General features: G+C 50.1%; 1 protein-coding gene across 4 annotated transcripts; it reads right to left on the bottom strand.

The window, feature by feature from the left end:
- Window positions 1-46,928: 46,928 nt before the first annotated feature.
- Window positions 46,929-124,951, bottom strand: lrrc8db (leucine rich repeat containing 8 VRAC subunit Db). 4 transcript variants are annotated; one of them, XM_028962721.1, is made up of 3 exons: window positions 124,740-124,951; window positions 114,002-116,547; window positions 46,929-48,226 (listed from the first exon to the last, which is right to left on the bottom strand). In XM_028962721.1, exon 2 carries the CDS (start codon window positions 116,543-116,545, stop codon window positions 114,029-114,031), a length of 2,517 nt encoding a protein of 838 aa, XP_028818554.1. In that variant the 5' UTR covers window positions 116,546-116,547; window positions 124,740-124,951; the 3' UTR covers window positions 46,929-48,226; window positions 114,002-114,028. The 4 variants fall into 4 exon arrangements, with proteins under 4 accessions (XP_028818554.1, XP_028818552.1, XP_028818553.1 ...); XM_028962719.1 differs by lacking the exon at window positions 46,929-48,226 and adding an exon at window positions 113,000-113,904; XM_028962720.1 differs by lacking the exon at window positions 46,929-48,226 and adding an exon at window positions 113,000-113,309.
- Window positions 124,952-128,060: the final 3,109 nt, after the last annotated feature.

Genomic DNA, 128,060 nt, shown 5'->3' with positions numbered 1-128,060 from the left:
TAGGAAACACATCACAGCGTAAACCTGCCGTCTTTTCCCCCGACTATTCATTTGCATATTGAACTTTTTATATTATGCAGTCGGCACGTTGACTAACTAAAATCCACTTTCTGCCAATAATAATTACTCCAATAATAAAGGACTCATAAAGGACTAATAAAGCACGATATTATATTATCTTTTTGTATTACACTCACGCTGCAAAGAAAAAAAAAACAGGTTTCCGGTGTATATTGTAATATTTGGATTTATAGGAATTCTGTAACGATTATTTTCTGCGTTTTTTGGATTTGTCGGGCTGTGAAGGTGTCTGTCCCCTCAGTGCGGGATCGACCTGTATAGATGACATTCCGCCGGGCGCTTTTCCACCCCGCCGAGTGTGTGTGTGTGTGTGTGTGTGTGTGTGTGTGTGTGCGTTTAAACGTGGGCACGCGGGGGACGGGGCGCCGGGGCTGATGGGTGCTCCTGAAGATTACAGCAAGGGAAGGAAGGAGAGGGAAGAAGAAGCCAGAGTGGCTTCCTTTCTGCAGGGCCCGGGGCCCGCTGGTGCTGAGTAAGGCCGCACGGCCCGGCGCTAATACCGCCTGACAGTAAATGTCATCAGAATTTAAATTACGCCGGAGGAGCTCGCGTGGACGAGAGGGAGGCGGACACTCTCTGGGTTCTGAAAGATGGAGGATCCAAAGAAGAAGAAGAAGTAAAAAAAAACCCACGACACCAGCGGGTCCACCAGACGCCGGCAGGTGCTGGTGCAGCGGCTAATTTGCCGCGTTTCGATCGCGGCGACCATTAGCGTTGTGGACTGATCGCGTCTCCAACAAACACCAACCCCCCCCCCCCCCCCACCCGTGGCGAGTCGAAGGAGAACACTTGTCAGGAAGAGTCTCGGTCGAGGCACACACACACACACCGAAATATGCTGCAGTTTATCAGCTTCAGCCGTCACCGTACCGTCAGCAGTGGGGGGGGGCGGGATGGTCGGAACGCGGCTTGTTGGGCGGGAAATAACGAGGGACGGATCGCTGTCGTCCCGCGGTAGCGTCAGCGGCCTGCGAGCGGTGTGGTCAACCAGGGCAAGACACCCTAACGACATCTGAGCGGACAGAAGGCGCTCGGCGAGGAGACGACTCGGGGCCACGGCGGCGGGAGCCCCTTCGCCGCAATAAACACTTCCGAGGCCTCCGCGTTGTCATTATTTATGAGTCTCAAGCAGCGCGGCGTTTTTTTTTTTTCTTTCTTCCTCCTTCTTCAAGGCGCCAATGAGTCGACTTCGCTCACTTTCTCCCCCCACCCCTCGCTCGTGTCCCGGGGTGCTTCCCCCCCCCCCGTCCTTCCCCTCCACGCCGTCTCAGGCTGCGGCCCGGCCCACGTACAGGAGGTGTCATGGCGTCGCGTGCGTGTATCATTCCGTCAGGAGGAGCTTTCGTCTGCAAACTTGCTCATTTTTTACTACGTTGGTCTTTTTACTGTCGTATACAGATTATTACGCATTATTACGCATTATTACACAGAGCTTAACACAAAATGAGCAATTAAGTATATAGGAAAATAAAAGATGAAAGTAAAAATCTTTCATCGTGTAATATATGCTTCACAGAAAATGGAAAAAGGCCGAATCTTCTGAGAAATAAAGGCACCTGTGCACCGCTGTGCTGCCATCACCGCGTCCCTGGTCCGCCCGCCGAACCCGGGGCTGCTGCGGAGGATGAGGAGGACCTGGTGAGCAGCGGCGGTGACGTCGTTCTTCCAGATCGTCGAGGATCAAACCAAAGCTGCGGTTTCCCAGGAGCACTGAAAATCTTGATGAGTGGAAGGAAACTCGTGTCATTAAACCGCGGCAAAGAGGCCGTCACACCTGACCACGTCTTCCAGGAACGCCGAGGTCTCAGAAAGAGGAGACGAGAAGCCGGTGACTCGGGGATCGCGTCCAAACCGGGGGTGCCGGCGTCAAAACGATGTCATTTGACATTTAAAATGGATCCACGCAAAAAAATCTGCTATTGCTGCGTGTGGCTTTCAGCAGTGCTGATAATGCAGCAATAATAGAAATGGATTAAACAAAAGTAAGAAAATGCACAATTATTTAAAATTCAAAAGAAATTAGCAAAATAAAAAAAAAAACAATAATAACAGAACAGAACAACATACCTTATATTGCCACTAACAGGTACCTTGAAATTTGGCGCAATCCTTGGAGCATCAAAAAGAACGAATGAGGTCAAACTGTCATTCAGCATAAAACCTTATTGCACATAAAAGATAAATTGCTCAAGACTTTATCTATATTTATCTTTATTTTTTTATGAATCTGCATGTTCTACTCCATATATCTCCATATTCTGGAATGTTGTTTTGTCTGGAATGCTGCCTCTCCAGTGGAACTGTGGTGTACTTGAATTCTGATGTTGGGTTGTAGTAGCCTAGTGGGGTAACACACTCGCCTATGAACCAGAAGACCCAGGTTCAAACCCCACTTACTACCATCGTGTCCCTGAGCAGGACACTTAACCCTGAGTGTCTCCAGGGGGGGACTGTCCCTGTAACTACTGACTGTAAGGCGCTCTGGATAAGGGCGTCTGGTAAATGCGGTAAATGTAGGTTGCTTGATGATCTAAGACCACGCCCAGGGGTATAGTCTGATGTACGTCCTGTAAGGTATTCGAAATCTAAAAGCCACCGGTTGCCAGTGTCACTTTGTTGTGTCTCTGTATCCTTTTCCCGTCACCGAAACGCGGATCCCCACGAGTTGGTCGGTTACGTGAACGCCGCCCCGATCCGCAACACTCGGCGGGAAAGTGGGAGACGGCGCGGTGTTGAAAAGCGGCGGCGGAGCGTGGGCCTGAGCCGAGGCTGCGAGGTGATTAACTTTGAAAAAGTCACCGGGCTTATTAACAGCGCATTGGTCACTAATAATTACGGTCACTCTCGGCGGGTGACGAATGTGAAGTTTTAGGATAATGAGGAGGAACTTCTCGCGTGGGGACATTATCGCACGGCGGACAGGGAGGCGCGGCAGTGCCGGCTATAAATGTTGAGCGCTTTAAATCACCTTGAGCCGAATGCACGCTAATAAGCTAAATGACCTTTACTTCTGGCGCTGTGCTGACCACTGGGCCGCCGCGGTGAAGGATTGGCTCGGTTCGGCAGAACGGGGACGGCTCCCCATTGGCCGGCGCCGTTCCAGGGCCGTAAACAACAGTTTCATTAGCGCTTCTGGCTTTGCAGCCTTTGCATTTTTCTGCACTTGGGGCAACAGCAGAGGAGACCGCTTCAGCCTCGGCGTGTGGTGTTGAAGTTCAGAAGAAGGATGAGGTGGAAGAACATAAGGTCAATTTATTTCCAGTAGACACCGGACGATCCAGAGACAAATCCAACGTTAATGATTTCTGAGCCCTCAGGAGAGAATTGGGAATGTTGGGATGTTTCATTTACAAATTCAGAGATAATTTTTGGATAATTATGCATATTTACACACACACACACACACGCATATACAGTACAGGCCAAAAGTTTGGACACCTTCTCATTCAACGTGTTTTCTTTATCTTCATGACCATTAACGTTTGTAGACTCTCACTGAAGGCATCAAAACTATGAATGAACACATGTGGAGTTCTGGGCTATACAAAAATGTACTGATTTTGATGTCTTGAGGGTCCGTTATTTTTATTATAACCTCATTATGATATAAATGCAAATTTTGGGTTAGTGGCTAACCCCCACCAAAAAAGCCACAACTCCCTGCCTAGCGGTTAAGGAAGTGGCCCCGTAATCAGAAGGTTGCCGGTTCGATTCCGCCAAGGTGCCACTGAGCAAAGCACCGTCCCCACACACTGCTCCCCCCGGGCGCTTGTCATGGCTGCCCACTCAGGGTGATGGGTTAAATGCAGAGGACACATTTCACTGTGTGCACCGTGCGCTGTGCTGCTGTGTATCACATGTGACAATCCCCTCACTTTCACTGTAGTCTATCGCCACACAAGTAAGTGTTTGTGAGTGAAATGCATCATTTTTCCCGCATTGTGTCGCCCTCTCTTGGAAACTCGTGCTTTCTGCTCTACGAAAGACGCGCTGTAAACGGCGTAGCCGGATGAGGCCGCCTAAATCAGCCTTGCAGTTCAGATTGGGTTCATGAATGTGAAGCACGCCGCGCTGCCCTCGTCAGTTCGCATGCCCCTCCCGGCGCGTCTATAACGGACGCCGCTCTACAAAGCGAAGCGTATGCGTCCGCCGAGGCCCAACCGAAGGCCGGCGTCCGCCGCCGCCGCCGCGTTCCTCGGGAGTAACCGCGCGTGGCAGACGAAAAGCGCGGAGCGTTTATTAACTTATTTATAGATGGAGATGGCAAAATACACGTGTCAGAGGCAATTCGCCTCCCGGAGCGCCGGCATTACAGCCGATAAGCTTCAAAAAGTGGAAAGCAGCCGCTTCCCCGGCAATTCCAGCGGACGCCACCTCCGTGACCCCCCCCGGGACATGTCCCGTGATGCATTCCGTTAACGCTCTTTAACGCTCGCCTCCGAAGGTGCGGGCGCGCTTCTGCCAGTCGGCCGATCTCGCCAAGTCGCCGCGCCGCGAGATGTCAGGTCAGATCTGGGCCTGCGCCTCGGCCCGCCGCTCCCCGGGCCAGAAGCGCTTAGCCACGCCGCGCCGAGCTGCGGCGCGTCCGCTACGCCACGTAAAGGCGCGCCGAGGGGCCGTGACGTTTGGAGCGCTCCGCGCGAAGCTCACTTCCATTTGGATTTGTAATTTTCCACGCAAGATGTGTTTTGCTTACGGTCTGCGTGTGTGTGTGTGTGTGTGTGTGTGTGTGTGTGTGCGTGTGTGTGTGCGTGTTCAGAATGGATGAGGCACTTCATGGGGAATCCGAGCATGAAGTGGAAGAAATATGATTCTGATGAAGCGCGAGTGGTCAGTTAAAGACGTGCGTTTTCTCGCCCCTCCCCCGTTTAGACTGCGGCCTTCGCTCTCCGTGCCGCTGCCCTCCGCCCGCGCCATTGCCGCTCGTCACGGCGTGGCCCCGCCCACTCCCGACACACGCCAGGACGCGGCGGCAATGCATGGCCAGACTCGCAGGGATGCCTGGCCGGTTAGGGTGAGAGGACGGGTCCTGCACACGTGGTTTTTACCGGCATTAAAAAAAAGTATCCGGAGATTCCAAGCGATGCTTTAAGAACATTTATATCTTATTTCGCCCAAAATCACATACAGTACGTCTCAGTGGGCTTTGACAGGTCCTACAGTTGACACCCCAACACACATGACTCTTCTGCACACAAGGAAAAAGAAGTCCAAAAAAAGTCCAAGAAGTCCAGAGTGTAGTCCAGTGTCATGGTCTACATTGCATGTCCATTATGGTGTTACTGGTCCATTTGAAGGTCCCTGAAGCTGTAGTTGTTATGGTGGTGGTGGCTGTGGTGACCCTCTGGTTCGTTTCATGCTAATACATGCGGTTATTGTTCTTTTGCAGTGAATTACAAGAGCTTGTTCGTACGGGCCGACTCTGCATAGGGGACGCAATTCCATTGTGCTGCCACCATGCCTTCTATCTGTGGCCTGAATGTCCCCTCTCTCCCAGAGACGAGAGGACGGGGGGAGGTAAAGGAGGGGAAGGGGAGAGCAAAACCCGGTGTGACAACGGTGACTTTTCCCCCTCCTTCATCTCGGCGTCAGGCCTCGTCGCGCTCGCCCGGCAGGTTAATGACTCCGTACAGGCCGTCAGGGCCGCCCGGCGCTCACCTGGACGTGTGCTCCGGCGCGACCGCCGCGGCTCGGCTGTTTGGGCAGAAAAACAACATTTCCGGCGATCCTTGCCGGGAGAGCAGGAGGGCGATGCCCTTGCCGTCGGCGCGTCACAGCTTTTATCCGTCAGAATGTGCACGGAGAACTCGATGGCCGGAATTTTGGCGCCGGTGCTTTGTGCTTGTTTGATAAAATGTGAAAAACAGACAAAAGAAGACGATCACAATCTTTTAATGATGTTTTAATGATGTCAAGCTTACAATTAGTTTTAAAAATCAGCGTTGTTGTTTGATCTTTTTCCATATACATTTTACATTTACAGCATTTATCAGACGCCCTTATCCAGAGCGACTTACAATCAGTAGTTACAGGGACAGTCCCCCCCTGGAGCAATTTAGGGTTAAGTGTCTTGCTCAGGGACACAATGGTAGTAAGTGGGATTCGAACCCGGGTCTTCTGGTTCATAGGCGAGTGTGTTACCCACTAGGCTACTACCACCCTATATAAAATCGCAATGAATCCCGAACAAGCACCACAGTGCTTGTGCCTAATTATATATGCAAATGAATCATTATATTGTGGAGCTAATGGTTTTGCTCCAATAAAAAAAAAAAATCACAGGTGATCAAATTCTTTATTAATGAACCAAGAGGTTAGATATGCTGTAGGCGACCGAAACCCACATATTGTTAATACTTGTGGAAACGATTCATTAGACGTGTATTTGCCCGCGTCTTTGACAATGATTTCTTTCTGAATGAATGAAATATCATTTTTGTGATTTTGATGACGTAGCGTGTGGGGATCCACACGCCGACCTAGCCAAGCTGTTGCTATTAGCATGAGCAGCTAATAACAGACAATTACCAAAGATGCCATCTGCAGATCAAACACACAGACATTTACATTTATGGCATTTTTCAGGCTCCTTACAATGAGTAGCTACAGGGACAGTCCCCCTGGAGACACTCAGGGTTAAGTGTCCTGCTCAGGGACACGATGGTAGTAAGTGGGGTTTGAACCTGGGCCTTCTGGTCCATAGACGAGTGTGCTATGCTACACACACACGTACTGAGCGCGTTCGTCTGCATTTGACGGGCTGCGGCGTGCTCTCGACTCCAGCGGCTGACAACCTGACATCAGTCAATCAAGGTCCCCGCGGTCCCGCCGGGAGCGTTTCAACGCGGCGGGCCGAGGGAAGACGTGTGTGTGAGCGAGTGTGCAGTATGTCAATGCTCCATCAAACGGCGCGAGGGAGACCTCCGGCGCGGCCGCCGCGTAATTCCGGCGCGGCCCGAGACTGCGTGGCCGCTCCCGACCTCCGGCGCGTTCTCCGATGTGGATTTCACGCGGCCAGGAAGCCCCGGTTCACCGCCATTTGACCGTGCGCGCCCAACGACGCGCTCACTTAGCCCACATATGTAACCGGGGCGCGGCGCGGGGCAGCAGAGTTTATGTGCTTTGCTGCGTGTGAAATCGCATTTTTATAATCAGTGCTGCGAACCCAACAGGCAGAAAACGCGGCGGCGACTTCGCGGCACTCCGTGAACGCCAGACTGTGGCAACCGCCGGCGTTCATTCGAAGTGACATTCTCTTAATGTTCAATCAGCAAGTCGCAGTGGCAGTGGTGGCCTAGCGGTCAAGGAAGTGGCCCCGTAATCAGAAGGTTGCCGGTTCGAATCCCGATCCGCCAAGGTGCCACCGAGGTGTCACTGAGCAAAGCACCGTCCCCACACACTGCTCCCCGGGCGCCTGTCATGGCCGCCCACTGCTCACTCAGGGTGATGGGTTAAATACAGAGGACAAATTTCACTGTGTGCACCATGTGCTGTGCTGCTGTGTATCACGTGTGACAAAAAAAAAAAAAAATAAAAAATTAGTGAAAAAGAAGACAAGTCCTTCGGTCAGCAGCTCGGATTGAAAACGGCGCGTTTTACCGCAATCAAAGCGTCGCCGTTTTAACCCCTCGAGCGGCAGCCGCTCCTCGCACAACAGCCGACGCCGTTTGGACGCGCCGAGCGCCGCTTCCACATTCCGCCTCAGATTGTCATGAACTCGTCAACAGGCGACGGTCTCGAGCGCGCCGTTTCTGGGGAGTCCGCCGGACCGCTGACTAACTTGCCGATGCTGGTGCACAGGCCCCGGAGCCATTTAGGTTCCGCTCTCTCCGGCGCGTTGTCGCTCCGTTTTCCCCCCTAATCTGAATCTAAGTTGCCGGTGTTGACACCTCGGAGCTTTTCTGTCCCTTTTTTCCCTCCGTTCTGATCCCTCTGCCTCCGGGGACCCCGGCCGGTCCCCCCTTTCGCCCGACGTAATGTGTCAACGCGCTCTCTCGGGCCCCGATAATTGAGTTTAGGTGAAGTTTAAACAGCTTAAAGGGCTGCGAATGCAGATGGGGACTCCGTGATTAACGCGGACTCCGGCTCCCTGCCCTCGGTGTCAGAGCCCGGATTAGGACATTACCGGGGACGGCGAGAGAATGACGCCCCTCAATAACATTCTTTCACATATTAGGTTAATACAGCCCCTAGGTGGCTACTTTATCATGCAGAAGCCCCTAATCCACTGCCGTTGAGTCCATCTCGTCCGGGCTTTGATGCCGCCCACCCCCGTCCCCGGCTCTGCGGTGGCGGCCGCGCTGGGATCTGTGTAAGACAAAGCACCCGTGACAGGGACAATCAGATGCGGCTCAGGCCGAAAGGAGGCGGAATGAAAGGGAGGAGAGGAGGAGGCTTCATCCCGCTGGAGTGGGGAGGAGAGGCGTCGACGAAGGCCGTTAACGGCACATCAAAGGCAGGGGGGCGGGCGGCCGATGCGGCGCAGGAGATTACGCCGCCGCTGAGAACTGTATCGGTTTCATCCCCATTCTCCCGGTTCTGATTCCGGCCAGAAGGCCCGGGCCGACTGATCCCCTTGTTCGCCACTTTATCTGGGGAGCACCTCTGACCCCGAGCTGAATGGCGGGCGCTGATACGATGGGCGTAAGCCGCGAGTGGCCCGGCGTCGCCCTCCCTGGGAAAAGGAGATCGGGGGGGTCGTGCCGTGTGGCTCCCGACCGCAAAACTAAAGGTTCTGAGAACATCAACCAACGGCGTGAATGGAGCGTCAGGTGATGCGTCGGATGCGTGAAATGAGCGGCCGTTCGGTCGGCGGGGCCGCGGAGAGCCCCGGAACGCTCGTCTGATCCTCGTCGCACTAACAGATGGCGGGCGAGGGCCCGGCCCCGGAAATTCCCCCGTCGCAGGCCCTAAGAAGGCCATAAGCTGGAGCGGAGAGGGACAGAAAGGGCCCGATACCGGCGCTAATAACCCAGAAACCACACAGAAAGCGCGGTGGAGAGGCTCGCCGTCCCTTCCTCCGCAGATAAAAGGCGCGGTACGAAAACATCTTTCGGGGGGGGGGCGGACAAAGGCGGCGAAGATTAGCATAATCCCCCCCCCCCCCCCGAAAAAGTAAGCTGTCCAACGCTTGAGCCCCTTCTGACTTTCCGTCTCCTCCGGCCCGTCCCCCTGTCCCCCCCACTCTTTGTCTATTGCTGCTCTCCCCTCCGCCGAGCTTGCCGAGGCGCGCCGGGAACAGGCTTTGCTGGCCGGGCCCCGGCAGTCGCGTTCGTCCCTGTCGTCCTCTGATCACCGCGCCGAGCCGCTGGGCTAATCAGAGAGCGGGCGAGGCGCAGCGTCGGCGTCCCGGTTTTCCGCGTTGTGCCGCTCCGTTCCCAACTTTTATCCCGGCCTTTGTCGGGAAGAAGGGATGGTGACGGCGGCGGCTGGGCGTAAACACGCCGGCTCGGTGTTCCTACGTATCAAAGTCGATCCGAGCGGCAGTTTTCTCCTTAAGTGGTGAAGGACTGTGTGGCGCACACACACACACACACACACACACACACACACATACAGTCTTCAAATGAGGACATCACAAGATGGCAGCCCCTGGCGCGCCTCCGCCGCGTCGCTCTTCCTCCTCGCGAGCTGCAGGAAACCCGGACCAAAGGAGGCGACGCGGGCAGGAAAACGGGCGTAAACGTCGCCTCTCCGCTCGCACCCCCCACCCCCCCCCACCATCCTGCCTCTGAGCGCCGATCTGGGAGCGTGTTGGCGGTGGAAAATGGTCTCGATTAATGGGAGCGGGACTGACGGCTGACTTGCGGGGGAACGGTGGCGGCGTGTTCATTATCATCCATCCTTCCGTCTCCTTTCTGGGAGGGGAGCCGTAAACGCTTTCGTGTTCCTGCCGCCTGTTTTCCCGTAGAAGCTGATGCCGGAGACGCGCTCTCTCGCTCCGGATTCCTTTTCTTCCGACAGATTTACATATTTCTCTGGGTTCCTATTGGTTTGTTCTGTTTGAAGGTCTAATATGTTCCATTCAACACATGGTTCATTGTGATGCCAGAATAAGGTTAAAAAAGAAACATTTATCTATCTATACTTTACGGAAAAAAATATTCTGGAAAAAAAAAAAGGCGGAAATGAGGCATATGCGATGTCAAATATGTGACCTCTGACCTAAGTTCGATGATGGGTCCTTCACCCACACCCTTTAGAATCCATTCCTCCTGAAGATGCTCCGTGGCTGAAGATCATCTGATGTAGAGCATGTTCACGCTGTTCAATTTTGTGGGCGTGGCCATAAAACTTCACTCGTAAGTGTAGAGATCTTTTGTTTTAAGGGGAATTCCTTGTTGTTAGATAAACGGTGCGCCCAACCGTGCAGGGAAATGATTTCGTCCCATCGTCAGGGACGTTCTCGCGTGCTGATGGACCAGGGCATCCGTAAGTGAGAAATCGGGGCTAACTGCGGCTCGCCCGTGGCGGCTCGTGAAAAATCGCTCTGGGTTCAAGGTCTGCCACATGCTGGACTTGGCCTTTACACTGGCATGCCAGGGCCGGGACTCGGCAGGCTCGGCCCGGGTCCGGGGCGCTGGCAAAGGCCAGCAGAAATTAATCAGAGCGTGGTGGGCACCCCACGAGGGACAATAAAGGATAACCGAACCGAAGGGGGGCGCCGACCCCCCGAATCTACAGCTTCGTGCACTTAAAGGAGGAAGTGGGTCGTGCTGAATATCTGCCGTGCTGCGTTGCAGCAGAGTTACCGCGTTACTTACTTTCGCGCCGCTGCCAACATGCTGCCCCGATGGCCCAGTTCACTGCGATTAAAGGACCATACGCGTATCTCTACGTGTTCATCGGTCAAAAGGAACATTCCAATCACGAACATTTACACCTGAACGTGTTAACATTAGCAGCCCTGATGTATGTAAAGACTGTCGACGTTAGCACGCTAATAGTGTTAATGCAGTTGTCACGTTAATGATGCATTAGTGCATTTTAGCAGCACCGTTTCTCTCGGTGCGATTAACACACTTCCTACTTCGACCCTTCGCACCATCTCCAGAGGTCCTGCACGCGTACCCAGGAGGTGTCCTCTACGTGTGCGGGTGTTCGTCAGGGCTGGACGGGTTAACGCCTTTATGAGCCGGAATTGGCGAGCGCGGTGGATTCTTAATGGTGGTAGTAGTCTTGCGGGTAAGACACTCGCCTGTGAACCAGAAGACCCGGGTTCAAATCCCCCTTACTGTGTCCCTGAGCAAGACACTTAACCTTAAGTTGCTCCAGGGGGGGACTGTCCCTGTAAATTCTGATTGTAAGTCGCTCTGGATAAGGGCGTCTGGTAAATGCTGTAAATGTTAACGGCGCGTTATTCGGGGAGAAATGGCAGCGAGGCGCACGGAACCGCCGTTTTCATACTTATGGAGGCTCCGCCTCCAGTTCGGACGGGTTCATTTCCAGTCCCATCTCAGGGGCTTTCTGGTACCACCGGAATAAGCCGGATACGAGAGGGAACGGCGTCGTCCTTCAGATCAGGTTTTCGTGGCGTTTGCCCGCGCTGCCGCTGGAGCAGATGTTCGGGAGCTCTGACGTTCTCCAGATGCCTTCTGGGAAGGGAGGGTGGCCGGGACAAGCCAAGCTTGATTCAAACGTTCACACTGTTGCTGGGGTAACAAAGATGTCCTCCCCAGAGCTAGGCCGTCCGGCCGAGCAGCAGGCGCCGGAGAGTTAATTAGCTCCGTCGCGGCGTAATTGGGCCGGGGAAGAGATGGGAACGGTGGCGTTCCGGTGAGAGGGAAGGAAAGTGTGGCGCGCTGGCGCATTCTCCTGCCGTTGTGCCGCGCCTCTGCGCGCTCCCGCTTTATGTATTTTTCATCCGCTTCCCAAACACTCATGGAAGCCGGCAGAAGTTCGGCGCTCGGAAGCCATCGGAATTAATTATGCTCACCATCCATAATGGAGAGGCAAACGAATGGAAAATCTCAGCGCATCACTTTTCATTTATCGTGACAAAGCTGTTTTGCAGCGGAGGGTGACATCTCATATGCCGCCGCCGCTGAACAGGTTTGAGTTTGCCGGCGTGCCACGCTACATTTTGGAGTGACATGCGGCAAAAGAAAAAAAAACTTTTAATAAAGGCACACGAGCGGCTGTGCTAAATGCTCTGTTAGCAACAGGCCAATCTGGCAGAGTTCCGGAATTTAATCATCAAGTCGGCATCGCTGCTGGGGTCTTATCTGTAATATACAGTGCATACCATGAACCTCAACCCACGTTTGTCAAGATACTCTGTTAACAGTAGATTCACAGAGTAGATCTTTGGGGGTCCAGCACCTTCTAAATAAAAAAAAAATATATATATATATATATATATGTATGTGTGTGTGTGTGTGTGTGTGATGTATGTATGTATATGTATTATTATAATATATAAAACTATATACACACATATAATATATAATATAGAATTCTTAAATGTATTTTAAAGACTTCCGCTTACTGGCTGAGGCACAATTTATTAAATTGATTTATTCATTTATTTTATTATGGTGAGATCTAAACATGGTGACATGCACAAGGCATCATTGTATGAATAGAAATAATACAAAAAAATGAATTTAACTGCAACTGATCTGTAGTGGCCGAATGCAATTTTTCTTCTTTAGCTTGTTTCAAGTCATGACTCTTTGTTCTCTGGGTTCCTCCCTTGAAATTTGGAGGAAAGCGTTTGTTATTCTTCCAATTTTTTGTTGTGTGTATAAGATTATCTTTATCTTTTTTAGTCTCAACAGTGTGAGGTGACCGCGTGCAGGGTAACGTATGTGTTCTACAAGCAGGCTTGTAAAAAAAAAAAAATGAAACGTGAATGAGTTGCTTAGGAGGCCCGGACGCTTCAAGTGATGAGGAGTGAAGATCACACAGCCCCAAACTGTGCCGCTAAACGCTAAATCTCGCTGCTTTGTTGGTTTACTGTAAATCCCAGAATGGGGCTGAATGTAACGCGTCACTCCAAAGCTGCGCCTCCAAATCCCCCCGGTGGGGCGGTGATCCCCTAGTAAGCGGGCGCAGGTATTGATTTGCATCGTGAAAAGGGAAGAGGGCCACTCCTCTCGGGTGGGGGGGGGACGCCGCTATCGCCTGGACGATAAGTCCCACTGCACCCAGATGGGCTGTTTGTAGGATGGAGCTCTGTCGCTTTGTCACGCACAGTGACGAGTTTGCACACCTCACACACACACACACACACACACACACACACACACCAGGCATCAACCCATCATCCTTTCTAACCCAACCCCACCCCACCCCCTGTGCCTTTTCACATTGTCAGCCGGTTAAGGAGATTGGCTTGGCATTTATTGCATCTGTAAGTCTGTCATCTCTGGGTATGAGTGTGTTTGTGTCACACACACACACACACACACACACACACACAGAAAGCATCCATATGGGCGCTCTGATCAAAGGGAAGTGTACAGACGGGCTGCTGGTGGTGTGGGCTGGTGCTGACAGTGGAGAAGAAGCCGCCTCTGCATAATTGACGCGGCTCCTCAAAGGAACGTCTCGGGGCCCGGCACCACACACCGGCGTGTGGAGGAAAACATCGGCGCCCCCCCCCCCTTCCTTTCCCCTCACCTGAGACCGGCCCCGAGTGTGCACAGCCTTCACACCCTAATCCCAGTGTAGCTACACCCCCAGCACAAAAGGCCGATTGTGATGCGGAATTAAAGCGCGTCTTTACTACTGTAACTACAGGCACGGCGTTAAAACGGCGCCGGCATTCCCAAAGATGCTGATTTATTCACCGCACCATCACTATAAGCAAGGCCCAGAGTGCTGACTCTCATTCATATGTGAAACGGAGATTAGCAGTACAAATACGAGCACGATCAGCGCTGCTCCTCCGCCGCTTTAAAGGCGCGATGGCGCGCCGACGTTCAATACACCAGTGAGCGCCTTCAAATGACCAGAAAAACGTCATTTTAAAGGCGCCACGCTCGCATCAACAACCACATGTGATGTCATCAGACGACAACTTGCGTTTTGACCCACCCGTGACCCTTTCCATTTTGCATTGTTCTGCAAACTGCACTCTGCGCAGGATTATAGGGTCCAGCAGTGGTCCTCTTTCACCTCCACCTTACATCCTCACAGCTGGTGGAGTCCGGAGCCACTGGACCCGCTTTCACTTTTCGAGTAAAGTCAGGCTGATCTGGGATCAGACGGAGTCTGCTTGCCCCAGGGAACTAACAAACGAACTAAATACAGTTCTTTTTTACATTTACGGCATTTGGCGGACGCCCGTATCCAGAGCGACTTACAACGTGCTTTCAAGTTACCATCGATGAAGAGATCAATTCCGGTTCACTAGGACCCCAACTATGAATACATCTATTTTAAGTTCGACAATAAGAAGGTTACAAGTTAATCTAAGGAAGGAAGGTCTTGAGCTGTCGTTTGAAAGTACTCAGTACTTTTTCTACCTGTCCGACATTATTCCAATTTTGAGATAAATAAACGGCTGCTTTACATATTTTTTCAACGTGACATTTGCACTAGTGTAGTGATCTGCTAATTTCAAGGCAGATCAAACCGTGGTAGAATTCAATTCAAGCATGTACCTTCATGCAATAACTTACACAATGCAATATAGTATAATAAAGAAGTGGAAACTGTACATGCAGGAAGTATTCTCGATTCTACAGCGGGATTTACCCGTTATTAGTAGTTGGGTTGGGGTGAGAGCACGCCACATGCGCCATTTTCCCAAAGCTGTGCAAACCACCGTGCGCTTTTCGCAGGTCCTGTTAGTGGTGCGAATGCGACCCGAAAAACGACCCTGGGGTAAATTAGTTCTCCGGGGAGCTACTTGGTCTGAAAGCAGCTAATAAGGTCTGTGTTGTCTTGAATGTGCAGAATTTTTTATATATATATTTTTTTTATTTTATTTATTTTTTTTTTAACGAAAGACCCTCCAAGAACAGCGAGCTTGAAGACGTCGACTCGCAGCTGCCCACTTCCAGCTTGTTCGTGGCGATGCGAAGCTTAATGCGATGCGGCAGGGAGGCTCCAGCGAGCCCGGCCCTCGCGCTCTCCTCGTTGGCCTTACTAAACAACACCTACTTCCAGTTCACGACCCGGCGAGGCAGCGGCGCGAGAACAAGTGTCAAAATTCGCCGGAAAACGCCTCCATGAGCGGGCGGCGTCGAGAACGAGCGATCCTGCCAAGTAGTGCGAAATCCATCAGAGTCCTTCTGCTCCGTTTGCCTGGGAATCACTTTGCTGGGCCGAGGCCAAGCGTCCGAGCCCACATTCATCACTTATGCCGCCATCTCCTCTAACGGTCAGCGAGGGCATCGTGAGCGAATCGGGGATTTTTCCGAGTCGCTTCATGGACAACGCGCGTGGAAAAGTGCAGATTCACAAGTATTCACCCGGCGTGAACCATGCGAAGGCCGAAAAAGGTTCTGTTGACGCATCCCAATAAAACTGCAAGGAAGAATCCGGGGCAGAAGTCACCCCGACCACCAGGGGGATTCGGGGTTGAAATTCCTAAATGAGCAATCTGGGAATGATGGATTGCGATCCCGCGCCGCACAACTTTAAGCACGAGCGCAGGGCCCTCGAGCGGGGCCCTTATAACCCCCCGAACGCTCAGGGGACTTCGCCTCAGCTCTTTCAGGCCCTCGGGGCGCAGCTTGCCACAGCTCCACACAAATTCAGAGCCGAAGAAACGCAGCAGGAAGGTCAAATCTAAACTTTATCCTTTTAACAATCCAATATGCAAATTAACACCTGAAAATCACTACGTGCTCTTCAAAAAGCTTTGATCTGATTGGACGTGAGCAATCAGGCTGATCTGGGAATACAACACGACTCCTAGGAAACTCTGTTCTGACAGGAGGTAGTGCAGGAGACAGTAGCATTCTAGAACTGCCATCTGACTCTTATATCTTTTTTATATTCCCCGGATTGCACCCTGCTAGTCAGTTACCCGATTAGCAATTAAATGCTTTAACGGATTGGTGGTGTTGCATGGTGGGAGGAGATTTTGCTTGCTCGTGCATGGTTCTCTGGTGCTGATGCATGATGGGAGACGGTGGTCGAATAAGGGCTAGGCCGCTAAATCAAAAACCTGCACGTCAACGGAGAGCCCAGAGATTCCTGCTCTAATGTTTCCTGTCAGTTTGCTTATGTTCTCCTGCTTGTAAATGCTGGCGAACTCAAAGGCGCCAGCAGGGCCGTGGGTGAAGAGAGGGAGGCGTGGCCCTGCCACGAGAAAGGTGTGTGAACGCTGAGCGTGGCGCGACCTCTCGGGCTTTCTACCTTTCTTCCCCAAATCAAGAAGCGCTCACCTCCCCTCTACCCAGCCGCCCCCCTGGATCATTTGTCTGAGGGTCGGTAGGGGGCCGAGGGGAGGGAGGCATGGCGGGGATCACCGACTTACACTACAAAGCCCCCCGAGTCCCCAGTTAAAAAAGGCGGCTTAGGACCCCTTCATCATTAGCCGAGAGCTGCGGAGATTAGAAACGGGACAATGAGATTACAAAGAACAAGGACCATTGTCTGCTAATTACGCGCTAATGTGCCTGTGTTCGGCCCGCCTGTTTTATGCAGATTAATTAAAACGACAACCAGCCGCAATACTTTCCCCAATTCGGGGCGGATTTTCTGTACTTTCTCCAGCGTACGGACCTCCATCTGACAAGCAGTGTCCCCCACACTGAAAAAGCAAAATGAGTCAATTAACAATGATTTGGGAATATTTTTTACAATAAATGCACGTTGAGATAAATAAGACGTGTAAAAAATATTAGCTAATGGATGCTGCTCGCTGTTGATTGGCCCCTTGCAGATGATCCGCAAACTACAAACAGAAAACCCTAATCCTAATCCTGTTGAAATAAAGTCCTATAGTAATCTTATGAATTCACTTGTCATTCATTTCATTTGAAGTGTCCTAATTCAAAGTTTATTAATCAGTAATCTTTTAGGGATGGATGATATATTCAGTTTCATTCATTTAAGCATGCTCGCCACTAATCTTTTAACCAAATTCCACAAAAGTTTATTAACCAATTAAAATTAAATGGCACAGCAATATGCATCAATAAAGCGTTTGGCAGAGACCCTTATCCAGAGCGACTTTTAAGGTGTCTATCACTGAAATCCCTCATTTGGTTCACTTAAACACAATCTGCAAATTCCATTATCTCAATAACTCAGAAATAAATAAAAAAATTCAATTAAACATACGTAAAAGCCATATTTAATCTAATTACTTCTTAAAAAAGGAAAGTTTTTAGCTTGTGAAAATTCTCCTTAATAATGCTCATGAAGCATAAACACTCTGTATTCAACACAGGACAGATCGGACGTACGGTGAAAATATTTGACGTGCTTTTAATAACATTAACCCGGAATACTGATGATAATACCTGTAATACCACAACGCCCTGAGCCGTTGCATGATGGGCGTGTCCTCCTGGCCTGCCGGTGGAGTGGTGTTCCTTCCTCTCCCGGCTTCTCGTGCCAGATTTACTGCCGTTTACCGGGGTCTTTACCTTAACAAGCGGCATTTGTATTTACCACCAGACCTGGGTGGCCAGCAGCAAACCGGCAATCAAAAGCAAACAGGGGAGGGAGGGAGCGGCAGCGAGATCCGTCAGAAAAAGGAGAGGTGAAGTGCTGACACGCCAACGTCTAAGCAGATAACGCTTAAACTCCGCACGGGAAAAAAAAAAAAAGAATACAAATAAATAAATAAAAAGTTCGGTCACGAGGGTTCAAAGAGATATAGCCATAATACAAATTTCTGGAGTAAGTAGTGGTGTTTGAAGTTATTTTATGGGATTTCGCTGTAAGGCCCAGAATTGATTTGCAGGAGGGATAAAAGGAAGATACTTTATCTTTGGAGCTTTGTCGGAAAAAGCTTAGCATCCATTGGTAGTTCCGCCAATATGCCTGCAGGGCACAGTCGGAAAAAGGAAGGTGCTCTGTGTGTGTGTTGAAGGGAGTGAAGGGGAAGGTTGCTGGCATTGACATTATATACCAGAATGAATTGTGCTGAGTTTACACCACCCGCTGCTTACACTCTCCTCTTTCATAATGTTTCATGAACCATACAATGTTTTATTTAATGTCCCGGGTCAGAGAGAAGCTTGAGAAAAAAAACAGATTAATAATGGAAGACAGAAAGCCGAGGAGGGGATGGAGGGATGCAGGGAGGGAGAAGCTTGGTTTGAGGCTCCTCGGCTCATAGGTCAGGAGGGCCGTTTGAAGTGTGCAGATTCGGTGCAGTCAATAGTTTAAAAACTCGAGTTACGTCTGAATGTGAAGCTCGCTGGAATTTCTCTATTTCTTTCTTCCTTCATTCTTCTCTGTCCTCTCTCCTCCCCCAAACCTGACAAATGCCAAACATCTTAAACTTTCCACTGTCCAGCGAAACGGCTACGCGGGGAGACTCGGACCGTGGTCCGACCTTGTTGGTGTGTGTGTGTGTGTGTGTGTGTCTGTTTGTTTAACCAGAGGCTGCTGGATTCCCCCGTGGCCTTTCATTTGGGGCCTGGGTAAGTAGGGCAGAGGGAGCTGTGGGGCTCTTAATTGCTTAATTGCACTCGTTATGCCGGGTCGCCTGACCTGCCGGGTGGTTGGTTGCTAATTGAAAGCTTGAGGTTTTTTTCTTTTTCTTTCTTTTTCTGCAGGACGAAGAAGAAGAAGAAGAAGAAGAAGAAGGAAAAAGGAAGAACTTGAATGGAGACTTCCCTTGGGGATGGATGTTGCCTGTGTCTCTCTGATGTAGGTGTGTGTGTGTGTGTGTTATATGTAATGCTCTCTCATATATACAGACACACACACACGCTGGACAGCTATCTGGATTCACTCCAGGACCAAGCGGGACCGTCAGATGAAAGCACCAGACTTTCTGAGCCTCGGACACCTTTGGAAGGAGGTCCAGGGCCCCTTATGACTTATTAAAGGCCCCTGCGATGCCCCCCACGCCCCCGCTGGCCGTACACACACTTCACACCGCGTGCAGAGGGTGGGAGGGGCCGCTCTGGTGGCCTGGTCCTGTTTAAAAAGTAAAACAGCGCCCCTCCTGTAGCAGCAGTAACACTGCAACGTGCTGTAGTGCTGAGGCCAGGACATACATGAAACATTTTTTACTTATGATTTAATCATTTTGTGTCATTTTGTGTTTGTTTTCTGTTTTTTTCCCATTCAAAATAAGATTTGCATTTCAATTGTACGCACAAGAAACGCGTCATTTTACCCGTCGTACATCAATTCTTAATGTTTCACTTAATGCGTTCCCCGTCGGGGTGACCTGTGAACATCTCTGGACTTGATTTGATGTAGAATTTTCTTCACCAAACAACCAGCAGCTCGGTTACCGTCGCTGGCGAAGCAGGCCATATTTTCACGGCGCCGTATAAGATGTAGCGCATGGGGCGTGTCCGCTGCTGTCACGTTCAGTGGGCACGTCCCTTTCGTTAGGCAGTTAGCAGGCTAGTTAGTTCCTCCTCAGCAAACCACGGGTAACTAGCAAGCAGCCATGGTCTTGTTTCCTCTATCTATTTGTTTCTGTGAATATAAAAGAGGAAAACAATGGCCATTTTGACCCATGTGGAAAAATGTCACACAGTTTTCCCAGTTTGTAGGCTAGTGAAGGGAGCGTGACGAGACTAACACCTACTCCACTCCGCTTCTTATCCGAGATGATTGGAGCTCTGACTCCGGCTATTACGAGGGTCCTTGTTTAAAGGCGCAAAGAGCAGAATTATCAAGCGAAGCGCTTGACGCCGACCGCGATGAAAGCGTTTCTTAATAAAAGTGGCGGGGAGATAAACGGCCCGTTTAAAAAGCGGCGGTGCGACGAGGTCTTTATTTTCCTGCACGACAGAGGTCTAATGTTGCATGAAAACGAGCTACAAAACGTATTCCTGCTCCTTCGGCCTCTTCTTCTTGGAGACCCTCTTTTAATTGAGCATGCTGAAACGAAGGCTAATTAATTAGCACGATTTTTACACAAAGCAACTCTGGAAGGCTTCGTGACATTTAGAAAAAAAAAAAAATGTGAAGTGATTGTCACATGTGAAACACAGCAGAACAGCACACGGTGCACACAGTGAAATTTGTCCTCTGTATTTAACCCATCACCCTTGGTGAGCAGTGGGCAGCCAGGCGCCCGGGGAGCAGCGTGTGGGGACGGTGCTTTGCTCAGTGGCACCTTGGCGGATCGGGATTCGTACCGGCGACCTTCTGATTACGCTAGGCCACCGCTGCCCCATTTTATTCAGATTCCCGTTTTTTTCTGGCCGAGTGCGTTCCCATTCGGCAAGGTGGCGGTGGAGTGGGGGGAGCGAGTAAGAGGAGGAGGAGGGCGGGAAATAATGCGTCCCTTTCCGTCGGCGCCCCCTCCAGGGCCGGAGAACGCAGCCCTCTGAAGGGCGGGCGCTCGGTGTAATTTACTTAAGCGACTCCGGCGCCATTAATTTTCTATTATTGTGTGGAGATGATTCGTATTTGGGGAGCGGCGCGGATGACTTATTTAGACCCTCGGAGGGGGAGACACGCCGGCGTGTGGTTAATGGGATCTAACCACACGCCGAGGAGATGCGCACGTGTTAATGTGTCCTCCCTGAGCACCTCAGTTCCACGTCCAGTTCCTCGTGGAGCACATGAGGAGGGTTGGACAGGCCTGAGAACATGAGAGAGACTGACAGTGAGGGCGGGGCTTCACCAGTCCCTCGTGTTATGTCATCTGACGGCGGCATACTTAGCACATTAGAACAAATGTTTTCATTAATGTTCATTTAATGTCTTCGTGTATTTTGTTTAATCCATTTTGTAATAGCCATGTATTCGGAATACTTTTAGAATCTGTTTTATGTCTAGTTAAATCGATAGCTGAATTGCAATAAAAAAGGGACAGGATGGCAAATGGCATTTCAGCCCCAACATCAATAAATTATCAACATGAATATTCATTTTTATTTTCCGTCATCCTGCGTTTGGTTGTGTGCAAAGCAGGTTCAAGCAGCAGCATTCATAGCAGCAGACGTATAACTGTATTGTAAACCTTGTCTTGTGAAATGTACCATGAACAGATTTCTGAATATGTGTCACCATCGCACATACGATTCAGTGAGTTAATTCTACTGCTTGCTAATGGTAAGGAAATCCCAAATCTGCAAGAGCATGCATATGAGCTGGTTTTAAAACCGGCCTTGAGCGAACAGGCCCACAAACGTAAACTAGTGAGTTCTGCCGTTGTGAAGATCTGGGTATTAGCAGGCCAATAAGGTTATAAAAGGGGCGGTTGCAGCCTAATTAGTTAGACGCTCTGGATAAGGCAGCATGATAAATGCCATTAATGTAAATGTATTATGTTAAAATATAATGAGTGAGCATTGTTTTCTTCATGTAAAGAAATGCATAGAGAATCGCTTGTCAATCAAAATTATAATATCCAGAAAAGAATTATAATATCCAGAAAAGAAAAATGCCCGTTGTGATGACCAGATGATCCTTAATTTTGCTGAATATCACACCGTGGGTAAAGCTTGAGTATGCTTTATGCATATTTTAACTCCACTAATACAAATCATGTATCATTGGCCAAATCTACTTAGAATTTTCTATAGCTTTGGACAATTCTACTTATCTTTAATATATATCTGGTAAAAAGCTTGAATAAGCATCAGTTTTGAAAGGTGAACACTACCAGTTGGTGTTTGTGTAAAGGCCTCTGTGTAGATCTTCGGTGCTCAGTGATATTGACAAGATGATCAATTGAAAACACCTTTCTCCTTTTCCACTCGATACGGTGCGTCGATGCCAGATTCAAGGCCCCTCGAGGTCGAAGGTCAAGGTGCATGAAGAGAGGCGGCCCAGATGACCACTCAGCCACCCGACAGACAGCAGCGATTGATTCTTGAACAGCTTCACTTGCCTCAAGGAAACTTACACCGTAATGGAGTCGATATGACTTTATTAGTGACAGGGGCCCCACCGGACCCGCACCCCGCTCCGACTGTCTGACTTCCTGACCTCAGATCAGCCAGAGATCCACCAGTCGGGCCCTCTCCCCACTTACTCCCCGCTTCCTCTTCCTGACACCTCTCGGCTCGTTGCTTGTGATTATGTCACGTTGGAAGCTCAATCCCGGAAAAGATTCTGCACCCTCTGGGTGGGGGGGACTCGCCATTGTTGCCGCTCTCTTCCTCCTTTTTTTCCCCGCCGGGGTCTTGTCCTCAAATCTTGCTAATCCATGAATCCAACCTTGGATTTGAACCGGCGAGTCGGAGAGGAAAATAATTGGGTTGTTGGCTAATAATTGGATTTTCTGCTGCCTGGTCGGAGGAGGGCAATGGCCAATGTCCTCCCAGGAAGAAGCGGGTCCCGCTAAGCCCCCCTGATTGCACACAGCCTTCTTTCCACATCTAAAATGATTAACATTTTTTTTTTCCCCAAACAATACGATTATGTGCCCTTGTGATTAAAAAGAAGAATAATAATCTTCACGTTTAAAGCTCTGTAATGTTCTTTAAGTGCATCCTAATTCCCCATTATAAAGGCCTGCGAGGTCCCCCAGCCAGGAGTACAAAAAATAATTAGCTTCCCGGGCCAACATCCGTCGGCGTGCAGGTTTACGGAAGGCGGTGGGGAGGGAGGATGGCCCCGGGTCTGACGGGATTTACTCCAAGCAGAAAGTAAGTGTGCAACACCGGACAAAGGTTAAAGCGGCTTGGCTGTGAAGGTCGACCATTCAACCTCCGGACAGCGACATTTTAACCAACAAATTACGTTTGTTAGCTGTTAGCTGTTCTGATCACGTTTAGTGATCAGAAGCAAAGAGGAATACGGAACACTCCGTCACAGATTATCGTGGTTGTAGTTATTATCAGAATATAATGATAACATAAGAACAATGATTATGCAAAAATATCACGTTCTCTTCCATGAATGGGTTGATATAACAGCATCTCTTGTAGAGATCGAATGTGTCCATGAAACTAACAACTTTTAACTTTTTTATTATTTCATGTAGCCAAATTCCTTGTGGAAGTTCAGGACTTTACAACAGAGTAGAATTTCTACGTGCAAAATGTTGTAACTCAACGCCGGGCAAAATTCTAATTTCCAGGTTCCCCATTGTTGGTTCTAAAAGGAACGTTCTTTCGGGCCCCTCTCCCCCGCCATCGTTTGGGCCGCATGTCTCTGCAGCGCGGGTGGGCAGTACAGGGCCGCGGCAGTCTAGCCGCGCGGTGGCTTTGAAAGGCGCTCCGGGCCCGGGAAAAAGAGGAGGCGCGCGCGGCAGGCCCCGTTCCCGGGCCAAGATGGGTCCCACCCCCCCGGCGCAACAAAGTCGGCCGTCATGCTGGGTCCAGGATGAGGGGCACCAAAGTCGTACAAATGGCCTGGGAGACCAAAGCCGACCCACGGGGACCAGCCAATACCCGGGCGTCCTTGCGTCCTCCCGCAGACGGCGAATTTGCACACTCCAATCCCAAACTCCATATGGGAGCGCGTCAGGAAGTAAACCACGGGTAGAGGACACGCAGTGGACAGCTTCCCACCTTGACTTTGCCCGTCTTTCTCGACGCGCCTTTTGTCTCTGACTTCGTAAGAGTCGGCCAGGCGGCAGGGGGCTCTTTGGGGTCTCCAGAACTCGCGGCTCTTCGGCGAAGCTATTCCAGGTCTTGATCATAGATCAAAGGCAGCAATTTTTTTTCTTTTTGTGCAAAATGTCATAAACGAAGTGGCCATTTTGAAGATTGCTGTCAGGGCCCCGCGTTGTAAAGAATAAGAATTCGTCCCCCTGATGACCGGGACGTAATTGCCTCTGAAAGGGACGTAAACCGCGGCTGTATCAGGGAAAAAATGCCGCTCGGCACGAGGCGAGAGACAGCGACCCCAGAGGATGATTTGGATTGGCAATGTGCGCCCCGTCAATTTATAAATTACAGTGCGCTGAAAGTCAAAGCTAAAAGGTCCTGGCGGAGGGGCTACAATTATGTATGATTTCCGCGCCGGCACGGCGAGAGGGGAAAAGCCTTTCTCCGCCGTTATTTTGCACAGGGCTCTAATCTTGTTGTGTGGAATAAGGGTGTGTTAGGGACACTTGATGGACACTCGTCTAATAAAGGACACCCCGCGGATTGTGGAGGGCTGAAATAATATTCAGAGGCAGCAGCGGGGCTCGGAAGAGCGGGCGGATACACACAACAAGCGCTGCCGCTAATGCCGCCTGTAATGCGGGCCGCATTATTAGCGGCGAGAAATGATGTGCAGCCACGTTTTCTTGGAAATGTCCTACTGAGGGGTCGTCTAGGCCTGTAAATAAGCAGTAAAGTCAAGAAGAACATTTTAAACGCTGATGAAAGTATAAAATGTAGTGACGCTGACCACATTAACCCCCATAAAACCTTGTGTGTTGTTCAGGTCTGTGGGACCCTACAGAAAAATAATGCAAATTATCATAATTTCTTTATGTGAAGAACATATTTTCGAAAGCATCACATCAGGACTCTTTGGAATGTTCGCAAATTATGCAGCTTCTGCCTCTCAGTTGTAAGTCAAGGGCAAAAAAAGAGCCAAAACAAAGACAATGTAGTGAAAGTGAAGCTTGTCATTGTGATACACTGCAGCACAGCACACGGTGCACACGGTGAAACGTGTCCTCTGTATTTATCCATCCCCCTTGGTGAGCAGTGGGCACCATGGGCGCCCGGGTAGCAGTGTGTGGGGATGGGACATTCATCAAGGGGACCTCAGTGGCACCTTGGTGGCTCAGGATTCGAACCGGGAACCTTCTGATTAAGGGTCTGTTTCCTTAACCGCCAGGCCGCCGCCGGCCCGTTATACTGTAATTTACTATGAAAAAGGAGTGTTTTAAAATAATCATATTTTTGGGTTTTTTTGTTGATTACTTGGGTAAATTCACAGAATTGGAGGTCTGCTAGATGACAGCAGGGAAGTGATTCATTAGAAGATAATTCCTGGAGATGCTGACCTAGTAGAACTGTGGGATTATGGGGTGGCCCACTGGTTTGAGGACATGAAGGTTGCGTTACCCTCTGTACTCTCCAAACAGCTCTTCTCTTGTCTCTAATTTTAAAAATTTTTCTTTTTTATTTTAGTCCCTAGTTAATATAAAATAATTTTTTAAATATTGTACCTGACTGTTAGAGGCTCTGAGGTCGAGCGCGGCGGAAAACTCAGCCCGGCCGCCTCTCCTTCTCCATGTTTGGCCACTGCTGCCTCCCTCAGGTCTGCGAGGCATAAAACCCTCCTCTCCACGAGAAACAAATCCGGCCCGGCGATAATGAACGCCGGGTCCGAGGGGCGCGCCGCTAATCTGCTTTTAATTTGCTTCCTTCCACTCCCCTCGTGCAGAGAAAGACGCGGGCTAGTTACAAACTCAACCCTCTCACCACATGCCCGGCATTGCCACAGAAAACTGGCACCGTCTCCTCCTCCCAACACTTTACTTTACTTTGCAGACGCTTTTATCCAAAGCGACTTACAGCAGGAAGACGCCGGCAATTCTCGTTCGGTTTCTATAGATTTTGAGTTACAAAACTAAGTTCCCCGATAAGGCCCAACTTGTCAGGAATAGAACGTGCCGGGGAATTGTTACGTGCTAGAATTATTATTTTTTTTGTGTGTGTGTGTGTGTGTGTGTGTGTGTCTGAAATACTTTTTGAACAAGTGGGCTTTCAACAGCTTCTTGAAGGTGGTGGTCGTCTCATTAGCCAGTCAGCTCCGCTGGAAAAGTGACCACATGCGATTAAGCCCCTATTAACATACATTTTATTAATTGCCCTATCAGCGTGGGAACCACGAAGGCATTCGAATGCCCTGGAAGGGGCGGGCGGGCGGGCGGCTGAAGGATGGCGGCGTTCTCACAGATTGTGACAGCTGAAAGAATCAGGTCAGGCGGTACGAGCGCGGACGGACAGCTCCGCACACTCGCTCGCTATCGATAGCAGCAATCAATTACGCCGGCCACGTCTGGAATGGCTGTCCTTCCCTCGTCTTTGTTAATTCATTAATTTACTGGAGGTGTGGGTTACGGGGACCCCCCCCCGCGCCCCTTTGCTCGTATCCTCTGGAGTAATTGGGTCGCCCCGGTAGATTATCTGCTCTAAATTGCAATAGTAATTATGAGGCCCAACAGTTGCGCGGCATCGATAGTCTATTAGGATTAATTAAGATAGGAAGTGACAGCTGACGATTATGCACGTCGTTAGTAGTTCAACAATGTAGAGGTCAAACGGCCACGCCCCCGCCCCTGTGATTAGATTAAACGTCTGTATCATATCTCATAACGGGTGTACACACACACACACACACACACACACACACATGCGCACAGATTATCGGAAAAAAGTCGCAATTTGCTTCCCGTGTTAATTGATTACGCTGAGAATTAATTAATGGAGGAATTGACGAGCGGGGCCGGCTGGCCCTGTCACGCCCAGAGGAGACGAGCGTCCTTCTGCTTTTTAAATAATTAGTGGGCCACGCGACCTGCACATAACGAGGTCCCCGGCGCGATGAGCCTAATTAAACGACCCCGGACGACCCCGGACGACCCCTCCCGGCCCGATAACGTGTTGCGTTTGTTCGACGCGGTTCCGTGTATCTCGCTCGGTTCTGAGAAGGACCGAAGCGGGGACGTTTAATGGATTTCCCGCGCAGGAGCCATTTTTTTTGGTCTGATTTCCTTCTCCGCCGAGCCACCCCAGCGAATCGGGAGTCGTCGACCGTTTCCGGTGGAGCGTTAGAGCGCCATTACTCTGACGGACATAAACAGGCCATTAAAGTGGCGTAGGTGCCGCGCAAAGCGGCGCTCGGGTAAAAAAAAAACATGAAGTTTCGGAGACAAAAAGGTCAATCATGCTAAACAGGGCGCGCTGGGCCGAGCCGGAATGACGGGAGCGCCGTCACTCCCGGAAAAACACACGGGATGCCATCCGCTGGCAGGAAACGTCCTTCTGAAGGAGAAGAGAAGGAGAAGAATACATGCGCCGTCCACTGCGACACCGAGATGACAAAGTGGTCCCTTTTTTTTCCTTCTGTCTTTTAAATGTCACAAAAGACAGTCTGCTTTTTTTTTTTTTTTTTATAATTGCAATCATTTCCCATCCCAAGATTGGGATGCATCAGGACCGGCAAAAAGCCCCCGCGAGGCCGCAGGTAAAGGTTTCGGAAGGGATGTCAGTCATTTTCGCGGCTACTTTGGCGGCGGAAGCAAATTGTGTGCCGATGGACGGGGGGACTGACAGGAAGACTGCCAGTCAAACTGGCTCGAATTCGCCCACGTTTCGTCCAGTCCCTACGTCAAATTTAAAAAAGCGCTTTGTACTGCAGCAAATAACCAATTCAAAATTGTATTAACGTGTTTAATACGGTTATTAGGGCTGTCGGCCATTGTGTATGAATGACCGACACATTTGCACACCTTCACCCTACCAGTTACACATATTTTATGTTAAAGACGTAAAAGTGTAATATTTGGTTATGTTTGCAATATTTGCATATTGGTTCATTGTATACTTGCAATATTTGCAATACTGTGGTCTGTACAGTCGCAAAAAGTACATGTAAATAAAATGGAAATCAGTCGATTTTTCACAATAATTCAGTACGGCTGGTTCAGGAGGGATGTGGGGATCGTTTTTGCATTTTGAAAAGACGGCAATTACATATTCAGAAAAGCTATTGGGATTGAACCGAACTTTATTGTTTTGCTGCTGTTCATCTAATCAGAAGTGCACCAAATGGAACCCGTGGAACCCGCATTTTCGTTTAAGCATGTAGCACGCGCAGGTAATCATCAGAAGTGGAATATCACAATCTCTGGTGTTTTTTTTTTGATTAATCAGAATTTTTTTATTTTTAATTTTATTCTCTTAACCATGTGAACAGAGAAACGGCATCGATTGTTTTTCCAAAGTTACGGTTTGGCCCTTTTTCGGCGTCTCCTCTTCAATTACGAGCGAGAGAAGGTGGGGGGGGGGGGCGGTGGCAGACCGGTTTACCCAGCAGGCCGAGCGAATATAACGATTTTTTATTTATCATCTGTAAGAGATAGGGAGCCGGGCTCAGGGAGGCACATGCTTTGGTAAATGGGCCGGCGAGAGGGGTGCTATTGTGTTGGCTTCCCTCGGAAAAAGGGGTGCAGAAATGCTGGGGGGCATGCTTACCCCCCCAGCTCCCGCGGGAGCCCTGTTATTATTGGTTATAAACAGCGATAAACACGGCGCCGCCGTGGAGAGGGGAGGCCGGGCCCTCTGAGGTTTGGACGGATGGAAGCCTCTGTCCCACATAAGCGCCGAGTTCGGCGCTAAACGCTCTTCCGCGACACAAAAGGGGCCGGGAGTCTCCGGCTCGCGACAATCGGCCGGGTTTAACGTTTAAACTACTGTCAAAATGGATCTTTCCGGCAGACCCGACCGGCAGAATGGGACGGCGAGGGGAGAGCTCGGCCGCTTTGTTCGCGGAGGCCATTACCGAGCGGCCGTCGCCCAGGGGGGAGGACGGGAAGAATGGACGTGCCGCGCCTGGAACGGCCAGATTTTCCGAATGCTTTGGAAACGCGTCGCCGGCGGAGGAGGAGAGATGGACTTGGCCTACAAAACGTTAAGTGGTGTGATGCCCATTTCGCCGGGAGGACGACATTACGGCCGCGCAGAAAGGGCGGATGAAAGGAGAGTGGGCGCGCTATTAGGAATCAATCGAAGGAAAAGGAGGTGGACTGTCTGTGTGCGCTGGACGGGGACGCTCCACGTTAGCCCCTATAGCTCCGAGGCTTTTCATTTTAGGGACACGAGGGACGCGGCGAACACCGTGTTCCTGCTAAACCCCCCCCCCTCGTTCCTTCATTCCCCCCCTCTGCTCCCTTTCTTTCCCTCTTTTTGTATTTGTGTGTGCAAATGGTCACCCCCCCCCCCCTCACTCGCGGCAGATGTATTACTTATGACATCCCAGTTTTCAACCGTTCACAATTTCTACATTAGAGTTAAATCCGTGCAGCTGGAGTCTCGCGGATGAGTTAGCCGGAGCCCCATGAAATATTGAAGCGTTCGGAGGCTCCGGCAGGCGGGTTGAGGGGAGTTCATGCCCAGAGCCGGGCTTCAAGATTCGCCGACATCCCAACAGGAGTGTAGTACAGAAAAAAAAAAAAAAAAAAAAAAAAAAAAGGAGAGAGGGAGAGAGAAAAGGAGGAGGAGGAGGAGGGGGGGGGGTGATAAAAATTTCATTAAAATGAGACGGGATATTGCTAGCATTCTCCCCAGCATCAGTATGAAAACTTAATCTGAGTTAATGGCAGAGATATGAAAGCCTTTCTCAATTCAAAACGCGCGCCGTGCATAATTTATACATTATTGTCAGAAAAGTGATTCCACTCTGAGGTTTACTTCCCTCCAGATGGAGGCGCGGCCCATCGAGACAACACACACACACACACACACACACACACACACACACACACGGAGGAAGAAGAAGGTAGAAGGGATTGAGAGAGAAGGCTCGCTTTGACCTTTGACGGTGGAAGATTTTACAGTAGAGCTGTCGATATAATCAAGTAAGCGCCCGTTTCTCGGGGAAAAAAACCCGCCAAAAGCACTCAGCGCCGGTAAACACCGACAGCGGCCCCCTTTTAAGGTCGGCTGCATGGAGGAGACGTGGCCGAGAACGAACAGCCGCTGAAAGCTTGATTATGTCGCCGAACAACGGCCGTGTTCGTCCCTCTGCCAATCACGGGACGGGTCCCTGCGGCTAATTCGTCCTGACAGGCTCCCCTTTCACCGGCGCGCTGAGACACCGTCCTGCCCCCGAAAAACACCGCCCGCCAGTGCGGGCGGCCCGTGTCCGGCGTGCCGGCTACGGTTGTCGGTGTTCCGTTATATGGCAGTTAGCATGGCCTAGCACGTGTACCCTTCTTGTCCCCGATGGCAAGCGGGTCCAATCAGGACACCAAATCCCCCGGCCTACCGGGAATTCGCAGGTGTGCGCGGGCCTGAAAGTGGACGTGTGTGTAAAAATGCACGAAGACGTTAAAAGAGGGAAAAAAAACATGCGGTTGTGGGTAATATTTATTTGGAGAATGTGGGGCTCGTTCACTAGTGCATCCGTCAGAATGGGCGCGGTCGCGTATCGACAGGAGGGGGTTAAATTGGCCGGGATGAGGAAGTGGGCGGTGTTAGAGCTGTCACTCATACCTGTAGGCTCCTCCCCTTTTTAAAAATTGTTCATAAAAACATGAGCGTCAGGAATAATTACACGCCAAAAAGGGTCTGGTTGGGAAATTAGTTCACCTTTAATTGATTAAGGAGGGCGGGGTTGTTGTTTGGGGGTAGGGCGGTCCTTTTTTATTCACCCCCACGTCTCCGGGGGGGGGGTAGACGTGCCCTAGCCTGGCAGCGGGTGCCGGGGGCTGCACGCTCGGGTGGGCCTGCACTTATTCAAGGTGATAAAAGCATAAAAAGGAGTATGAATGTTAGATGGGGCGCTGAAGTGTACACCACAAACTTATTTAGAACAGTGCCATTAAACTCTTAGCCCCTCCGAGGACGCGGAAACTCCCCCCCGGCCGGCTGCCACGGCGCTCGGTTCATGCGGATAAATGGATGTTGGCTTCCTTTTTTTGGCTTTTTGCGCATGCCTCCGCCGTAATAACAAATTGATGAGGTGCTTGAAAGGCGGTAATGGGAGACGGGGCGTAAGAGCCGACGTGGGCACCGATCGGTTTATATGTGTACCCAGCGTGGCATGAGAGATGGGTTTTCGTGGAAACAGGCGGTCGCGGTTACACCAGGCCCGCCACTGACGCTGGTGGTTTTTTTTAGGGGAACGTGCCGCGTATTCGGGGTCGGAGTGCATGGAGCATGCGTATCCTGTCTTGTCTTGCGGCTCCGGCCCACGAGAGGAGGATGTCGGGGTGGCTGTGTTGCTAGGGACATCCCGGCTGACCGTGGCGCAAAAAAAGAACTCCGGTTCGTGCCAAAATGGGTCCCGGCGTGCAGGAAAGTTGAGGCGAGCTAAAAGCTACCTTTACATGGGCCTGGGGAGGCGTGGCACGCCGCGTGCGTGTAAAGTGTGTGTGTTGTGGCGCGCGTGTGCAATGGGAGCAATTTCCTGACCTTCGTGACGGTGCAGGAGGCGATGCCGTTCATCTTGGTGTGTCAGGAGGAGAGAGGGAGTCGTCCACCAGGGACCTGACATGATGGCCTGAGTGTGTAAGTGTGTGTGTGTGTTCTTTCTCGCTCGGTGCTTTAACAGGACCTGTTTCCGTCTTTGTTCCCCGTCCTCTCCGCCCGCCCGCCGGTTGTGTGGCGTTCGTCAGGGCCGCTGTGGACGGGGACGCGAGCCTCTAATGGCTTAATTACCGCAGGAAGTCTGCTCTCCGCCCCCCTCAGGCCCAATTCTGGTTTAGAGCAGCGCTCCTCCTCTGCGGGGTAATTAAATCACTCTAATACGACACGCATTGTCTTCCAACCCCATTCTTCATTCGTCCGGCCCCTGGAGTTCCGGCTGGGTGAGAACGGGCGTGTCGCGCTACTGTCCTCACAAGCCTGTTTGCACACTCGAGCTCCACCCGGGCCCGTGTGGCCGTCCGGCATGCATGTTTAATTACGACACGGTGTCGGAGAAGTCCTTTCCGAGGGCATAAAAAATGGAAACGTATTTATAATTTAGAGGACACGCCCCTCTCCCCGGCCGGGATTTAATATTCAGGATACCGGGAGGTTGTAATTTGTGGGGTTTTTTTTGCCGTGGACGGATTTTCCTGGCCAGTGTAAACGTTTGGCAATCGCGGAAAATTCCGCACCGCACGTCCCAATATTGGAACAGCGATCGCGGCCTGGCTCGCCGCCGGGGAAATTACACGCAATTAAAGTCGACCGGGTCATTCCGGCCTCCGGCTCTCGAGAGAGGATCAAGACGAAGGCGCGCCGGGGCGCTTGGTTGTGTCACCATGAGGGAATATGTGTTTTTTTTCACCGTCAGGCGATGCAGATTCGCTCCGGTAATTTTCCGAGGGCCGCCGACGGCGAGCGACTCGCCGGCGCAGGGGCCGCGGCAAACAATGGAGTCATTAGAGGCGACGGGGGCAAGGAGTCGGCGTTCCCTCACGGATCCGACCTCTTTTCCTGACGTGTCATGCCGCGGTTGTGCGGAACGCGTTCGCTTTGCATACGAAAGGTCGGGGAGATAAATCACGCGGCGCAGGCGTGACTCGGCCGATTCATCAGCGCAACGCGCCGGAGCCATTAGGCCTCATCAGGCTCCTCTCTTTGCACAAGACAAATTAATTGTGGCCGGGAGACGTACGAGTGTCCGGAGAGCCGGCGAATAAACACGCGGCGCTCGTTAAAAAAAGCGGCTCGGCTACGGAGTTCGCGGCGTGGGCCTTGTTTATTTTTTTCCGTACGGTGCGAAGCGAGGGACTAATTCACCCCCCCCCCCCAGGTCCCAGATATGTTTGTCGGCACAGTGACATTTGTGCTCGTTAGATAATGCGCGATGATGCAACACGGTGAAACGTGGCACTTTCGGTAGCTGCAGGAGGGCCGCGCCGCTTCGCGGCTTTTCCGGGGTTCGTTGTTTTTTTTTTGTTTTTTTTGCCGCATTGTTTTCCCGTTTCTGGGAGCTGGGTGTCGGTGTGCAAGGCTGGTAATCACAACCACCCCCTTCTTCGGCATGTTGATTACGGCACAACTCCTGCCCGGCGCACCCCGCACCGGTTTAACGAAGGGGGCCGACGGGTGACACGCGGTTCCACTTCCTGTCTCGGTAGTCTGCCGTCTCTCTCTCTCTCTCAGCGGCTGGCCTGAACGGCAGGCCGACTTCCGGGAAGACGAGAGTTCGCGCCTCTCCCGCACGGCGCTAATTAGAGTTCATTATTTATGCGCTTTGATTCGACCCCTCCCCCCCCCCCCCGCCGCCGCATCGAGTGCCAGATTATTCGCCGCTTGTTCTACAAATGAAAGGAGGGGGTGGGGGGGCGCATTGATTGATACCGGCGGCCCCCCCACGTCCCGTCTCTTGACGGCAAAATCAAAGCCGAGGCCTCGATACGGTGATTTTTCTTTCCGACGTCGCGTGGAGCCGTTAACGTGATTAAAGACGAGGAAACTTCTCCTGTTTGGTTTCTGACGCGCGTCTCGGAACGCGGGCCGGACAGGCGGTGGCCTTTCACGCCTCGGCAGACGGAAGGAGGGGGTGCCGAACCTGAACCGGCGCGGAACGGTGGGGTCCGGAGGGGCGGAGCGAGCGCAAGGCTAAACCGCAGTCGCATTGGATGAGGATCAGGGGGCCGCGGGTGGCCATTCGTCACCGCTGACCCACATTGCCAATTAACGCTCGCCGCGACTCGCCGTCCCGGCCCGCCGCGATGATGCACTTTTCATATTTTCGGCACATCCGTCGCCCGGCAGACGAACAAGTCGACCAGCGGGACGAGATAATGCGAACATATGCTGCCACAAGCTGTCACTTATCGCAATTAAACAGTAATGACAAACAAACCTGCTCGTCCTCGACAATTTCAGGTCATTTCCCGGTTCGGGATTGATGGAGCCGGAGTTGTAGCCTCATTACGAATCCCGGAGTTTTCATTTTTTTTGTAAAGTTAAACCTTCACAATCCTGTCACAGCTGATCTGGGGGACATGGGCACGCAGCACGTTCAGATAATTACCGTTTTTGTCCCCACGAAAAGGAAAATAGGTGCGCGGAAAACTGAACGTTCGCGTTCGTCGACGTTGCGGTTCTAACGTTGGGAGCTGTTACTATGAATATTCGTAATTTCCCTTAATTATCCGCCCCTCTTCGTTATTCAGCCAGTATTATTTTATTAATGCGACAACATGGAACAAAGACATGACCTGACGGTTGAAGAACAAGACGTGTCCGTTTTAATTGGCAGTGACTGTTCCGGAATTTCCGCCTGAACTCGGCCGGTGTTTTTGGCGCAGGCGGACAGGTGCAGGGAGAGAAAAACTCTCGGCGGCGGCTTTGAGGCCTGCACCTTAACATGATCAGTCTCCAGCCGAGGCCGGCCGGTAATAAAGGGCCTAAATATACCTCGCCCATTAAATTGCTCCCGACCGCAGCCCCCTATTCCCGGTCCGGGGGGGCGGGGGGGGGGCGATTCTGATCGGGCTACTTAGTCCATCAGCGAATCCCGGGATAAGCCCCGGAAACCCGCCGCCGTCCACAGGCCCGGCTCGCAGCGCTCCATCAAATGGAATCATCGGCCTTCCCGCCCGCCCGCCCTCCCTCCCCGCCTGCGCCAAAGCGGCGAGATCCTTCCTGGAAGTCTGTTTTGATACAGGTTACCTCGGTAATGAGTGTGTGTTGCACTCTTCTGAGGGCTTGTTATGTGCAGCATCAGCACCCTCCCTCCGCGGCCCCGGTTCATCTGTCAAGGCGGCTTTTTCTCCCTCAAAATAATGATGTGCCGCGGCACACGGGGCCCCGGCTAAAGCAGCGGCTTATTTGAGGCAGGCAGGCTGGCGGCGCGGCTGCAGCTGTTTCCGTGCAGGTAGCACTCCTGCGGAGTCCCGGGCGGCGGGTTACACGCCCGCACAAACAAGCGCACGCCACGAGCGCCGGCGAGGGCCACATTCCGCCTAATCAATATTTGTCAACGGACCCTTTGTATTGTAAGGCACAAATATGAATCAGTGATACTGCAATAAACTAATATAGAAATATTATATATATATAGTCAGGCAGGAAAATAAATCTATCCACCTATCTATAATTAAAAGCATTTGTTTTCAGTGATGCAGATAAGATATATAAGACATATTATAGGATATCAGGCTAAAGTATATTGTATATGGATAATAGGTTAAAAGACAATGAACATTTGTTTCGAGTAAAATAGTAAAAAAATAAGATTATAATAATTCGACAGACTATAGAGGTGGTATAATATAAGATATATAAGACATATTATAGAATATCAGGCTAAAGGATGTATGTATAATAGGTTAAAAGACAATGAGCTTTTGTTTGGAGCTAGATAGTAAAAAAATAAGATTATAATAATTTCCTAGACTATAGAGGTGGTATAATATAAGATATATAAGACATATTATAGAATATCAGGCTAAAGTATGTACGTATAATAGGTTAAAAGACAATGAGCTAGATAGTAAAGACAATGAGATAGATAGTAAAAAAATAAGATTATAATAATTTCCCAGACTATAGAGCAAAATTTATTTAAAAACATACATGATCAGCTGCTTTTGAAATACAAAACATGTATAAACAAATAAAGTGCTGGTTATTCACAATGCAAGATTATAGTGTTTAGTTATGCGTAGATGTCAAATTGTTGTTTAACTGCAAGAGAACGTTCCGGACATTTTATATCCGAGCCACCTGCAGGACAAACAGTGGAATTGCAAGCGCAGGGACGTTCACTGGATTCATCCAGGCGTCGGTTTCCTGGCCCGATCGTTTCTTTAGATTCCCCCTCTGTTTCTAGGTGATCCGGAGGAGGCAGAAGCCCTGGGGCAGGCGAGAGTGCTCCATGCTGAAGAGCACAGGTACCGTGTCTCCGGTCCCTCTCCCCGGCGTCCTTACCCGCCAAGGAAACGGTCCCCTGTTGCTCCTCCCCACCTTCGGCAGGGCTGGGGGCCTGAAAGTGCAACTTTAAGCAGCTCGGACCCTCTTTTTAAACTCTACGTAAATGTCATAACACGTTTATAACATGTTTGTAACCAAAACCGAGGGCGGCGCATACCCCCTCCTGCTCGGTGAAAGTCCAGCGCTGGCCCTTGGCTGCCGCATTAACGGGCTTGAGGCGGCTAACTGGCTCATCGGCACAAGACGTGGTGGAAGTCAGGGGCAGGGCAGTCACGTGATCCGATTCTCGGCACACGATTCTCCCTGTGTGCCGCGGCTCGGCCCTTTTGGTGGATTTTTGCTAAGTCAAGGTCTTCCCACACGCCCTCTAACGCCTGCACTTGCGTGTACGGCCAGAAATTAATTAATATCCCCGCGAGGGAACGCCGGCGGGCCCATTAATCAATACGCGTCGCGGCGAAAGTGTTCTTTGTGGCGCAATTAATTAATTCCCTAATTTGCCGTGGCCACCGCAGGAGCCGCAGCGCTTAAAATACTTGACGCTTCACCCGGCGCTTTCAGTTCCGTCTCTCTCCGCAAAAAGGCCCGGAAAGAAGGAAATTATCCACCAAACGCGACAGAGACGTGGCGGCGTTCTGCACCGGGACTCCTGTCAGCCCGCCGGAGAACTTTCCAGAAAAACAGAGAGAGAGAGAGAGAGAGAGAGAGAGAGGGTGTTTTTTGTTTTTTTTTCCCCTTTATCCTCATCGCTCCAACACATTCGATCAGGCGCGGCGAACAAAATTCCTGCAGCTACGAACGTGTTCTGAAAAGCCGAACTGAGGCGAATGATTACCCTTGAAATGTCTGTCAACACGGCTCGTATGTCGGGCGTGTGCGCGGCGCGGAAGGGAAACGGTTGGTTTTTTTTTTGGTTTTTTTTACGGCGTCCCCGCCTCCGCCTCTCCGTCGCTGCCGCTTTAAATGGCTTTTAAACATCGGAAACGTTCCCCTAAATCACGGGCGCCGCCACTGACGCCCACTGTGGGTCTTTGCGCAGCTGCGGCCTAAACTTGTCCGCGTGCTGGTTCAGCTGAAGCGCCGGCTGTTGCCGGGATAATTATGAATCTCGCCGAGCAGCCGAAACCCGAAAACCACGGAGTCAGGTGTGAACCGCACTCTGAAGGTGCGTTTCCGCGGCAAACCCACAGGGGGATCGGAAGTGACCCCGACTACGGGAGGAAGCAGGAGAAGTTCTCCTCGACGTTCCCTGCGAAGTATGAAAGGCGCGGTGCATAATAAACGCAGAATGTTCCCTTCCCACGTTCTAGTCCTTCAGGAGACATAAACAGGGACAAACAAGAAGTTTCTGTTTTGTTGCTGTGCAATTATTTCTGACGTATAAAAAGAACTTTAATGATATGGTGCTAGTAGCCTAGCAGGTAACACACTCAACTATGAACCAGAAGACCCAGGTTCAAACCCCACTTACTACCATCGTGTCCCTGAGCAGGACACTTAACCCTGAGTGTCTCCAGGGGGGACTGTCCCTGTAACTACTGATTGTAAGTCGCTCTGGATAAGGACGTGTGGTAAATGCCGTAATTGTAATTGTAAAATGTTAATGATGTTTCTATAAACAAACCTTAAAAGGGGGTGGGGCCTGTCTGCATGACTGACAGCTCTCACCCCCCCCCCCCCCACTTCCTCATTCTGGATGATTTAAAACCCCCTCCTGTCAATACGTGACACTCCCAGGTGTAGCACAGCGTCCGTCTCCTCCTCTTCTCCACCGTTTTCTTCCGTTCTTCCTCTACACTCCTAATACACAAAGTGACCACGCCCACTACCAACACTGGACAGCAAAATACCTGCTGTTAACTACGTACGTACGTACAGTTGGATGCAATGCGACATCTGCACTCGACAGATGAAGAGTTTAAGATACAGGTATTCATTCGTTTATTTGGTTTGTGGCCACGACACTGACTCCTGGTGGTGAGGAGGATAAACTACATTTACATTTACAGCATTTACCAGACGCCCTTATATAGAGCGACTTACAATCAGAAGTTACAGGGACAGTCCCCCCCTGGACACACTCAGGGTTAAGTGTCCTGCTCACAAGTTTAACATGAAAGTGCCGCACAGCACACGGTGACACGGTGAAATGTGTCCTCTGTATTTAACCGCCACCCTTGGTGAGAAGTGGGCAGCCATGACAGGCGCTCGGGGAGCAGCGCGTGGGGACGGCACCTTGCCGGCTGGGGATTCGAACCGTCAAGCTTCTGATTATGGGGCCACTTCCCGCTAGGCCGCCACTGCACCCAAGTTTATCAGCACAAACGCAACGCCGTACGGATACACATACGTGGCTCACCGCAAATGTATTTCTTGCACGAGAAGCTCTTTGAATTGAAATGTTTAGTTGAGAGAAGTAGTGAAACTTCGTAAATAGCACAGGGGGGGGCTGTTCGTTTCATAAACTGAGTTTAGATCGAAGCGAGCGATGGAGATCTGAAGAAGACTGCACCATGTGACCTGCTCAACACACGGTGCCGTTCTGCACCCGCCGTTCCGCCATCAGACAGGAGATATTGGAATATTTGATTTCTCATTTAGGCGACTGAGCATAAGTAATTCCCTGAGAAGTCTTCAATAACCCCCCCTCTCTTTCTCTCTTTCTCTCTCTCCACACCTCTCTCCCTCCTCCTCCCTCCCGCTCACTCGCCCTCCGTGTCACTAAAGACATGGCGGTGGACTGATTGCCAGTAACAGCGCCCGCGGTGAGCAGATTTCTGCACGGACAGCCTTCCCGGCGTTTTGGCTAAGCGCTGTTTGGGCAAATGTCAGGAGGGATCACTTCACCGTAAAGTTCAGCCTCCATCCCACAGCTTCGCTGCGACGGCGGCGCCCGGGGCTCGGCCGGGGCGCCCAGACGCCTGCCGCTCGCCTCTCGGTAATGGGCCCGAACGTCACGCTGGCCACCGCCTTTCGCTCTTAACCTCGGCGATGGGTTCGTTAGGGAGACGCCCCAAGGCCTGTGTACAGGAAAACAGCCCCGGTCAAGGTAACCCTCCGCATGGAGCCGACAGCGGCCGTCTCCTGCCAGGTAAACAGGGCGGTGAAGGCCGCGAGGACCACGTGGTGCACATGGTGTCAGCGGTGCCGGCCTTGTTGTTTCTGTGCCTATAGTTGTTTTTAAAGTGAAAGTGAAGTGATTGTCATATGTGATACACAGCAGCACAGCACACGGTGCACACAGTGAAATGTGTCCTCTGCATTTAACCATCACCCTGAGTGAGCAGTGGCACCATGACAGGCGCCCGGGGAGCAGTGTGTGGGGACGGTGCTTTGCTCAGTGGCACCTTGGCGGATCGGGATTCGAACTGGCAACCTTCTGATTACGGGGCCGCTTCCTTAACCGCTAGGCCACCACTGCCCCTGCAGCCGGTCTTCATGTCCAGACTGATTTTAGTTTAATTATCCATGAATAATTTAGTCTAGTTTTAGTCAATAAAAATCTTCTTTTGAATCTCGGCGAGCAGCCGAAACCCGAGTAGAACGGACAAAAACAAACCTATTTAAAATTTAAACAAGATTATCTTATTATTATGTTATTATTACCTTATAGACTAAGAAAATATTAAATAGAATAAAGAATACTCGACATCCATTCCAGGCATAGAAGACGCTCTGGTTTGTTCCGTTTTCTTCTCCACTTCATTGCTCACCCATCAGAATTATCCTGAAATCTAATCGTTGCAACTGAATGGGAGATGCAGGAAACAGAAAAAATTGCATCGTGTTTCGTTAGAGAAAATCAGAGTATAGTTGATAGATTTCATTATAGCAATCACCACATGACCAGCATTTATGTCTTTGACGAAGGCATTACTATCTGTGCCATACTCATTATGGCTTTTCCATTTTCCATGCATATGACATATTAAGTACCTTTCATATCAATGGATTCGAACTGGCAACCTTCTGATTACGGGGCCACTTCCTCACTTGCTAGGCAATAAACCCTCGTGGACCTCGAGCTGATGTCAGTACTACATATCGAATTTGTGAGAACAAATGTGAATAACATTTTGCCAACTTTGAAGGCAAGCAAAACCCCCAAAAACTAATATTTTTGTCAAATCTCACATGGATGAGAGGACACATGGTTAACAATATGTTGAAATATTTTTAAACTTCAAAAATAGTCACAAGCCCTTTTTGGTGCCAATTGCTTCTGTGTGTTCAGTCTACAGCCAACTAGGTTTTTGTCTAATAACCGTTTAGGACTTATTTGTGTCCTTTTGCCAGTCAAGGGCTATCAGTGGTGGCCTAGGGGGGCAGTGGTGGCCTAGCGGTTAAAGAAGCGGCCCCGTAATCAGAAGGTTGCCAGTTCGAATCCCGATCCGCCAAGGTGCCACTGAGGTGCCACTGAGCAAAGCACCGTCCCCACACACTGCTCCCCGGGCGCCTGTCATGGCCGCCCACTGTTCACTCAGGGTGATGGGTTAAATGCAGAGGACAAATTTCACTGTGTGCACTGTGTACCACATATGTCAATCACTTCACTTTAAAATGTCACTTACACCCATACAGTTGTCACCCCTCAATGTGTAAGGCAGGATTGTGTCCGTTTTAAGCAATTTGTTTCTTATAAAATGTATTTATGCAGAGTTGCTATGTAACAGGCTTATATTGTTTCGCACGGCCTTATGTAGATCTTCATAATATGCTTTTAAAGCATTTTAGTCCATGAAGATGCTCGTTTCCTGTTAAAACTTTCATAAGCTCACGATAAACGGAAACCCTGTTTAATAAGCATCAGTTTAGGCTCCCTGGTCCAGCACCCGCGCCGCAGTGCCTTCGCAAACAAGAAACGAATGTCATTTGCAACATGAAATATTTAAATTGTGTCTGTAAAATAAGTAAATGCAAAGGCCAGTATACAAATTTACAAAACACAGACATGCTGGGCTATTTGAAAATAAATGAGGGCACGTCTGACAAACTTGTACAATGAAGGGGGGGGGGGACTGCTTTGGGATATTTTTGATCAAATTATTAATGAGCGTTCATCCATTATTTATCAAGTCAGGCGTTAACTATTTATCCGGAATGAATGCACACAGCCGCCGTTTTCATAGCTCAGCACTCACACCCCCTGACCCCCCCCCCCCCCTTTTTTTTTTTTTTTTTTTAATAACCAGCCATCAGCTTTTATATGAGCGCCGGAGTGCTGCTGCTCATAGCCGTGTAAATGTCAATACCTCAAAAGGTGGTTTTTACGGTTCATTCAAGCACTGATAAGAAATCGTTAGACTTTTTTGGGGGTATCGACAGCCCCCGTCAGGCGCTTAATGCATAAAGAGCTGTTTTTTTGCAGCCCGTTAGCTTGTGCATCCTAAATTGATTAGTCAAGACACTTTTGCACAAGTCAGCAAGCGCATCACAGCGAGAATTTTTAATGGTCACGTCCCTGCGCTTCTTCTTCTTCTTTTTTTTTTTTTATTTCGTTAAATCCAAACACTCGGAGAAGAGCAGGAAGTTTTTCAGTTGAATCTTAATTAGCTGGGGGGGGCAATTCTCGGACCTCTGAGTCTACCTACTGCGTACCATTAAACATGGCCACGGGGCCACAAAGCAGCACAGGTAAATAAAAGAAAGGAAATAGTCCTGCCACATTAGCAGCAGAACGTAGCCTAGCACCAACCGCGGGTTTCTGATGCAGGTTGCCCCCCCCCCCTGCAAGTTAAAAACTGTTGCATTAAAAGCATTTAACCCATTTTGCTTCAACATATTGCACACATCAAAAGGGCCGCCCCCCCTCCTGCTAAAAAGATCTCTGCGTTATAACTGCAGGGTACGCTTTGTACCGTTTTCTCGCCGACGCCCCCCTCCCCTCGCGCTTTCAGAAGAGCGCGAGGTGTTAACACTACAGAGGCGAGAGGAGTCAGGAAAATAAAATCCTGCAGGTGCCCTCTGGGTATCTTTTAAATTAATCGTCTGGCTGGTGTGTCTTATGTGCGGTTCTGAAACATTAACAAGGCCTCGGAGAGCGGGAGGGTAGCGTGGGGGAGAAGGCCAGGCAGGACGCGGCCATGACAGAGCTTTCATCTTTTATTGAGCGGAGACAAAATTATTTTGGCCCTGACCACGCTTTGCCAGGAAGTCAATGAGATGAGGCCGAGTGCAGAGATGCTGTGGGCATGTGGCTGGACCAGGACGGGGGGGGCGATGATGATGATGAGCGTGATGATGAGCAAAGTCCGAGAAAGAAAGTCATCTGGTTCGGTCGAGGGCCACGCAGGCCCGCTCTCTTTTACCCCCAGACTTAAAAGAATATGAAGGGCCCGGTCAGAGATAAAACAGAATAAAAGCGTGGCGCTTTAGGAGCTTTTCTTGGCATATTAAAACAAGTCCGATGGCATCAACTGGCGGCGAGGCGTGCGCGTAATCCTGATCGGCCTGTTTATCGCCTAAAACACAGCTCCATTTCAGGAGGTATGGATTTTGTTCAGGAATTAAATGCGCCGAGCTACATGCACACTGCTAAACTGCAACACTGTGGAGATGTATGGTGGGAGTGTATTGGATATCGCTTCGCTTTGAACCGTCAAATCTGCTCACTCCACAGACCCGCCAACTCCATATCTTAACCTAACAGCATGGAGGCTAAGGCCTGTTTAGCGGCCCTTTTTTGGCTCTTTCTTCATTAAACTGAGGCGGGTCCGAGCGGTTCGATACGGCGCTGCCCTGAACTGACCCAGCGGATGGGCAGCGAGAGGTGTGGTGTGGAGGTGGCGGTTCAATAGCTGCCTAGAGCAAGGCCTTCTGGGCATTACATGCATGCGAGCACCACCGATTAATCCACCACACAAACAAGCCAAATGATCCATATTCACAGATTCCCAAAACTTCAATTTCATCCGCTGAAGGGAAAACACACCGTACAACAGAGGCTGAATGTGCAGTAAATGGGCCATTTTAACGCGTTAGCATGTTAGCATGTTCATTTTACATTTACAGCATTTACCAGACGCCCTTATCCAGAGCGACTTACAATCAGTAGTTACAGGGACAGTCCCCCCCTGGAGACACTCAGGGTTAAGTGTCCTGCTCAGGGACACGATGGTAGTAAGTGGGATTTGAACCTAGGTCTTCTGGTTCATAGGCGAGTGGTGCACTTAGCAACCAGTAGTAAGTAATCACATTCACTTCGAGCTCAAAGCACCATTCTGCTTTGCTGCATGTGTGCTGAGGTGAAGCCCAAACCACATGATAGGACATCTCTTTCCTTGGAAACCAACAGAACCCAGTAAAAACATTTTAGAGCCTGCTGCATTGGCCATGTTTCCCCGACGCTAAGGAAGCCTTTAGGAAGCCTGTGAAAGAAGATTAAAAAACAGTTTCTCCATCATACTGTGTTAGAATTACTGAACCCTGCCAAACCTGGATTGCCATAGCAACAACAACAACAACAACATTTATTTCTTATTTAGCCCAAAATCACATACAGTATGTCTCAATGGGCTTTGACAGTTGACCCCCCCCCTACACTTGACCCTTACAATACAATAATTGACTTTAAGTTTCATTGAAACTTGACTTTTGACTTAATATTTTTTCATTGAAATTTTTGACATGTAATATTTACTTTTTATTTATACAAACCATAATTATTACCCGATTTTTTGCAGAATTTTGATGGTGACCGCCTTTTTTCCCCTCCAATAAATGACCACTGTATGTGGGAAACATTTGGTTTTTTATTTCACTGGACGCCTTGCAGCACGTTTCCTCAGCAGATTCCCACGTTCCCGCGCTGCTAATCACCTCAGCAGTTTAGCGCGTCGGACCACCAGAGATCCCGCTCCGATTGGCCACGTTAAATATGTTCTTTGAACATAAATAAGTGCACTTTAAGCTCTCCGCGGTAACATTAACCCTGATAAGCACTTTTCTAAAAGTTTGCCGCTGATGACGGATGAATAATTCGTGCGTCTAATTCCGCGCTCTTCGCCATAATGGAGACGTTCCTCTCGATCCGAGCAGGGCCCTCTGCCCCTCGGAGAACTCCTAATGGGACCTTTTCTTAACCCCTGACAGCCGCACCGGTTAATGAAGCGCGCCGGCTGACAGGACACGTGTCTCCCGGCTAACGCGCCGCCCTGAGAGTATCGCTAGCAGCTACGCTCGATTAGCGGTGCGCTAAATCAATTACCTCAACCGGCGGTGGCAGGTTACTTAGCCCCGCGCCGTACCTGCGCCTTAAGACGTCCACGCACTCGCTCCGCACCGCACAAACAAACATTCCGGCGACAACCCCGCCTGGTTGACGTGCCTGGCGCGTCCCCGAGTCCCCCGAGGACCCGGGCTCGCCGCTAAACGAATTAATGGGAGTGTAAGTTCACGTCGTGGCACAAATTAATGGCGCGCGGTGACAGTTCCGCCGCGGTAGAACAGGCCTCGCGCGTTCCTTCCGTCCCGCTTCTGATAAATATTCATGCGACGTGGAACCCCGCCGCTAATTACAGCTACGTCCCCTTCTCGTAGCCCGTGAGCACGTCGGCGGGTTTTTTAGGCGTTTCGCGACACTCCCGCTCGTTTTCCAGCAAAAGAACAGCGTTCCGGTGATGATGATGATGATGATGAATGCATTAATGAGCACCGGCGATACGATGCGCCACTGCCGCTTCAACGGGCCCGAATTGCTGAACGGAGCTCCCGCCATTAAATTTTTTAGCAAAGCAGCAGCATGGGTAGTAGGGTGGTAGTAGCCTAGTGGGTAACACACTCGCCTATGAACCAGAAGACCCAGGTTCAAATCCCACTTACTACCATTGTGTCCCTGAGCAAGACACTTAACCCTAAGTTGCTCCAGGGAGACTGTCCCTGTTAAATACTGATTGTAAGTCGCTCTGGATAAGGGCGTCTGATAAATGCTGTAAATGTAAATGTAAATGTTCATTTGGCTTTTAGTTAAAGGGGTGAGAGACGATGCTATTAGACTTTAGAAGTTTTATTTTGCTTGTGACCACGTTGCTTGAACCCCACGTTCAGACATTGTGGACGTCCGCTCGACCGGTCCTCATTAACGCCAGCCACGGCGAGTAAAACGACAACAACAGCAGCATTTATTTCTTATTTAGCCCAAAATCACATACAATATGTCTCAATGGACTTTGACTGGCCCTACAGTTGACACCCCAACTCACTTGACCCTTCTGCACACAAAAAAAACCTCTAGGAGCGAGAAAAAAAGGTGGGAAGGAACGTTGGGAAGGAGTGATAGAGAGGGTGTCAGTTCAGGGCTGGTGATGGTTTGTCCTACAGTTGGGGATGAAAACGTCCTACATTTGTAGGGTTGGAGAAGTCCAGAGTGTAGTCCAGTGTCATGGTGTACATTATGTGTCCATTATGATGCTACTGGTCCATTTGAAGGTCCCTGAAGCTGTAATTGTTACGGTGGTGGTGGCTGTGGTGACCCTCTGGTTCGTTTCATGCTGACCGAAACAAGCTGCAGCCGGAATACACCGATGCTAAAACCCAGACCGCTCCGTACAGCCACGATCCAAAAACGTACCCTCTTATTTAGTAAAGTAAAAAGAGATAAAAAGAGCGGGTACGGCAACCGGTCCACGCAGGAGCTTCACCTTCATAATTAACAGGGAAAAATAAAAAAAAAAAACGTCTCCATGAAAGGTTCTCCTGCGCCGGAATTAGACGAGATGTGGGGGGGGGGGAGATGAATAAAATATTTCTGCGCTTCTGAAGTTCCCCTGCGCTGCTTTACCGCGCTAACGAAGGCGGAGGGAAGGAGAGCCAAGTCGGCGCTATACGGTGAGAAATCAGGGATCCCCCCCCCCCCCCCCCTTCCTTTTTTTTTTTGTTTATAGTGCAAATGTCTCCCTCTCTCTCGGACACCTGACGCTGACATCTGACACTCGCGTGCGCCGAGATGAAAGGCGCGTCGGCACAAAGACGAGGCGGCCCGCGCCCCGCAAGCCGGCGAGGAGGGCGCCATTTGTAAGAGGAGCAGCCCCTAAATAAGTTGAGGGGTGCGGGCGAGTTCTTGTCATCAGCAGATGTATGTGGGGGAAAGACGAGGAGACATATGGCAAGACAGAGGGGGAAAGTGGTCCCATTTGTCAGATGAAAGCCTCTACCTTTTTTTTTATCACTCATACCATGTTGAAGATGCTGTAGAGTTTTCAGATAAGTATGGTAAGTGTGTGTGTGTGTGTGTGTGTGTGTGTGCACCTTCCCAGGTTGGAATAAGTTCACTGTGCTGGATCTGGATCTACACAGCAGAGGCGCAGGGCAGGGACACGCCAGCAATACTGGCTGGTTTGGCCAGTAAGTAGGGGCTACCGGACCCTCGTCTTCAGTGACCCCTGACACCCGATCACTAAATTAGCCAAATTCATCCGAGGCTGCAGCCATGTCACCCCTAGTGACCCCTGACCGCCGCAAATTTACACTTTACCAGAGGCGGAGATCACAGAGAAGCCCAGAACACTGTAAAATATTGACAGGTTGTTAACAGTGATATCATCTGTGGTGCTCAAAGACTCGACACTCCGACTCACCTTGACCCAGCTCAGCGTCAGAAAGACCTAAAGATCTACAGACGTGGACAAAATTCACAAATACTGTTTTTTTATCTTTTTATCAGCTGTTTCTGTGGTGTAATGTAGTATAATTACAACTATTTCAAAGCATTTTATAAGATTCAAAGGCTTTTATTGACAATTACATCCAATTCCTGGACTTTGCCGAATATCAGTCCGTCCGTGATGTTTTTCTTGGAGAGAAGCAGCTTCTTTGCGGCCATCCTGCAGAAGTCTTCACCTCACTGTGCATGTAGATGCCCTCACACCTGCCTGCTGCTGTTCCTGACCAAGCTCTGCACTGGCGGCGCCCCGATCCGGCAGCTGAATCATCTTTAGGAGACGGTCTGGGTGCTTGCTGGACTTTCTTGGTCTCCCTGAATCCTTCTTCACAACACTTGAACTTCTTTCCTTGAAGTTTTTGATGATTCAGGTTGATCTTAGGAGCAGCGATATCCTCGCCTTTGAAGAACTTTTTATGCAACACAATGAAGACAATGCAGGTAACCGTGGTTAACAGAGGAAGAAGAACGATTTCAGCATCACCCTCCTTTTAAGGCCTCCAGTCTGCTCTTCTAACTCAGTCAGCAGGACAGAATCTTCTCCAGCATTGTGCTCCTCAACACTCTTTAATGAGAGGATCACGGAAATGTTCTCAGCAGGTCCTACTGTGGCAGGGCTGAAATCGGTGGAAATCGTTTTTTTTTGTTTGTTGGGGGGTTAAGTTATTTTTCATGGCAAAGAGGTGACTTTGCACTTCGTCTGATCGTGCCGTAAAAACATTGTGGAGTAAATACGCAAATTGCCATAAAAATGGAAGCATTTATGGCAATAAAATGCCATAAAATGCCATATTTGTGTCGTTCTCAAAACTTTTGTCCACGACTGTACTTCACCCCCTTTTCTGACTCTGACTTCGTGCCACGCCAGTGCACCATGCTTTGGCGCAAACGTAAAACACCGGCTCGTGCGTTCACAGGTTAAAACGTGAAACTCTCTCTCTTGCATATCCCTGCAACTGGGGGTACACACCTCGATCCACAACCTTGTTACGGCCTTGACACACGGTTCTCCACGATGCGATCATGATGTGTGGAACTGAAAACAAAAGTTCTACATTTTGGACAAGTTCGAAACACAGTTCGAGTGTTTAATCTAGTACATCGATACCGGTCACAAATTCCTCCAAAACATGGTTGAAAGTAGCTGAAACGATGACGTGTTGGTCAGACACCTCGCTGGTCGGCAAGCGTTCCGGTGTCAAGCCCTCACCGTGAAGCGGCTCGGAAGGAAGTCGTTTCGATTGAAGCCAGATTTGGTAGCTCGCGGCGTGAGCTTCCTGATGCCGACTTCTGCGAAAGTGCAGGCCTTTGTGTAGAAAGGAGGTCACCGGTGTGGCCGGCACACACACAATCAGTTACGGGTCAAATCAGATGTAGGTCGGGGTCTAAAGGTCCCGTTGAGATGATTTGTGTCCGCGAGGCGGTTCCTGGCACGGGCCGTGGAAATTCAGCTCTGCTGGCGCTAGTTAAATTAGTTCCACATACTAGTTTAACTGGATTGCGTTGCCAGTACTGGACGTGAGAGCACTCGCTTTCGTGCAAAAGTGATGTGTGCGCTCCGAACGTTCTTATTCCGATTCTCTGAAGTCAAAACACTATTTTTTTTTCTGGTATCTGGGTCATTTGCAGGCTCTTCAGATTAAAATAAAAAATTCGAGCAGGCAGGCCCTCGTTTTATCTTCATTTATATCAGCAGTTGGGTTGAATTACAGCAGCCTGCGAGTTCTGACCAAGTTGGCGCCACTAGAAGCCACTTTACATTTGGGAATCGGCCCACTTTCAGGTCATTTGCTTCACTTGCGTCTTCTGTCTCCTGCTGCGACGTGATAAACAGGCTGCATCTGTCTTCTTTAGTCATCAATTGTCTGTTAATATTTCCCTTAAGACAAAACCAAAAAAAAAAGAGTCAATTTATGTTTTATTTGCTTTACTTGTTTTTCAATTCCACAGGGCAATTTATTACATTACAGCACAATATGTCTTTAGTTATTGCTAATTGAAATAGTACTGGTTCAAGTTTTTTAATAATGTGAAAGGGGTATTTTTATTTTGTAATTTACTCCAAAATTGTAAACTTTCATATGTGCTATATTAATGTATTGTTGCATAAATCCTAAATTATATGGTCAATATTGAATGAGGCTGAAGGTTATCCTCATTTTCATGTGCAAGTATGCAAACTGTCTGTAATTTCCTGCAAATTTCTGGATTGTCCCTTGATTTTTTTGTTTTAATCATAGCATCAGTTCAATGTCTGACGTATGGCAGTAGTGTGTTTTAATTTTTATTTCATAAAAAAAAAAAAAAAATCCATTTTCTAAAATTAAAATTTGCAATGTGTCAGATTTGCAGTTCCCACTTTGTTAAATGTACATTCTTAAATGCATGATAGTGTGTGGTCAGACGAAGGCGGATATTGAGCAGGACCGATTTGGTAGGTGGAGGTTAGTTGTGAATTGACTGCTGAACAGGGATTATGAAGGCAGTCGTGTGTGTGTGTGTGTGTGTGTGTGTGTGAGGAGGGGTCTTCGTGGCCCGGCAGCCTTGCGTTTTGTATACTTGACTTTATCGATTTCTCCTTATGCCGGCAAAAAGAGCAGTAATTATGAGCCTAGACCAGCTCATTGATTTGACTCGCCATTGGAGACTTCACACTGACAAATCATTACTTCTGCTCCCCGGGGCTCCGCCAGTTAACCAGAGTTTGTGTTGTAACTTGCTTAACCGAGCGCCGATCTATATTTAATTCACTCAGCAGAAAAACAACTTTCCATGGCCGACAAGGACTCCTATTGAATGCATTCAGAGAGGCAAGTGCATTGAAGGCCTTAGTCTTTGTGGTGATGACTGTGAATCAAGTGAAATGCAAGGATGCATTACAGCGGGACAGAGATGGTGAGAGGGGGGGGGGAGAAATTAGTGACAGGAAATTCAAAGGCGGAACGCGGAGCGGCGTGACAAAGAGGAGGGGGAGAAAAGTTGGCGGCGTTTCGATAGAAACAAGCGCCGCTTTGGGCTTCTTGGTAAACAGAGCGCAGCTGCTATTTCGAGTGATGGGAGCTCCACCTTGTCGCAACAATTCCTTAAAAGAGGAGCAGTTTAATGTCAACAGTGTTTTCTCCAGCTGCCGATACACGAGGGGGAGACCCTCCCACTGCTGAGACGTCTACGGAGGAGCAAAGAAAGGAGCTTCACCCGATCCACCGGGTTGGCTTTGTGCGGCGATATTTGCCTGGTGCCACAGTGATGCTCTGCCTGGTAACCCAGGGATCACGGTGCAGCAGAGCGGGGCTTTGTGAGTTTTATCTCTCCTGCCGTGTTTCCAGTAATATCGTAATATCAATAAGTAAACACTCAATCTGCACACACAGTGAGGCGAAGACCACTTCTCTCCTAGCAAAACATCAAGGAGAGACTGCTGAGGACTGGGGTAAAGTCATTTTCTCTGATGAAGCCCCTTTCCGATTGTTTGGGGCCTCTGGAAGAGAAGCACTGATGGTACGGAAAAGAATTCCAGGCTTGGGACAACAGAAAAAAAGGCCAGCACTGCAAATATTGACTCTTTGCATAAACTCAACGATCAACAATTGTCAATAAAAGCCTGTAAAACCTATAAAGCGCTTGTAATTATACCTCAGTACACCACAGTAACAACTGACAAAAAGATCTAAAACCCCTGAAGCAGCAAACTGTGAAAACCAGTATTTGTGTCATTTTCAAAACCTTTGGCCATGACTGTACACACATGCCAAATATGGTAATTACACAGTAATAAATACTTATTACAGTTTTGAAACCCTTCAAATTGTAGCGTGATGCATTACTCCTGGTTCTCTAGTACTGATTTCCTGTGTTTTTATGTCTCGCACTGTGATTTATATTGCCTTGAGAATCTCATTACCCTTTACATACTGTCAAGTGTCCCTCTTGTCTCATCGTAATGTTTGCTTCATTGAATTATGTTGCTAAGAAAAAAAAAAAAAAAAATGTCAATTAAAAATGTGAAACTTGACCCCCATCCTTCAACACACGGACCCCTGGAATTAGTCTACAGATGGTGTGGTGTGTAGCGGGGACGCACCTCTTTCTTATAAGGCTGAGCGTGTTCAGAATTGACCATGTCACCGTGACAGGCCGAACGCCGCGACTCAAATCTAATTAGCCCTGGAGAAATCGTGGATTAGCACTCGGGGGGGGGGGGTTTTTGAAAGCCTCCTTCCCTCGGCAACAAGACACTTGACAGGTTAACGCCGACAGAAAATCCAAATTGGTTTGGCACGAACACAGTGTCAGACATTAATTGGGTGACATTACAGATTTAATTTTGACCAATTAGTGCGTACTCGGCCCGCACCTTCTTTTATTTTTTTTAATTTAATCTACTGATCGAGCCTAATGGAGATGCCTGGTGTAGCTCGTGTTCGGATCTTTATTCTGGTTACAGAATCAAGTGCCGGAGCCTGAAGGACGGATTATAAATAAGCAGGCAAGACCCTCCGCCGACTCGAACACCCGAGAATCGGGGCTCGATCATCGCGAAGCTGCCCCGACAGCGACGACCTCCCACCGGCTCGGCTAATGGTCGCGGGCGCTGGGCGTAACCAGGACCCCGACACTGACGCCTGGTATTAATGCAGGCAGGCCGGGGCTATTGTGCACGCTTAGCGCTGGATTTCGTCACCCCTTTTTTTTGGGGAGGGAGGGGAGGGTTCCTGTCCAAATCGCCCCGTGCAGGCACGTACACCGAGCGGGGATATTAGGTTAAGTGTCTCGGTTTCTTTTCCCGCCAGCGGTCTATAATTAGACACCTCTTACACCCGCTCTTACAGCGAAATCAGGCGCTTCTTCCCCCTCGCCGCGGTGAATGATGGGTCCTTTAAAGCGCCTTGGCACCTCCGAGTCACCTCGGATAAACAATCACGGTAATTAATTACTCTTCCTGGGCCCACGCCGCTGCCGGGACGGAGAGGCCTTCTTTACGGGGACGAGTCCCAGCCATTTAATTGGGGTTTGTGTGCGTCTTTGTAAGCGCCCCTGTATCTACCAGCAAAATGACTGGTGGAATTAGAGCGGAAGGCTTTGATCTGCGGTAAGATTTTCTGGATAGCGGGGAACTTAAATATTTAAAACTCCTCCGCAGTGGCATTCTTTGATCTGGCGGGCTGATTAACGGGGGCCGCGATTGAAAGCCGGCTAAAACGAACGCGGGAGAGACGGCCCACCGTAATTGCGAGTTGTCGGCGCGAACGACGGGTAAATTACACATTATAAAGTAAGAGGGTAAACAATTCATTTAAATCGTCTTCGCTCCCCACCCTCCTTCCGCGAAATCGAGGGAGACAAAGACTTCAAACGGCAAATCCCATGCACTCCATTACCGGCAGAATGACACCTTGCATGAGAAATTACTATTATTTTTTGGTGAAAGTAGCTTTCATGGTGAAATGAATGCCGCCTCCTGTTTAATGTTCATCTCTTATTTATTTATTTATTTATTTATTTGCTTTGAGGGAACGTAGTCACTTCAGCGGCACTTCAAACACCGCGACAGTCCAGACTTGCCTTGTGGACGCTGGACGTGGCGCCGAAAGGATCTGACAAATGTTAAAACCTCTTAACATGCCCACCTTACCGCCATTCCGTGTCTCTACTCCACACAGGGACTGCATTAATAGAAAGTAGGTGGTGAATAATAAAGAGGAGCTGTCGGTGGTGCGGGTAGCTGGGCTGTTCGGTGGGTGCAGACGTCACTGCCGCTGGCCAAAACTACCGGATACTCAGAAACGTCTGAGTAAAAGTGAATCGGGAGAGTTCGGACAGTTCGCTTATTGGTGATAGTAATTTTTATCCGAAAAAAAAAAAAAAGTGATCGTCATTGTGATACACAGCAGCTCAGCACACGGTGCACACAGTGAAACGTGTCCGCTGTATTTAACCATCACCCTTGGTGAGCAGTGGGCGACCATGACAGGCGCCCGGGGAGCAGTGTGTGGGGATGGTGCTTTGCTCGGTGGGATTCGAACCGTCATCTCCGGGTGCTGAAAGACCGCAAGCGCTGCTGTTAATGATGAAGTTCAACTCGGAACAACACTTCGGCGGTCTGACGCAGCGGTTCAGGCCATCCAGGCCCCACGGATCGGCTGGGAACTACAGAAAACTACGCAGCCCCGAGTCTGGTGTCGTGCTGCGGCGGCATTTTAAACCCGGCTGGTAATGGAGGTGTCAAGACCAAGAAGCATCTCGCACGTTTATAATAAAAACCTCCGCAGCAAGGCCGCCTTATTAAGATTATTAAGGCCGAGACGCGTGGCTCCTCTGTTCTGCGAGGTGATCTCCCGTCCCCGCCGTGTTCGGGACGTTTCCGGGCGAGTTGACACGCCCCTTTTCCTGCCGTTAGAGCACGTTTAGCTGCGCGAAGCTTCATCTCACTTTACGCTAACAGCGGACAATATGCTGGCGAGCATTGTTGGCCTTTTTCGCCACGCACTTCTACTTCAATAATTGCGCGCGGTGTGATGTTTGCTGTAAATGAATGTTTAAATTCATAAGCGCGCTCGCAGGAATAAAGTAAACGTGTCGGGTCGATCGGCGCACTGCCTCGTGTAGCCGGCCTGTAAATGGCTGATTAAATTAGGCCGAGCGCGGCCCGCGTACAATACCGCGCTTTCATCAGCTTATAAATATTCAGCGCGTAGATTGCGCCGCAGAAACAAACGCCAGACACGGCGGTGCGGTTGTTTTTTTTTCGTGTGACATGAATGTTTCATCACATGCTAAATGCGGTAGGAGCCGCCCCTCGCCGCCGGCGCGGCCCGAATCGGAGCTGACTGCTCACTATTCGGCAGGAAAAAGGCTTCATTAGCCCGAATCGAACCCGGAACGCCCCGCGCTGGCGGTGGCTGGGTCGGGCTGCTCTCCATGGTAACGGGCAGGTCTTCTCAACCTGACGGGCGATGCGCCGGGCCACAAAACGCCTGTCTTAACGGCGGGTCGGCGTTTAAAACTGCCGTGGCAACGGAGAGAGAGAGAGAGAGAGAGAGAGAGAGAGAGAGAGAGAAAAGAAGCGAGCGAGAAGAAGCACCTGCTCGCGAGGGGCCGGGATCAATGAAGAGGTTCCTTCAACCTGAAGGCCACGCGAGGCTCTTATTGACCCCTGGATCGATGGCGGCCGAGCGCGAGTCCGACTGACTGGGCAAAGCCCTCGACGGCGGCCCCCGGGCTGCGGGGGCAAAACTCATTGATCGCAGGAACGACAAATATCGGTGGGGGGTGTCAATCTGTGTTTATTTATGCCCCCGCGAGTGGAGGAGGGGGCGCAGTGAGTGGCAGGCGGGCGCGAATTTTCGGCACCGTGTCACCGTGTCGGTGGGACCCTGGCTTCAGACGGAAAGCCGCCGCCACCAGCTGCCGGACCCGTGTCGTGCGCGGCCGGTATTATTCACCCAAAACTGTCCTGTAAGGCAGGGATCAGAAATAGAATGTGAAATATCAATGATGAGATTTTACCTTTTTTTTCCTGATTGTGTTTAAATTATCGCCCCTGATTTTTGACCTCCATTTTCCTGCTCTGTTATTTGCCCCCTTGTTTTGTCCGAGTTTGTGATGTCATGCAGTCATTTTGGTACTTTTTACTTCTTTTAAAGAGTATTAATGTTGCTTTGCTTGTCACCTCCTATCGAAATAATTTTTTTAAAATGATAACTCGTTTCTCCTTTTAAGTGGTGCATTGTTTCTGTTTTTCTGGGACAAATTTTTACCACAAATGACGACTTTGACAAAAATAATGAATGCACTCACAGCATTTGGCCGACGCCGTTATGCATTACTCCCAGTGACAGTCCCCGTGTCACCAGCTTTGGGAGTGAGTGACTTGCCTCGGTGGCTCCGAGTTGGTGTGAGAAGCCGCATTCCGGCGATGCAGAATTACTTTAATGCTTTTCGCTATATTATATGCGGCAATGCTGGCATCGCGCCGCCGTGACCCCGGGAAAGCGTGCTGTCACCGCGATGTTGTTGTTTTTTTTGTCACCGACCGCTGACCCATGGCCACAGAGGACGAATAAAAAAAAAAAAATCAAAGTTACACGTGCAACAGCACGGAGGCCGGCTGCTGAGCGAGGCCCATGAGCATTGCAGGCCAGGTGTAAATGTGTTCTTCTTGTCAGGGAGTCGAACCCCGGCCCCCCCACCCTCTCTCCGCACCCCCCCCACCGTGCCTGTCTCGTCAATACTCCTCCCGGAGACGGCAGGCCTGGCTGACAGGTCCCATCAAGTCATCGTGGCCCCTTAAAGAATCTCTGCTCGGCGCTAATCAAAAAAAACCCGTCTCTCTGCTAAATAAACCGCGAAAAAAAAAAAAAAAAAAACTCTCCACCCGCCGCCGGACGCGGCCATGCCGGCTGATTAATCGGCAGGTTTGCTTGTATCGATTTGCATATTTAAATAGGTTTATTTTGGTCGCAGCGGGGAAGGACGAGGGATAAAGGAGGACAGCGGGGATGAGTAACAGTGTGCTTTAATGACGAGAGCCGCAGTAAGGCACGGTGGCGGGCGGGGTACGGATGGGACGAGGCCTGCCAGAAGGTATCAGTGCCACGTTCCCGGGCCTGTTATGTCAGCCACCGTGGCGCGATGCTAAGTGGCTAGCCGAGATGGCACCGCGGTGGGGAAAAAGCGCCGTCTTTAACGCGGGGTGGCAGCTGGCTCTTTAAAAAAAAACCCTCTCCATCCTACACACACACACACACACACACACACAGCCGTCACCCACCGCGCACCACTCAGTAATGCAGCGTACCGTTAAATCACCCAGAAACCTCTCTGAGAGATCGGAGCCGACGGCGGCCGATCGCCTGACGGGCGGGGCGCGGCCGGCTGTGATTAGTGGCGGGAACGCCGCCGTCGGTGATTATAGGCCGGTGACGGATCGCGGATGAGATGGAGGGGAGCTGGAGAGAGAGAGGAGAAAGTGCCGCTTTTTTTGGGGGGGCTTTTTTTTTTTTTTTTTTTTTTTGATACGCCACCTTTTGTCACAAAGCAGCTTTACTTTGGAGAAGCCGAGCCTGAACACCCAGGAGCGAGCCTCGGGTGACAGTGGCAAGGGAAATCTCGCCGGCTAAAAGTGAGAAACCTTGAGCAAATCCCAGTTTAAAGGGAGAAGCCCATCTGCCTGTGGCTGGAACCAGCCGATGGTTCTGGTGTGTAGAGACCGAGAATCTGTCAAGATATTTCACCGCGGCGGTACAATAATGAGCGGATCCAAGCGAATGGGCCCGGGCAGACTCTGCATTCGTATTCTGAGCCTCATTCAATCAAACCGCACTCACATTTTTTATCAATAAGCGTTCCTATTGTTATGGTCGCTATTCTGTGATTAATAACGTCACGTTGGTCCTATAAAACAGACGCATGCTTGGCCATATCTATTTGTTTAAACCTATTAGCATGAAGCCTTCACGTGTTAATTACCGATTACACAGCCACTTATAGGTGATAAATTACCTGTGAAGAACACTGAAGAAACACACTAAGAGAGCTTTGTGCTCTAAGAAATGTGGACTAATTCATAAATATATGCTAGGTGTCCGTCTTGAGGCTCTTGTGGACAGAAGATGCCTGTTGGCATCTTCATTTATCATATAATATCCACACATTTTAAAATAATGTTGGTGCCTTATGTCCGGTGTGGCGGAGAATATAGATATCATTTGAATCATGTATTTCGATGACTTGACTTTGGACGTGTGGGTGAGGTATATATATATTTTTTTTTACGATTTTTTGCTCAACACCTCACACGCTCTGATGCAAGATGAGCAACATTCCACCAAGTTCGAGCAAAAGATGCACACACTATGCAACAAAAAAGAGAAGCTTTTCTTTCTTTTAGAAATGTGTTCTTGAGTGAGAACCCTCGGGCTCGGGTCAAGCAAATATAAATCTCATCGTCATCGGTTTAAGAAAGATGGAAGTTAATGTTTTTTAATAGGAATTTTTGTGGATGTCCAAGCCACCACCTGGGAGACAAGTTCATCAGTTCTCCTGAGCAAGAGGCCGGAGGACGGCAGACGTCACATATTTCACCTTTCCCGGGCCCCAAAGTGGGAAGTGTTCGCGGTAAGGACGGGGTGGGCGGGGGGAGTGGAGCGGAGGAGGTGGAAGTGACAAAGATGAAGGTGACAATATTTCACACCTGGGGAGAAATGGTTTTGATAGCCTTCCCGCTTGTTTCTCAGCTGTGACGAGAGACGCGGAGCGGACCTGCTGCACCCGCAAGAGGCAACAACGGACCCCCCGCCCCCTCCCCAAAACGGCAGCACCGAACCGCACTCCGGGGGCCAATGTCTCAGCCTGCAGTGGACCCTCGCGCGGAGCAAATGTCTGCCATTTGGACACGTCAAAGACACAATTAGGAGACCCTGGGGCCAGGCTTGTCTCTGCTTGCACCGGTCTCCGAAGGTTTGGAAATAATGGCCATGGCAGCAATATCTCAGCCTCTCTCCTCTCCCCGCTCACAGACAGGCGTATGTAACACGTCCACGCGCTCGTCCCCCCCGCCTCCGTTCCTCTAAGATGGCCGTCTGACGGCTGCACGGCCCGTGACTTCCTCAGATACGCGGCATGATTAAAAATATAAAACTTCCCTCTGCTGCCGCATCTCACCTCGGCAAATGGGGCAGCGGTGGCCTAGCGGTTAAGGAAGTGGCCTCGTAATCAGAAGGATGCCGGTTCGAATCCCGATCCACCAAGGTGCCACTGAGCAAAGCACCGTCCCCACACACTGCTCCCCGGGCGCCTGTCATGGTGCCCACTGCTCACTCAGGGTGATGGGTTAAATGCAGAGGACAAATTTCACTGTGTGCACCGTGTGCTGTGCTGCTGCTGTGTATCACAAGTGACAAATCACTTCACGTTCACGTTCTTTCAAAGCGACTCTTTGCTGCACGTGTCACAACACACCACACGTGTCAACACTCGTGGCTAATGTACGCCGCGTGACCGGAGAGACGGTGTTTCCATGTTCGCCGCATTTCGGATGCGGAATGAGTGGAGATGCGCGTTCTCGCTCGTTTTCACGGCGCTCTGCAGCCTGTTGGAGATGCACCCGGCCCGCCGCCGGCGCTGCTCCGGCATTTTCTCTCGTGTGCCAGCGGAATCAATAAAAACCTCGCGCGTAATAAGGCGAAGAGAATTAAAAACCGGCCTCTCCCACCGTCCTCCCGAGGCAAAATGTGAAGGTCCCCCCCCCCGTTCTGACAGGTATGCAGAAGACCCGCCATCGCCGTGGCCAGGGGGCGTCCCCCCTGCCGGCTGGCTGGCAGAGATCTGGGACCGGCACGCAACCGGATGGGATTAGGCAGCGCCGGATCCCGGTCTTTGTTTCTCAAGGCCTCAGAAGCCCCGTTGGCTAATTAAAACAGTAGCTGTCGAGTCGGAGGCCCGGTTTAATTCAGCCGACCTCGTGCCGCGCCCCGGCTCCGCGCCGGGATCGAGCGGAGGTCGCCGCATCAGGACCGCGTCGGGGGAGAGCGCCTGGCCGCCGCGTCGGGAGGGTAGAGGCCCGTGTTCGGCGGGGGTCCCGGCGGACCGGGCATTAGGATGAAGGGGCCTGATGCTGTTGACCTAGCCCCGGGGTGCATGTGTCACCGCCACGGCCATCAACGCCACCCCCACCCCGCCAGAGCATTTGCACTTCAAACGCCGGCGCCGGGCGGCCTCTGAGGTGCCTGTGATGGTGGATTCAGGCCGAGCCGCAGGAGGCCCTGCTGAATAAAACAGGACAGATGACAGAGGCGGCGATCGACTGTCTTCATCTCCACCGCCGATTCGTAATCCACCGCCGCCGAGGTGCGTGTCACACTCGATCAGGGTTTTAATTCGATAATAGTGACGGCGGCCGAAATCTGAAAACGGTGGACCATGCTGACGATGCAAAATATGCAATGGTCATTAAATAAGACTATTCTCCACGGGTTGATATGGTCGCCTATTAACTACCATAATCAAAAATAAAGAAATGGATGGCAAAATGTCATATTAAGCAGACCAAACTCTAACGGCACATACATAATAAATGAAATAGGTATTTAAAGAGTGGCCCACGTGACGTCAATCGGCATCCATCAACCTCTTTCTGCTGACCGGAGTCCGTCAGGCCGCGGTTCAGATCGCATTGCATCGGCACCCGCGAAACATCCACGCCATGTCAGCAAATTCGAGATCTATTTTTTAAAAGCAAAGCATGTCGTTATGCGTTTAAATAAAAGATCGGGGGATTTAGGCGAGTCTCAGATTTTGTCTATGAAATAAATATAAATGCATTAGGGGGAGTGTGGGGCAAATGCGACCCTATAAATAGGCGCTTGAGTAGTCGGAATGCATTTATGTTGTTTAATATCCACATTTGTCACATTTTCTGCCCTAAAGTAAAGGGCCGTTTCAATTTTTAATGGTAGGTTTTTGCAAGATCAAAGCATTCTATCATGGAATTCATTTTTAAATGCGGTCTACAAGCTGCAAAAGACTGACATTAGTGGGCATAAATGGAACAGTGGGGGATTTGGACCTGCGGAACGGGCCGGTAAGTTTCGTATCTGAAACTAACCAATCCTGGCGACCGACTGACCGCCTCCTTCGCCACAATGGCGGCAGGGCACCGCTGCCCGCACGCCGGAGCACCGCGGTTCTGGGGGTGACCCCAGCTTGGGGTCACCGTGCGAGCCTCCGTGCACTTTGGTGAAATGTCCTCGATCAATTATTTAGCCGTGCTATTGTTTTCCCTGGCAAACATGTCCTCTACCTGCAAGTGAAGTATCAGCGGGCGGAGCCACCAGGGAGCGAGGCCTGTCTGGCTGTCAGCTCGCGGCTCCGAGCTGCGCTAAGTGTTAGATGCGCTCTTCTCCTCCCCCCTCCTCCTCTTTCATACCACTGCTGTTTATTCCATCATTTATTTATCCGGTTATTCTGTTATTTATGCGATGAAGTGTGGCAGTCGATGGGATGCTCTGTAGGTGCCGGACGTATCTGCTTTCCAAATCACGGCCCTTTAATTCCCGAAAATCCGCCACTGTTCGGCTGATGGGTTCCATCATGTCGCTTATTTTATGGCCTTTGGTGCAGACAGTACCAGAAACACAACCGCGAAGACCATTAGAATTCCGTATCTACGTCAAACAGCAGCTCGCGTGGACGTCCACTGTAAATAACGCAGGCTCGCCAAGAAAAACCGCCGAGCGAGCGAGGCTGGACCAATCGGCTTCGCGCGTTCGCATCCGGCACGCCAGTCACTTCCGGCGACTCTCCGCTCAGAACCGACGGGCAAGTAAAGGTGTCCGAAATGAGGGGAGCTCCGCCGGACTGAGAGGAGATGCTCGGCGAGGTGCGAGGCGGGAAGACGAGGCCGAACGCGCCGCATGGCTGCAGGCTGACGCTGGTGGGGGGAAGAAACACGCCGAATGTTTTCATCAGATAACCGGAAGTTGCTTTGTTGGTTTTGTGGCACAATAAACCGTTTTACGAAACATACCTTTACTTAACTTTACTTTACTTTACTTTACTTTACTTTACTTTACTGTACTTTACTTTACTTTACATGGCAGACACTTTTATCCAAAGTGACTTACAAGAGGACGACACCAGCAATTCTCATTTGGTTTCTATAGATTTTGAGTTACAAAACTAAGAGGCCTGATAAGGCCCAACTTGTCAGGAATAGAACATGCTGGGAATTGTTACGTGCTACACAAATTTTTAATTATTTTTTAGTTTATTTTTTTTGTGAGTGTGTGTGCATGTGTGTGTGTGTTGGACTCATCTGAAATACTTTTTGAACAAGTGGGTTTTCAGCTGCTTCTTAAAGGCGGTGGTAGTCTTGGCTAGTCGAATGGAGCAGGACAAGTTGTCCCACCAGCCAGGGACAACGAAGGAGAACAGAGTCGATTGGGACCGGAGACCCCGTGAAGAGGGAATTTTCAGTCTCGTTTGGTGTGCGGATCTGAGAGGGCGTGCAGGAGTGTATCTGGCTAGTAGTGTGTTGGTGTAAGAGGGAGAACTTCCATTTACAGCCCTGTAGGCAGCATCAAGGATTTAAACTGGATGCGAGCAGCTACCGGGAGCCGGTGGAGAGAGGCGAGGAGAGGCGGGACGTAACCTGCATGCATATTAGTCATTTCTTTCTTTAATTGCACGCTCATGCCCACCGGCACATCGCAATCGCTTACAAATGTCATGCTGTCGAAGAAAGAGGAAACCAGGCATTTAATGGCGGCGGCTTCGGATCGCCGTCGCATCATATCACGCGTTATTACCGCGCCTAGTTTATTTTTTTTTTGCTTTTCGCTCCAAAAACCAGAGCACACGAACAGCCACCAGCAAGTCAGCGCTCATGTCAGTCAGTCGCCAATCACTGACCGGCGCAGCTCCCGACGCGGAGCGCGGCGCGCCAGCCAACGGCCACGGGGCCCGGCCGCGCCAGCGTGCGCTCACGTGATGGCGCCCGCCAGGCTAATGCAGGCGCTGGGCCTGGACGGTGTGGAGGAGGCGGAGGGCGTGGGGGGCAGGGTAGGGAGAAGCCTGCCTGGCTTCTCCATCATTTCTTGTAAAAGGTCAGTCCGGAGTCGGGGCGAACTGCAGATGCGCCGAACAGCAGGGTATTTTCCGCTGCCATGGCCAGCTAAGGAGGCTCCCCTTAAAACGCATCTGCTAGTAAACATTTCGGCCCGACGCCGGGTCGCCTCTCCCGTCTGGGCGCGACGCGGCCGAGCGTGAACGATCTACCTGCACAGGGCCCGCGGACCGCTGCCTCGTTCACTCACTCGCCACGCTTGGCCTCTTCCCGGCGCTGACGTGCCGGATTCCACTCCTCTCCAGCGTGCTCCGCCTGGAACGTCACGTCATGGCAGTAGCCCTTACTACGTGCCATATTTCATCATACAGTTTTGCACACTTCGAAGCCCGTGCAACAGTGAATGTAAATCCTGTGAACTTAAAATGGGCTTTTTTTATTAATACGATACCGTTTGAACGTTTTTATGTAGATGAGGCAAATGGCCTGCAACAGATAATTAAAACAAAGCCGCAACGGAAACAGGGCACGAGCAATAATTCATCCAGACGCTGGATGAGCGCCAAGATGAACTTTGCAAAATCAGATCCATGCGCACAATTCTCAGAGGTGCACTTGGGAAAAGAGAGGAAAATGGAGGGCAATGAGGAAAAAAAAAAGCGCTCGGTTCCATCCCAAACAGCGGCTAAGTGCCTCTTTACATCGCCATTCGCTTGAGAGAAGGCAAAAATGGCCTTTCGGCATTATGTGTGTTTTTTTTTTTTTTTTTTTGGCGGGGGGGGGGTTAGTTTGAGCGCACACTCCTACCTTTTAAACATTCCCTCAGAGTACAACTAGTGACACAGAGATCAGGGTCGTTCCTAAAAGCCGGTTCTGCACGTGGCATCCAGCAGAAAGCAGCAGCTGTGAGAGAATCACGTCAGAAACACTTCATTAGTAACTCTGAGAACATCAAATCTTTGTAATGTTACAAAGAAGATAATAGCCAAAAATACAACAAAATGGCATTTGTACTGTAAGAGTTAAGTAATATGAACATGCTGGGTGCAATGGTCGCTTCAAATTGCTTGCTTATTTGTGCATGTATACGCACAGTACAGGCCAAAAGTCTGGACGCCTTCACATTCATTGTGTTTTCTTTATCTCCATGACCATTTAGGTTGGTAGATGCTCACTGAAGGCATCAAAACTATGAATGAACACATGTGGAGTTCTGTACTTAACAAAAAAAGGTGAAATAAGTGAAAACATATTTTATATTCTAGTTTCTTTGCTCTGGTTACTGCTTTGCACACTCTTGGCATTCTCTCGATGAGCTTGAAGAGGTCGTCACCTGAAATGCTTCTCCAACAGTCTTGAAGGAGTTCCCAGAGGTGTTTAGCACTTGTTGGTCCAGCTCACCCCAAACCATCTGGACTGGGTTCAGGTCCGGTGACTGTGGAGGTCAGGTCTCCACTTTTTGTTAAATACAGAACTCCACATGTGTTCATTCATAGTTCTGATGCCTTCAGTGAGAATCTACCAACGTAAATGGTCATGAAGATAAAGAAAACATGTTGAAGGAGAAGGTGTGTCCAGATTTTTGGCCTGTACTGTATAGAAAAACACAGTATCACAGATCGGCTCTCCACTAGTATATTTAAAAATATGCAGTTTTTTACAATATAGTGTAACTGTTTTCAAAATCTGCTTCAGTGAGAATAAATCCTGTTTGCTGGATGCTGAAGCGTAAAATTATTCTGCAGGCAAAATACTCAAATCTCAGATTTTGACATGAGGCTCGAACAGCCCTTTAAGTGTAGTAGTGCTTTACGAGGTCAAACCGCATCAGCTGAACCAGACAGGACTGTGTGTGTCTCGGCGTCATGCATTAAACATGGCGCATCCCTAAAGCCACAAAATTCTTAAATGCACCGGGGGGCCTGGGGCAGACGAGGCCAGAGCGGCTGGTTGGTGCAAGAAGCGGTGGGAAGGATTCGCCTAAAGTCTTTTACTGTCGCGCCACACCTCAACATTGTTTAGAGCTCAATGAATCCAGACCAGCGCCTCAAGGGAAACGCTCAGGGCCTTCTCATAATGAGCTTTTTCAAAATGTCACAGATCCATATTTCATAAAGTGCCCATTTTAGAGGAATAAAAACATAAATACGCTCATCTCTGGGGATTGCACTAAGATGCTTTGTACTTTTTAAAAAGGGGTTTAAATGCTTTACTAGTGCTTTCCTAATGCTGCATCCTCCTGCATCCTGGAAAATTTGTTCTCAGGACTCAGTGGGGCATTTGCCACCTTAATGAATACAGAGGAGTCAACATCCCCCCGGGACCTTTTCATTATCTGTCATTAAGTGTTTTAAAGTTTGCATAATTGATCCACGCCCATAAGTCTGCATTGATTTATGGGTGTCCTCGCCGAGGAAGGCCCACTTTAAAAATTCATAACACCGGAATGTGTCTCCAAAATCCATTAGCCACACCCACCACAGCCACAGTTCTTTCCCATTGATTGACCTTGCACGGAGATTCTCATAGACAGCGCGCTTTCTCCTCACCTCACCCCCACGCGTTCCTTCAATACCGCGGAAAGAGTTATGTTTCAGCATTTTCCCTTGATAGCCTGACTTTGATTTCTCTTTTCACCCCTTTTCTCTCTCCCTCTCTGTCTCTGTTTCTTTCTCACTTACCCCGTCTCATTCTCTTAAGTCCCCCCCCCAACCCTCCCCATTTAAATTGCATCCCGTCTTTCTCTGAGACGATGAATAAATAAAGCATGTTCCATAAACAGCATTCCACTATTATTTAAGCTTCCAGGAGCCTTGCACTCTGACAGCCCCTCTCTCTCTCCCTCTCTCTCTCCTGCCATCAAATTCAAGTGTGTAAATTTTCTAAAAGGCTCTGAATGTTTTATGATGATTTCAGGGAATGATGGAGTAATAGCTGAATAGTGAAGCTATTAGTTTTAATATTTATATTGAGTGCTTTGAATCATTAATGTGACAGGATGTAGAATCAGAGCTGCGGGACACATGTGCATCACCAGCCAAAGCCCGCCACTTGCTTTCAAATATATATATTTATATATGTATAAATATGAAGGCTCTTCAAGGCTCTTATATATATTTTTTATCCTGAGCATGGCAACAATAAAACAGGCAGTTAAACAGGTTGCGTTTTGTGAGAGACAGAGACAGGGTGATGCAAGAGAATGCACATTATCCGTCGAAGATCCATTTCACACGAAACCCAAAAAAAAAATACAATGTGCTGTGCTGAACATCGGCCGAGCCTATTCGCCGTCTCTGCTGCCCTTTATCAATACATTTCAGGCAAACCCCGGCATAAATAATGGAAGGAAATAAATACCAAACGTCACACCATGTACTTCACAAAACCCCAAATTAAACCGCATGTCCTGCAATGTATTCAATGTTACATAATGTTATGAATGAGTGAAAGTTTAAATCACTGTACAACAGTAGACAGAGAACTTAAAACCCCACCCCCCCACAACAATCTTCACTCAATGCATTTTATATAATTAAAAAAGCATAAAAAAAGCCAATGAAACGAGCCCAAAAATCATCCATCTACATGTTCAGCATGCTGAGCGCAAACGCTTGAATCCACTGGGAATGAGTACGTTTTCGAGTAGGTGACCGTGGTGAGGTGACCGATATTAGGATTTTAAATGGTATAACGGCGCGTAATAATGGATGAAATGCAGTTTTTGACAGTTTTTTCTTTTACAAGCACAGAGCCGCCCACAGGCAAACGAGTATATTTACACCAAAGTGCAGAGAATCGCTTTAAACATTCAAGAGCACGATGGGAAGAGCAAGCGGATCTAAATGCCGCGGCGTGTCCGTTTCCTGCTCTTCCCCCTCGCTCAGGCACTCGGAAACGCACACAGCGCCGTTGGCATGTTAGAAAGAGGAAAGAAAAAAAACCCCGGGAAAATAAAAAAATAAAACTGGCACAAAGTGCTTTAAGGGCCGCCTTTCTTCTGCTGCGCTGAGCTGTGGCGGTAAAGGCCAGTTGATTCTTGTGGGTATCAGACGACGACGTCCTGGGGGGCCGCGCTCTATCATGCACATTTAGTGCACTTGACTCAGCCCGGCGACGCTCACAGATGGAAAAGCCATGTTTAGAGGACGGCCAAGCAGGCATTAAAGCGCCATCGCCCTGCCACCGTTGTCTTTGTTTTTCACTTCCCTTCGTTCCCTTTAGTTTTTTTTGTTTTTTTTTTTTTGTGGAGAGGTCACGTGTCTTCGCTGAGTGCATCGTCTGAAGTCTGGATACGTGTCAGGCTTTGGGACCCATGGGAACGGCTCCAGTGCCTCAGACCGTATAATTCGCACGCAAACTAGCCGGGCGCGCGCGCTGTGCAGTACCCTCCTCCCGGAGGAAGAGGGCACCAGAGGGGCCCGTAGCCGGTCTAATAGGCGAGGTGTTTCCAACCTCTGGCGCAGGAAAATGGGCCTAATTCCGGACCGAAGTGCCATGACTGGAACAGATGTTTCCCTGTGTGCATGTGACAGGGAACACTAGCCATCTCGCCCCTGCATGCACGAGTGCATGTTAACCGGCGCCCGAGTGGCGCATTAACAAGGCGCATTAAGACGACTCGCGGGGCAGCTCGGTGTAGAACACGCCCCGGAGTGGGTCTGAGACACATTAGCGAAGGGAGCGGCGGAACTGCGAAAGGGCGATTGAAGAGCATTAAGCCGGCCCCTCTCCTCCACCCGCTCTGCCTCTATCTGCCACATTTCCAGCTTAATTGCTATGAAGGCTTGTGCAGCCGACGTCGGCTCTCATCCTCATTCGGCCTTGCAGAATGAATCTCATCACCGCGCAACCCCCCCTTCCCTCCAACCCTGCATGGCGTTGAATTTAAAGAGATGCATTACAATTCTAACACCCCTGGCCAGCCGCAAAGGTAGCTTCGTGCGCGCATGAAGTCTAATTACCGATTCCGCGGGGGGCCCGCCGGGCTGCCGGACACGATTGTGACACGATCGGAGGAGCTTATCTCCTTTGACTTCTTTAAGTGTAAAAAATAAAGCAGCCCGGCGAGCAAGAAGCGCGTTGTGCGGCATGAAGGGTTTATTATATTCTGATGGGGGTTTAATGGCGCCTGTTTTCAATCTCGTGTGGAGAGAAAGCGAGGAGACCGCCAGTGAACTCTTGAAGCGAGCAGCCATGTTAATTCATCTTTCCATTGACGTGAACACGTGGTTGTGTTCGTCTTAAGTTCCTTATGCATCAGTGACGGGGTTGGTTTATATATGGGGGAATGTGCTGATAACGATTTCACCGGCATTACGTACTGGGTTGGGTAGGAATCAAACCGGCAATTTAGCACATGACGGTCGAATAGATTTTATTAATTTAGCATGATATTAAAGCCTTTATCTAAGTATGCACAGGAGTGTTTGTGATATATTCTACCCGCTCATGCAGGCCATGTGAATAAAATAAAATAATTTGCAGTAGTGTATGATCAAATTAAGAATATATACAGTGAAAGATGCTACACACACACACACACACACACACACTAAAACTAAACAAAAAAATCTCCCAAGAAAAAAGGGCACTAATGATACAGGCTGAAAAAAATATATATTAATCCATAAAACAGTTCACCTCTGTAATATAGACCAACGATAATTACCGAGAGAACAAAAAGAACCTACATGCAGGCAAAATAAAACTCTGTCGGGTGCGAGGCGTTAAGCGGTACTGGGAGAGGACGTGTTAATGCAGGCGCCGAATCCATAATCAGCATTAGAGGCTTAAAATCAGCGCTCTTCCTCTCAGAACGCCCCCCGTCCCGAGGTCTCCTCTCAACAAGAGGACTGGTTTAAAAAAGACGTCTAACCAGCCATCCATCTAGCAATAAGCACGAAAGGGTTAATGAGGAAATAAGGAATGAACGAGAACGAGTAATCTCAACCGAGGAGGTGGGAAAGAGAAAAAAAGGATCTAAAATTGGTGCTCAGGAACAGGAGGGATCTCAACGTGCTCGCGCTCCAGCTGTTGTGAAGATGCACTAATAAGATGGGTGTGTGCGCGGGTGTAAAGGCAACGCAACATGGGCCTACTTCACTAGTCCTCAACAGATAATTAGCAGTAAGAGTAACTAATAAACATACCTTTTTTTTTATTTTTTATGAATGCCTTAATTTATATCTTGAGTGAAAATGCTGCTTTTGATTTTTGTTCCTGATCTTTTTCATTCTTTTAAGCCCTTCGTAATACTTCTTTTTAAAGCAAATATATTTCTGAGGTACACGTAATTACAAATGCATTATAACAAAATTATACATTTTAATACATTATAATAAAATAGACAGTTTAATAAAAATGTAAATAAATAAACATAATTAGTGAATTTATTTAATAAAATAAACTATTCAAAATCACATCTTTTGTAAAGCATCTGTGTAATATGGCGTCAACTAATGACATCTTTTAAATAACATTAAGCACTAAAAATGAAGAAATATTTAAGATAAAGCCCACGTTTTGTCCCGATTAGGCTCTTCATAGTCTTCCCAATCACCAGGAGAAGGTGCATGAAGCTGGAGGAGAATGAAAAAGGTGTGGATTTGACGTGTTGAGGTGTCCCCATACCTGTGGCAGACGTGGTCCCCAAAACGCTAACACACCTGATACCCGCAAGAAGCCTCCTGTCCCTGAGGCACACTCAGTGTGCTAGAGCCTGTGTGTGTGTGTGTGTGTGTGTGTGTGTGTGTGTGTGTGTGTGTGTGTGTGTGTGTGTGTGTGTGTGTGTGCGCGTTTCAATAAACACATCTCAGCAGAGAAGAAGCAAAGACACGGATGTCAACAATGAGAAGACACCCCCTCCTTTCCTCCCGACATCTCCTCTCCACCTATTAGCAAGCCTCGAGCGCCGCACAGGAACCGCGCGCCGCAGCACTGCTAATACACTAAATGATCCTACAAAACAGTAATTACACGTTTTTCATCATGCTAACGTGACAGGCCTAATTAGCTCCGCCTGTCTGAGCGCGCAGAAGCGGCGGACTCCGTACGGAGGCTGCCTAAGTGGGTGCTCTGCGTACGTGGGTGCTCGGTACTGTACGGAACGTGGAAGCCGGCTCACATCTCACAGTTCAGGGCCTTTGAGACTGTTGCATGTTGAGGCACGACATTCATATTATTATATTATGCTAATTAATGGTGTTAAACGGAAAGTGCTGTGTGAAGCCAGCGAAGCTCTGTTTGCTAATGCAGAAAATGCATTAAATCGTTTTTAGCCTCAAGCTATCGGCTTCAAGGTACAATACAGGCCCACCGAATATGGAACATCTCTTGCGAGCTCCCTCAATGGAAATCCATCGGAGAAGAATTCTATTCACGACAGGGGTGGAACACGCCCACGACCGGCACCGACTAGCAGATTATCGCCACTTTAATTCAAGCTCTCCAACTTGTGAATTGTACTCGGTGTAAAATTAGCCCCCCAGGCCACGTACGACGGCAGGAAAAAACGTATCCGGTCCGACCCAGCACCTTCTACGCTCCCATCAAGTCACCGCACCGCTCCTAGAGTAGAGGAACGTAGTATGGGGACAATTTTTACTCTGTCACCTGCCCGTAAAATAGAAAGACCCCCAACAGTCTCCGAGTTCACACCGAGACACGTACGCCCCGTGGTAAATAGTCAAGGTGCTCGCAGCTTTGAAACTGCCGCCTGCGCCGATATTACGTTTGCTCGTTAAAAAAGCAGTTGCCATCTTTGCCAGCCTACTTGTTATAATAACCGGGGTAGCCAAGGGACGGCAGCACCGAATTATGGGTACGGTGTAGAGGGATGGACGAACTCCACACCGCGCTGCCATCTTCCTGTGATTGACACCCTCCAGTCGTCTCCTCTGAAGAGGGGGAGAGACCCCTGGCCCCCCACTTTCAATAAAACATTAGAGGGGTAGCCCAGGGAGCACCAGCCGAGGAGGGAGGCTGTAGGGTGGCGGGGGGTGATTACGTCTCGCCGCACAGCACCGCGGCGGCTCATTCGGAGATGCCCCCTACTCCATTTCCCCCCGCTGGGGCTCCGAAGAACATCGCGGGGGTCCTGGGGAGCCTCATTAAAACCAAGGCGATCAGACGTAACGACCAGCAGGAGGAGAGGCCAGTGCCCAAAGCACCCCCCCCCCCACCGCCACAAGCTCCACACCTCGGATGCGAAGCGAAGTCGCGTCGTGGCGAGTGCCGGCGGTGAGGCTCATTAACATCGAGCACTCGATCTCCTGCCCGTATTACACCCGACACCCTTGTAAACAGGGCCGGCAAGTGTATCGAGGTGCAGGGCGAAAGGGGTCGCGTTGGCCGGTGTTTTTTTTTACCGCGTATTACGTCATGTCCGATAATTGCTTTCAGGGCCAGTCCAGGGTACGCAAATGATTTTTTCCCTTTTATCCCTCCGCATCAGCATTCCGAGGAAGGAAAAACGAGCGGGAAAAGCTGCATAGGCGAAAAAAAAAAAAAAACAACCTCTGGGACGCGCTGCTTAAGATGCATAATTGGGCCTTGGCAGGCCGTTTATTTATTGAAGCATTTATTCTTTTATAATATTTCAATAATTTACGCGATTGATTGTTGGCCGAGTAATGGCGGGGAATGGAGCCGCTAGGCCCGTTTTCTGAGCCACCGCATTTGCTCAGCTGTCTGCCGTCTCGCGGCATGCGTCTCATCTCCTCCCCTCGCGTTATTTACTCGGGGCTTTGGCTGCCTTCCTAGTCATGTATTACAGCTCGGCAGCTTTGCCGAGACGGTGGCTTTGTCAGGGTGTGGGTGTCACCGTGCCACATCGATGCCTTCCACCCCAGGAAGCACAGGGGACTGTGACAACGGCGCCCCGGTGGAGCCACACATGCCCGCCACCCGGAAACAAAGGGATCGCAGGGACAGCGCCGGACGAGAGACGTCCGGAACACCGGTCAAAATCCGGCGCGTGACGTCCGACGCCTCGGCCGCCCACGTGGCAGTGGCATGTGCCTGACTCCCTGACTCCCGCTGGCCTCATTAGCAGGCGCACACTCGTGGCGAGTTGTCAGGCACTACCTCTGATGACCAGCACTCGCCGCAGCCCGAGGAAGTGTCACGGAGTCGGGAAATGAGGTGGCACCGCGCCGCATCCGGGGGGATGTCACCCGGCGGCGGCGGCGGCCACGCTAACAGATCCCTCCGACTGGGCCCTTCCACACCGCGGCCCAAACAAACACGGCGCCACCGCTAACGAGCCGCTAGCATGCGGGGGGACGAGGTGATTTGTTTACCAGCCCGGCGCCGCGAAGGGTCTGTGGCATTCCGGGTCCAGATCCCGGCGTAATTACAGGGCCCACCACCTGGCGGCTGCGGCGTGCATATTAGATGTGACACGCGGGCGCCGCTCTGCCAGGTTCATCCAGCCGCTCGGTGGGGTGCGTGCAGGGGAACAAACAGGCATGACAGGGGGGCACTGCCCGCCCCGGCGCCTGGCAGAGTAGGGGTGGCACGTGCCCCGGGTCGAAGGCGCTGCCAGGCAGGCGAGCAAAGAGCTAATGAGACAGGGGCGCACGCTCGGGGGGGGGGGCACTCACACCTCCTGCCGTCTCCTTCCTTCCCTTCTCCTCTTCCTGTCATCGCTCAGCCCGCTTCCCTGGCCCTAACAAGAGCGGGAGGGGCGGGGAGATGCCACGCGGTCCCCCGGATGGGAACCCACGTCTCTGGAAAAGGAGCACATGTAACTGCGGGCGGCTTGGTTTTTTTCCCGTGAGGGACTACGTGTCTTATTTTCATTCCCGCGTCTCCGTCCAGTCGGCTTGTGCGCCCTGCTGGTCCGCCCACGGTCCTGTCCAGGGACGGCCTCCGGCGTGGGCAGCCCGGGGCAAATTAGTGAGTTGGGCAGGTGAAGCGCCCTGGCACGTCCACATCCCGCCATTGGACAGGGAAGCCGTGATGTTGGAACCACACCCAGCTGAAGTGGCTCCATGTCCATTGTTTGCCGAGTTTCACGGTATGACCAGCTCGACCAAATTCCACCGATCAAGGAAATGAGATCCACTTATTTCCTCCTGTTTCGACCCTTCCTATGTTAAAGCAGTCTTATAATGTTTTATTAGCGGATATGCATTTGTTGTTTATCGTCATTGTAAAATAAGTTTTGACCAATTTCAGACGATAATTCCGCTGGAATTCAGATGATCGGCATTTTATAGGATCATTTAAAGAAAAGAGTCCTATTGTACAGAGACACAGGCCCATCAACTTATTTTTGTGGTCTCTGTATATAATATAATGTGATGTCTGCTAAACACAGTGCTGCAAATTACAAGGATTTTGATAATCTGTAGATAATTAAGTTAAATAAATATTTGAAAATTACAAATTAAATATATCAGTGTTCACTTTTAACCAATTAAGCAGGTTCTATAAAATATTGTATAAATGCTTTCTCATTTGCTGTATAGGCCCCAACATTTTTCCAATCTATATCTTAAATTACAAATAATGAGTGTGAGCTACAGCATGCATACTGACATGGACCAACTAATCAATTAGGACATTTAATTTGATTATCATAAAGTAAAATGAACCCATTAAAATGAAATCAAACCACTGGATGAACCATGCAATGGATGTTATTTATCTCCATATGCAGTAAACAGGGCCGCATCAGCACATGCTCGAGCATACATTAACAGATGGCAGATCAACTTCAGCACAATATTAACATGTTTCCATAATCATCTTCTTAATCTCCGAATGCTAAATGTGGATAATTACCTGCTAATAAGCCATTTTGGATATTCCCCATTTTGTGCTCGACTCTGGATGGAAAGCCGCGCTGGATTGTGGCGGCGTTGGGCCATATGTGCAATGCCAGACAGTGATTACCACACAGATGCTTTTCACATAGCAGCATTGTGGCTGCTTTAAAAAAAAAAAAAAAAAAAACCTGTTAGCATCCTGCATTTCACGTCAGCGCTGAGAAAATGTTGTTGCCGAAGGCCTTTTGCTACACGAAGGTGCGCGTTGCGTTTCTGAAGATCAGAACACTGCTAGTTCAGGTGTATGAATATCTAATGCAGGTATGCAAAAAAAAACAAACATGCATTATATGCAGGAGACCTATAAGGCTAATTTGCCGGTCAAAATTTCAAAACCGAACCCGTCCATATGGCAACTCCTTTTTTTCTAAATGGCGACGCATGAATAAATAACGTCGTATCTGCTGCCTGCTCGGAGAAACCCGGTGCGGCGCGGTATCGATAAGGAACGCGCCACAACAACGGGGCGTTTTTTGGCAGACCTGCAGATTATCATGTATTATACATAGACAGTCGTTCAGCTATTCACAAAAGCCAGATGTTCTTTTTATCAGTCAGTCTCTCCACTGTAAACACGCCGGAACGAGACGCGAGGGGAAAAAACGAAAAAAAAAAACGTAAAAAAGTGTTATCAACACAAGCTGTTTTGGAACCAACAACAAAAGGCCTTTTTGAGTCTTTGAACGGCTTCATCCGCACTTTTCTCCGTACGGAGGAGATGGCGCGCATGGACCTCTCCCGCCCTTCTCCTCGGTGCTGCCGCTGGTGCGGGTCGGCAGGGGGGGTGGTGTCGAGTGGGCCACAGCAGCAGGTTTTTCACCGAAGCCTCTTCCAATATTTCCTTGGCGAGACGGCGACGCGCCCTCCAAGGAGCGAGCCAACAGCTGTGGACATATGGGGAGGAGGCACTGCAGCGTCCCTCAGCCCCAGAACGCCGGTGGAAGGGGCCGAACGTAGGGAACGCCCATCGTGTGCCCACTGCCACCGCGTTGAAGGTAAGGATCTAGAAACTAACCACGCCTTGTGCTGGAGAAGCAGCACGAGCCTACAGAACCAGGCCCATGGAGGTTTATCTTCTACATTTTTCAGGCTTCAAACATAACATGGACTACCAGGCCTTCAAGGTCCTCTGTTATTAAGACGGATAGAGAACAAAAAAGAAAGAGAGAGACAGGAGCCGTGGTGCCACCAGGAGAAGTGCTTCTAAAGAGCAGGCTGTGCATCATGGATGACTGGAGCTCTGGCCTTCTCCCCACGCCGGGACTAATGCCGGACCATCGTCTGTGAAACCGCAGAGGGGAACTGGCGTTAGGTGGGGGGCCTTCGTGAAGTTTCACCCCCTGGGCATCCATCACACAGAAGAGAGATGGGGGGGTGCGGCAAGAGGCCTGATAAATAAATCAACTTAAAGATCTGCTGTGGGCTCCGCGAACTTCAGTTCTGGGACGAGCAAAGAGAGCAGAAGAAGGAGAAGAAGAAGGAGAAGGGGATCGCCTCAGTCCCAGCAGGCTTCAAGGACCAAAGACATGGAGTCTGTGATTCTTTCAAAAAATTAAATATATTCACTTATCTGAAAAGGGTCCTGGCCTAAGATCCGCCTCATTTTTGCGGGCGTCTCAGATGAAAGCCCGAGGCTCTCGCTTTGGCTTTCAGTCGGCCACTCTTTGAAAAAGTCACCCTTAATGATCTGAAGGCCTCTTCAGAACGGGACAACAAAACTCCAGACGAGTGGGAAAATGACCATCCTGAATCCCACAGAGCGCGGTAACTAACGGCAATCCGCTTATTTATCATGGTACCTCTCTACCAAGTTGTCTTTCTATGTCTGTCGCCAATCCAATTCTGTACATCTGCCTGAAGTTGTCTTCATTCTGGACGCGTGTGAGCTTATACATGAGGAGAGGTGACAACATTTCTTCTGTGTTCATTTACATTTACATTTACAGCATTTATCAGACGCCCTTATCCAGAGCGACTTACAATCAGTAGTTACAGGGACAGTCCCCCCTGGAGACACTCAGGGTAAAGTGTCTTGCTCAGTGACACAATGGTAGTAAGTGGGATTTGAACCTGGGTCTTCTGGTTCATAGGCGAGTGTGTTATCCACATGTTCATCTTGCGATGTGATTATACTCCATTCTACAAAAAGATAAAATATGTATAATCATAACTGTATCATGTGCAGATCACATTTTCATTGACTTATTAATGTCGTTTTTGGCTGATGACTCCTTGTTCTGTGATTGGCTGTAGTTTGTCATTATATTTGTCTCGTAGATTTCAAATGTCATAGCCTAGTGGGTTAGACCCTCGCCTATAAACCAGAAGACCACAAAAGCACAGGCTCAAACCCCACTTACTAACGTCGTGTCCCCGAGCAAGACACTGAACCCTGAGTGTCTCCAGGAAGACTGTCCCTGTCACTACTGACTTTAAGACGCTCTGAATAAGGGCGTCTGGTAAATGACGTAAATGTACACTGTGCAACATGGATGTGACATCATTGTGACACGTGATTCGCGTGTATATGACGTGAAGCTCACCAGCATTTTTACTACCACCCGTCTTCTGTTTTTTTTTTTTTTTTTTTTTTTTTTACCACCCATTTAAACCGAAGGTGGGTAGAAGGCTCCCTCAGACACCTTCAGCAGCTAATCACTGTGTTTACCGTCCCATCCAGGCTGCTCAGCCTCATAAACCTGACTTCTGCCAAGGCAGCCGCCCCCTCGTTGTCGTTTTTTATTCATTCCGTTTGTTCTCAGCTGCTGCAGATGTTGGGGGTTTTTTTGACGCACTTTTCTCTGCACGTGAGGCGTGTCTTCCAGCACGTTCCCGTCTTTGACGGCGCCCGGAATGCTGAGGTGACAGCCGCCACGCAAAACCAATTCCCTCCTTTGTGGTTCTGGTAGGGGACGTGTGCGTGCAAAGTCTTAGTGATTAAAAAAAACAAACAAAAAAAAACGGGCCTGGTCCTGATATCTCTATCAGGGAAGAGGAGAAGCTGCCAAAGGCTTTAAAATATTGACACTGTTATTTTGTTGAACGGAGACGATTCGCCTTCCAGGACGTAGTGGATAATAGTGGAGTTTTTTGGCCTGAGATTGTGACAGAAATATCGAAGGCGTCTGTACGTTCGTCCGTCCGCCCACCGCGTAGCGTGCTCTAATTGAGCTTTTCCTCTGTGAAAGATAATCCCCGGCTCCGGCGAGAGACGAGCGAGGGCCTCTTCTCCCCTCGCAGCCATTTTCATATTTTCACTTACGTCTGCCACAAAAGCAATTTACATTTCCTTGGACAAGAGCCTCACACACACACAAACACACACTTGCACAAAAACACACAGGCACACTCACACAAAAGCTTATTTAACCCCAGGTTAGGTTTCACCATCGGCCCCGACTCCCTGGCCCTCTTCCAGGGCCCCATTATCACAGGGGCCGGCACCTAATCCGCAGGAGCAGCTCTTCATCAATGTATTATTAACGAGTGCCGCACAATGTAATGCAGGCGAGCGGGCCACCTCTGGGGACAAGCCTAATGGGGGAGCAGGAGCGCGAGAACGAGAGGAAATGAACAAAGGGAAGTCGGGGTCACGCTGCAGACCGGCTGCGGAGGAGGGGAGGCCGCGGCCCGCCCCGGCGGAGGAACGTAGAGGCTAATCATTTCTTATTATCACATGATGGATGGATGGGAGTAACGTTCAGCGGAGTTGTCCGCTATGCAATTCGTGGAATGCAGATTTTAATTCCAATCACAGTTGTCTTTGTGGTTGAATGTGAGCTTTTTCTACTCGTATTCTATCGTGATACGATGGCGGGAGTAGCAATAGGCGATCAGTGGAGTTGTCCGCTATGCAATCTGTGGAATTCTATGCATTGACTGATGATGCTAACGCTAACATGACATTACGAATGCAGAACAATAACAAGAAAAAAAAATGCAGATTTTAATTCCGATCACAGTTGAGCTTCTCCTACTCGTATTCTATCGTGATACGATGGCGGGAGTAGCAATAGGCAATCAGTGGAGTTGTCCGCTATGCAATCTGTGGAATTCTATGCGTTGAATGATGATGCTAATGCTAACGTGACATTACAAATGCAGATTTTCATTCCAATCACAGTTGTCTTTGTGGTCGAACGTGAGCTTTTTCTACTCAAATTCTATTGCGATATGATGGATGGCGGTAACGTTCTTCAGCGATCAGCGGAGTTGTCCGCTATGTGATTCATTCAGTTGCATTCAGTGAATGATGATGCTAACGCTAATGTGACATTACGAATGCAGGACAATAACGACAACAAAAAAATGCAATTATTTAAATTGCAGTAAACTGAGTTTCCATTGTGTTTGAATGCGATTTTTTGTGATATGATGGCAGGTGTAGCAATTAGCACAATAGCAGGCTACGCGATTTGTGTATTTGAGTCAAGCGATGATGATAATGCTAACGTGACATTAGTAATTCGTAGCAATGCTACAAAAGAACAGACAGGTTTGTGTCTGTTGCCGTAAACAGGCGCTTTCTATTCTGCAGCAGGAGAGATCTCCTGTCTCGTTGTTTAGATTGGCACAACTGACCCTCATTTTATTCTGACCCCTCTCTCCCTCCCCAAATACACTCGCTCGCACGTTTCCTCCTCTCCCCCGGCTTCCTTTTCTCCCGTCCCCTCACACGTCTAATTGACTTCATGCCTGATCATGTAAAGGATGCTGTTCTCCACCTGCTCCCCCCACACCTACGCCCTCCTTCACACGCTAACACCGAATTCTCCCGTGCTCTCGCTCTATTAACGAAACACACAGCCAAAGTTCTGCTCCCTGCTACCCAAGCGGGGACTGCTAAAATCTAATTTTCAACTCAATTTAACCTGCGGCGCCTCCAGGGTGGTGTGATTATTCCTGCTCCTTCCTTGCCGTGTGGAAAATTAAATACAAATATACATATTTTCCCTTTGCCAAAAGCATTCCCAAATACTCAGACTAGGCTTCCTCGGCCCGTCACTAGATTCTACTCTCATGCATTCTTTCGGTCATTAATTGCAATGAGGCTGAAGACTGATAATCATGCAGTGTCCTAAATTTCCCTGTGGTTGTCTAAAGGTATCTAAAAAAAAACAAGCGATCTGTTGGTGCTGATATATTATAATCTGACATGGGATATCAGAATTAGATTAAATTAGACCTTGTATCAGATAAAAATTAATTATGTTGTTCTAGACATACAAAATGACAACCTTAAAGATCACAGAAGTTGATCAAATGACCTTAAAGGTCACCAGAGGAAATGCATTTCATGGTTTTACATAGTAAAATGTAGAGTATATTCAATTAAACAACCTTTTTATTAATTCCTCAATAAGTGTGTATCTCATTGGTCGCTGCACTATTACTAATGCGCACAAATATGCTGAGATGTCTGTAACATTTGCTGGGTTTCTCAGGACCTCATCTTCTCACCCTACACATCTCTTTCATGTTCCACCCACAGTCAATCCTCCAAAGGTGTGTATGTGTGTTGAGGATCTTGATTTTTTCACTCATTAACAAGGGCTCTTTCCCCCCAGTCTTTGATTCGGGCCTTTCAAGTAGGTACTCCAATTATGTTTAATAATTCAGTAACCTTTATGCAATTAGTTCAAGTGACCTAGATAACTGCAGACGGAATTCACGTCTCACAATAAAGTATTTTCCATTTTCCTCCATGCCGTGTCCCACACTGGGATATGGAAAGATCAACACTTCAGGAAAACGGCGCAAGTTCAGTATTAAATTCATGCAATCTACATGCAATATTCCCATTTCAAACCCAAAAGCATGTGGTGAAGAGGGAAGATTTGGCACATGATGGGTGCTTAGCTCCAGATATTCCTGAAGAATCTCCAAGGAGACGTTACAGACGCTGAGATTTTCCAGCCGAGCTTAGCGCACCATAAAAATGTCTTCCTGGCACATGTCTCCTCTGGAGCAATTCATGTGCGAAATATACAACAATCAATTTTTCATCACCAACCCGCACCGTACATGGCCTGGCGAGGCCCGGACCACGGCGCATCCCGCCGCTGCCGTGTTGTACACGACCACTCCGGCTGCTAATGTGTGCCGGTGTCATGTCAGGAGTCAGACCTCGAGTGGATAAACCCACACCAGCCAGCGTTCCAGATTCCAAAACAACCCGACCCGACAAGGGACCCGGAGGAGCCCCCCCACCCCCCACCTACCTGATTAAAACGGATCTCCTCGTGGACCCTTTGATGTGGATTTCCCTTTCATCTCCGTGGTCACATGAAACGGATCTTTTAGTAGCATTCAAAACACGGAGATGAACAAACTCACAGGATGACACCCCCACCACAAACACACGCTTTTTCACATAGCATCAGAGCGACCCCCCCCCCCAATCCCTATATAAATGCAATGTTATCAAATAATTCAATCATTTAAAAAAACTCATTCTAGTAATAGTGTAATTCTAACTGATATGTACGGTACACAGGAACTTAAATGACGCTTGTTTGGAGCCTTTTACCTTTACAGTACAACTATTTAAGTGGAATTCCTTGTTACTTAGACAGAGAACACGGAGGAATTTCACGTACGCGTCTGACGCAAACGCCATCTGTGGCTTAAGTGCCATCAAGAATCCTGGCAGCGATGAGCGATCACAACATGCTTCTTATAGGGAATGAATAATTCACTGGCGGAGGATGTAGATTTGGAAGCAGAACTCATTATGGTTGGTTATGCACGGCAATGACAATAGTGCAACCGATGAGAAACGTCACATTTGGTGTCAGAATTGGTACAAAGTAATGCAGCGTGTCCGGTGTTGTTAGGTATATGTACAGCGCACAGCTGTGACTGTTGATTCAGTGCAATGTGACACATTTATTGTGCTTTATTAACCAGTAGAAGGACTGGCGCTGGAATTAGAGGATGAAGAAGCCCTGGAGAAGAGCAGGTTGCTAACATGTTCATCTGTTATGCACTGTGTTGCCCATAACCTCGTTCTACAAACATGAATATAACATTACAAACATCGTAGAAACATCACAGATGGAGCCAAAGTGGAGCATATTAAATCTGCGCGCACACACACACACCGAGGCTGTGTGGGAGGTGTCTGGGGCTGGAGGGTCTCAGCAGTTCTCTGGGCTTCCTCATTCTCGGCTCATTCACACCTACTGATGCAGCTGGAGCCCATTAACGCCGTGGTCCACACACACACACGCACACACACACACAAAAAGTATAGCACAAAATACACACACATAACCTTCCAACACACAAACTACAACCCTAAACACATACACTGAACACAGATACCTACACACTCACACACACAGCAGGATTTATTCAACTCTGGCTACAATTCCAATTTGAGGCCTTTATGCAATTGCAATATTTCAACAATAATTGTATAAATTAAATAATAAATAAAAAAAATGTAACTGTCAGGGACGCGTGGCGGAAGTAATGGACTCAAACGCACAACTATCAATAATTAAAAATAATAATAATAATTAATCCGGGCTTGGGGACCCTCACACAGACGAAGGAACAAGGTACAAATGATAACATAAAAACAAATGTTACTGATTGTGACAGTAACCTATTAAAAAAAAATTAGATAACTGAAGAAAGCAATCAAGGACCCATCCGCAATAGTAATAATAATTAAAAGTAATTTGCAATCATTCATGTCACAATAACTTCACAGCCGATCCGCTTATGCAAGAAGATGATTTGTTTGACTGCATGGGGCATGAATCTAACAGACTGTGTGTGGAATGTTGCAACAGCGTGTAGAATTTTCATTAACAAACTTTTTTTGTTACGAAATATCTTCGTCAACGAACCCTTATGATGAGACGAAAATGAGATGAAACGTCATTTCCTCTCGTTTCATTGCGATCAGGGAAGCGCTTTCGCTCCCTGAAGTCCAACACAGAGAGAATGAGGAGGGGCTTCTTCCCGCAGGCTGTCCGAGCTCTCAACAACTCCAGCACTTTCACTTTCACCTCCAATCACTCTGGACTCTTTGCACAAATCACTTTGCACAAAATCTTTGCGCTTTTTACTTTACTGCTCTTTTTTTTTTATGGCTTTTTTCTTTAAACATTGTCTTTCGCTCATTTGCGCACCTTCACCCTACCAGTTCCACATATTTTATGTAGACGTAAAAGTGTAATATTTGGTTATGTTTGCAATATTTGCATATTGGTTCATTGTACACTTGCATCATTTGCAATACTGTGGTCTGTAGCAGTCGCAAAAAGCATTTCACTGCATATCATACCGTGTATGTATGTGACAAATAAAATTTGAATTTGAATTGAATTGTGTTGTTTTTTTGCAGTATTTTGCACATTATTATATTTCAGAATGCTTGTGGTGGGTTATAGATATATGGTGCTGGGAGAAAGTGGAAAAGAAAACAGAATGTGAATCCTTTAAAAAAACACGGTGAGAAATGCGGATGTTGAATGGATGTTGAGTCTGTAAGGTAACAATAACTTGGTTATAACTGTGAAATGAGTTTGACTAAAAGAAAATGTAGTTTTTGTCAATTCTACTAGGTACTTGGGTTAAAATGAATTAAATTGCACTATTTAAAAAAGAGACTAAAACTAAATTTTAATCGACTAAAACAGTCATGGATGGTTTTGACTAAAATTAGACAAAAATGCTCAGACTTTTAGCAAATTGAATCTTGACATGACTAATAAAAACTAAAATGACGGCTTGACACAAAGACTAGACTACAACTAAAATGAAGACAGGCCGCTTATGAGGGTCGAGTGCGCGAGTGCAACTTTCCTCCGTCGCCTCCCCGCCGCGACTCCCACTGGAAGCGGCGCTTCCCAGGGTTCCGTTTGGGCCCTCAATCCCTCGCCTTCTGACACAAGCCATAGAGCCACCGCCGTCCTCTATGGCATCAGCACAGTCGCTGTCGATATGTAAATGCGGCGCGTTCATCCATTATAGATGAGCGCCGGGCCCGGCTGGAAATGGCCCCACTTCATCTACTTACTGCCACTTTTCAGGCCTTTGGTTAGCGATTGCGGGGCGAGCTGCAACCCACCCGAGTCAGAAGCAATCCAGCCAGACGCCTGGTGATTTCCATTAGTCAGGCTGACCCAGAAGTGGCCTGCGCTAGCACTTCATTCCCGTGCAAGCAACACGTAAACACGCCGATCTGAACCCACGCGCTGAAATAGAGTTCTCTTCCAGAATCATTCCAGAACGCTGGCCCACCCACACGAGCAGAGTCAGTCCTCAGAATACCAACGTTACATCAGCAAACCCAGAACATACTACGCAATACTCACAAAGACCACATTTAGCATTTACAGCTTTTACCAGACGCCCTTATCCAGAGCAACTTACAATCAGTAGTTACAGGGACAGTCCCCCCCTGGAGACACTCAGGGTTAAGTGTCCTGCTCAGGGACACAACGGTAGTAAGTGGGATTTGAACCTGGGACTTCTGGTTCACAGGCGAGTGTGTTACCCGCTAGGCTACTACCACATTTAGCATTTACTTTCTTTGTGCCGTAATGCGTAGTACATGATCACTTTTCAATCAAAGTAGACTAAAATGTGCAATAAAAAAACTTTTCCTCATTATATTAAGACACTGAGTCCACCCCTTTCATGGCAGAACATTTCTTACTCAATCTTGAAAACTGTTCTCATTTGATTTCATCCTTCTACTCCCTTCTTCATTCTGTTAATTCTAACAGCATGTCCAGGGTTAAATGTATGTGGGAGAGGGACATGGGTAACCAGGTTATTGAGGAGGACTGGCGAGAGACCTTTGGGACACTCTGATCAGTTTTTTCATGCAATCGATTAAGAGAAACCCAGTGCAAAATACTACACAGGCTGCACGTAACTCCAGAATAAGATGGATCGTTCTATGTCTCCCTTATGTCCTAAATGCAAGGAAGAACGAGGGAATTATCTCCACCTCCTGTTCTGGGAATGCAGATACATCTCACACTACTGGTGTGTGCATAGGCATGGAGATTAGCAGGGTTCTCAAAGGTCAAAGTTAAAAAAAGATCCAGGGCTCTTCTTGCTGGGCCTCCCATCTAAGACCGTGTAATGGAGTGCTGAATGAATGGATCAGGGAGACTCCTCCTACCGTAACCCGGTGGTACAGGGTGACTTTTAATGTCTTTCCTCATGGAAGAACATGCTCAGTCAACAGGGGAGATGAGCGGCCTTTCCTCATGCTGTGGGGCTCGCTATCGGATCATCTTCCAGGTCAACTCTGCAGAGTGCTTGTAAAAGGACATCTTTCGTTTGAACGGACACCTTTCCGAACCAACCCGAAACGGACACCAGCTGATTGCTGCTGATGGATTTATGGCCGGAACGTACTGGTGGGGTAGCGTGGGGGTCAGGAAATGGGGGCGATTCTTTTTTTTCTCCTGTTTCTGTATCGTCTTGTTTTGTGATTGTTGTTTGTTATAGTAAAAAAAAACTTTTTTCACCTGTATGCTGTTCCTACTTTCTTCTTTATCCTGAACAATGAGCGTAAAACCTCCTGATTTGCACGTGCGCAGACTGACATGTAATTCTCTGGCAAATCAAAGTTTTCGACATGCATGATTTATTCATTATTAATAACAATTAATTAAAATGACTAGCTAACACACAGACTCTTCTGCTGCAATTTGGTTATTTCAACATCTGTAACTGCAGAAATCACAAAGGCTCAGATCACGCAAAGACAGCGCCGGAGCACCGAGCTTCAAACGTGTGTTTGCATGTGCACATTTGTGATCTATTTTTAATGCCTTTCCATTCTAAAGACAGTCCGCATTCACGCGCGACTGGTTTAAAAAGACTTGTCATTGGGGAGTGACTGTGGGAAAAAAAATAAAAATAAAACGTCCCCGGTGGGCCCCGAGTTCACTGATCAACAATACATCGCCGGATCAAAGCCAACACGGGCAACCGTTTCATTACATCCCGCCTCAAATAGATTATATTGAAATATTGCTGTTGCGCTGAATCTAATTGAGTCTTAAGTGTTTGATGTTTCCAACAATATGGGACAGGATTTCCGAGCTGTCTGCATTATCCTTATCAAAGGAATTCTTCCTCTTCTTCTTCCACTTTTGGAATCAAGTACTTGTGGAATTGTCCAAACCCTTTAGTGCATTGACTTTGACGGCTCAATTAACTTTGGAAAATGACTGCAGGTGCCGCTAATTAACCACACTTACTACACACACTTACTACAGGCTCATTAGTGCGCGGCAGCGCCAGTCTCCGGGACGCTCCTGGCGCGCATTAGCACGACACCGGGCCGACAGTCACGCTTCGCTGCCTGGGAGTCACATGCACGCCCCAACACCGCCGCCGACGGTGGCCGATAATGGCAGCTCGGCGCGTTTAATCGCGCCAACGCTCGCAATGCGGCGGCGCCTTTTCCTTCGCCTGCCACGAATGGCCGCACAATTACTTCTGCCAATCGCTTTTTAGCCACGAGCCAACGTAGTCATGCAACTTTCCCATTTCACTTAAAGCTGCCATTCAAATTCTGCCGGCCAGCTATTAACAACAACAACAACATTTATTTCTTATTCAGCCCAAAATCACGTACAGTACGTCTCAATGGGCTTTGACAGGCCCTACAGTTGACACCCCCCACACTTGACCCTTCTGCACACAAGGAAAAACTCCACACAAAAAAACTCTAGGAGAGAGAAAAAAAGAGAGGAAGAAACGTTGGGAAGGAGTGATAGAGAGAGGGACCCCCTTCCAGGGTAGAGTGAGCCTGCAAATGGTGTCAGTGCAGGGCTGGTGATGATATAATAATAAGTCCTACAGTTGTAGGGTTGGAGAAGTCCAGGATGTATTCAGTGTCATGGTCTAGATTACGTGTCCATTATGGTGTTACTGGTCCATTTGAAGATCCCTTTATGGATCTTGTTAGAAGTTGTACAATGTGTGACTATAACGACTGAATATGCCCGTGTCTTATTTATTAATGAGTCCGATCCCTTTGACAATAAAATGCATACAAATGAGGCCCAAAAATGTCAACTGTTGCCACATGCGGCAACATGGACGCATGCAAACAAACCGGCAGGCCATGTGCACACCGCGCCCAGCGGGACAACCCGCAGCAGGTGCTGCTTCTGGTCCCGAGGGTCCCGGATCATCCAGAACTTTGGGACGAGGAGCCCAGGAGGCCCGGTCCCTTCTGTCCACGAACACACACACACCCACACACTTCCTGTTAACAAGCTGCCTGGTGGCCCGCTCTGAGAGTGGCGGGAGGGCCGGCGTCTCTGAATGACAGGGTCACGCCCTCCTCCCACCGTCCAATTAAGAGGGGATCGCACCGGGCGGCGCGCCATAATGAAATGCCGATTTGCATATGTGCGGGGATATTAAAAGGGATCAGCTTTAGCCAGCGAGACAACAACAAACACGGCGAGGTGCGGCACGAGAGCGGGACAAGGAGGGTTTTAATATCGTCCGCCGCTCTCGGGGACCGACCCCGGCGCTGGAGGAGTGATTAGAGCTTCGTAATTAGGAAGAGCCTGCAAACCTCCTGCGTCTCTCGCCCTCTCGCCCGGCTTACGAACAGCCAAGGAGTTTAGTCGCAGATTCAATATTTACCCTGCGCCTCCGCAAGTCCTACCCAAAGTTGGGGAGCTTGGGGGGGGATGGAGGAAAATTTTATGATAAAAAAAAAAAAACTAATAAAATCCGCTCCTCGCGCGCAGGTGGAAACCAATTAGCAAGCTGGCATTTAAACGACTTTTAATTAATATTTTGTCGCAGATGAAACCGGATGTTGGAGCGTGTGAGCTGTATCCGCGCTGAGCGCGGAGTGTTACCGGGGTGGTGTGAGGGATCAGGCCACGCCCCCAAAGCCTTCGCACCGCTGTGCGATCCCACAAAAGGTGAGAAGTTCAGCGCAACTGAACATCTGGGACCTGGAACCATAGTAGAGGCCGGAAATGAGACCAAAACAGGGGGGTAGGTGTCTGCAAAGCAGAAACGGGACGCTTCTTTTGAAATTCAGAATTTATTCGGAATGTTTTGCTAATTAAAGGCCATATCTGGCCTTTATTATACTCTTCTGGTGCCGTATCAGACGTGCGCGGGCCATGTTTACTAATGTCACGTCTTTTAGATTTACAAAAAATAAAAACAGGAAGTGACAGGAAGTGTAGATTAGGAGCAGACACGATCAGGGCGGCTTTATGCGATCTGACACAGGTGAACACGATCCGGAAACATTACACAGGACCAACATGAAACTCCAGTCCGGATCCAGGACCCGGAGTAACCCCTTCCAGACCGGATCATGACAACCTCCTCATTTTGGACTATTTAAACCCCCACCAGTCAACACGTGACACGCCCAGGTGTAGCTCTGCGTCCATCTCCTCCGTTTCTCCTCCATTTCCCTCCGTTCTCTACACTCCTGATAGCCGTTGAGCGTGACCACGCCCACTACCAACACCAGCATGCAGGTTATCAGCGATTTGATGGGTGAACTGAGGAAACTGTGTTTGAAACACAGCTTCCCTCTGGAAAAAAAAAAGGGTGGCTGGGAATTTCTGAAATGCGGAATAAATTCGCGGGATTTAGCAGCGGCGTTTTATCCAGGTAGATTGCGCCGGTTGCCTGCTATTCAGCTCGTGGCCCTGGCCGAGGTCAGCTGTGGACTCTCAGCAGCGCTTCGTTTGGTCTTTTCCTTTCTCCCCGAGGTGCGGACCTCTCAGCCGCTCTCACACCGGCCCTGCCAGCACAGCCAGCCGCATCTTATCAAGAAAGGAAGAGAGTGTGTGTGTGTGTGTGTGTGTGTGTGTGTGTGTATATATATATATATATATATATATATATCTCACACATGAGCATCTGACCTAGCAGGGGAAGTCCTCCGTGTCTTCCTTTCACCTGCTGCTGATCTCCAGAGGTGAAAGGTCAACTGTCAGAGGGCCGGGAAGTGCTCCCCCGGGAGCGGCGCTGCCTGCAGAAGTTCTCTTGAAGCTCTGGAGTCTCATCTCGGATCCCCGGTGCTGCCCCTAACGGCCCTGGGGCATGAATGCATTTCGGTATGTATGGCGCGGCGGTGATGCTATCGCGCGGCCGCTAAATAAGTAAAGAGATGAAGGGGAAAATCCTGGGCGTCCTCTCTACCTGCGACGAGGCACAAGTGGCCTCGCCCGCTCACACCGAATCGAACGCCTCGGGGGGCCTGAGGTGGCGTCGGCGGCGGAATTAGCTGGAGGAGAACGAGGCCCGCGGGCCCGTGGCCCCCGACCCCGCAACTACCTCGCCAACTTTACCCCGTTTAGCAGGAAATAAGGTGGAGATCCTCTCGTCAGCCGGAGCTCAACTGTTTGCTCAATCCCATGATCCCCCCCCCCCCCCCCCCCCAACGCACACGCACTCAGAACGGCGAGGGGGGGGGGGGGGGGGGGGGGGCTGAATACAGAGAAAACATATTAGCAAAAATAAACGTCGGCGGGTTGCGGCGAGAGGCTGATTACGAGTGTCTCAGGCAAATTGGTGGTAATGAGTCAAGAGACCGCGGCGCGTCGGGCCATACATTAAAACAGCGATCATTACAGGAATTAGAGGCCCAGATTAATCCTGTTAATGACACGCCGTCGCCGCCGGGAGTAAAAGCAGACCCCCCCCCACCCCACCCCACCCCCAGATGTCGGACTCGCTCCCTTCCCAGAATGCCGGGATGCTCCCTCTCCAGCTCCCCGCCACTTCAAATGCAAACGAGCGACGCCGCCTCCGCCGCCAAGCGCTAATGAGAGCTGCGAGAGAGAGAGGGGGAGAGAGAGAGAGGGGCGAATAAATTAGAGGAAAGAAAGAAGAACAGAAAGAGGAGATCTGAACTGTGGCAGCAGGAACCCTGATGTCCCCAATTAGAAGGGATGTCACCCCCTGTCTGCTCGGCTGTAATAAAGCCCTCACTCCGTATTCACCATCACACGGCGCCAACACTGTTAACATTTTAATGTCCTGGCCGTGCGCGGTAACATTAATTACTCGGGCGCCGGGGCCCGACACCTGCCTTCCGAGCGGGAGCCTGATCTGAGGGGGCTCCGGGCCGGTGCATTAAAAAATAATAAGTCATATTTACCTACCCGGGACCTACGGATTTAAAACCGGGCTGCCGGCGGCCTGTTTTATTTCCCTTTTTAATTCCTTTTTATTCTCGCTTTTTTAAAACTCTAAAAACGTAAAAAAAAACGGGGCCGGCGAGAGGCCGTGACAAATTCCCGATTTCATCACAGGTGGTTCCGATCCATGCAAATCCTCCCCAGTCTTAACATCCAAATCCAGTCATTTAACGCAATCTGCCTGAGTCATTTCAGCCGACATTAGAACTGATGGTGACTCTTCCTCCTCCTCCTCCGGCCCTCGTCTTCATCACCTTCTCCTTGTAACGCGTTGAAGAGCATGTCTGTGTCTGACAGAAAAAAGCCCATCCTGCTCGGCTTCTCCATCTTTCACCAGGCCCTCCGCCGGAATGGGGTTTCCGCTCTCTGAAGATGCTCCTCGGGCCGAGCGGCGGACGGGAAGATTGCGGCGGAGATGAACACGCCGCACTTTCACGGAGGCCGGAATGGAAAAAAAAAAAAAAAAAGAAGGAGAGATTGGCGACTTTTATCTGCCGGGCCCGCCGTATTGCTTTTCGGGGTGAAGTGAACCCAGGCGGGGGGGGGGGGGGGAGTGTGTCCGTGCAGGTGTGTGCGGCGGCCGGGATAAAAGGGACAGATTACGTTCTTCCTCCCGTGGCGTAATGGTTGTATTACCGCGCCCGGCGATGCATTATTAATGCCGGCGTGATGAAGGCGGCCGGACGGGGGCCCCGGAGAGAGAGGCCGGCGCCTAATGAACAGGCCTCGCCTCGTCTCTCGGCGGAGCCGGGGCCCTGGCGAGGTGTTATCCCTCGCGCCGGCGCGGCCATTTCATTTACCAAAAAAATAAAATAAAAAAATACCCGGCCTGCACCGCCACCCCGGTAATTGACACTGTTCGCATACTGTCGCCGGTGTCGCGGCCGGCCGCGTTTTAAATTAAGACACAAGGCCGCCCGCTGGCCGGCCCTTGGATAATTGCCGCGCTTTTTCTTTTTTAAATACCCAGGAGGCCGAGTGAAAAGGGGCCGGAGTGAAATAATCAGATTCATGTCAACAGACGCGTTAACCCGCCCGTTCCTGTCTTTTCCCAGGATGCCCGGCCGTGGATCTGTAGATGCGGCCGGCTCCCGGCAAACACCGGGCCCGAAGTTTACTCCGTTCCGCTAAGAGCCGGCGGACGAGGGTACTTTGAGCGGATCCATAATTTATGCCGAGGCCGTGCATTATTTATCAGATGCAAAGCCGGCGGTGGCGGTGGCAGGGAAGTGGCTGCGAAACAATGCGGCGCCGGAAGCCGTGCCGGAAGCCGGGGCGGACGGGAGGCCTCGGCTGATTCGGCCTCGCCTTGCACGGGTCTTACATCATTGTTTTGTTTCTGAGGGGAACGTACGGACGCCTGCACGCGCCGTCGGGCCCTCGCTTCTCGCCGGCACCTCCACGCCGCCATCTCGGACCGGGCCGAGACGGCACAACGCGGATATTTCTGCCGAATGCGGCGCGTTTCTGACGGCCACCTCCCGACCGGAACGTCCCGGAACGTCGCGCTGCTAATTTGTCTGAGCTGCTGCTCCACGCGGTGGGACGCGAGGGCCCGTCTCCTGCACTCCGGGCCCTCGGTAGGCAGGCGGGCCCGCGGCCTGGCGCCGGCGCGGTTTCCAGGTCGCTTACTGCCCCCTGGTGCACGGAGCGGCGAAGGCAGAGTGCCGCGGCTCGGCCCTCTGGGAAATCTGGCAGGAAATGGAGGGGCCGCCGCGGCTGCGAGGACGCGCTGAGCCAAGAGAGACAATCGGAAAGCAATTTTAAAACGTGGGCGGGCTCTGCCGGCGCTGTTATTATTTCTCCGCTTCTCCACCAGGGCCTGGAGTGTGTGGACGCCGCCACCGCACGGTTACCGGCTTCTAATTACATTCAAATATTAATTATGTTCCAGTCTTGGGTGGTTTTAACCGCGGTGAAAGTGCGGAAGAAAGGGACCTCCGGAGGACGAGTAAAAGGAGGAAAGACACCGGCTCACTTTTCGGCGCCTTCGTTTTAGCATCTCACTCGCCGGCATCATGCATCAAGTAAACAGAACCAGGCCTTCCGGGCTGCGGTTCAGCGCCGTCCTCGCCCCGCCGCCTGCCGCAGCGGGACGGGGGGCCGCGGCGTCGGGGCGGAGGGCCACGGCTGAGGCCCTGCGCCGCTGGAACACTCTAATAGGCAGCTCAGGCCTTGTTTACCAGCGGGATCTCCATGCTGATGAGCCGCTCGGCAGAAATAATGCATGAGCCGCCGCGAGAGGAGGGGTGAGGCGGGAGCGAGATGGGGGCAAAGGAGGAAAAAAGCGAGGTTTGGAAAGGGGCGCGGCCATAATCCCCCCCGCACATTACATTTACATTACATTCACACTCACATGTACGGCCCGGATCCAGAGCGACTTACAACGTGCTTTCATGTTACCATCAGCGAAGCGATCAGATCTGCTTCACTAGGACTCAAACCATCAACGCAGTCATTTCATTCACTCGGTTGTGGTTGTGGTCCGACGGTAAGAAAATTTCCAGTTTCCATTTTTTTTTTACATTTTTTTCACCCAATCGTTACGCACACTTTTATTGAAGCCCGTCGAGCTCTTCAGACAGACGTAGCCGGGGGTTAATGTAATGCTGCGAGCACAGGTATCATTCGGGGAGGCGCGGCTGGATCCCGTGCTCACCGGCAGTCGGGCTGGATTACCGCCATGTCAGGCAGAAGGCCACACCCCTTGTCCTCTTGGTACCCGCACCTGCACAACACGGGTAATGTGCACGTTACATTATAGAACAAATCCCCGGGGCTCGGGGGGGATATAACGGGGTTATGAAGGTAGATCATGCTGTCTGCATGCTGGCGAGAGCGGCTGCTGAAAATGCTCTGTAATTTATATGAACATACGTGTCATCCTGCAAAAAAAAACGAGTTTATGCGATCTCACATTTAGCTGGTGCACAGTCTGAAGACATTTTAAACAACAATATTTAATACATGTTAATATGTTGCAGCAAGATGTGTTGCAAGATTTAAACATTACTGTCATAATCACCTGGGCGCTGCAGAATCTGCATCACAGGCCCTGTAATGTTCAAAATTACAGCAGTGATATTTGTGCCAGCTTGAGCAAAGGAATTAATTAAAAATATATATTTAAAATGATGCTGTAGGAAACCTCACTGTGAATAACAAAGTCATCCAAATTCACTCCATGTGAACTACATTTACATTTACATCATTTACCAGACGCCCTTATCCAGAGCGACTTAATCAGTAGTTACAGGGACAGTCCCCCCTGGAGACAATGGTTAAGTGTCCTGCTCAGGGACACAATGGTAGTAATTGGGATTTGAACCTGGGTCTTCTGGTTCATAGGTCTTACCCGCTAGGCTACTACCTGTACTAGAGCTGCAATCGAGCTTAAAAAGTTACGCCTGACAGAAACCGACCTGAGCCGACAAGTACAGCTTTTTTAAAAGCCCGGATTTCTTTGCGTGCTACGAGTGCTAGACTAAGAGGGAAAGGAAATAAGCTGGTTTAAAAAAGCTAGTTTCACCCCCCCTCAGCATCCATTTTCTCATCTCTCCCGCAATGATCAAAATGCATCGCCAGATTACGGTGGCCAAGAATTGCAAATCAAATTAATTTTAGCCAGTCACCGAAACAAATTTACTAGCAGCAAATCATGCAGAAAGGGTAGGTACTATAGACCTTGAAGTTTGACCCGAGCCCGACTGAAGATTAAATGTGTACTCCTCGTGGAACAGAGCCTTGTGAAATACTGTACACAACATGCCGTACAACAAAAAGTACATATTTACACACGTACAGGCCCTCGTGAGGAATAATAACGCATGCGGAATAAAAGGACGTGGATTATTTGTGCAGGAGCAGCACGTCGTCATGATCGAGAATCAATCTCCAACTCGAATTAAGATGCTTCTCAGATGAAACGCAAACACGAGGCATGTGGCGTCCCCTCATCCAGGATCTTATTACTTCCCGCGCGGAACAAATGTGACACGGCTTGATCCGTGTCATTATCTCACTGCGAGGTGACACGTGTGAAGGCTGCGTGGGGGCGGAGGCGGCGCCATCGAAGGTTGATTCAGGCAGAATCTGCCGCTAATGGGCCCGGCGCGTCGCGCCTTTGTTTTCCAAGTGCACCTTGTTTTACCCACGGCTGTCTTGTAACGTTCCTCCAGCTACACCAAAGACATGCACACAAACAAGCAGACAGATCTAAAAAACGAGGACGGGCCCGATGTCCATAACGTATTTATATATTTCCCATATTATTCTTTTTTTTATACTCTCAGTTTCAGAGCTTCTGAAGAAACCTGAAGAAACCAGAGATAAGATCAAGAGTGTATTAGCATATAAAGCAAATTAGAAGCTGTTGGCAAGATAAATATAAGAATATACACACCTCCTTCAAATTTTGGAGTCAGTGAAATCTAAAGCAAAATAACATGCCTTTAACGGCCATAACCGAACCCCTGCTACACAACTGACTTTGCCTAATTGTTTTTGGCAACAGTGACATGAGCTTCAATGGAGAACATCATGTCCAACATCGCTTTCCCCAGCGGCTCAGGCTCACAGGTGGAGGCATCAACCAGGTGATGAATTGCGGGTCTGTCACTTCCCATTGTGTCTGGCAGAAAACCATCCAATCAGTCAAATTAAGTGTCACCACGAGTGAGGGACGACAATTCGTTGCCACTCCTGTGCCTCATGCATGGCGGACACACCACTGTACGTTTTGGCACAAACAGGTGAAAGAGTCTGGTTGACTGTTGTTGCATTTGATCGAGTAAATGTGCCCAAAGCTGATCATTTTCGGCATTTACCAGAGCGTCCTACAATCGGTAGTGACAAGGACAGTCCCCCTGGAGACACTCGGGGTTAAGTTGGAAATCGAGGTTCTTTAGGTTCATAGCTGAGTGTCTAACCCATATCAACTGTAACCTGCTGATCACCAAACGCGATGTTATAATCACCAAGACGACGTCTGGACTGAGCACCAGGCCGTTGTCAGACTCGAACCACAGCTTTCAAACAAAAGACGGTCATTACTGAGTGTGTGTGTGGGGTTGTGAGTCTTTGTTTATGCATTGAGTCAGAAAAGACCAATCTCACACCTTCACTCTGTATGCAGCAACAGCACAGAAGAAGCAGAAATAAATAAACTAGAGCGGTCTGAGGGGAAGTAACGGGGCTTTGGGCTGATGTAACACACTTTCATCTTTCCAACAAAAAAAAGTCGCTTTTTTTTTTCCTCCTCCTGTACTGAATATTCGGTATATTCGGGTATTAGACGTGCAACGGTTCAACAGGCCTGCGGTTCCAATTGTGTTGCGGCTCATAGGCGGCGCTTTCGGTTCCATTTCTTTAGCAGGAGAATCGTGACCATTTCCAAAGTTCTCCCTGTAGTTCCCGTATCAGAATAAGATTGTCCAACTTCATCATGTATGACATCAGCACTCTTTATAAAGAATGGAATAAATGTCCACCCGAGCCATCTTCCAGCCACAAACATCAACCACAAACCACAAACTGACAACGCATTTCTGTCAGGTGGAGCAGAACAATCCGTTTGGCAGCTGGTGGCCTAGCGGTTAAGGATGCGGCCCTGTAATAAGAAAGTTGCCGGTTCGAATTCCGTTCCACTGAGGTGCCACTGAGCAAAGCACCGTCCCCACACACTGCTCCCTGGACACCTGTCATGGTGCCCACTGCTCACTCAGGGTGACGGGTTAAATGCAGAGGACACATTTCACTGTGTGCACCGTGTGCTGTGCTGCTGTGTATCACAATGGCAATCACGTCACTTTATCATTTATCACTTTTAAATAACACAAATGTGTGTTTTTGAAGGCTGGACAGGATGAAAACCTTTGTGCCCCCTTTCCCATCTGCACAAATGTGAAACCACAATCATTCTAATATTGCTATTTTATGCAAAGGCGTGCATTAATCTGTTTTATTTTTGTGCTTGTGTCTATGCTTGTAAATCACCTCCTCACCAGGTTACTGGTAAGCAGTTATGGAGCATTGTCACAACCAGGAGTCCAACATCAAGGTGTTTTTGGCCGAAAATCTTTGTCTGCTTGTGTTTGTGTGAGTACACTGCATGTATAAGAATATAGTGTTTGTGTGTACGAATGATCCAAAAATGTTGAGTGATCCAAAAATGTTCCTGCTTAGGATTCCTGCAGCGAAGCACAACTACGACCAAACCTGAAGAAACACGCCAGATCAAAACCAGACGGCAAGAGTGAATTTTTCAAAACTTTTCCAAAGTTGGCCACGTTGGGCCGAGGTGGCAGGCAGGAAGGATGGGATGTACGTGGTAAGACTGATCTCAGAGCAGCATGTAGGGGCTATGGCAAAAATCTACACAGATACCAACAAATGTCGCACAAATTTATCTCACTTTTACCACCATTATACAATCTCGACCCTGTTTATTACACTGGGCAGCTCAATATGGGATTTACGTTGTTTTCTATGAGGGTTGCACATAATCAAGAACATGGTGGGAAAATGCAAACTCACTCCATCACCATTTTTCCCGAATCAGGGTCACGCCGGAGCCCGTCCCGGACACTGGGGACTCACCGGGACAGGGCTGAAACATGAGAACCACCAATAAAAACCTGATAAAGACCTCTGAGGAGCAGTTATGGGAATCCCAGACCTTCCTGCGACAGGTAACAAGCGAGACTTGCGGCTCAGACTGTTGGGAGGATGCATGAGGAGGCGGAGCCTACGAGGTTCACCTTTCGGTGGAAGCGTCTTCGCGCTTGTCGGCTGGAGGAAGCAGCTCTTCACCTCGTAATCGTGGTTCTTATCTCGCCACAAAGAGGCTGAGGGCACAGACAAGAAAAAAAGACCCCGAAGGGCCTGACAAATGAGACGTTTAGCTCTGTGTGACGCGTTTGTGTGTGTGTGTGTGTGTGTGTTGCGTTGCAGGTACAAAAGAACTCGTCGGCGGCAAAACTCCCCCATTACTCCTCCTGGGTTCCGCAGGTACCCCGTATGAAGAGCAACAACACAGGATGGGAGGGAAGAGGGGGCGCCGAGGCGAGAGCAAACAAGAATTAGAGGCGCCCCCCCCCCCCCCCCCCCCCCCATCACCTGCCGTTGTCGGCTTTAGCACCTAATGAGCGCGCCTCTATTCTCGGTCACATCGCATTTGTTTTAGAGCCCCCCCCCCCCCCCCCCCCCCCCACTTTGAACAGCTGGGAGATATCGAGCCGTCTTTGATCACCGAGGCTTCCCCGAATTCGAGATAACTCCCCCCTCCCCTCGCTCCTGCTCGGCGGCCGCCTCCATTTCGCCGACTACTCTGTTTGTTTGTCGCGCGAGGAGTGCCGGCGCAGGCCGGGGGGGGATGAAAGAATGAAAAATTTCTTCGTTAGAGTTTATAAATTCTCCAAGAAGAGAGACGAGGGGGGAGGAGGCGGCGAGATAACAGGAGCGGCGGCGCCACGACGTGCCCGGGCCCGTTTTCTAATGATGACCCATGGCGTGCCGCCGCGGCACCTGGGAGTTGGCGCGGCCCTCGTTCTCGTTTCAAACAGAATTCCACCCGGCCCTGATCACAGCCGCGCCGCGCCGGGCCCGTAACCCCGGCCCCTCGAAGCCGGCCGGCCGGCCGCGGCGCTCGGCGAGGTGGCGACGCGAGGGGTCAGGCTGCTACTCCCTGTTTAAAGATTTAAAGCGCCGGGCCGCCGTCGTCCCCTTTGATGTTTCGCTAAAGCTAAAGGGCTTCGGGACCGGCTGAGGCGGCGGGGGGACGAGAAGACACGGAGAATAAGAGGCGGGGTGAAGGCAGGCGGTGGCGTGGCCAGGAGGCAATCGGCATCTTCAGAGCCGCAAATGAGGAACAGGGCGCGAGGAGTCTGAGCACCGCACCTCGCCGAGATGAAAGTAGGGAGGTCGAGTCCGGGGTTCCAGATGATGTTTTTTTTTTTTCTTCCTCCCTCGTCCCCCCGTTCTTCAGATTTTAACCGCGGTTCGGCGTGTTACGGAACTCGAATTCTACTTTCCGGGAGGGTCGAGGTCTCGGTTTGGGACGCCAGCAGCTCTCACACAGAATCCGGCCTCGGCAAAGCGAACGTGACGCATCTGAGAACGTTCTAGCGAGAAATTTTTATCTTTTATGGTGCAACCTGCTCACAGTCAAAATTGTCTGCATCTCTTATTGCCGAGTGCCCATCGGCTGAAGTGCATCATGGGGAAAAAAAAAGACTTGGTGTGTGCTCGACTCCGCCCCCTTTCTTCACTTTTTCACAGATTCAGTTGTTTGTCTGCTGCAATTTTGGACGAACGAACAATTTCAAACATTCGTGGCGTCCAGAGGTTCGCTGGTGTGAGTAATTAGACGGGCCAGACAGCTCCGGTTTGTTGTTCTGGCCCGGACTTTTAGTCAAATGTTTGTCTGGCGGGAGTTGCCAGAGAGCATTTTAATCTTCGCAACATTAGAGAGGACAAAAGTCCTACCGAACTGCTGAACGAGGCCTTTTTCTGACCCATTTTTCCTGTGGTCTTTGTGCATGTTCATCAAGACGTTAATCACCGGCGGGACGCCTGCGCGGGCCGCGGGATTAGCGGCGAGGGGAAGGCTTTTTGACATTCTGACAGGACTCCGCCGGGACGGATCCCCTTCAAGAGAGACTCTCGTCTTAAAGCCCCCCCCCCCCATCTGGCCCGCTCTCATTCGGTCCGGGGAGAGAGCTTTTAATTTGCCGACTGGCCCTTTAATTAAAACACATACCGGCGTCCGCAGGAATGAATTTTTAAAAAGCGCACACATCCATATCTTTTCAAAGGCCGCGAGACCAACGTTCTTCTTCTCTTTGCCAGTTGCCGGCCCATAATTAGTTTCATTTTTCTGCGAATTCGACGGCGTTTCTCTTTTTCTCTCCCTTTTTTTTTGAAGGCTGATTCGAAAGCGGCCAATAAAACATGGCCGCTCGGAGGAGACGTGGCCCTTTTGTTCCTAAACTAATTTGCACGTCTTCGGGGGATCAGCTCAGCCCTCGTGGCGCGCCACGCCCGAGCGCCTGGAATATTTACGTTGCGCGTGTAAAAGGGTGTAAATTGAATTCGCGTCCGCGCCCGCGGGTGTAAAGTGGTGTGTACGGTTGGGCCGTACGGGCCTTAGTTAAGACTGATGTCTCTGGAAGGACGGGAGGGGGAAAGAATCAATACGGCCCGCGAAGCGCAGCGGTCAGGTAAACACCATTAAATTCAGACGATGCGGCCGGGCGGGCGGGCGTGGAGAGGCCGCTCAGGAGGAAGTTTACATTAATCTGCCATTACTCTTTAGCTGTGGCAGAAAGAGGCAGCGAGACGAGTAAATACTGGCCTCTGCTCTTCAGCCCCCCCCCCCCCCCGGAAAGCTGCAGGACATCGGAAAAAAGGTCAAAAAAGGGTCAAAGAGACATTCCACATTCCAACAACACCGGGCCCTGTTTTCAAACTGGCGCTAAGCGTCAGGCTCGTTCTTCAGTGTACAGTCAGAAACGTTACCTTTAATGGCGCGTGCGTATGTAACGTATTGACGTTACGGAATGAGGAAGTGGTGTCCATGACGACGTGGCAGCTCAAAAACAAAATGAACAAAATGTATCCGACGATCATTTAAAATGCAATTAACCAGTACTGCTCCAGTACTGCTCGCCTGGTCCCTCCATCTCTGAAGGTAAAAGGAAGACGCTCATCTAGACTCTTCTCCGTCTTGGCCCCTCGGTGGTGGAATGAACTTCCCCTCGAGGTCAGAACAGCTCAGTCACTGAGCACCTTCACACGGCAGCTCAAGACCTTCCACTTTAGAGAATATTTAGATTAAATTGTAATTTTCTTGTTGTCGAACTTCATAGTTGGGGTCCTAGTGAACCGGAATGGATGTCTTCATCGATGTAAGTCGCTCTGGATACGGGCGTCTGCCAAATGCTGTAAATGTAAATGTAAACCAGATAATGTTGAATTATCATTAGAACAATTCAGCTTCATGTTTATTTATGTAGAATTATCATTTACATTTATGGCATTTAACAGACGCCCTTATCCATAGCGACTTACAGTCAGTAGTTACAGGGACAGTCCCCCCCTGGAGACACTCAGGGTTAAGTGTCCTGCTCAGGGACACAATGGTAGTAAGTGGGGTTTGAACCTGGGTCTTCTGGTTTATAGGCGAGTGTGTTACCCACCAGGCTACTACCACCCACTATTCAATCATATAAAGCATATTGCTGTCAGCACCTCACACTGATCAATAATAATCCATTTTTACATTTTTTTTTTAAAGTATTTTTACATTTTCAAACATTTGAAATTGAACCCTGATGTGCTGGTCTGGGTGTGGACATGATGGCCTGGTAGGGACCTGCTGGACGGCCAAGTCTGAGAACGAGCACCACAGCGCAGCGCGACAAAAATCATAAACAGGAGAGACAAACTGATCGTTCTTTCAGCCCACCTTCTCCTGAGGGTTCTGAAGGAATTTCTGGACTTTGACAAATTGCGCCTTGAGCACAATGCCCAGATCTCTTCTTTTCGTGCTCGTCAATGATCGATTGTCTATTTTGGAGCCATAAGCTCCGCCTGTGACGTTAAAGCGCCGGTCATCAACCGCAACTTCCCTTCGGGAAACTCTCATCTGTAACCTTGCAGCTTTATGTTATTGGCTTGACCCGGGACAGGATCCTAGCGCGACTTCCTGTAATTGCTTGTCTTTGTCGCGTCCTACGAGGCAAATGAGACTGGACCCCCTGTGTAATGTAACGGAAAGTTGGAGCCGTCTGAAAGGTCAGACCCCCCCCCAACATCAAGGTCATCGACTGAACCAGCGAGGAAGCAAAAAAGAGAACAAAAAAACAACACAACAAGAAGAGCTTCACAAAAACGGGACGCTGCGGATCCGGTCAAAAGGGCGTCATCAAAAGCAGCGGGGAAAAGGCCAGAAATGAGTGTGTTGGCACCGGGAGGTGTCAAGTCCTCCGGGACGGAGGATGGACGAGACAGAAGGCCACGGCAGAGCCCGGCGAGGCACGTTATGGATCAAATGGCGCCACTGATGGGGAGAAATGAAAAGGAAGATCTCGCCGATGGGCCACCTCTCTCCCCATTTAGAGGGAGGCGGGGTGGAAATGGGGGCTTTTATTGTTAGACGCGGCGAAGAGCCGAGGGGAGGTCAGGAAGCAATCAGTGCCACAACACTTCACGTCCTCGGTGGATAGCGCCTTGCTGAGGTGTCCTTCCGAAAGTCTGATGGAAACAAAAGCCAACTAATGGCAGCCCGTGGCACTCACTAACACCGGACGACCCAGGACGGGGGTGTTTGCTCAGGCCGGGAACCGAGGACTTAAGACGCCGTGTCTTGGGACGTCTCCTTGGAACAGGCTGTGGAAGTGAATGTAAACATGCAGGAAGCACAGCAGATGATGTATTCAAGTCCGGTTTACCGTCCGTAGGCTCTACACACACTGCTCTGAGCAGAGATTCGTGCGCGTTGGCGTGTTCCTTTCCAGCCTCAACGCTTCGCCAGGAGAACATGGAAAATGAGATGCAACCAAGAGGAGCAAAGCCGCTGTGGTTACGTTCCTGACAAGGTGCTGCTCTTAAACCTCATACGATGATGGGCACCACCTCCATATAAGACTACTAGGGCCGGTCATCGACTCTATAGACTGCAGTCATTTTAATCGCATGGACGTGCAGACATATTTCTACTGGCCAGAAATACTGCTTTTTATTACAATTTTAACCATTAAAAAAACACATTACAGAACCTGGATTATAGAACACGGCATCTTCACCCACCCCGTCCCGTGCCCCGGATCTCTCTCGCTCAGAGAAAATCTACGAATTAAAAGCAGGACACAGAACCAGAATTGTGTTAATTAGAGGAGACGAATGGACGGAAAATTACTGAAGAGGTCAGTCTTGTAGAGCAGCTTGTTCTTTACTGGGGGAGCCACGATCCCCCTTAACGCCCCCGTAATTTGTTCCAGGTAGATGGGGCTCGAGCCGCGATGAACGTGCCCCCGCGATGCCGTGGTCCACCGCTGAAGATACTGTCTGTTCAGCCCACCACGCCGACCTGTCTGGACACCTTTCCACAGATGCCAGCATGTCCGTGCGGCTTCCTCATTAACCTCAGTCCCCGTCCCCGTCCCCCCACTCTCCAGCCCGCATCTGGCACCGGCGCTCTGTGGGCATCAGCACTCAACACCGCTGCATGCTGGGAAGGCCGAGAGAGTAGTCACATCGCCTGCCAAAGCGGTCGTTGGAAAAAATCTAAACATGCTAAATGCATGACGACTTCAGCGCATCACAATCGAAAAACAATGAATGCGCTGCATTCAAACACGTATCGCACTCGGCACAGCGAGCCTTTCCCAGAATGCACCTCATTATTAATCCATGAATGGCTGTTTACCAGCGTTTAATCCCACAGCGCACGTCATTCTAACCCTCGCGTACCCACATGATGATAAAACCGGGACATAATCGGAACGAAGCGGGACATGCAGCGTCCCACGCAGAACGCATGTAATCTGAGCTAATTAGCGGCTAATTGACCGACACGCGGACCTGATAATGCGCGGAGACGGTGAATAATGAATGACGGCGTTCAAGCGCTCCGCCACGTCCTCAAACCGCGATGAGGCCCCGTCCAATCGGCGTGGCGCGGCCTTGTCGGAAGCCCACCTACGCCGGGCCTGGCCTACGGACCCGGCGGACTCTAATCCCGCGCTTCAGCTGCGGAAGGCAGGAGCTTTCGGGGCGAAGCCCTGCATGCCAATGAACCGGCTGTCGCACCGCGGCGAGAGGCGTGAGGGCGTAATGCCGGAGTCAGCATGGCAGATTAAGTCTGGCTACGAATACGCCGCCTCCGAACTTACAACAAAGGCCTCCCCCGAGATGCGGAACATGAATAAGATCCAAGGAGGAGACAGGGAGAGGAGCGGAACATGCGCTCGTGGATGACGCTTCCTCGGCTGCCGCGTGCAATACGGGCAAAAAAAAAACCAAAAGAAAAGAAAAGGAAGAAGAAAAAAAAATAAAAAATCCATGCGCGCTGCATAAATGCATTTATTGAATAACGAGAGCAATCAAATTAATTACAACGGCCCCGGCAACAGCTGGACACCAATGTGCTCATGAATCTTTCACGCTCATTCGCTAACCACTTCTCCATAAGTTTCGCCCATAAATATTTCGGGAGGTCTTGGATGAATTTTTCATGGCGGAGTGGAGCGAGATGAAAGGCGCGTGGCGGGGATCGGCGAGACAGGAGTGAGGGCTGCCGTCGTCGGGCAGAGCCGGGGCCCGTCCGCCGCGATCTTCGTCAGCGGCGTCGCCGCCGCTTCGTTCTTTTAATTACTTTGCCAGAGGCCAGAGCGCCATTTACTCGGCCGGAGGAGGTGAAGAGGTGGCGGGGAGGGATCTCCACGCCTGCCTCTACCGGCAGGGGAACAGGAAGTGATGTCGCAATTCAGTTCAATGCTCACGTCATACACTAGTCGACAGAAATAAAGTGAATTATTTTATGTCTGGTTAAGAAGTGGCCATATAGGAGGACTTGGTCACAGCTTCTCCATCACAGCAGGTTCCTGGTACCTACCAGGTCCAATCAAAGGACACCCCAAGTACAACAAGTATATAAGAATAATGCATCCATAATGCGCCCTAGTTTCAGGGATGACTTCGTGGCGTTGATCTGGTCCCCAGATTCTCAGGATCTCCGTGTGGTGGAGCACTGTGGACCGTTGGAGGGAGGATACCTCCAGGAGACACGTGGAGGCCGTGCCTCAACTGGCTGGAACCGATTTGGCACAGTGAGGTTTTAATGCTATGGCTATGGTTTTAATAAATGATTCACGTCGCTGCAATCCATATTTATACACTTCTAATGTACCAAAATAAAAAATATATGAAATGGAAATGAACGTTGTGCCGGTTTCAATCCATCCTTGGACATTTTGGATTTTGGACATTTTGCTACAGGCAGTTGTGACAACACACAAGATGTGATCAGCTCATAAATAGCTGCTTGATGAAATGTTCAACACGAGTTTATATTTATTTGGCTTTATTAGCGTACATTGCACGTGTGTTGTATATTTGCTTGACTCTTATCTTGAATTCACCTCTAAATAGGTTTTTGTTCTTTTCCTTTTTTTTTGAACATTATTCCTGGCTGACAAAGGCGAGCGTTTCTCGAAGAACAAAGCAGGGAGCCTGGAAACTCGCTGTACTTTTGAGCATGATAAAAGGTGTGGAGATTACATTCAATATTTTATGTGTACACAGCTTGTGTCCTTGTGTGCCGGGGAATAAAATCCTTCCCTCCGACCATTTTTCATCCCGGGTCGAAGCCGAAGCAATTCAGGAGAAAAACATCTGGCGCAAGGGCGCCGCGGCAACAACGTCCCACCTGGGAGCTCCCTCCGCCATCCATTAGATGGCCATCAGCGCTCAAACCCTCCTCCCGGAATCCGTCCCCACAAGCCCCAACCTGCCGACTCCGGCACCGATAATTAGCTCCCGGCGCCCCCCCCCCCCTCTTCTCCTCTATCGCTCACGCCGTATCGACAGCTCCACACGCTCCCTCTCCGGCCGGTGACACGGGCCACACGCGTCCCGCCTGCTAATTGAAATCGATCTCGTGCAAATTGTCCTGAACCCCCACAACCTCAAATAGTGCCATGCACCCCCCCCCCCCCCCAAGAGATGCTGCACGTTAATTAACACCTTTTTACATCCATTAAGAGCCTCGTCCCGAAAAACTGACCCGTGAACAGCTGGCCCGCTTAAATGCGCGGAGGTCGGCTCCATTTCCGCTAAACTCGTCCAATTAACAAACACGGGGACCGTCCTTAATTACAGGCCGTCCCGGGGACCTCTGGGGGGACACTGGAGGACCAAGGAAATACAGTAAAAGGAGCAAGTCCACCCATAATTGACTTGGAAGATGCGCGGCCCGCTGGATGGAGATTCGAGAAGAAGTGACCCACAAACGTGGGGGAGGACGCGACGTGGCGCGTCACAGCCCGGCGCCTCAATCTCGGCTGCCCCAGATTCTCCAGCCGCTGATAAATAACATATGATTTACATCCGCTGCGGCGCGGCCCGGGTCCCATCACCGGACCAGACGGAAATCATTCTTTCCCGCGCTCGTTTGGATCTTTTTAACGGCCCGAGTTCTAAAGCGGTCCTAAATCAAAATTCCCGGCGCAGACACCCGATTTCACGGCTCATTGGGACGGTTGCACGACTTATATAAAAAGGCGGTACGGCCTTATGTCCGGTATTCTGACGGTGTCGCAGGCCGGCCTTGACCAATGACTCCAGCCGTTCCCGAAACAGATTCCTCTTTCCCGTCCTGCACGTGGTGAAAGTCCGGCTTCGATATGAACGCCGGCAAGTTAATATGTGATAACCGGAGGGGAAACCACGGCCGCCGAGGCGCGAAGAGCTCAACGTAATCGCTCCGCCCTCGACCCGTTTGTCCTTAAGTGGTGGTTTTTTTTTGGTTTCGGGAAGCTCATTTTCAGGCTGAGCCGAATCTGGAGCAGTAATTGAGGGCGGGAAATGGATAACAGCCCGGCCCTCGTACGCACCGGCCCCTGCGCTGGTCCGTAAGTGCATGCGGAGCACCGGCTGGCCGTGTTTATTATGCGCGGCGCCGCGCAGGGTCACTTGACCACGGGCCGCGCTTTATAACGCGCTGCACCGAAGGGCTTCCAGCTTATTAATTAACACGTTCACTTGCTCGGCACGCATCGCCATTTAATGCGCGACATGCAACCACTTGATCCAGAGCTGGTGCAGAGGGCAGGGCGTCGCACCAACGCCAATTTACCCAGCTGGCGTGCCTTTTGGCGGCAGGAAACCGGAGAGCCTGGTAGAGACCCTCACCAACTCAGTTGGGGCAGTGGTGGCCTAGCGGTTAAAGAAGCGGCCCCGTAATCATAAGGTTGTTGGTTCGAATCCCGGTCTGCCGAGGTGCCACTGAGCAAAGCACCGTCCCCACACACTGCTCCCCGGGCGCCTGTCATGGCCGCCCACTGCTCACTCAGGGTGATGGGTTAAATGCAGAGGACAAATTTCACTGTGTCACCGCGTGCTGTGCTGCTGTGTATCACATGTGACAATCACTTCACTTTACTTTATCAGGGAAATCGTATAAACTCCATACATACAAAGCCGGAGCCAGGTTTCAACCTGCAATCTAGGATAGTTTTGCATTTAAAATAAAGATAAAGTGACGTTATTGTCATTGTGAAACATGGCAGCACAGCACACAGTGACATGGTGAAACGTGTCCTCTGCATTTAACCATCACCCTTGGTGAGCGGTGGGCAGCATGACAGGCGCCCGGGGAGCAGCGTGTGGGGACGGTGCTTCAGTGGCACCTCGGTGGCACCTTGGCGGAACGGGATTCAAACCGGCAACTTTCTGATTACGGGGCCGCCTCCTTAACCGCCAGGCCACCGCCGCCTCCTTTGCACATGAATGGTTTTGTTCGAACGAGAGTGCAGATTCTCCACATTTTGCCTAAACCGGTGGCCCCACTGCAAAGTGAACACTGATCGGTTTTTAATTCATTAACCCATTAGCATGCACGCCGTTAACGGCCCTGAGAAGGATCCTCCGTCCAAATCCGTCCGTACGCCACGCAGCATTCTGGCCGCGGCGCCTCCGTCTCGTTTGCCGGCTTCAAAGGCTCGCTAAGGTACGAGGCTGCTGCCGTTCTTCGCCAATAATAAATTTATGACCCTAAAACGTGGAAGAGGAGGAGTATTAACCAACGTGCTGAACGGCTGCGGCCGGCGCATCCTTTTCATCGACGGAAAGTCGAGGGGTCAGCGTGCCCGGCCGAGCGCGCCGCACAAACAATCTAATCTTTATATATATATATTTTTAAATCACTTAAAAGCTTTTATCAACGCTTTACCAAAAAAAAAGAAACACGCAGGACCTTTAATAATTCAGGCCTTGGCAGGACTGAATATTTGCCTTCGTATTGGCGCAGCTTCGCTGGCGCTTGATTAAGTCCAACGCATTTCCTGCGCGCCAACGCCCGCGCCTGCATTATTCATTGGCGCCTTTTTAAAGCAACATGCAAATGTCTCCCGCTAATTCCCAGTAAACGCCGGTGGAACGGCGAGGAGGAAGTGGCGCCGAGTTGCGGCGCATTAGGCGCAAAGTTTCGGCGCGAAGCTATCATTGCCGGCGACTAGCGTCTCAACTCGGGTTTGTAGACCAACACGGATCCGTAAATATTTAACCGGCTCGGCACGCTAAACACATTCATATTTCATCAGGGTGTTTTTTCTTCTTCTTCTTCTTCTTCTTCTTCTTTTTCTCCCGCGCAGTTTATTCTCAAAGCAAAGTGTTGGGCCGCATAATTATTTCAGTTTAGCATTTTAATTTTTTTTTTTTTTTTTTTCGCCCCGGCCCATTACTTACATAAATACGAGAATTTGAGTTAACGATCCTTAGAGGGCTCATTTGAGAAAAGTTCGCATTAATTAATATAACCTAGATGGGAGAGACGAAATCCCTAAATAAGCTGTTTTGGTGAACATCAAGGATGATTTCCGATCTTCAAAGGGCGCTTGTTATTTGATGTTGTGAGAAGAATGCGCGTTTCAGGCCTCGCAGGTGTTCCTCTGGAGGGCCGGCGTGCCGTCAGTCAGGCGCCGCGGCCCGAGCCGGAGAACCTTCCCGGCGAAGCGCCAAGGCCGAGCTTCTCATGCCGGAGCGACTTGACGGAATTAGAGCCGCGGCAGGTCAGAGGTCGGCGCGAGTCCAGCCCCCATCCACAGCCGGCCTGCAAAATGTCGGCGGCGATATCACACCGGGCGTCGCGCTGCTGAATATTTCAGGGGCGACTAGCGGTAAAGTGGAAGTGTTTTTCTGCCAGACCTTCTTTCCTCCTTTTCTCCATCTCTCTCTCTCTCTCTCTCTCTCTCTCTCTCTCTCCTTCTCCCCCTCTTTTCCTTCGGAAACAAATGCATTGTGCGCTTAAGCCGGCACAATCCATCACTCCCGTTCCGGCAGCGACAAAAGCACTTTTCTCCTCCTCAGTTCTGCCGGCGCTGCTGTTTCTCTGGCACTCGGGAGACCCGGCTGATGGACACTCCGGTCTCCAACGCCGCGTCCCCGCCCCCTCTCTGGCCCACTTCCCGGCCCTGGGAGCGTCCCACCGCGGCTCCCGGCGGCGGCGGCGTTCCCAGGTGGGCGGCTGTCGTGGACGCGTCGCGCAGCGGCGCCCTCCATCACCGGCTCACCGGAGACGGGCGGGGGACAAGGTTGCGATCGGACCGTCACGGAGGGGAGCCGGAAGGCCGGACGTGGGGACGAGGTGGAAGGCCCCAGGGTGCGGCACCAGTGTACACAGGCCCGGCGAGATCAGGCGGCGCCGCCGTCTCCGTGGGATATCTCAGCGACTGCGTTCTGCGCCGCGGAACATCACAGGGGACGAGAGGGGAATAGAGTCTCTCTCTCTCTCTCTCTCTCTCTCTGTGTGTACGTGCTCATGACAATTACGGCGGAGTGAAATCTATTCAAATCGACGCCCGCTCCGACTTTCGTGCCGACAAACTGAGATTTGATTTCTAAAACGCTCGCTCCGCTTCGCCTGCACAAAGAAGCCGGCGGGGAGAAGCGGCAATCGAGAGAGAGGGAGAGAGAGAGAGAGAGAGAGAAGTGGGCTGGAAGGCAAATCTAGGTGAAGCGTATGTTCTCGAAGCGCCCCTGGGTCTATCCTGGGTAGGTAGGATGGATCTGACAAAGAGATCTATGAAGGGGGGGGGGGGTGGTGGTGGATCCACGGCGCTCTGCTCAAGCACGGGAAATTAAGCCGAGGTAAAGATGCACCCCCCCAAACCCCTTTCATCCCGCCGCGGCGCCCCGTAAACCTGCCAGCAGTGGCGGGGACCAGCGAGGGTCCTCCAGCGGGTCCCGGCTCGGGCGTCCCTCGGGTGTTCGCTCAAAGGCGGCTCACCGGCGCGGCCTCCGGGGGACGTTTAGCAGCCGGCGTTTGGAGGAACTTCCGGCGGGGAATCCAACAAGTTTTCCGGCGGCGCCAGGAGCCCCCGGTATCCGGCTGTCAGGTGGAATTTTCGCTCCGAGAGGCTTCTGATGGGAAGCGATGACCGACCGTGGGGTTTTTTTATTCCTTCGTTACCTCCCTGCTCCTCGCGTTCAGGCGCGAGACAAGCGAGGCCTTCATTCCGCCATTAAACCAGTCTGGGGGGAGACAAGACAGTTTGTCGGATAGTATTTGTGAAACTCGGTTTGCTTTCTCCTACCCCCCCCGCCCCACCCTCTCCGCGCATCCAGACGAATTTCGGCTCATTATTCTAATTCGGATGCATTCTAATTCAGGGCCGCGGACGCCAACTGCAAAAGCCGAGGATGCAGCATGCAACACCGTGCAATCTGCCTCACAGAGAGACGGAGGCGAGAAGATCTTTTTTTTTCAGAAATAGTCGTGGTTGCAGCGCCCTCTAGCGGATCTGGTGGGACAGTGAAACGCCATGGCAACGTTTCCCACACTATCCAACGTTTACATCTTATTCCCCTCCGCAGAATGATACCTGCCCGCACGAACGAGGCCAATGTCCTTGAAAGCCAGCAAACTTTACACATTATCGGCATCTGACAGCAGCGTTTTTAGGGAATAATTTAGGGAAGAAAAGTTAAAAAAAAAAAAAAAAAAACGTGAAAAAGTAAAAGTTTTTTTGCACAGAAAAAATACTAAAGTTCTGTGGTAGGAATTGGACCCGCGGGGCTGCACTTTTTTATTTTTAACCATCTTCTCCTTCCACCTCAGAGCGTCTCTGACCTTCCGCCAGACTCACTGGTGGCTAAAGTCCATTTTCAAGGCCCTTGTAGCCGGAATCAAAACTCCATTATAGATTTTACCTCGAGGGGGGGTACCCCAGGGGCTTCACGAGGTCCTTTGCAATTTTACCTGTGGAAGAAGCTAAAAGGGTTGGACTGGTCTCGGGAGGGGCAATGGTGAAGAGGGTGTGAGGAGGAAGGGGGGGGGGGGTCAGGTGTGTGCAGGCGCCCCCTCATTTCCATAACCAGGTCGGGGGGACCGAGCGACAGGGACGGCTCCTCTGGAAGATCCAGCGAGCGGCGAATATAACAGTTATTAGAAAACAGGCCTGTGCCACCGCCGCCTCTCTTTCGCACCCCCCCCCCCCCCTGTTTCCTGCTCTCGCAGGCATTGCCGGCGAAACCTCCGTGTTCCCCCCTGAACTGTGTGTGTTTGTACTAACAAGATGGGTGGAGGCCAACGAACGCAGCCAGATCGCATCAGGACATCTGTCACTTTGTGGTGACAGCCGCCTTTTAATAAGTGACAAGACCCCCCCCCCCCCCCCCACCGCCCGTGGGCTCCGGGCAGGAGGGAGGGAGCAGGAGGACCGTGACTCCGAGCGGCAGCCGAGGTGGGGAGGAAACCCAGCCGTCAAAGTCACGCCACAGATGCCCTTTATAGGGGGGGGGGGGGAAGCAAGTTGTCCCAATTACGGCCAATCAGCCGAGACGGCTGCCCGGGAACCATCAGCGCCAGGACAGCGGGCATCAAAGCTGCCAGAGCTGCGTGTGGCTATTAGTGGACTTCACAGCGAAGCGTTTCATCACCAAACGTTCTCAAAATGCATCTTAATTTGCGGTGGAGGGGGGGGGCGGCGGCGAGGGATTCTGCCCTGCAGAAATCATTAAAGCATAATTACGGTTTATCATCTGCGCAAGTGCTTACAAAGTGCCGGCGCCGGAGAGCCGCCCGCCTCGCAGGGCCAGCAGCGGAGGAACAAATGTCTACACGTCTCCCACGTCTGCACCGGCCCCCAGACACGGCATGCGTGGAGGGGTGGACCGCCACATTGAAAACGTTCCGGAAGCCCAGTGCACTCTCGGGTATCTTCTGGCCAAATGGCTCCTTCACTGCCATCATACGGAAAGCCCGGCCGAAGCAGGTCTGCTGGCCACAGACACAACGCATTTGATTCGTTCGGCCTAAAACGGCAAGGAAACGGAGAGGTTCACAGATTCTCTATTCATGATATACATTTTTATAAGTACATACTTAAAGTGGATTAAAGAAGGTTTAATCAGCAAAAGGTTTAAGGATAAGGTTAATCAGCAATTTCTTTACACCTTTTTTACATATAATCTACACCCACGTCCCGCCTCTCCTCGCCTCCCTCCACCGGCTCCCGGTAGCTGCTCGCATCCAGTTTAAATCCTTGATGCTGCCTACAGGGCTGTAAATGGAAGTTCTCCCTCTTACACCAACACACTACTAGCCAGATACACTCCTGCACGCCCTCTCAGATCCGCACACCAAACCAGACTGAAAATCCCCTCTTCACGGGGTCTCCGGTCCCAATCCACTCTGTTCTCCTTCGTTGTCCCTGGCTGCTGGGACAACTTGTCCTGCTCCATTCGACTAGCCGAGACTACCACCGCCTTTAAGACGCAGTTGAAAACCCACTTGTTCAAAAAGTATTTCAGACGAATCCAACACTTACACACACACACTCTCAGCATGTTTCCTGACAAGTTCGGTCTTATCAGGACTCTCAGTTTTGTAACTCAAAATCTATAGAAACCTGATGAGAATTGCTGGTGTCTTCACCTTGCAAGTCGCTTTGGATAAAAGCATCTGCCAAGTAAAGTGAAGTAAAGTGTAAGGTTCTAGATGGTGAATCGATGGTGGTACTAGGGTGGTAGTAGCCTAGCGGGTAACACACTCGCCTATGAACCAGAAGACCCGGGTTCGAATCCCACTTACTACCATTGTGTCCCTGAGCAAGACACTTAACCCTGAGTGTCTCCAGGGGGGACTGTCCCTGTAACTACTGATTGTAAGTCGCTCTGGATAAGGGCGTCTGATAAATGCTGTAAATGTAAATGATGAGGTTTAATCAGCTATTTCTTTACAACTTTTTTTTGACATATAGCCTAATCTATACTATAAGGTTCTAGATGGTGAATCGTGGTGTTTTCAGATCATGATTATGGAGAAACCGGACGATTCGTGGAGCGAACCGTCGAATAAAGAGCCACTCAGTGACCAGGAACAGCAGCGATGTTAACAGTAGACATGAGTAGATTATTCCCTCCAGACACGTCCGCTCACAGGTGAACCGCCGCTGTCACGTTCCAGCCGAAACCCCAAAATCTGCGGTCGTTAAAGCAATGACTCCCCGTCTCTCCGGCGAAGACGTCAACGCCCCCGAACCCGGCCCGTACCGCCAGCGTTAGAGTCGGGCCGCCGGGGCGGCGGCCATGCTGCTCCTGTCGCTGTGCCCACGAGAGGAGGGGCTGAAGACGGCAGCCGTCTTGTGGGAGTGAGGAGCGGGGACGGTCAGGAGGTAGCCGTCTCCTGGAGGGACGGTAATAATGGCCCGCCCCTGTCCACTTGACCTGATCGTCATAACAGGGCGGCCGTCGGGCGGGCTTAGCGTCACGGTGGGGGACGCGTGTGCCAGCGGGGCCCGAGTTAATGGATCTGGGGCCGGCTCGCTCGGTGTCACTTCCCGTCAGCGTCATGCCACTTCCTGTCCGGCACGCTCAGGCCGCCGCAGTCTGGCCTGTTCAGCACCATTTCGCATCGGAAAGTGATCCTGCAGCCTTGTTTATCACCGGCGAGGCCATCAGGAGTCACAGGTGACCAAAACAGGGGCAGACATGACACACACACACACACACACACACACTCGATAAAAGTAGGTCAGCACAGCTTATACAAAGCTGAGATCCTCACCGGTAATGTCACCGCACTTGGTCTGGCCGCATCGCCGGTGACACCGGCACAGTGGGTCCTCCTCGTCCACGTCCCTGCCTGAAGGTCAGTGGGCTCGAGAACAAACACACACAACGCTGAGCATCTTCCACCTTCCCTCTTTCTGCTGGAGGACGAACAGACAATGGACGAGATTTTTAAATGGCCGACTTCATTCCATGATCACTTTTCATCGTAAGGTGCCAGGGGTCTAGCTGAGTGGGTGCCGTCACCCTGGATCTGGTTCCTCTCGTTTAATCGTGTTATTGTTATTATTCGGCGTTTCCGTTTCCGGTGTGACGTCACTTCTGCTTAGATTTCAGAATGCTTGTGGTGGCCTAGCAGTTAAGGAAGTGATCAGGAGGTTGCCAGTTCGAATCCCGATCCGCCAAGGTGCCACTGAGCAAAGTACCGTCCCCACACACTGCTCCCCGGGCGCCTGTCATGGTGCCCACTGCTCACTCAGGGTGATGGGATAAATGCAGAGGACAAATTTCACTGTGTGCAACGTGTGCTGTGCTGCTGTGTATCACAAGTGACAATCACTTCACTTTTGGGTGCTAGTAGCCTAGTGGGGTAACACACTCGCCTGTGAACCAGAAGACCCAGGTTCAAACCCCACTTGCTACCATTGTGTCCCTGAGCAAGACACTTAACCCTGAGTGTCTCCAGGGGGGACTGTCCCTGTAACTACTAATTGAAAGTCGCTCTGGATAAGGAAGTCTGGTAAATGCTGTAAATGCTTCTGGTGGGTCATCAGGTGTCCGGGAGAAACTCTGGACGCACTTTCTTTACAGTGAAGAGTTAAAGAAAACCGAACATGCGTCGCGAAACACGGAGAGAAATGGAGGTCAAGTATTCTTGAGTCAATACGTTAAAAATAATGTAATAATAAGAGAACCTTGTTTTAATTATGACATGCGTTTCACTAAAACAAAAATGTTGTTTTTGTCTATTCTGCTCAGTACTGGGATAAATAGATCTGCTTTATTTAAAAAAAAAGAGAGACTAGAATACAATTGAATTTTCATAACCAGACTAATATAGTCTTGGATAATTGTGACTAAAATGAGACTAAAACGACCAGATCGCTTGACGCGAAAGGCAAGACTGAGACTAAACTCACAACCCCTTGGTGACCTCTAGAGGTCACATATGTCAACGAAGTAAATACATACGTGTAGATGCACAGCTCTGTATTTCTTGATGTGCGCTACACGCTGAACTAATACTCTGCTTATCAGCTTCCTGTCGTCCCCACACAAGTGCGGCTTTTAAAAAGGAAGTGCACGTTTACTCTGCCACAGGATTTACTTTGGTCGCCCTTTATAGCGCCGCACGACAATTTGCTAATTATGATCGTATTTGTTTTGGGCCTGGACCAGCTCGTATATCCCCCCCCGAAATAGGAACTGCTGTTTGCTCACGTTACCGACGCAATCTAGAAACAACAGGAGCTGCCATAACCCGCTGATAACAGGCCCGCTGTTTGCAGAAGGCCGCCTTTCTGCTCTTTTCTGGCAAGACGTTCGTCAAAACTGTCCCGTCCTGGAGATACAAGCATCATAACTAATCGTTTAGTATTTTTCATCTGATGTAGAAGCTGTTCCAGAGAAAAGGTGTCCGGGACCAGAGCTGCCCAATGCCACCGTTACACCTGTAGAGGGCACCACGCTGCATATAGGGCAAGCCTGGAGGGCAAAAACCCATCATTTCCACTCATGTACTTTATTAAATTAAATGATCACAAAGCTGGGATGGGCGGGGTTGCTTGAACTGAAAAATCTATTAATTCAGAGGTGGCGTAAATAATAAATAAATCGTAATGCATATTTACTGAGGCCACTAAATCACATCACAAAAAATCCTGAGTGAATTATATTTCACCCATTTACATGGGTTGAGGCATCTGATCATCCAGAAGTTAATAGAAGAAGTGTGTTTAAAGTGATGAGATATCTACGCTGGGACATAGGGACATCGATGCCCAGAACTCACCTTCGATAAATCCATAATCCTTCCATTCCACACGTTCAGTGTCGGTTCAATGCAGCTTGGAAAGGGCATTAACTTGCTTTCTGCATTTTTATCTCACTTCAATTTCTGATGCAGTAAATTCCTGACAAGTTCGGCCTTATCAGGGCTCTCAGTTTTGTAAACTCAAAATCTGTAGAAACCGAATGAGAATTGCTGGTTTAGTCCTCTTGCTTTGGATAAAAGCGTCTGCCAAGTAAAGTAAAGTAAAGTAAAGTAAATAAAATTAATGGACGGAGCACGGCCCTGTAAAATGTTCACAAGCGTCCAAAATCGTGCAACGGGCCAGACGAATCTAGAGTGGTTATTGCTCACGGCCACTACAGATACGTCACTAGATGGCGCTATGAGTTCATTTAAGTAGTAACCTCACAAGTAAACGATCATCTCACTCTTTTAAAAATTCCGTTTTAACCTCGTCTTAACAGCAGAGGGCGCTCTCGTATCATTTTTTTTTTATAGATGCATGTAGTTAAAGCATGGGAAATTTTATATATATGTATATATAGTATTTAGATGCGTATAAGAAGGAATCACCCACCTAAGAGGGCTCTGAACAGCTCTGGTTAAAAAAAAAAAAAAACCTGCTGCTCCCTCCAGACGGGCCGAAGACGCTGCCAGCGGGTTTCCGTTTCGGACCAATCAGACTCGGCCTCAGTTCCTACTTCTCAGCAAGGTTGGATCTCCTCAGGAAGCGTTGGTTTCACTTCTTTAAGCGGAACATACAAGAACAGGCTGTGCTTAACCCGTGAAAAGGTTTCTAGCCGCTGGCAGTGTGTGTGTGTGTGTGTGTGTTGCAATGCTGACGTTAAAACGCTCCAAGATCCAAGACACCCTACTCCACACGCATCAGATTCGTCTGTATTTATTCGAAAATATTCAGTGGAATCATCCGACAGTGAGGGACGTGTTGGTTCTCTAGAGATCCTCGGACCTGAGGGCAGTGACGGTGACCTTCTTATGCCGAACTTGTGCTAGGAATGGTTACTTTGGAAATACATACGCATACTTCATGTCCAGTGCTTTTGCTTTGAAGGTTTACCACCCCCCCCCCCACCCACCCAAAGTCATGCAATTTATCCCCAACTGTCACTACGTGCCCAAACTGGGGGCGTTTAACAGGAGACCCTAAACAGAAAAAAAACCTAAAACGGCGCGGATCTACGAATTCCCAGGAATGAAAACAACAAAAAAAACACACGTTTAAAAAAAAAAAAAAAAAAAGGCAAGTGGTTCGAATCTAATCATAAAACAGTATAAACTAGTTAGTAGATTTGATGTGCATATGGAGCTCCATATTACAGAAATATAAAAAAAAAACGATATTTTTTTCCCCCCTCCAAAAAAAAAAAAAAAAAAAGAACACCACAAGAATTAAAGATGGACGTCAACAGCCGACATGAGTCCACCAAAGTGGCCCGGGACTGACGTCGGGACAAAATGAAATGACGACACGGAAACAGCTCGGCTTTTGTCCAGCGCGCTCGGCTCTCCACGACGTCCGCCTCCTCGGCCGTGGACAAAGGCTTCTTCTCATCCTCAGGCAGCTCCACAGTGCACGTTAAAAAACGAAGATCAGACATTCGTTAGACGCGTACGGTTCCATAAAAAAAGTCCAGGGGAGATGTGATATGTAGGAAAAAAAAAAAAAAACACTGAAAAGGATGAAATTAAATTAACAGGATTGCCCCGTATCCCCATGGACCTACTAGAATATAGGTTTATAAAGTGGGAAAAAAAAAGGCGTGGGGGGTGAAAACCACCGACCTGGCAACACGACGGCAGAGCGGACGCTTTTACCAAAACGTCCACGTTGGGTTGGTTTAGTCAGTAATTTTTCACTAATATTAACACCCAAACAGCGAAGAAATGAAAGTGGGCCGCCGGCAAAAATTGTGCACGGTGCCGCGATGCTTTACGAGATGCGAGATGGTTGGCCGAGTACCTGTGGAGTTGCTACATGTGGACATGCTAAGATTTCTCTTGAAGCCCGGCAAATTCAGCAGGACGACGTATAAATAATAATAACAATAATTATATTAATAATATTAATAATGAAAAACAAAATCTCTCCAGAAGTGGTGGATATCCCTGGTATCAACTCCTCAGTTTTTCCGTCTTTGTTCAGGGTCCCGCGCTCTCCTGTAAAAATCCACCGTTGGTGTTTCACTGGCCGTCATGCTTCCGTATAATATCATGCATATTAGCATTTTTTTTCTTTTCTTTATAAAACATTCACCTGCTGGTGGCCAGGCGAGATGATCGGTCAGACCCCGTTGGCGAAGGCGACGCCGGACTCCTGGTTGATGCCCTCCTTCACCTCCGACGGGAGGGAGTCGAAGAGGTGGTCCTCCACGACGAGGCAGTTCCGGCGCAGCATCCGACACTGGCCCAGCGTGGCCGCCAGGCGATCCAAGCAGTTGCCCTTCAGCTCCAGGTGTGTCAGCTGCACCAGTTGGCCGACCTTCTCTGGGAGCGTGGAGATGCAGTTGTTGCCCAAGCAGAGAGTCCTGAGTTTGGTGCACTTGAACAGCTGCTTGGGCACCACCTCCACCTTGTTGCCTGTGATGGCAAAGTGCTGAAGGTTCTGGAGGAAGCCCACCTCCGGCGGGATCACCACAATGGAGTTGTGGCTGACGTCCAGGTACCTCAGCTTGAGGAGGCTGAACAAGGAACCTGGCAGAGCTTCCAGTTTGTTGTGGGAAAGGTAGAGTGACTCCAGGTTCTTCACGTGGCTTATTGACAGCGGAATGTTAATGATTTTGTTGTGCCACAGCTTGAGACAAGTGAGCCGTTTGAGGTGCTGGAAGCTGATGACCTCCTCGATGGTACGGATGTTGTTCGACTTCAAGTCCAACTCTTGGAGATTGGTCAAGCTAAAAATGGCATGGGGGATCCGTTCCAGTTCGCAATTAAGCAGTTCGAGGTCGGACAGGTTCATCATCTTTTTCAAACTGTTCAGTACCAGAAGTTTAGTACCATCGTTGTGGATCACCAATTTGACGAGATGAGGAGACAAGTCTGTGATGTTGGTCGGAATTTTTGTGAGGTTGCTCTTGAGATGCAGGACTTTCAAATGCCTAAGGTCTCTGAGGGACTCCAGACCTATCATTTTGTTATTCTCAGAGTTCAGGTTTCCCACCAAGTACAATTCCCTCAGGTTTTTCAACAAGTAAACCCACGTGGGAATCTCAGCAACGTCCGTAAACTTGACATGAAGGCACCGGAGGTGGTCGCGGAGGAAACTGAATGCGGTCTGCTCGACTTTTGCTGGACAATGGTAGAAGTGCAGCTCTTGGAGATTGATCATCTGCGAGATCTTTGCCGTGATCCTCGCCTCGGGGATCAACTCCAGCTTCAGTATCTCCAAATCGGTCAGGTCAAACACAGCATCGGGGACGCCCGAGAGCATAAAGAGATGGAGCTCCAGCTTGTCCTGCACATTGCGGGTGACGTGCTGCCGGAGCTTCTCGAATGTCCACTCGTGGTTCAGGCTGATCTCGCGCAGTTTGTTCTCGCTCACCTCGGAGAGAAAGACGCCAAAGCGCTTGGAGTAGAGCTGGTCATACTGATCCACCATGTGCAGCAGGAAAGCAAAGTCGTTCTTGACGTCCGGAATGTCGCTGAAGCTGCTCTCCTCTCGGACCTTCTCGAACGAGTACTCCTTGAGGGATCGGCGGAAGAGCCAGAAGAGTGTGTACAAGCAGACCATGCCGTAAACACATATGATGGTGATGTAGCTCACCAGCAGCTTCTTTAGCATGAACGCCATGTTGTGCGTGCACTGGAACTTTGTGTAGCCGGTTAAATGCTTTATGTGGGGCTGGCAGACGTGATCGAAGTCGATGCAAGCGACGAACGTCGAGGTGTAGCAGAGGATCAAGATGAACTTGAAGGTTTTAATGACGGTCTGGGCGACGTACATCTTGTAGATCATGTCGCTGTCCTCGATATGGGCGCGGAACTTCCTCACCTTCTCAAAGAGGGCCTTGGCCTGCTCCCCATCCTTCTTATCCAAGATGGTCATGCTCGGAACCTCGATGACCGGTTTTTCGGCCGAGAACCTCACCCCCGACTTGCTGAGCATTGGAGTGGACTGGTTAGGACTTCCCTCTTCGCTGCTTGTGGAAAAATTCTTTGGTAAGGTGGCAGGACCAGTCAGCCTCTGCTTGTTCTCCTCAGAGTCCTCACAGGCCGTCTCCGACAGCGCCTTGGTGGTCCACGGTGACTCGAAACACTTTCCCAGGATTGAGACGAAATGCTCGATTTTGGAACTGGTCTTTGGATACTTGAACCAGAAGTTGCTGCTCACCATGAGTATGATGGTGTGGATGAGTGCAAGGTAGGGAAAATATTTGGAGTACCACGGGAGGGCGACGTGGTAACACATTTGGTTGACAAAAACGTACTGCTGGAAGTCCATGTTCGTCTTGACCCCAGTGGGGACGGGCTGCCCCAAGGCCAGTGTCTGTGCGTGGGGGTTCTGGACCACACTGCTATCCGCTTGGTCCTTTAACGTGCCAGTGGTGGGTTTCAGCGTAACGCTGCCCTTTCCAGCCTCCGACCCGACCTGCGCCTCCGGCTGCGTGACGTGGCTCTCTGGAGACTCCAGAATTGGAAGGCAAACCACTTGGTCTTTGGTTAGCTGCATTGTCCCGGCAAAAATGGCCAGCATCAGCATGACGACGCCAAGATAATCCATGAACACGTCCCACCATGGCTTCAGGATGCGATAGGTTGGTTGTATGTCATTGAGAGAGGCAACTTCAGTGAGGGTAAACATTCCTACGACAGAAAATTCAAAAGAAACCAATCAGATCATGACATATAGCATGACAGCAAGGGGGGGGGGGGGGGGGGGGGGGGGGGGGGGTCAGTATTCAAAATATTAAATGTAGCAGTGATGCTGGGACATATGAGACATATGAGACATGTGAGCCTAAGATAATGTTTTATAAAATCTCAAGTTGCCGACTCCTAGTATCGATGCGAACAGATCACGTATCCCACTATTGGAGAGGACCGAAGGACAGAAACAAAAACACAAAAACCCAGATAAAGAGAAACAATGCAAGAGACAACGCGAGAAATACGGAGTTCTCAACACCCAGACCGATAGGCGGGAAACACAGACACGCAGAGGGAAGGATAACAGATTTCACAGCGGGAGATCGTTGAGGTCGGAGCAAGGGCCAGAATAACCGCAAGAACTGTGGGAACTCCCGACACCCCAGGAACATTACTCTGATGGCTCAAAGACGGGCATTTTCCTGACAACATCTCCAGCGATGGAGGTGTTGGGAGCATTTCAGTGCCCTGGACTCGGTTAAAAGATCATGAGAACTTGCTTTCATTAGGGAATTCCTGAAGTGTAAAAAAAGGGAAGATCAGGGAAGCAGGAAGGACTTGAGCGCACGGCCCTGCATATTTTCCTGCGCTAAGGTTGTTTAAGGCAGGCTTCTGCTTGCTCTCACGTATTAGCAATCGCATTCCTTCCCCTCGGCCCGCCGTCGACTCGCCACTTTGTTCCGTCCCGCCGCTTATCCTGCCAGAGTTCCCTCACTTTGATGTTGGCGCGTCGAGCGTAACGTAAAGCCCGTCACAAGGCTTTATTCGAGCACGCCGACCTTCATCAGTTCACATTTTATCATCGCCAACCGGACAGGTACGGCTAAATCCAATTCAGCCTGGTAATAACAGCCCGGTGGAACGTTTGGGCGCTCCTATGGAGACTAAGATGAAGAAATGTAATTAGTATGAGGACAAAGTGAAGAATGTTTCAGGAATCAGTTAAGAAAGTCCACGATTGTCCAACTTGAGGTGGTGGAGAGAAGACCAGAGGGTGAAATGCTGCCATCACAGCAAAAGCTCCCAGAGACGAAAATCTTCAGCTTTTTCCGTTTATTACATAACCTCACGGGTGTTATTTCGTAGTCCTGCGTCTTTAGTTTTGTGCTAAAATGTATAAGTGAAGTGAAAGTGACGTTATTGTAATTGTGAGACACTGCAGCACAGCACAGGGTGACACGGTGAAATGTGTCCTCTGCATTTAACCATCACCCTTGGTGAGCAGTGGGCACCATGACGGAACCGCGGGGGGCAGTGTTTTGGGACGGGGCCTTCATCAAGGGGACCTCAGCGGCACCTTGGCGGATCGGGATTCGAACCGGCAACCTTCTGATCACGGGGCCGCCCGTAACTGCGTATAAAATGTAAGGCACCCCGTAAATCTTCTCGCCGGCAGCGCATGCACAAATGTAACTACCCCCGTAAGCGAGAAGGCCGTCTCCGCACCCCTCTGTCCCCCGTCCTCGTCCGTAATTACACTAATTACAACACTAATGCTCCGCCTAAACACCAACCAACAAAATTAGCGACTATCTGACTGCTTGCATCTGGGCCCGGCCACATGGAGACAAACCAAGTCTTATCTCGAGCACATAAAAGGAAAAGGTTTTATTGCATTTCCTAATTATTTCCAGACTATAATACATTCTATTAACAAATGCATGTTCAGGATAAATCAATATATTGCTGCGTAGAACAATTCTGTTTAATACTGTACACGGTCCCCAAAAATGCAAATAAGAAGTATTATTACCATCATGGCAAGAATAAGTACTAATAGGTAAAAAGTGCTCATCATTTCAGACATCGGCGATGTTCCAGCCTCCCTCCCTTCCTTCCTTCCTGGGTGTGTGCTTCGGATCGGCTTATTCTGGCCACAGGAAGCTGGTGTGATGGACACGGGGCAAATTCCGGACAGAGCGTCCCACTGAACGGCGTCCGCGGTCGGCCGGAGCGAGACATCTGATGACGGAAGAGCCTGGCACGACAGGCCTCTGCCTGCTTCACCCACCCAATTCCTGCGCCGGCACCACCTTCAGGTGCGGCCAGCACGCGTCCCAGTATCCGTGTCTCATAAGCTTGACTAACTTTTCAGCATTTACCAGACGCCCTTATCCAGAGCGACTTACAGTCGGTAGTTACAGGGACAGTCCCCCCTGGAGACACTCAGGGTTAAGTGTCCTGCTCAGGGACACGATGGTAGTAAGTGGGATTTGAACCTGGGTCTTCTGGTTCATAGACGAGTGTGTTACCCAACTAGGCTACTACCACCCCGTAGTTACAGGGACAGTCCGCCCCTGGAGACACTCAGGGTTAAGTGTCCTGCTCAGGGACACAATGGTAGTAAGTGGGGTTTGAACCTGGGACTTAGGCGAGTGTGTTACCCGCTAGGCTACTACCAGCCTGTAGTTACAGGGACAGTCCCCCCCTGGAGACACTCAGAGTTAAGTGTCCTGCTCAGGGACACCATGGTAGTAAGTGGGGTTCGAACCTGGGTCTTCTGGTTCATAGACGAGTGTGTTACCCAACTAGGCTACTACCAGCCTGTAGTTACAGGGACAGTCCCCCCCTGGAGACACTCAGTGTTAAGTGTCCTGCTCAGGGACACAATGGTAGTAAGTGGGGTTTGAACCTGGGACTTAGGCGAGTGTGTTACCCGCTAGGCTACTGTCACCCTTGACTAGCTTTGAAACATGATGTCTGCAGCCTGCAGACTTCGCCAGGCGACTCGTTAAATGAAAACGCCGGAACGCTGTCCGCATGCGTGAAATGAATATAGCCGAGCTGGTCACCGGGGCCACGGAGACCAGGCCACCAAACATCCCGGGACTCTATATCTACTGGACGTGACGCATCGAAATCTCTGTAGGTGCAGAGTTTACATTCCCAACCGCCATCGTCTCTTTTGCATGGAGTCCCGCGAAGCTGCCGTAACCGGAGCGCTCCGAAGCAGCCGGGAGGAGGGGGGATGGGGGCGGAGGAGAAAAAAAGACGTTTTATTGGCCAACCAGTCATGAGCGGAATAAAGGGCAGCTCACGGCAGACCGGCAGTTTCCCACAGCAGAGCAGGAGGAATGAGCCGCCCACCGCGGACCAAAGATCAGCCTTGAACAACCGGCGCTTTAAACAAAAATAACATTTATTAAGTAAAAAGTCAAATTTATTAAAACATATGATGACCACTAGGAACGCCGAAACTTCACGCAACAACCAGCCTGCAGCCGGACAAAAAAATACGAAGATCCTCTTTCAAAATCAATAAAAACCAGCGGGGTGTAGGCTTCCTGTCCAGAACAATAGGTCCGGTCCAAGAAAAAATGTCCAAATATCACGACTCGGCCGCTGAATGGACCGCGTCCATTTCCTTCATTTATCAAATATGCACAAGCAAATATGTTCACATTTCCAGCGTTTACCAGACGCCCTTATCCAGAGCAACTTACAGTCAGTAGTTACAGGGACAGTCCCCCCCTGGAGACACTCAGGGTTCAGTGTCCTGCTCAGGGACACGATGGTAGTAAGTGGGGTTTGAACCTGGGTCGTCTGGTTCATATGCGAGCGTGTTACCCACTAGGCTACTACCACCCAGTAGTTACAGGGACAGTCCCCCTTGAAGACACTCAGGGTTAAGTGTCCTGCTCAGGGACACAATGGTGGTAAGTGGGGTTCGAACCTGGGTCTTCTGGTTCATGAGTGACTGTAGTTCAGTTATAAATGACTAACAGCATTTCCATGCCTATCCAAATACATGTATAAAATAACGCTTTAAAAATGTCGCCATCCTGAATCCCGGTACGTCCCCACATGGACCTACATCGAGGACACATCTGGCTCCCGAGACGTTCCTTTATTTCACGGCCTTGGTGCTCGTCCGGACGGACGGCGGCATGAGCGTTGAGGAGGAAGGAACGTCGGCACACCGCGGTCCTCGTGGAGAACATCTGCCCGTCTGCGCGCTAATCGAGCGCCTGGGAAGCTCGTCAGATGCCACCCGGCCGAGCCACTTCACAGCCCCGCGGTCGGCCATATAACGCCGAGCCTTGAAGTTTACAGACTGCAGCGGGTGACGTTTCTACCCGGGCTCGGCCAGCGCGAGTGACTTCATCCCGCCTTATTTACCCAACAGAACGGGCCGAGGACGTTCCCAGAGAATCGGCTCAAAATGGCAGCCGTCCATCGGCGCTGATACGCGTTACGTAAGGGCCGGAGCTTACACGGCCCACCGCGCGCGGCTCAGCCGGGAGTTGAACATTCGCCGGCTCCCCGGGGAACGCGGGGTTCCTGGCACGACGTTCTGCGGCCCGTCCCCCATTCAGAGCGATACTGGGGACAGGCAGGGTCCCGACTGTATTGATGGGGCGGGGCAATTAGCGAGGGTGACCAGTTCAGGCTGATTACGTGTCGGTGTCGTTCATGTTCAGTTTATGAGTTTATATGGGAAATATGTCCGCATGTAACCTTGTTTAAATGTCACATGTAGCGGCAGCTAATAAACGTTCTATCGGCCACCATCGCAGATACGCAGCGTTACGTTGGAGCGTTACGTCTCATGCACGACCTCAGCTCATTTGTGTTGATATTCAGTACACGTCAATTAACATTTACGTTGGTAGATTCTCACAGAAGGCATCAAAACTATGAATGAACACGTGTGGAGTTATGTACTTAACAAGAAGTGGAGACCTGACCTCCACAGTCACCGGACCTGAACCCAGTCCAGATGGTTTGGGGTGAGCTGGACCAACAAGTGCTAAACACCTCTGGGAACTCCTTCAAGACTGTTGGAGAAGCATTTCAGGTGACGACCTCTTGAAGCTCATCGAGAGAATGCCAAGAGTGTGCAAAGCAGTAACCAGAGCAAAGAAACTAGAATATAAAACATGTTTTCACTTATTTCACCTTTTTTTGTTAAGTACAGAACTCCACATGTGTTCATTCATAGTTCTGATTCCTTCAGTGAGAATCTACCAACGTAAATGGTCATGAAGATAAAGAAAACACGTTGGATGAGAAGGTGTCCAGACTTTTGGCCTGTACTGTATATAAGTGTTCCCAAGTCACATTTTGTAAAGTCGATAAACGGCGTCAACTCGTAACTTCACAGAAAATGTGTGATTTATTGGCCTTTTGTTCTCGTGACGGACCTGGAACCATAAACCCGCATCCCGGTGCAGTGAGCGCGTGTCAGAGTCTTCTGGAAGGTTTTGCTGCGACCGCAGTGGCGATTAAACCAGCGGGCGGGTCACGTGACCACTCTGTCCGGCCCGGGCCCGCGTTGTGAAGAGGAAGTCCGCCTGTCATCTTGCTCAACTCGCGTTTGGAGGAGGAGGCCCGGATCTGTGTGTGGCAACCCGGGCCAGAGTTGGATTTCTTCATATTGACCTACGAACCCCACTTACTACCATCGTGTCCCCGAGCAGGTCCCCGTCACGACTGATATTAATGCGCTCTGTAGAACGGCAGAAATGTTCACGTGAATAGAATATTGATATTGATGCGTGTTGTCACTGCACCGCAGGATCCATGACGGATTTGTGTGTACATCAGATACGCCACACGAAAGAACACGCGCTTTGTACGTCAGACGTTTCACCCTCCGTTAGTCCTTCAGTGTCATCGCCACACAGGTCTGGAACTCTCCATGATCACTTCCGTTCCTCCATCTCCAAGTCTGATCTCAAAACTCTTCTGTTTAATGAACCTTTGTGTTCTGGGTGAATATGTGTGTTTATATGTATACAGTCCAGGCCAAAAGTTTGGACACCTTCTCATTCAACGTGTTTTCTTTATCTTCTTTATTTTCATGACCATTTACGTTGGTAGATTCTCACTGAAGGCATCAAAACTATGAATGAACACATGTGGAGTTCTGTACACTAACAAAAAAAAGGTGAAATAAGTTAAAACATGTTTTATATTCTAGTTTCTTTGCTCTGGTTACTGCTTTGCACACTCTTGGCATTCTCTCGATGAGCTTCAAGAGGTCGTCACCTGAAATGCTTCTCCAACAGTCTTGAAGGAGTTCCCAGAGGTGTTTAGCACTTGTTGGTCCAGCTCACCCCAAACCATCTGGATTGGGTTCAGGTCCGGTGACTGTGGAGGTCAGGTCTCCACTTTTTGTTCAGTACATAACTCCACATGTGTTCATTCATAGTTTTGATGCCTTCAGTGAGAATCTACCAACGTAAATGGTCATGAAAATAAAGAAAACACGTTGAATGAGAAGGTGTCCAAACTTTTGGCCTGGACTGTACATATTTCTATTTAAATCTCGTATGTAAAGCGTCCTTGGGTCCATGATATATATATATATATATATATATATATATATATATATAGTATTTGTACGTGCGTACAGTCTGCTGACATCAGTCCCGCCGGCGCTGCTGCCACTTCTTGGTTAATGAGTGGCGGCGCCTGGGCCGCGTAACTCCGCCCGACTCCTCTCTGAATGGTTCACTAGTACCAACCGACGGCGCGGTCACGCGGCGCAGCGAGAGACCACCGACTCTACATCCTAACGTTTCATGGGAGACGAGGGTCGCGAAACGTTCACCGCTCCCCACGCTCGCTTCGGCTGAACCAGATTTTACCAAACACGCTACCGCGTCGCGTCTTTAAAAAACCCACAGAATGGGTCTAATTAGAAATAATTTCTCTCTCAATAAGAAATGGGCCCTGAGAACGAGGCCTCACAAGCTGAGCAGACGTCCCATCATTAACGTCCCAAAACCAGACGTGGGGCGGCGCAGATGATCAGCTCGCCCCGTACTGGTTTACACACCGTACGACTGGCGGAAACGTGGCGCCGTAACGCGGGTGCTGTCGGTTGGTGGTTAACAAAAGAAATGACTCCAACCGGTAACCTGGTCTAACCTCAAACTGGGTTTTTTTCTTTCCAGCGAACAAAAGTAGGTCATCGCCTGAACGACTATGCAACAGATAATCTCATTGGCCAACGAGGAAGTGACTTTGACCTCGTCCAATCAGGACGGAACACACTACAGGACCACCATATGTCCCCCTGGCTGAGGCCGCCACGGAACAGCTCCGTCAGGCCTGAAGGTCTTGGCGTGTCATCATGTGGTGGCTGCGGGCTGAGGTCACCACCAGGTCAGGAAAGCCCGTGGACGCCATTTCATGTGACATGGCGCTCCTCACGCAGATGGCACCGTTCCTGCCGACCCTGCCATATAAACCCTGGATCTGAACCCCGGACCTAAACCTCAGACCAGAACCCCGGACCTAAACCCCTGAACCAGAATCCTGGACCTAAACCCCTGAACCAGAATCCCGGACCTAAACCCCTGCACCAGAACCCTGGACCTAAACCCCTGAACCAGAACCCCGGACCAGAACCTCAGACCAGAACCCTGGACCTAAACCCCTGAACCAGAACCCTGGACCTAAACAGTGTACCAGAACCCCAGACCTAAACCCCTGCACCAGAACCCTGGACCTAAACCCCTGAACCAGAACCTCAGACCAGAACCCCGGACCTAAACCCCTGAACCAGAACCCCGGACCAGAACCTCAGACCAGAACCTCAGACCTAAACCCCTGAACCAGAACCTCAGACCAGAACCCCGGACCAGAACCCCGGACCTAAACCCCTAAACCAGAACCCCGGACCTAAACCCCTGAACCAGAACCCCGGTCCAGGCCTTCGGCAGGTACCGGAGCACGTGGCGCGCCGCCGCGTCAACAGGAAATGACGCGACCAGGAGGCCGCGGGTCCGCGGGGCGACGCCGGTTATAAAATCCCGCTGTATTGTCCGCGGGCGGCGCGCTGCGTGGGGTCGCGACGCGCTACGTCGCGTCTTCCGCCTCACACGCGCACCAGCGCCATTGTGGCGGCGGCGGCGCGAACGGGGCGACGCCGCGGTCCGGTCCGGTCCGGTCCGGCCCCGTCCCGCCTGGCCGCGTTGCGGCTTTCCAGAAGCTTCCGGCGGCCAGCGGTCCCCGTCAGCTGCGCGACGTCCGCCCTTTTATTCCCGGCGCAGGAATAACGCGCGAGCGACGAGGCCGGTCCGGTTTGCGCCGGTTCTCGCGCACGTTGATCATAATACTCATAATAATAATAATAATACTAAAAATAATAGTAATAAAGCGCGCACACGCCGCGTTACCTCAACGTGGGTCTTCAGAGCCGAACCTGCCGCGCATCCGACATCTCCGCCAGTTCCGCGGGTCGCAGGTCGAGGACGCGGACGCGGCGGCGGGGGGCGGCGCTTAAAGTCGCGCCGGGGCGCGTCGGTACCTGCCGGCCGCGCCGGGAAACTTTCCCGGGCGGAGGTGAGGCATGTGGCGACGAGGCGACTCTGGCGCGACCGGAGCACGTCGCCAGTAGCGGTCACTGTCGCGCCACTTCCACCCGACACGTAATTCGCGCAGTTTATCATCATCATCCTGCATTATATTATATTACATAACACCAGGAGACCCAGGTTCAAACCCCACTTACTACCATCGTGTCCCTGAGCAGGACACTTAACCCTGAGTGTCTCCAGGGGGGGACTGTCCCTGTAACTACTGATTGTAAGTCGCTCTGGATAAGGGCGTCTGGTAAATGCTGTAAATGTAAAAGTAGGTGTCAGTGGCCACGGAACTCGTGTCCGGCCTGTACCTGTGTTTCATTGACAGGTGAGACAAGGTGTTCGGCGTCCTCGTCCCTTTTTCTTCTCCGAGTGGCGTGAGGATGGAAGGACCCGTCCTGCCGGGGCACCGGAACATTCAGAATGATTAACCCGCGGGACGGGCCTGCCGGTGGCGTGGAGCCGCACCGGCCGCCTCGCATTTTATTTATTATCTTTTCCGTGTCGTTGCCTTCTGGGCGCGTGAGCCAAATGCACGGTGACAAGGCGAATGGCACGTTCCACGCCGGAACGTTGGCGCGGCCTGTGTGGGGAATTTTCTTGGCACTTGAGTGCTGCTCTGTGTGTGTGTGTGTGTGTGTGTGTGTGTGTGTGTGTGTGTGTGTGTGTGTGTAGGGCAGGTTTCAGCCAGTTCAGACTAGATGGGACTCTGCCACTGCCTTTGGAGAGATAAAGGGGGGTTTGGCCACGGGTGCCGGCTGCTGAGTCAGTCTTCTCGGCTGATATGCAAAAAAGTGTCGAGCGTGCAAAGCGGGCGAGGAGGCGGACCCGTAATCGGACCGCCGCCGGTTCGAATCCTGAACCGCCGAGCAAAGTACCGCCCCCGCGGCTGAAATGTCGCCGTGTGCCGCGCACCACGGCAACAATCACTTCTACTTCCAGTAGCGGCTCCGGTTGCGGCCCAGCAATGAGAATAAGGATCCTCGCTCCGGGGTGGGTTCGGCGTTCCTCGAGATGTCACCTCAGCGTCGACGACAAAAGGAATTTATAAAAAAAAATAAATAAATCATCGGCAGATGCATTCTGGGAAACGGCGGACAGGACAATGCACCGCAGATCCGTGTTAATTAGAGTTATTGTCCCTTCCCCACCGCGTACAATTTCATTATTTAGTCTGAGCCAAATGAGCAACCAGGTCACCGCGAATCCCAGATCGGCCGAAGCAAAAGGCGGAAAGAACCAGAAGCGCGGTACAGTGCTGAGGCGAAACATGCGGCGAGGATCAACAACGTTTGTTTCTTACTCCGCCCACGTACAGCATGTCTCAAAGGGCTTCGACACCCTTCTGTAGACAAGGAAAAACTCATGGAGACTTGGGAAAGAGGGACACCCCGTCCAGTGAAGTGAAACACTGCAGCACAGCACACGGTGACACAGTGAAAGGTGTCCTCTGCATTTAACCATCACCCTTGGTGAGCAGTGGGCAGCCATGACAGGCCGCCCGGGGAGCAGTGTGTGGGGACGGCGCTTTGCTCAGTGGCACCTTGGCGGCTCGGGATTCGAACCGACAACCTTCTGATTACGGGGCCGGTGAAGGGTTGGTTTGTCCAATAAACTAATTCCCAAGGAAAAATTTGTCCAACATTGGTGAGCTGGAGAAAGGACCAGTCCATGTTTAAAAGGTACTTGACAGTGCTTAGTAGTAGGTTTCAATGTCCTTTCTAAATGTCCATTGTGGTAATATCGGTCCATCTTGGTGGACGATGGGACCCGTATCGTGCTGTTTCGTCTCAGCAGCAGCTCAGTGCCAGGAACCCGGATCTAGAGCTGCTCAGAGAGACACATTGGACTGGGGTGTCTGGGACAGGGACTGGTTATGGTGGAATGACTGGGTCCGTGTCATTACGTGGACGAAACGCGCGCACCGTCATCATGCAGAGTACGCGGGGTTCGCCGGTGAGGCCAGACCGAACGTCCTCGAGCAGTTGGTTCCTCCGGTGATCTCCGCACTAGGTGGACCGGCGACTCCAACATGGTGTGAACGTTACAATATTGTAATAATAATAATAATAATAACAATAATGTGAAAAAGAAGATATTTACGGAACAAAATGTTGGTTTAACGGAGACGTAAAGCGCCTGACTCACGGCCTGATGTTACAGAAGCTGTTGCGCCGCTGACTCACCGAACGGCACAAAGCGCTTATTTTTAGTCGCTTTGCCTCGCGGCCCAGAAGGCGCGGCGTTCAGCGTGTGCCATCACCGCAGCGCACGTCCGGAGTTCACAACTCGACACGCCGCGGCGCGTCCCAAACCGCCGGTGATTTACGGCTCCCCGTCTGGTCAGCCCGGCGCGGGATGAAAGGCGCTCCTCGCGGTTCAGCCTGGCCGTCCCCAACGCCTGCAGGTACACGCTCCCACGAGGAGACGGGAGGTCCTTCCGGAACGTTCACAGCGAGAGAGACCAGGACTCCAGCCTGGAAGGTGCCATTTCATCCACCTCTTCTGGGAACAGAGATCAGAACCAAGTCAGGAGGCCCCGATTTTGCGAGCCTCAAACAAACCTTCCCTTCCGGAGAAGGTGGCTGGAGAGTTGGCTGCGCCACCGCAACTCCTGGAGCTCCTGAGGTTCTCCACAGTTCTGCAAAGGGAGATCGGCGTGGACCACAGAGAGAACCGGCACATTCGTGTTGTTGAGATATGAGGCAGACTGGAGGTGGTCTGGAGATATGAATTATTGTAAAGTTCGGTTTTTAGTAAATATGACTTATTTTTAAATTGAATCTTTGTCAGACCTCGCAGGCCTTGTGTGTCATGTGCATGATTATAAATTAAATACACACAGACATGCATTAATGCATGAGAGCGGTGCAACACTCGTAGTCGTAGACCCCACGCGGAACAGAGCGAGTATTCTGGACACGACGGTCACCAACAAAGGTGACATCTGGAGATCCTGCTCGTCACCAGCTCTGAAAACGCTGACATCGGGAAGGCCACGTATACAGTGGCCCGGCAGGAACGTGGGCTAGAGGGTCCTGGGATTTATTATTAGTTTTTTTCAATTTGTAAGCACCCGGTCTCATTTGTCCCCTGGCATGAAAAGCACACACACATACACACGCCAGGTGAGGT

This window comes from Denticeps clupeoides, chromosome 19 (assembly GCF_900700375.1).
Source record: "Denticeps clupeoides chromosome 19, fDenClu1.1, whole genome shotgun sequence".
In the NCBI taxonomy this organism is placed as follows: Eukaryota; Metazoa; Chordata; class Actinopteri; order Clupeiformes; family Denticipitidae; genus Denticeps; species Denticeps clupeoides.
Note: the sequence above shows the minus strand (reverse complement) of the source record. Positions and strands in the feature narration are given on the sequence as shown.

Bases quoted from the DNA above. Each gene is read 5' to 3' on its own strand.
- lrrc8db (XM_028962721.1), bottom strand. From the start codon at position 116,545: ATGTTTACCCTCACTGAAGTTGCCTCTCTCAATGACATACAACCAACC.